This window comes from Crocuta crocuta, unplaced genomic scaffold (assembly GCF_008692635.1).
Source record: "Crocuta crocuta isolate KB4526 unplaced genomic scaffold, BGI_CrCroc_1.0 scaffold59-1, whole genome shotgun sequence".
Lineage (NCBI taxonomy): Eukaryota > Metazoa > Chordata > Mammalia > Carnivora > Hyaenidae > Crocuta > Crocuta crocuta.
In genome coordinates this window covers 1,397,656-1,541,834 of record NW_027551579.1, presented here as the reverse complement: position 1 = coordinate 1,541,834, position 144,179 = coordinate 1,397,656, and the positions used below count along the sequence as shown (strand labels likewise).

Genomic DNA, 144,179 nt, shown 5'->3' with positions numbered 1-144,179 from the left:
TGAGCTGAAGTCAGGCGCTTAACCGACTGAGCCACACAGGCGCCCCCCCAACACGGGTCTTGAACTTGCAAGCCATGAGATCATGATCTGAGCCAAAGTTAGACACTTAACTGACTAAGTGACCCAGGTGTCTCCTTGTACATTTTAATAGTACACTGAAAGGGTATCTCCATATAATTGCATTTTTACTAATTCCATGATATCCAAAAGCTATCATTAATTTTATACATGTAATTATATATGTGATAAGTAAATATTTTCTAATTAAACATAGATACCAAATCATCTAGTAAATTACATTTCTAATTACACACTGATCGAGAGTATGTATTTATAGCACATTACCATATTTACTAATTATGTTAAACATAGAATTTTACCACACATGAGATATGTCATTTCCACTGCTTTTGTTGCTTTTTCTTACCTTTTTATTCTCCTTCCTGCTCTTACTCTACACCTCCCTCTCCTCCCCATCCTTTCCCTCCTCCTTCCTCTTCATTACTTTCTTTAACCACAATAAAAGACGTATTCAAGTTCTGAGACTCTCTTCTTTATAATAATCTTTATAGGTAAAAGAAGATTCCCTTAGGTTTGGGAATTAGCTTTTAGCCTGTGTCTCTTGTCAACCTAGAAGAAACCCCTTAATCTCCTTTCTCTGTCCAGTGACTTGTTTTTCTTTCTGTGCTATTTCCTTTTTCCAATACCAAATTACATGTAAAAGACAATCCTAACTTGTGTCAAGATAAATCTCAGGTATGAATTGGGAAGGCCTTGAAGGGCACTGAAAGCTAGCAGCCAAGTGCTGTAAACTCTGTAGATGCTTGCTACCCCTCTCTCCCCACTATTTTCTTTGCGTGGTTGGACCATGGGGAGGAAACGAGGCCAGCCTCCTAGGTTAGATGCCCAAGTAAAGCGGTCAGATTCATTAACTNTCCGGGCGGGGGGGTAGGGGAGGGGGGGAGGAGGAAGGGAAGCGAGAGAGAACAATGAACGGATCAGCCACCAGGGTGAAGGGAGGGGAAAAGCCCCAAGGGGAGGCTCTCTTCCCTCAGATGTCTCCCCGGAATTGGCAAAGAGTGTCTGCATAGACAGGCTATGCTTACCCTTCTGCTCCTCCTTGGGTGTGCTCATGCAATGCACAAGAGTTCACCCTTCCTGAAAACCCATGAGAGAGAGAGAGAGAGAGAGCACTTAATAATGGGGTGTCCACAGTCTCCTTGTCCAAACACCCCTTCGTCTGGGAAGGGCATCTCGGGCATGGGGCTGTGGCTGTCCCGGCTGCTCAACAAACACACAGGTATGTCTGGGCGTAAAAGCCAGAGCCTAAGTTTTTCAGAAAACAAACGGAACACAGTGAGTTCTTATTATACAAGTTGTATCTGAAAGAAAGTGCGGGGTAATTAGAAATTGTTCGAGGGGCACCTCGTGGCTCAGTCGGTTAAGTGTCTGACTTCGGCACAGGTCACCATCTCATGGTTCATTGAGTTCAAGCCCCAAGTTGAGCTCGTTGCTCTCAGTGCAGAGCCCAATTCCATCCTCTGTCTCCCTCTCTCTGCCCCTCCCCTGCTCACCTTCTCTCTCTCTCTGAAAAATAAATAAAATGTTAAAAAAGAAAAGAAAAGAAAGAACCTGAAAGAGGACACAAAGAGGTTGGGTGTGATTCAGGAAGGTCCCCCTACATTCTGTCACACGAGAAGGAAATGCTTCCCGTCTTCTATGTCCTCATCGCCCTCTATGCAGTATGTCAGCCCTTGGCCCCAAAGTTGGTCTCCGACAGGTAGGAGAATCTCCATACTTCAGGAATGGGGTCTGGCAAAAAGTCATCGCATACATCGCATCTCCCTCCCACCCCATACACATTCCTGCCCTCTCCTCATACCCACATGCACGCACGTATCTTATACCAGTAGAACAGCGAAAAGCAGGGGCGCCTGGGTGGCTCAGTCGATTAAGGATCAGACTCTTGATTTCAGCTCAGATCATGATCTCACAGTTTGTGGGATCGAGCCCCTTGTTGGGCTCCGTGCTGACAGTGTGGAGCCTGCTTGGGATTCTCTCTCTCTCCCTCTCTCTCAGCCCCTCTCCTGCTCCCTCTCTCTCAAAATAAATAAATAAACATTAAAAAAAAAACCAAAAAGCAAATTGAGGCCATTTTAAGGAAAAATAAGGCACAAAAGAAGTGTGCAGCCTGAGGACAGTGAGTGGGACATGAAAGACGACGAGGCTGGCTGGCTTCTCAGCCTCGGGTTCGAAGCGAAGGCACTGACTGAAGATTAGAACTGGGATAATAGTAATCATAGCTGATGATCGGGTGCCTCTGTTTACGGACATTATGTTCACACACATGGTTCCCTCAGCATGATGGTTAAAGTTCACTGGAAGTGGCCGTTTTCCCCACTCCTCCCTTTGCAGGGGGCTGGAGCTGGCCTGGCCAGACAACCCCCGAGGAGATCCTGTGGGAGTTGTAAGGTTCCCGGGGGGCCAGGACCAAGAACTAGAGGTTTGCGTCTCAACTGATGGGAGACATGGTGGCCAGAGGGCCAAGGTAGAAGGAACCTGAATTCCACACACTGACATGAGTTGAGAACTGAGGTGGGCGCCAAGGTAGAGAAGCCAAAATTAGGATAAGGAAAGATCGCATAAAATAGGCAGAGAAGGACAGATTAGGACCCAAGGTCCCTGGGTGAGGAAACAGAAACACGTTGTTTGGAACGATGCTGGGAGCATCTGAACACAGCAAACCCCTCGGGCATAAGGTCCCTCTGAAGGATGTAACAGACACCACCCAGTCCCTCTCTGGTTCCCCTCAGGAATTTGACAATCAAGATACCTAACTAAAAACATAAACCATGGGGGTGCCTGGATGGCTCAGTTGGTTAAGCCTCCGACTTAGCTCTGGTCATGATCACACAGTTTGCGGGTTTGAGCCCTGCATCGGGTTCTGGGCTGACCACTCAGAACCTGGAGCCTGCTTCAGATTCTGTGTCTCCTCTCTCTCTGCCCCTCCCCCACTCGTGCTCTGTCACTCTCTGTCTCAAAAATAAATTTAAAAAAAACCCCAAAAATATTTAAAAAATAATAAAAATAAAATAAAAACGTAAACCATGAAACATGTTATACATGGGACAGTATGAGCAGTCTGACTTCTCACACAGTGAAGTCGAGCCAATCAGGAAAGGACAACCCAGCACCCAGAGTTTTCCAGGCAGTAAGGGTAGAGCCTGAGAAGGAACGAGGGGGAAGGGGGCGCTGACCAGGACCTTAGAAAACAAGGACTCTTACCTATAGTCACAGGCATTCACTTTCGAATGTCCCCTCTCTGAAAAGAGAGCTCTTCCTTTCTGATCTTATCCCCTCATGAACTTCTGTGTGCTGCTCACTTGCGTTCACCTCTTCATTCTTCGAAGGGGCGAGTCTTCGAAGGGGCGAGACAACGAATCCTGTGTATTGAGGTAAAAAATCGTGCAGCAGAATCAGACACCAACCAGAGTCACGTGTCCCAGCAAAAGCAGCTGAGGGTCAGACGAAGAGAGGCTGACATGAGGGACTGCCTTGAGCTTCTGGTCCCAGAAGTTTTGTTCTATGCGTCGTGTTGTGTGGGAAGATCACCATTCCCAGGGGCCTGGGCTGGGGCTGGGGCGTGAGGAAGAGGAGACTGGCCCCCGAGCCCTTTCCTTTGCTCTGCCCTACAGCCTGTCTCCCCACCAAACGGGCTGCTCTTGCCACAGGGTGGGGCCCAGCTCCCCCAACTTCTGCCCACCAGCTGGCCTGTCAGCAGCTCTCAAACAAAACACGCACACGTCCTTCCACAGTCATAGTTGCTTCTCGTGTGTTGTGGGTTTTGTCGCCGCTGTTGTTCTCAGGCACACATAGCTCTGAGACTATGTAAAGAAAAAAGTGAATAAAACATTTTTCTCAAGCAACCAAAATCTGCAGCACTAAACTTCACCTGCAACGTACAGGACTTTTTCGGCTTCTAGGGTAACCGTATCCATTAGGAATGCTTTCCGGACGCTAAGAACAGAGAGTCGTGCCACCAGGAGCTTAAACGGATAGCATCTATTTTCTTAATGTGACAAAAATAATAGGGAGGCTGCACAATGATGCCCACTTCCCCATCTGAAAGGGCCACGTGCTTGGCCTCTCACTGGCGCAGTATGGCTGCCTCAGCTCCAGGCATTCGAGGCCAGAGGGGGAGGACGGGCTGACACCAGCGTAGGCTTCTCTCCCACCTATACCTTTTGTCAGGAAGCAAAAACTTTCTCAGCAGTAACTCCCACCCACTTCCTTTTATGTCTCATTAGGGAGAACTAAGACACATAAGCACTTCTGGTTACAAAGTAGGCCAGGAAAGCAAACATCTGCTTGTTTGTGTGTTTGCTTGTTTCCCCCAGTTTCCATAGTGGGAAACGGAGAAGGGGACGGGGTTTGGGAACAGCTCTATTGGGTCCCAGGGCTACCCTACAGGGGGCCAAGGCACAAGTTACTGTGCAGAAATAGTGACCCATATGGGCAGCTGGACGGAGCCTCAGGCTGGTGGTTTCTGACCTCAAGCCCGACCTCGCTCCCCTCCATGGGCTCACACGCACGGGGCAGCAGAGATTGTCACGCACTCTGGTCTCAAGACCACCTCCTTGTGTTCTCTTAAAAATTGAGGAATCTCAGAGAATTTTTCCTTACCTGGCTCATATCTATTAATATTTGCCATATTAGATACTGAAACTGAGAAATTATAAGAGCATTTCTTACTTCATTTTAAAGTCACAATAATAAACCCCTTACACGTGAATACTGGTAAAACACAAAGAACATATTTTTATGAGGCATAACTCTATTTCCAAAGAAGTTAGTGGGTACAGGGTCGCCTGGGTGGCTCAGTCAGTTAAGGCTCTGATTTCAGTTCAGGTCACGATCTCACAGTTCGTGGGTTCCAACCCCGCGTCAGGATCTATGCTGACAGCTTGGAGCCCGGAGCCTGCTTTGGATTCTGTGTCTCCCTTTCTCTCTCCTTCTCCCTCACTCATGCTCCCTCTCTCTCTCTCTCTGTCTCTCAAAAATAAAGAAACATTTAAAAAAAGTTTAAGAAATTAGTGGGCACAGTGGCATTGTTTGCATTTTTGTACATCTCTTTGTTGTGTATCTTAATGGAAGACAACTAGAATCTTCTATCTGGTCCTGCGATCTGTTTCATTTTCTCACACCATATAGCTTCCAGAAAACTTGAACGTAGACCTGCAGAGAAGAGTGTGCCAAAGGCAAATACTGCTCAATATTATTATAAAACTACTTTTGACCTCACAGACCTCTGAAAGGATCACTTTGAGAACCAGTGCAGCGCAGACCTGCTCATTCATTGAGAAGGACCGAGTTAGCCAACAGAGAGTATCTGTCACAGTCCCCATTTCCAATTTTGAGCTTCGCCTTTTATTTGTAGAACTAAATGGCCAATTCAGGTGTTAGTCTCAGNGCCTACTGTTTGGGTCAGACAGGGCGTGCGACCTAGGACTTCTCAGGACCGAAACGGGCAGCCGGGGCCTATTTTTGATGAGCCAGAGGATTATTAAGAGAGGAAATTCCACAGAGTCCATGTACTGCTTGAAAAATATTTTGTTCCACTGCTTTCTTTCTTTGTCCCTCCGATTCTATTTCTGTGTTCCCCTCTTTTTCGTTGACGGGTCTGGAACTGAAGGGCAATAACGTGAAAGTGATTGTCCTCAAGAGATGTTCCTGGGTGGAAAATTGGATCACTGACAAGCCCTGCCGCCGCTGATGAGAAGGCAATCTGGGAGACGCTGCAGGAAGATTCGCAGGATAATTGGAGCTCTTGCTATTCGGAGCGGGGATTTTTATTCTATTGCCTCTCATACCGGAGAAAATGGGATGTGGGTTATAGCTGCATGGGCACCAGGGCTGAATTTTGCTGCCAAATGCTGAGAAGCCACCTTGCTGACCCCTTCTTTTTGAAACATTTGCTGCAGGCAAAGCCCTGTGGGTAGACCCTCTTCTAAATCACACACACACACACACACACACACACACACACAGTACGTGACACTTGATAATGGAGGGATATTGGAGTGGAGAGGAGGAACAAAACAGTCATGGTATCTAGAGTGACACAGACATGCCATGTGATCTCCGCATCTAAAATGAGCCTCTAGAAGCTGGATGGAATGGAAAGTGATGACGTGGGCACCTGGGTGATAGGGTAACCTCAGTGATGTTCATAGCCAGTACTACACAAGCTGAACAGACTGGGGTCAGGTGCTCATGACGGCATCCCCGACAGACAACGTTATGAAGTCGCATGTTATTCCCAGCTTAAAATGCCCAGTCTAACGAGCCTACTTGTTACAGAGGAAATAAAATACAGTTTGCAAACGTCATCAGTATTTGGTGTTGGAAATATGCCCTGAAAGAGAAAAGAGTTTATGAGTTTCAAAGGGTGAGTATGTGAGGCACCTGGATGGCTCAGTAGGTTGAGCGTCTGACTCTTGGTTTCAGCTCAGGTCATGATCTCAGAGTCAAGGGGTCGAAGCTTCAGTTGGTCTCCATGCTGAGCATGAAACCGTCTTGGGATTCTTTCTCTCTCTCTCTCTGCCCCTCTCCCCTGCTCACTCTCTCTCTTTCTCTCACTCTAAAAACTTTTTTTTTAATTTAAAAAATAAATAAAGAGTATGTCTTAGCAAAATGTGTCCAAACCCATCTCTTTTGTGATTGTCTTCAACACGTTTGTTCAACAGACCATATACCAGTCAACAAATACCTGTGTAGTCTTTACTACAGTCAAGGCAGTGTGCTAAAGTCAGACAAATATACAAAGATAAAACTAACATGAAACCTGACCTAAAGAGGATTGCAAGCAAGCAGCAGAGGAAATATACATAAAGAGTTATTCTGCATGTCCCTATTTAAAATATAGGTTTCTACTGGGGCACCTGACTTCAGCTCAGGTCATGATCTCACAGTTCATGAGTTTGAGCCCTGCATCAGGCTCTGTTAGAACCTGGAGCCTGCTTCCGATTCTGTGTCTCCTTCTCTCTCTGCCCCTCCTCTCTCTGCCCCTCCTCTACTCACACTCTGTCTCTCTCTCTCAAAAATAAATAAAAATTAAAAATAAATAAATATNTTGGTCTCCATGCTGAGCATGAAACCGTCTTGGGATTCTTTCTCTCTCTCTCTCTGCCCCTCTCCCCTGCTCACTCTCTCTCTTTCTCTCACTCTAAAAACTTTTTTTTTAATTTAAAAAATAAATAAAGAGTATGTCTTAGCAAAATGTGTCCAAACCCATCTCTTTTGTGATTGTCTTCAACACGTTTGTTCAACAGACCATATACCAGTCAACAAATACCTGTAGTCTTTACTACGGTCAAGGCAGTGTGCTAAAGTCAGACAAATATACAAAGATAAAACTAACATGAAACCTGACCTAAAGAGGATTGCAAGCAAGCAGCAGAGGAAATATACATAAAGAGTTATTCTGCATGTCCCTATTTAAAATATAGGTTTCTACTGGGGCACCTGACTTCAGCTCAGGTCATGATCTCACAGTTCATGAGTTTGAGCCCTGCATCAGGCTCTGTCAGAACCTGGAGCCTGCTTCCGATTCTGTGTCTCCTTCTCTCTCTGCCCCTCCTCTCTCTGCCCCTCCTCTACTCACACTCTGTCTCTCTCTCTCTCAAAAATAAATAAAAATTAAAAATAAATATAGATTTCTACAACTGAATGTCTCACAATAGCAGCCACAGTACCTTGTGTTCAGTAAGTTAGGTATAAATGAATAAATCATATATATGAGTAGGGTGATTTTTTAAAACTTTGTAAGTTCCAGTTGGTTAACATACAGTGTAATATTAGTTTCAGGTGTACAATACAGAGATCCAACACTTCCATACACCACCTGGTGCTCATCTCAAGTGCCCTCCTTAATCCCCATCCCCTATTTTACCCATCCCCCCACCGACCTCCCCTCTGGTACCATCAGTTTGTTCTCTGTAGTTAAAAGTCTGTTTCTTGGTTTGTCTTTCTCTTTTTTTTCCCCTTTGCTTCTTTGTTTTGTTTCTTAAATTCCACATGTTTATGAAATCATATGGTATTTGTCTTTCTCTGACTGACTTATTTTGCTTAGCATAATACACTCTAGCTTCATCCTCGTCATTGCAAATGGTAAGATTTTGTTCTTTTTTATGACTGAGTAATAGTCCATTATCCATATAATATATTTCATTATCCATGGAATATGCCCATCTTTATCAGTTGATGAATGCTTGGACTCTTTCCATAATTCAGCTATTGTAGATAATGCTGCTATAGAATAGGGTGATTTTTATGGAGGATGCATAGAAAATTCCAGCCCCTACCCCCAGAATTCCAGAAGCCAGGGAAAGAGTCTAGAACCTTCTTTTTAATAGATATCAGTTGCTGCAATACCAAAATAGTGCAGTTGTAATGATCAAAAAAATTAGCAGAGCCTATTTATAAGCTTATTTACAGCTCCTTATATAGTTGAATGAATGACGTCTTAATGGATGATTCTGTAAAGTACAGAATCTCCTGTCATTCTGCAGCACATTCTACAGAGATGGCCAAACAGAGGAAGCTGTAGCTGAGTTTTCCCATTCATGGTTCTCTTTAGCTAAATGGTTAGTTCCCTACACCACTCCCTGCAACCCATCCTGGGTCTGAGAAGAGTGGATATGCAAATATGGAAAATTCATGGAGTCAGGAATATATGGAGGGATTTTCTTGGCTGTTGATTCTGTCAAGAAAGTGAGAACATGATATGCAAATTTTACTGTGAACACGGTCAAGTATAAGTTTTCTCCAAGGCAGTAAGTACTTCACTGTTACACTTCTATGAAAAAATACTGGTGGTACATAACCAAATCATTTTCATATTTTAAACCTCTTAAAATAGCGGCAAGTGTTATTTCTTTTATGTCTATTTATTTTTTGAGAGAGAGAAAGACAGAGCAAGAGCAGGGGAAGGGGCAGAGAGAGAGAGACACAGAATCTGAGGCAGGATCCAAGCTCTAAGCTGTCAGCACAGAGCCTCACATGGGACTCGAACTCACAAACTTCAAGATCATGACCTGAGCTGAAGTCAGAACTTAACTGACTGAGCCACCCAGGAGCCCCCTTACAAGTGTTATTTTTACATAATGCTATTCATTTATAAGCTTTGAATAATTAAACTGGCTCCATTAAAAACTGAATTCCAACAGTTACTTCTTTTTTGAATGTTTATTTTGAGAGAGAGGGAATGCACACATGCGTGTGCATGTGTGAATGCGGGAGGGGCAGAGAGAGAGGGAGAGAGAGAATCCCAAGTAGTATCCACCCTGTCAGCTCGGACCTAGACGCAGGGCTTCATTCCAAACCGTAAGATCATGACCTGAGCTGAAATCAAGAGCCAAATGCTTGACCGAATGAGGAGTTACTTCTAATAATAACAAAATGAAGTTGTGGTGGAGACGGGGAGTGTGTAATCCAAAACCTTCATTGTGCTGTTTTGGGAAAACAACGTACAGAAACAGAATTTTTCTAGAGCTTTGGCGAGAAGGCTTGAAAGCAAATTTGAAATATGTCCTCTAAACTTCTTAGCACTTAAAAAAAAAATGACTAGCAAACTTTTGGCCACCCTCTGGGTCATACCCTGTGGGAGCCATTCTTCCCACTTAAAGACCAATGACCCTCCTGTGGGAGCCCGTCAGTGCTTGGCTCTGCACCTCAGAAGTCACTGTGACAGAACCACAACTCCTGTCCTCTGCCATCCTGTCTGCCAGGAGGCTCCCGTCATGCCCTGCCCGGCCCTGCCTGCAGCACATCGACCCCTGCTGGTCATCTGCGCCTGCCCCTCCTAACTGGGGGATTCCAGAGATTCCCTTTCCCTCGCTCCATAACGCTGGAGGTGTACACCTACTCACATGCTGAAAACTATTCTTGACACCAGAGCTGCAGCCATCAAATTAACAGGTGAGGTTCCCTCAGTCATGGACATCACACGGTGGGAGATGGGTAAATGAACAAGTACAGAGATAAATAAATATAAGCATTTCAGAGAGTCTTCAGTTCTGGGAATGAAACACTAAAGAGTGATGAGAGAGAATAGCCAGGTGGCATACTTTACACTGAGTGGTCAGGAAAGGCCATTCTGAAGAAATATCAGTAACTTTTGCTCTAAGACCGAATGGTAGGAAGACGATGGTGAACATCTGGGAACATTCCAGGCAGAGAACATTCCAGACGAGGAACAGCAATTACACAGCCCAAGGTAAGAATGAGCATATCATGTTCAAGAAACTGAAAAGTTAATGTCACTGGAGAAAAGTAAGAGAGGGAGTGCCATTGACTGAATTATGTGTCCCCAAAATTTATACGTGGAGACCCTAACTCTCCATGTGATGGTATTTAGGGATGAGGCCTTTGGGCAATAATTAGGTTTACATGAAGTCGTGAAAGAGAGACCTTCAAGATGGAATCAGTGTCCTTATAAGAAAAGAAATGCTAGAGCTTGTGTGTTTAATCTCTCTGCCATGTGAGGACACAGTGAGCAGGTGGCCATCTGCAAACCAGGAAGAGAGTCCTCACCAGAAACTGAACCAAGCTGGAACCTTGATCTTGGACCTCCAGCCTCTAATTTCGTGGTAAAGTACATATCTGTTGTTCAAGCCACCCAGCCTCTGCTACTTGGTTATGGCAGCCTGAGTAATTACAGGAGTAATATCAGAAGAAGTAAGAAGAGGGGCGCCNCTCAGAGCCTGGAGCCTATTTCAGAGCCTGTATATCCCTCTCTCTCTGACCCTCCCCTGCTCATGCTGTCTCTCTCTCTTTCTCTCCCCTAGAAATAAATTAATTAATTAATTAATTAATAAAAAAGAAGAAGTAAGAAGAACAGTCAGAGAAACAGATCCTTCAGGACTTCGGGCATTGGGGTAAGGAATAGGAAAACATCATATCGTTGCCTTCTGTGTGCTGGTTAGTGTCAGCATTTCAGTTGTCTCTTGCTGCATAAAGACCATCCAAAAACTTAGTGTCTTGCAACCCCTCCACCATTTATTTGCTTATGATTTTGCAATTGGGCAGGGCTTGGTGGGAACAACTGGACCCTGCCCTATGAGATCTTGGCCAAGGTCACACGGGCAGCTGCGCTCAGCTGGGGTCTTACCTGGGGCTACAACAACAAAGATGTCTTCCCTAATGTACGTTAGGTGACCATACACCTCAGCCATGGCAGCTGGGATGGCTGGGGACTGGCTGGGCCTTTCACTCTCCATGTGGTTTCTCATGATTCAGTTGTCTATCCTGATTTCCTTTTTAGCAATTTGATCCCAAGAGGGTGAGAGCAGAAGCTACAATACTTCATCATAAATCTTATGACTGGAAGTCCTTGAATGTCTCTTCTGCATCTGCATCTGCGTATATTAAAAGGAAGGCAATTAGATTCTACTTCTTGCTGGGAGGAGTGGCATACAACGTTGGGAGAAATTGTTGGCACAAATCTTCAGGACTCATCTGTCACAGTCCTCCTTCTGGCTACATCTATTCATTTCCCCCCGATACTCTTCAAAGTCTCATCCAATTATGGTACAAGGTTTGAAGTCCACTGTCTTGTGGTTTACTTCAGATCTGGATGTAAAAGAAGCTCTTCAGGTATGATACCTCTTTCTCTAGATACCTATGAATTATACATTACCTACCAGTCACTTGGGTGGCTCAGTCAGTTGAGTATCTGACTCTTGATTTCAGCTCAGGTCACTATCTCACAGTTCATGGGATCAAGCCCTGTGTCGGACTCTGTGCTAACAGTGCGGAGCCTGCTTGGGATTCTCTCTCTCCCTCCCTCTCTGCCCCTCCCCCCTCACTCTTTCTCTCCCTCAAAAATAAGTAAATAAACCTATATAAGTTATCTACCTCCCAGACATCTAATATCGAATAACGAGACAGAGTTAGTTGCTATCTCTGGTACACAGCAGTCCCTGGTCCATAGCAATTATGAAATCCAGGCAAGCACATATCATGAGCTCCTTTGACTCCAGTGCAGGACTGAATGGGCACAGGAACGTCTTCATTTAAGGCCTCTTTCTGCAGTCTGGAATTGACTACCTGATCCAGTATTTTCCATTGCTCTTAGCTGCACCCTCTGAGCTCTTGACTCCGTCCTCTGAGTCATCTTCCCTTTTCCATGGTAATGGAGCATGCTCACGCTGGTTCGGCTGTCAGCCCTTTCCCATCCAAAGAAAGCGGCACTGCAGAGTCTCTTTCCGTCCTGAACTGTTTCTGTCACCTTCAGTTTAAAGTGGTATGACTTTTAAACTTTTTGTGGGCTTTCATTTATCAAATTTCAATCCACTTCATTAAACAAAAACCACATTTACAATTCTTCTCAAGACAATCGCCTCTCCATTTGGGGCTACAAGTCAGGGTGCTGTGGAGTGATGTTCTTAAGGTTCTCAGAAGCCTCAGAGAAAGGATCTAGGAGGGCACCACCTTATCGTTTTATGAGACCTTAACAAAGGGTCTTACAGAGACTCTTGTCTTTATCTTTTTTTTTAATGTTTATTTATTTATTTTTGAGAGAGAGAGAAGGTCAGAGAGAGAGGGACACAGAATCTGAAGCAGGCTCCAAGCTCTGAGCTGTCAGTGCAGAGCCTGACTCAGGACCCAAACCCATAAACTGTGAGATCATGGCCTGACCCAAAGTTGGACACTTAACCAACTGACCCACTCAGACACCCATGTCTTTATCTTGATCCTAAGGCCATGTGTAGCTAGAAGTACCCTGGATTTTATCTTTGTCCTAAGACTATGTTTCCTTTAAGAATCTTTTGCTTATCTAGAATTGCTGAAAATAAGAAATAGTTTTCATTTCCTAACTCATCAATTCCTGGATCAGAAATATATCTCCTAACTTTCACTTGAGACCAAACCAGTCCTTCTGTAGCTCATCTCTCTCTTCCCTTTCTTTATCACAGTTAAAATAAGTCAATAGGCACTTTCCACATTCAGCTGGAAAATCTCTTTGGCAACCTTGACAAATACATTATTAGGTGCGTGTTTTAGCTGAGTACATTCTGCTGCTCTGTAGCACACATTGTCCTTTCTCCAGCTTCCAGGGTAGTTACTTTATTGCTCTTCCAGCCTCCACCACAGTCTCCTCATCACCCCTGTGGTCTCCATCTGCCTGACCCCACGGCCAACAGCACACATGTTAGGTTTTTTTTGTTACAGTAGCATCCCAATTTCAGGTACCCATTTCTGTATCCATTACCTGTCAATAAATAACAAACTGGCCCCAAACCTAATGATTTAAAACAATTAGTTATTATTTCTCACAAGTCTGTGGTTTGACTGAGCAATTCTTCTGCTCTGCAAGTTGTTGGCCAAATCTCATTCCTGTGTCTGCATGCAGCTGGTGGCCTCGCTTTCCTGAAGAGGAGACTTCTTTCATATGTCTGGGGCTTTGCTTTCCTGAAGAGGAGACTTCTTTCATATGTCTGGGGCCTTGGGCTGGCCATGAGTGGAGGCACCTTGGTTCACCTCCACCTGGCCTCTCTCTCCAAGTGGCATTTCATCTCCCTGGGCGGCACCATGTGGCTTCCCTTTCCAGAAGAAGAGCCTAGACTGCCTTGAGTATGGCCGCTGGGTTCCAAGAAAGCCAAGTGCAAACTAACAGGCACAACATCACTGCTTTTTGACTCTACTGGTCAAAGCAAGTTCCAGAACCAACACTAATCCAATGAGAAGAAAAGCAGATGGGAGGAGCACGTACAGATGGAAGAAATTCTTAGTAGTCATGTTTATAGGAAAAACTCCCCCATCAATTTCAACCTACCCTCTGTATCCCTCCTATTCCCTCCCCTGAGGCCTTGCAGAATTCTGAGCATCTCTGGTCAGGACTCAGGAATTCACCTGAGTCCCTTTAGATGCATGTTCAGTTCTGACTTTGACCCCTGGTTTGCATTCATGGCTTTCTACCTTGTTCCTAATACCCAAAGCTTGAACTCTGTCACAGGTATGGTAGCGAAATCTCTCTTGCTCCTATTGAAGACAAAATGAATTTTATTGTTAATAGCTAATATGTACTCAACTGTTCTTGGTACCAAGCAAACCTTGAGAGCTTTGCATCATTTCTGATTTGCAAAGGAGAAAACAGATCCAGAGCATTAGCTCAGGAGCCCAAAGTGGTAAATGGCAGAGCAAGAAATCGAGCCCAGGTTGTTTGGGTTAAAAGCCGTCTGCATAACTCCAAAGCTCTACTCCCCTCTTCCTGGGCTGTGGCACTACGTAATTCTGTCAATTCCCCCTACCTGAATTAGATTCTAATTCCTCAACCTCTGCCCAGAGTTGGGGCCCTGCTATGTGCCCATATCTTTCCTAATGTAGGCCCCAAGCCTTCCCCCTTAAAAAATTAAATACAGGGATGCCTAAGTGGCTCAGTCAGTTAAGCATCCAACTTTAGCTCAAGTCATGATCTCATAGTTTGTGAGTTCAAGCCCCATATCAGGCTCTCTGTTGTCAGCTCAGAGCCTGGAGCCTGTTTCAGCTTCTATGTCCTCCTCTCTCTCTACCCCTCCCCACTTATTCTCTCTCTCTCAAAATAAATAAATAAACTTAAAATAAATTTAAATCTGTATTCTAGTGAACCATATCATACATATAGAAAAGTATAATGTATAGCTTGATGACTTTTTTCTTTACAAGATGTACTTACTATGCAAATCAAGAAGTAGAGCATTACCATTACTCCAGAAACCCCCACATTGTACCCACCTGCCAGTTACTATTTATGCTCTACAAAGATAACTATCACTGTTATTCTTTTATTACAGGTTAATTTTGACTCTTTTTGAACTTTACGTAGCTAAAATTACATATATTCTTTTTATCTGGCTTCTTACTGCTTGACCTTATGCATGAGAGAATCAATTCTATAAATGTATAACGATGGTTTATTTTCGTTTCTTAACGGTGTTCCGTTGTATCACTATTCCACAATGTATGTGTCCCTTCATCTGTTGTTAAACATCTGGATTGCTTCTAGATTAAGCTACTACAAATAATGCTGCTATGAACATTCTTGGACAAGCCTTTGGGGCTTACATATCTGTTGAGTTTATACCTGAGAGGTCTGCAGTTATGAAACAATGAATTTATAAAGCATCTATACCAACGTTCACGTCAGCCGGCAGTGTAAGAGAATTTCCACATCATTGTTCCACATCATTACCAACACCTGGTGCTGCTGGTCTTTTTAGTATTAGCCCTTCTGGTGGTGCATAGTACAATCTCACTGTGGCCTTAATTTGACTGCTTGTAATTAAGGCTGAGAATATATTCATATGTTTATTAAACATTCAGATGTTGTATTTTTTGAAGTGATTATTAGTCTTCTGCCCATCTTTCTATTAGGTTGTCGTTCTTTTGCATTTGAAGCAGTTCTTTAAACGTTCAGTTTTTAAAGAATTAAGCACTAATCAGATATACACAATTTCTCTATTCTTTCTGTCGCTTTTGTGCTGTCTTAATTGTGTTTCTCAATAAAGTTGTTTCTTAAGTATCACTCCTCATAGATGACCGGTTGCTAAACTCTGCTTCCCAGTGGGTCCCACAGCTTCCTCTGGGCGCCCCCTCTAATGCTACCTGCTGCCTGTGCCCTCGTCTTCAGGACAGTGTCTCCTCTTGGCTGCACTGAACACTCTCAGAGTTCAGGGCACCTGTGCCTGTCCATCCAGGGCTTGTCCCATCCCAGAGGACAGATCTGGTGTCCAAGTTCTGGCACTTTCCAGTCTTCTCTGGCTCCCTGAAGTCAACTANAAAGGTCAGGATGTCCACACAGTTGGCTTATAAATGAACCTTAGAACCCATGATGCCGTGCATTGGGGGAGTCCTAGATATTCTATCTCCTTCTGTCTTAGTCACTGAGGACCAAGTACCTCTTCCAGCCACAGGGAACGAAAACATTAGTTTTAAGCCATGCTTTGAGGTCACCCAAGATACCTCCGCAATTTAGTGCCAGGCCACTAATCCGTGAGAGAAATTATACTATGAGAAAATGAAACTCTTAAGCCAAACTGAGAAATTGAATAAATACTCTTGAGTGACTGATAGGTCAAACAGTCAATCACTGTTCCAAACACTACAGAAACAACCAATGAGAAAAAAAAAAAAAAGATGCCCATCCATGTATATGTGGATTATGTTTTAGGTGGAGAAACAGAGAGCAAACAAGCTAAGTAAGACATCTAGCAGGTTAGATAATAAATACTAAGGAAAGGGAGGTGGGAGTATCATGACGTGGTCAGTGGGTGGATAGTTTTAGACAGGATTTCTAGGTAGAGACTCAACAAAAAGATGACATCTGAGCAAACACTGGAAAGAGAAAGAAAGCCATGGTGATACCTGGGGGGATGAATATTTATGACAAAGGAAATAGCAAGTACAAATCCCCTGAGTTGGAAGCGTGTCTTTTGTGTTGGAAAAACAACGAGTAGCAAAGAGGCAAGAATGGCTGGAGAAGAGAAAGAAATAGAAGAGGTCAAATAGGTATAAGGGGGTAGGCTTTGTCGGTCATTGACCTACAATATGACACAGAGCGATACTAATTTGGGATAGTAAAGCTTAGATGCCAAGTTCACTGTGTGTTTAGATAATGAAGATGGTTGTAACTTGAGAGTTGTTAAGAACAGCATACTGCAGCCCAGAGGAAAGAGGAAAGAAGAGCAGTGGGAAGGGAAGGGCTAGGGGCTGCACCACAGGACCCGGGGTTTTCCTGGTTGGGGGTGGGGAGCCCTGAGATCCTGAGTCTATAGAGACAAGATTCAGGGAAAGGCCAGGACATGGAAAGGAATTAACAAATCTAAGACACAGAGGTTCAGCCTCGCCTCACTGGCCTCTAGCAGGGAATTAATTAATGAGAAAAAAGGCTGAGATGGCACTGAGAGATCTTACCTGTACAGAGCTCCTTAGTCAAGAGTTAAACTGGGGCGCCTGGGTGGCTCAGTCGGTTAAGTGTCCGACTGCAGCTTAGGTCATGATCTCACAGTTCGTGGGTTCGAGCCCCGCGTTGGGGTCTGTGCTGACAGCTCAGAGCCTGGAGTTTGTCTTCGGATTCTGTGTCTCCCTCTCTCTCTGACCCTCCCCTGCTCGTTCACTCTCTCTCTCTCTCTCTCTCTCTCTCAGAAATAAACAAAACATTAAAAAAAAAAGTTAAACTTCTCTCTAGTGTCTGCCTGCTTTGGGATCATTCTCTAGTACTTGAAGTGATTGTTTTTTACATTTTGTGAAGGGTTTATCATTTTAATCTATAAGAAAACTTGTCCATTGTAGCTACTAAGTACTAGAAGTGAGACTTCTTTTATTACTATTTCTTAAATTCATGATGTTGTCTGTCATTCTTCAGCAACTCCATCTCGCTAGATATGTTTTGTCGGTTCTGACTTATATTCCTCCTTTTGGCTAGTCGTTCTTCTTAAATAAGATGCATTTTTCTGTGTTGGCACATTGGAACTCTGATTTGATGTTGAATTGCCCAAGTTGGGAGCAACCCTCCTTGGAATGAGAGCTGAGCAGTCTTAAGGGCTGTAGAATGTAGAAGCGGGCAGGCGAAGCATTGGTGTTTCTATTCTGTTTCTTCTTAGTTTCCTAGGCTCAGGATCAGGGAAGACTCGGGGCATCACTGAGCTTTGTATTAGTAACCATTGCTATGTACCAATATTACTGCAAACTTAGCAGTTCAAAACAACACACATTTATCATCTCATACTTTCTGTGGGTCGGGAGTCTAGGCACAGCTAGCCTGCATCATCTGCTTCAGCATCTTATAAACCTGAAATTAAGGTTCAGCTGAGGGCTGGGTGGATATTCATCTAAGGCTCAGCAGGGGAAGGATCCACACCCAAGTTCTTGGAATTGATGGCAACACTCAGTTCTTTGTGGGCTGTTGGACTGAGTGCCTTGGTCTCTATCTGGCTGTCGACTGGAGGTTGCCCTCAGTTCCTTGCCATCTGGGTCTTCCCAAAAGTCACTTGCATCCTCAAAGCCAGCAAGAAAGAGAGCCTTCTGTCAGGACCGTAATTGTATGTGATGCGATCACACACAGTTTTTCACCTTTGCCAGGTTCCATTGGTTAGAAGCAAGTCTCAGACTTTACCCACACTCAAAAGGAGGGGATTTGGATAAGGGCATGAACACTGCTACAGGGGCTGTGGGGTCACTTTCGGGTCCATCTGTCATAAGTTTCTTCATGACATTTTGGGGCCTGGAGGACTAAACACACTCGTGTATTCAAAGCCAATCTGTCATGGGAGGGTGATAGATTTTGTCAGTACCTATTCTACCTATGAGCCTCTCTTTCAAGGCCTTCACACGTGAGTTTCCTGATGTTATTAGCCTCCACGCTCTTCCCCGGCACCCAACAACAGCTAAACATCACACAGAGCAAAGGCTTTACTTCTCCCTGTTACTGCAACTGTCTGGTCCAAGCAAGGCATAGATAGGAAAGATACAAATGAGCCTCCCACTTAGGTGGCACTAGCCCAGAATCCCTTCCTGTATTTGTTTTTTACAACATGGAACATCTCCCACACCTTAAACAGATTTGTTTTAAATGTTTTATTTATTTTTGAGAGAGAGAGAGAGAGAGAGAGAGCGAGCATGTATGTGTGTGTGAGCAGGGGAGGGTCAGAGAGAGAGGGAGACACAGAATCTGAAACAGGCTCCAGGCTCTGAGCTGGCTGTTCGAGCGGGGCTCGAACCCACGAGCTGTGAGGTCATGACCTGAGCCAAAGTCGGACGCTTAACTGACTAAGCCACCCAGGTGCCCCATCATCTCCCACACCTTAAGTGTCTGGAAAGTACTTAAATACATTATGATACCCTTAAATTATAGTACCTCCAATGGTAGCTATTAACAGAGATTTTAGCACTGAAAAATGCTCTGGAGGGGGAACTCCTTAAAAAAACAGAAGATACTTCAAAAATAANTTCACGCTGTCTCTCTCTCTCTCTCTCTCTCTCTCTCCTAGAAATAAAAAAAAAATTTTAAAAATTTAATAAAAAAAATAATTCCTTTTATTTTTTATTTTGTTTGCTCGTTTATTTATTTATTTTTAGAGAGACAGAGATATCACAAATGGGGAAGGAGCAGATAGAGAGTGAGAAAGAATCCCAACCAGGGATTCGCCCTGGTAGCACAGAGACTGATGTAGGGCTCAAATCCATGAAGCTGTGAGATCATGACTTGAGCCAAAACCAAGAGTCACATGCTTAACTAACTGAGCCCCCCAAGACACCCTGATTCCTTTTAAATATATGAATGTATGTGTGTATAAATGTTAAAAATGATTATCTCTAGGTGGTAGGGATAATGGCGATTTCATATGTCTTCAACTTAGCCATATAAAAGAATATAATGAAATGTATCACTTTTGAAATAAAGGGCCAAACTTTAGAAGTTTTCTGATTTTTGAGCATCTTGAGTATAATCTGTCTGAGATAAAGATCTTCATCTTTGTATTTCTAGCCCCTAGCAAAACTCCCTTGGACATATTAGGCTCTTAATGTTTTTAAACAAATATATGGATTTCAGAAGATTTAAAACTAATGTCAAGGTACTCTATGGGAATATGCAAACAATACTAATTAGTAAGCATTGTTACAAACAAAACAAAAACAAAATCTCCCAAACTTTTGCTCTAGTTCTTTTCTTAAGTTTATTTATTTATTTTGAGAGAGAGAACATGCACACAAGAGGGATAGAGAGAGAGGAGGTGAGAGAGAGAATCCCAAGCAGGTGCAGAGCCCAATGCAGGGCTCAAACTCACAAACTGTGAGATCATGACCGGAGTCGAAACCAAGAGTCAGACGTTTAACCGACTGAGCCACCCAGACTCCCCTTGCTCTCTTTCTTGTAAGGAACCAACTCCATTCTGCCTTCCCCAATGCAGTTGACTATTTTAGGAGGTAAGGATGGCAGGTGACATGGTTATTGGTAAAAGATGGTTTAGACAAGTGATGGCATGGTTATTGGTAAAATTCTCAGATAATAAAGTATTTCTTGTTTCATTCTATAGTTTGAACTGTCTTCCCCGAAACAATTTAGGAAAGAGTTCTAATAAGTAGAAAAATTGATGGAGTTGCTCTTATACCTCCTGCCACTATCGGAGTTGGCAATGAACAATCAACTGATTTTGAACTTCAGGATGGGGGAGGAGGAAAAATAATGGACCAAACACATAACACATGAGATAGTAAGAATTTACTGTAACTAAGCCCTTGTTATTTTTTAACTTCACCCAAAATAAACTATTGATGATTAGGAGTGAATAGGTAAGAGATTTTTTTCCCTAAGAATACTACATGATAACATATCACAATACATTCATAAATTTTTGTTTCAGTATTGCCCTTTAATGCTTACATTATGAAGCATTAAAGCATATTGAAGGCTAATGAGGAAAATATAATCTGAATCCTATTTTACAGAAGAGAATATTAGAGCGATGAAGGCATCTAAAGAAATTATGCAAGATGATTGAGAAAGTCAGTGGCCCATCAAATAAGAGAAATTAATGTTTTGATCAACCTGTCCGTGTAAGTGTGGCTGAGCTATTTTTACCTCCTCTTCACCAGTTTCCTGATCCCTAAAAAAAAAGTGAAACAACAAATAAGTAGGTAGTTAGGTCTTTTTATTTTCCTTCTATAGTTCCAATATTTTATGATGGTTAGCTCAGTTTCCCCTTTTTAGCCTACTCTTTGCCCAGGATGCATTCAGGTACACTCAGCTGGGCAACAAAGCCACCCAGCAATGTCAGGATGCAAGCAAGAGTTTGCTGGTGTAGTTCCTCTTATTGGGTTTTCCTTCATAGCTTCAGCCTCAGCACTGGGTAGGTTCAGACAGCTGCTGCATTTTCTTCCATGTGTCATTCTAACAAAAACAAAAACAAAAAACCCAAAATACTAGAGAGCCTGCTGTGTGCTGGACACGGTGCTGGATCCTCGTTGAAGGATGGTGTGACAGAAGGAAAAGTAAGCAGACATCCCAGCCTCCACGGCTGCTTTCCTCTTCTGGGATGAGTGTTTTCAGTTCTGTCTCATTCTGCAGCGTACTTTCCTTCTCTACCTTCTCCCATCAAGTCCCTGCTTGGAAGTTCCCTGGCTCAGTACCTTCTCTATCCAAAGTCTGTGATCTACCCAAGCAAATCAACGCCAGCCTATTTCCCTCCTTTCTCTCTTTTCTTGCTCGTTGGTCTCCTTTCTCTCCTCATTGACGTTCATTCTTTCTTCAAAAAGGTCATACTTCGATTTAGCTTCTCCACCAGTAAGTGTACTCACAAATTAATCTGAGGTTATGTTGTCCTCTTTGAGGAGTGCCTAAAACTGACTGTTATTCCCAGGAAAAGACATTTTGTTAGTATTGTGTCAGGTTATAGTGGCTTCCAGATCTTCTTAAAAAATGTTTTGTTTTGGGGCGCCTGGGTGGCTTAGTCGGTTAAGCGTCCGACTTTCGCTTAGGTCATGATCTCACGGTTCGTGGGTTCGAGCCCCACGTCGGGCTCTGTGCTGACTGCCAGCCGAGAGCCTGCAGCCTGTTTCAGAGTCTGTGACTCCCTCTCTCTCTGACCCTCCCTGCTCACGCTGTCTCTCTCTCTCCTAGAAATAAATAAAAACATTTAAAAAAAATTTTTTTTTTTTAATGTTTTGTTTTGTTTTCGTTTTTCTGGGACACCTGAGTGGCTCAGTTGGTTAAGACTCCTATTCTTGATTTTGGCTCAGGTCATGATCTCAAGGTGGTGAGATCGAGTCCCACGTCAGGCTCCATGCTGAGTAGAACGTGCTTGGAATTATCTCCCTCACTCTCTCTCTCTCTCTCTCCCCCTCCCCTGTTTGCAGTCTTTCTCTCTCTCTCTCAAAATAAATAAATACATATTTAAAAAATTTCTGTTGTCAAAAGTAAAGATTCTTTAGACAAAATGAGAAAACACAAGGAGGAATAGAGAAGAAAACGGAAATCAGAGGCTCATCATCCAGAGCTAATGTTAATATTTACATACATTTTTTCCAAGATCTTATTCTATGCATATGTGATTGCATAGCAAATATATATGCTTACTGAATAGGAATGATTTGAGAATATACATTTGTTTTACTTTTTATTTAGCAAAGTCACATTTTTGACATAATTATTCTTTTTTGATTTTTTAAAATTTTAATTACTATTATTATAGTGTTTATTCATTTTTGAGAGACAGAGAGAGACAGAGCATGAGTGGGGGAGAGGCGCACACACACACACACACACACACACACACACACACACACACACAGAATGTGAAGCAGACAGACTCCAGGCTCTGAGCTGGCAGCACAGGGCCTGACGCGGGGCTTTAACTCACAGACTGTGAGATCATGACCTGAGCCAAAGTGGCATACTCAACAGACTGAGCCACCCAGGCACCCATCTTTTTTATTTTTTTAAAGAGAGAGAGAGAGAGAGGACAGGGGAGAGGGGAAGAGGGAAACAGAGAGAATCCCAAGCAGGCTCCACACTCAGCATGGAACCTGGCTTGGGGCTGGATCCCAAGACTCTGGAATCATGACCTGAGCCAAAATCAAGAGTCAGTTGCTCAACCAACTGACCCAGTTGCTCCAGTTAGATATTATTTAGCAGTCTGAATTGCTTTCTGTTGTTTCCTTCATTTATTAATCGGGAGAAAGATCAACCCAATAATTATGGGCATTCCTGAAGTTTGGGAATAGTTTAGAAAGCTATCCTAAAGAAAGCTAACACAGATACGTGGGGATATATGTACCAATGTGCTTGTTGCAAGATTTTTAGATGGTTAAAAACTGGGGTCAGTCTAATTATCCATCATGATGGGAATTGTTAACTAAATTAGGATATCTCTGTATTATGAAATAGAAGGTGAGAGTTGGAAAGAATGTCCATGATACACTGTTTAGTGGAAAAGGCAAGTTATAGGACAATCTATAGAGTTGATCCCATTTTTATTTAAATATATATATTTATTTAAATGCTTATAGAGAAGTGTGATATTCACATATATTTTAAATTTTTTGAATTTAAAAAAGTGATATACACCACATATATTTTAAATTTTTTGAATCTCTAAAATTAAGTTTTTGGGAAAAGTTAATGTTGCTGTCGATTTAAACTAAACAAAAATGTCATATATTTTATTTAATGGAACGGAGAGCAGAGGTGCTATGCATCATGAATACCAAATGCAGCTAAAAATAACAACTATAGTTGAGTAAAACTGCAGACGATATTCTAAGAACAGATGAGGAAACATGATAGCAAATTCCTCTGTACTTTGCAAAGAGACCTGTGTGCTCTGTTGGAAAGTCTGGGTCTTCTGTTCAACCGCGGAATAAAATCCAAATAAGTTTCAATCCTCTTTTAGCGGGTTAGTGGTTAGGGAAGTAGTCAGAATTGGTCACATGAATAAAGCATAGTAACTATAAATGAATATTTCTATGATGATTACAATAGTACATGTAGAAAAAAAATCTTGAGAAGGATGTATTGTTGATTAAGAGCCTCAGAAACTTATTTTCCTGATAGAAGCAGGAAATCATGTTTTATTTACTTCCCTAAGAAATAAGAGATCGGACTAGATCTGTAAGAAGCCAGAGACCCTGGTAACAGTGTGTCTAGGGCTTCTTTAGTAGAAAAAGCACCCGACCAGGATTAGAAATCCCTGGATTCTGGTCCTATCTTTTTTACTAGCCATTTGAGTGACTTCAGAAAAGTTACTTCACTTCTCTGAGGCTCAGATTTTCTTCCTCTACTAAAAATAAATAAATAAAAAAGAAAAATAATGTATAGTATAAAATATTTAAGCAATATTTAAGTATATAAAGTAAAAATGTACTTTGTCTCACTTTTCAAGTGTACTCCATGGTGTAACCACTGTTAAAATTTGGTGTATATCATTACACAATTATCTGTAACACTAATATTATATATAATATGTATTATAGTACCTATATGTTTTTTTATAAAAATGGGATCTAACTCTATATATTGTCCTTTAACTTGTCTTTTCTACTAAAGAGTATAATGGACACTCTTTCCAACTGTAGCATTATATTTCATGGTACAGAGATATCCTAATTTATTTAACAATTCCCATTATGATGGACATTTAGACTGACCCCAATTTTTAACCATCTAAAAATCCTGCATGAAGCACGTTAGTGCATATTCCCCATGTATCTGTGACGAAGGAAACAAAGGCAAGAGAAATGTAGCTTACATGAAATTTTCTTACAGCTTGCAGATGGCTGATAGACACTTGAAACGTGTAGAGTGTGACCTTCCTCAAGCAACTCATGGCTGCCTTACTTCCTTAATGTTTTTGTTTCATTAAAGACCAAAAGTAATCTTATCTTAACAGCAGCTAGCCCTTCAAGGTACTGAAAGCCTTGCTTCCAAATTCCTTAGGGACTTAACGCTATCCCTAACCCCCACTAATTTAGAAGTATGTAATCAGTTACTCCTCACGAGCCCAGTGCAGCTCTTTCTGCCCATGAGTCCTGTCTGTGTGCTTTAGTAAAATCACCTTTTTGCACCAAAGATGATTCAAGAATTCTTTCTTCCCTGTTTGCTCAAGAACCCCATCGTATGTATTGGGTTTCTTTAGGATAGCTTTCTAAAAATGGAATTACTGAGGTGTATATATTTCAGATGTGTGTAGGTAGTACCAAACTGCTCTCCAAAAGCACATCCCTTGCTGTTTCCCCCAATAGACTGTAAGAAGGCTCTGCCTGCACACCTTTATCAACACTGACAGTCATAATCTTTTTATATTCTGCCAGTCTGATCAGTGACGCAATTTTATTGAAACTTTCTTAATCTACAACATAAAGAGTTGGAATTCATGATCTCTAAGGATAGTTAGGTTATAAAATGCTACATGTAGAACTAGATGAAAAACATAATTGCTTTGCCTAAAGACATACATGTGAGGCATCATAATGGATTCTTTTGGGCCCTTCCAGACTCATCTGCAAAACTATAATACACAACCTTGAGAGTTTCTGCTGAGAATTCCAGAGGGAGTGAGTGGGACACCCAATTAGAGTTAGCGGACACATCATCAGTTTCACCCGAAGGGAAGGAAGACCAATGTTGATAAACTAAAACTAAACTGAAAGGAAAAAACCATAGTAAAATGTGTGTGCTTACACACACACATACACACACACACACACACGCACACAAACAGAACAAAGGCTAAAATTATATAAACCTTCCTTTAGCATTGCCTGTAACAAAGGTAGGATGAAAAGTTCCGTATTTAAAATGTAGCATTTGGCAGGGACTCCGTAGCTATCCATAACAACTGTACTGATGAAATGATCTTGGTTAATTTCTTCGTTCTGACTAAATCTATCTAAATATGTAGACACTATGCTAATTCTAACACAACTTTCAGTTAGCCCTAGGGGGAAAGATTATGACAGAGCAGTGGGAAATCTACCAGGGGAAGGTTAGTTTGATTGACGTGGCCTTCTGGCTTTAGCAATCCAGTTGTTTCATTAAGAGTTACAGGGTCTTGGGGAGCCTGGGCGGCTTAGTCGGTTAAGCGTCCGACTTTCGCTTAGGTCATGATCTCGCGGTTCGTGGGTTCGTGCCCCGCGTCGGGCTCTGTGCTGACTGCCAGCTCAGAGCCTGGAGCCTGTTTCAGAGTCTGTGACTCCCTCTCTCTCTGACCCTCCCCTGCTCACACTGTCTCTCTCTCTCTCTCCTAGGAATAAATAAAACATTAAAAAAAATTAAAAAAAAAAAAAAGAGTTACAGGGTCTTTTCTGTAGCAATTTGGAAACCATCTCTTAGATTTAAGGCCCTAGTGAGTTGCCCCCAAGCTCCAAATGTAGGGAAAAGGTAATGTCTTATTTACCATTAGTTTTTTGTTTGCTGATTTCCTTTGTGGTAGCTCTTTTTATTTCATAAAATCCTTGTACAGTTTGAAATCTTTCAGCTTTTAAAATTCCAATCAATTATACTCCAAGAACAGAAGAAATACTTTCTGAATGGTATCTGTAGGGACATTTATTAAAATGTTAACATAACCCAGGACTGAACTATTGCTGTCACCTCCTGCTGGGCTCTGTAGCCAGCCTTCACCTCTGTGACCTGACCTCCACTGGAGGCCAGAATCCCCACCTACAACTTCCCTCCCTTACAGGAGATTTGGCTTAGAACATCTTCCATATCTGACCTTAATCTCTGGATCCCACCTCCTTTCTTGCCTTTTCCTTCTAGCACGCCCCACATTTCACTTAGATTGACAGTCCCCCAAACACCCTGCCTCATATCTGCGCTTTTTCATGGGCGGCCCCACTGCCCGGAATGACCTGTCCCCCAGCATGTCATCCCCTTGTTTGTTTCTATTCAACCTTTCAAGCCACAGCTCAATTGTCACCTTCTCTGAGAAAAGGAACGCTCCAGGGAAAGCTGACCCCTTGTGCCCTCAGTCTCTGGTATCGTGCCTGTTAAACGGAATGGCACAGGTTATTTTAAAAGGCTGCCTTCTGTACTAGACTCTGCTAATGCTTCCTTCTGGCTAAATACAGGCCCTGTGGATTGCTCACCTCTCCAGCACTTATCAAAGTAGGGGACATACTGTAGAGATGTACTGATGTTAATTGAATTGACTTGACTTGAATGACATAGTGGGGAATCAAACCTTACTTGGAAACTCATTTTATTGGTGATCTTGGCATAAGTTCCAACAAAGCATTGTCAAATAAGCTACACTCGCAAATGAAGCAAACTACTAATGATTCACATTTCTGGCACAATGATCCCAAGGTCTTTATTATTGGAAGGAGGTATGAGAAAGATTTCATTCTGTTATTTTCACAGTCTTCTTTGTACTTCCTGTACAATAGCATGGCTCCCTAAAGATTCTGAGATCTTCTGAAATGTTTGAAAGCACATTCAGTGAAAAACAAGACTAACAACATGTGTGAAGTACAATAGAACTCACTTTGCTAGAGTTCATTCAATTAATCTTTTCAAAGTATACCATCATCTTTCTGACCTTCAAAATGTTCAAATAATTTTGACCGACCAATTTTGGAGCTTTTCATGGAATACATTTGCCCTTTCCCTTTCTGACAATCCAAAATAATAACTGCCTTACATATAAATATATCACCCTTTAATCTAAGACCTTAAAATTCTTTAATGTCTACAGTCACACTAGGAGATTAAAGTTGTTATAATTACATTAACTTTTACAGAAAGGTCCTCTGAGACGCATTCTGAAAAATTCCCCAATTTCTTTATAAGTATATTAAACGAGTGAGTTCATTTCATTACTCCTTCTGTTATAGAAACCTGACTCTTCAAATGGAATGCCTTCTTCAAAGTATGTTCTTTGTTCTCAGGCTAAAGAAAAGCCTTACATAATCCCAAATGTGCATTGGTGTCTAAATAGTTATTAATATATTGTCCCTAATAAGCTATACAGAGTTATTCATGGAGAAAAACGGTGACTATATTTGTTAAGGGTAAAGATTAGAAGCTAATTTAAAATGGAAAATATCATGTAAAACTGATTGGTATGCATAGATAAATTAGAAAAGGATCTTTGATTATTTTTGTTTAAAACTATCAAAGTATAATTTTTAAAAGTTTATATTTAAAAATATATATTTGTATTCCCTGAATTTATATTTAATTATATATAACTGTACTTTCAAAAATCCACCATCCCACACAATAAAGTGATAACAGTCTGTTTATGGCTGTGGAATGTTGGATTGTTAACAGGCATCAGAATGGAATTAGTAAATTAATGGGTATGAACATATTTTGAGTTCCTGAGACATATTTCTTATTACTTCTAAAAGGGTGACACCTCTTTATGGTATCATTGGTAATGCATGAAAATATGAATTAAAATCTGCTTTTTCCAGGATAAACAGTTACTTTTTAAAAATTTTGCTAATTTAGTAGGTATGAGGTGCATTATTCTAATCTACATTTTTTTGCTTTCTAACAAAGTTGAATATTTTCCCATAAGTTTAATAGTTGGATATTATGTGTGTAAATCACTTGGTTATGTTTTTTGGCTGTTTATCTATTAAAACCTTAGTGTTTTATTCATTATTAAGAGATATGTGTTATATACCTATATAATATTATCCTTTTATCTTCTATATTTGTTATTTTTTACTCTGTTGCTTGTCTTTTAAGTTTGTTTATGCATTATTTAAAAAATATCTGGAACACCTGGGTGGCTAAGTTGGTTATGTGCCTGACTCTTGATTTCAATTCAGGTCATGATTTCACGGTTCATGAGACAGTGTTAGCGGTGGGGGGGGGGTTAGAGAGAGAAGGAGACACAGAATCTGCAACAGGCTCCAGGTTCTGAGCTAGCTGTCAGCACAGAGCCTGACGCAGGGCTCGAACCCACGAACCGGGAGATCATGACCTGAGCCGAAGTCAGTCGCTTTTAACTGACTGAGCCACCCAGGCACCCCTGTTTTGTTCGTTTCAAAAAAAGAATTCTCTTCCCTGTGGGTGTTTCATTTTAGGTGATTTCTATTGCTACGCTTTCAAGTTCACTAATCTTTTCTTCTGTGACATCTACTTTACCATTACTCGCAAGCAGTGTATTTTTTATCTTACACATCACAGTTTTCTTCTCTAGAAGCTCAGTGTGGGTCTTTTTTAAAACATTCTATGTCTCTATTAGCTTTTTGAACATATGGAATATAGTTACAATAATGTTTATTGTCTTTGCCTGCTAATTCTAAAGTCTGTGTTAGTTCTGGGTCTGTTTCAATAGACATTTCTTCATTATGTTTTGTAGTTTCTTCTTTTTTGCATGGGCCTCATGAGTTTTTATTGAATATGAGATATTGCGAAATTTACCTTGGTGGGTGCTGGATAGTTTTGTATTCCTTTAGATGTTCTTGAGTTTTGCTCTGGAATATAGCTTGATCACTTGATAGATCACAGTTCTATCTTCCATGACTTGATGCTGAGATGTGTTAGGTGACAGTGGAGCAGTGCTTATGTATAGTCTATTGCTTCAATTACTCCACTTCTAGGACCCGACCCAGTCATGAGGCTTTCATCTCACTGGTAGGGCTCTATTCCTGGCGCTATGTGAACGTGGGCACTGTTCACTCTAATCCCTTCAAATGGTTCTTTCCTCAGTTTTAGCAAGCCCTGACCAGTGCTCCAGGGGGACCCTCGCAGATCTCCAGAGCCCACTGTCTTCAAGGGTTTCTCTTCTTCAGTATTCTGTCTTACAAACTTTAGCTACCTTGTTCTCTCTGGACTCTTACCTCCATGTCTTCAGCTCAGAGAATCCACTCTGCTCTGCCTGGGTTTCCAGAAGGCTCTCCCAAGGCAACCATGGGGCTCCCCTCTTTTATTTCATGTCTCTCTGGGATCACTGAAAACTTAGTTATCAGATGGACAGGGTCTTACAAACTGTTACGTCATATATTTTGTCCATATTTTGGTTGTTTCCAGTGAGAGTGTTAATATGGTCCCAGATTATTGCATTCTATTCAGAACTATGATGTCTTTAGGTAGTTCAGAATCTATTCTTGTGTATGGATTGAGAGGAATTTCTATTTCAATTTTTTTTCTCCACCCAGATTACTTACCCCAATATCAGTTAGTGGATATTTTCTTCCCTGATTGTTTTTTTATTTTAAATAATCTTGACACCCAACATGGGGCTCAAACCCATGCCTAAGTTCAAGAGTCGCATGCTCTACTGACTAAGCCAGCCAGTCTCCTAATTCCTTGATTGTTTTTGAAATTTACCTTGTACTATATTAAATACTCACATATATTTCCGGTCTATTTCCGGATTAGCTCTTTGGCTTTGAGGATCCATCAGTCTATCTTTGCCCCAAAGCTATACTCTTTTACCTGTAGTTGCTTTCTGATGTATTTTTATTTCGTTTATTTTTTAAAATTTCTTTTAGTTTATTTATTTATTTTGAGAAAGAGAGTGAGCATGAGTGGGGAAGGGGCAAAGAACAAGAGAGAGAATTCCAAGCAGGCTCCACACTGTCAGCACAGAGCCCAACGTGGGCTCACAGTTTGTGAGATCATGACCTCAGCCAAAATCGAGAGTTGAGTTGCTTAACCGATTGAGCCACCCAGGTGCCCCAATTCTCATATATTTTTAATACCTAATAATGCTAATCTACCCTATTATAATTTTCCATGAAATTTCCCTCTGAGAATTATTTAAATAATTCTGTTATTCTGTTACACTTGTCCTTTTCTATCCATTTAGGAAACATTTTGTCAAATTTTAAAAACCATTCTGGGATTTTTCTCAAGACTAAACTAAGTATGTAAGTTAACGTGGAGATGATATATAGACATTTTATATAATATTTGTCTTCCTATCCAGGAGTATAATATAGCTGTCAATCTTCTACACTCATTCAAATCTTTTGTTTTAACTTTCCGTAAAGTTTTATTGTATCTTCACAAAGCTCTTATGTATTTTTCTCTCAACCACTGTGTGTGTGTTTTGCTTTTGGAAATTGGTCCTTATTTTGTAGGGTTGGCTTCTTATAATTACAGATAAAATGCTCCAGACATCAGATGTGTGTGTGTGCCTCTGTGTGTCTATGCTTGCACCAATGCAGTTTCTTATATTCCATACAATATCCAGCTGTTTCTAGAACTAAATCCTTGACTTGTCTAGGTATGTATATAATCACGTTACTGGGAAATGATGGCATTTTCATCTCGTTGTTTGCAATACTTAAATAACCCACATTAAACTAAACTGGTTTACTGGGTCTTGAAACTAGTTACAGCATGGAGTTATCCTACTAAAAATATTAGTCTGACTCCTAGATAGAACTAAAAATAAACCAAAATCTTCAGAGAAGTCTTTTTTAAGATTACCAAAGGGAGGCTTTCTGCTCCTCCCACATAGACAGACAGCCATGTCTTCTGATGCACTGCCAGCCACATCCCCAAGACACGATGGGGAAGCTGGGAGTAAATGGACTTGGCCATATTGGGCACCTGGTCATCAGGGCTGCTTTTAACTCTGGCAATGTGAATATTGTTGCCATCAATGACCCCTTCTGTGACCTCAACTACATGGTCTGCACGTTCCAGTACTATTCCACAATGCAAATTCAATGGCACAGTCAAGGCTGAAAACAAAAAACTGGTCATCCATGGAAAGCCCAACTTCACCTTCCAGGAGCAAGATCCTGCCAACATCAAATGGGGTAATGCTAGTGCTGAGTATGTTGTCAAGTCCACTGGGGTCTTCACCATCATGTAGGAGGCTGGGGCTCACTTGAAGGTGGCGGTAAGAAGGTTATCATCTCTGCTCCTTCTCCAGATGCCTCCCATGTTTGTGAGGGGCATGAGCCATGAGAAGTATGGCAACTCCCTCAAGACTGTCAGCCATGTCTCCTGCCCCAGGAACTGCTTGGCTCCTCTGACCAAGGTCATCCATGGAGGAACTCATGGCCACAGTCGAGGCCATCACTACCACCCAGAAGACTATGGGTGACCATTCTGGGGAAGGCGTAGCATAATGGCTGAGGTGTTGCCCAGAACATCATCCCTTTGTCTACTGGCTTTAGGCAAGGTCATCCCTGAGCTGAATAGGAAGTTCACTGGCATGGCCTTCTGTGTCCCCACCCCTCTGACGTGTCAGTGGTGGATCTGACCTGCCGCCTGGAAAAAGCTGACATATATGATGATATCAAGAAGGTGGTGAAGAGGGCATCAGAAGGCTCCGTCAAGGGCATCCGGAGCTACACAAGGACCAGGTTGCCTCCTGCAACCTCAACAATGACACTCACCTTCCACCTTTGACACTGGGGCTGGCATTAATCTCAATGACAACTTTGTGAAGCTCATTTCCTGGTATGACAATGAATTTGGTTATAGCAACCGTGTGGTGGACCGTGTGGTCCACATGGCTTCCAGCGAGTAAGACCCCCTGGACCACAGGCACCAGTGAGAGCAAGAGGAAGAGAGAAGCCTTCAGCTGCTGGAGATTCCTTGCCCCAACTCATTCCCCAACACACTGAGAATCTCCTGGCCTCTACCCAGTTTCCATCCCAGACTCTCTGAAGAAAGAGAGGGCCTCGGGGAGCCCCACCTTCTCAAGTATCATCAATAAAGTGTACCATACCAAGCCCACCGCTCCAAAAGGAGAATACCAAAGAGAGAATACAAACATAGCAATGATAAAACCTAAAAATTGTTTTTCTTTGTTTACTTCCTATCTAATATCATCTTAGACAGAGAGCTGCTCTTTTCAATTTATCTCCCAAACTCCTCTCTCTACCCTAAGTTCTTCAAATTAAGCCCACAGAGAGCTGAATCCTTCGCTTCCTCACCAACCACCTAAACTTTCCTGGGTGCTCTGATAACTCTTGTCATTATGTTTCTATTAATTTCCCCTTGCTGGCTTTCCCAGTTGTCAACCTCACCATGATCCTACTCAACACAAAAATCTCCCCAGCAGCAAATATGCAATGGAAATGAACTTAGAATGAGGTGGGGGTGGGGAGAAAGGGATTCAGGACATCCGCACCTACAATTCAGTGTATTTACTGAACAGATGACTGAATAATGCTTATTAGCTAAGAAAATCTAAGTGACTTTCTAAGAAAGTCCTGTGGCTTTCTAAGTGTTTAAAAACATTATTTTATTGCATTTAATATGTGGAAAATTCTATGAACCAATTTTTGTATAATTGTACACAATTTTTAAACTTAAAAAGTTTGAAAGCTGCTGTTTCACGTGTTCCTTGGGGATACTGATGAATGCTCTCCGGGAATCAGGAAAATGCTTTGGTGCCATCTGCTGGCTGCTGGAGATACACCAGGGACTTTCTGCAATTGATGTATTTATTTTTGATATATATATTATTGATATATATATTTTTTCCCCCAACTCCTAGCTCCCTACCACTGCATTTCAAAATAACCAGAAAAATAATTGTAATTTCTGGGGGATGGGACCACAAGTGCTCAAGTTCATAATAATGTAAATGACTTTGACTGGGACATAATAGGAAGAACCAATATTTAACGTCTCAGTTCATTTACCAAGTCACGTGTTTGTTGCCTGAAGTGTAGATTTCACATGCTGAATTTACACTGCTCATAAGATACATCTTGATTCATCTCTCATTAATAGATATATTTTCAAGTATCCCACCAATTGTGATATATGATGCAAATAATGTGCAAAATTTTTTTTGGAGTTCCTGAATAGTTTTCTTTTATTATAGTTAGAATATTTCTCAGTCATTCCAGTAACTATATTACTTTCATTCACTTATATTCTGCTATACATTTCTTGAATAAGAAAGAGATACAGACAGAAACAGCTTATACACATTTATGCTCATTCACTCATTTGTTCTGCCGAGAAATATTTACTGTCAACCACACCCCAGGCACGTTACATCCCAGCTCGGATCCAGTAGTAAGCACGAGAAACCCCCGTCTTCAATACTACCCTTGGACCAGGGTAAGGCCTGAATTCACATCGTGCATGAGTACATTTAAAAATTTGTTTAGAAAGGTGGGAGCCTGTTTCTCAAAGTCTGCCTTTTAGCTCCGCTGTTGCATAACCTGCACATCCAGTCTCTGGTTTTGTGTTTGAGGATCAAGGAAACAGGTCTCTTGTCCCATGCTTTCAAGTGAAAGCAAACCCTGTTTGAATGCTCCAGAGGCTTATGAGTTGTACTGCCCCTGGACACTGTGTCAGAGCACCAGCAAGATTTGTATGTGAAAGGGCTTTAGGTAAGAGAAAAGACAAATTGGTTAACTTGTCATGTTCTTCTTTTCAGATGGCATGAACATAAGAGATTTCTGCATGATGAAGTGTTCTTCCTAAGTAGTTCTAAACATGTACTTTCTTGTTTCCTTTTGTTTTCCAATTTATGGGCCTAGATGTACTCAGGAATTAGTGAAGGATTCTCAATAATTGGATAGAGTAGCTGAAAATTGTTTACAATATTAAGCAATTCATGTGACTTTTAATTTCAAAATAGGTAGATGTAGATGTAACATGAACGAAAGGTGTTACTGATTCTTTACACTGGCAACTAGATGGACATTGGATGACAAACTTGTGACTAATTTATTTTTTGTGAAAATATTTAATAGGGTAATAATATTTACCAAAAAAGAAAAAACTTCTGCTTTATTTTATTTGAAATTTTGTCATTAATTATAATCTGCTTTGCCTTCCTAAAAGAAAGACAACTGTTGAAAACCAGTGAAAAATAAAACGTATGGACTTTTGAATTTCCATTTTTATGAAAATATATTCAACTTTTGTGTACTTTGAATATAATTAAATTTTATTTTTTAATCTTTTTGATCATTTTTGTCAATAAAGCGCCACTGATGAAAATTTGGGTTAAACAACATAATTGGTAATTTTGCTGAAATGAAAGCAAAATTTTATGGGATAAATATATAGGAAACATATTAGCTTTATCTGTCTTTATTACTCATCCAGAATTATCAGCCAATCAACGTTATACCCATACAGGTGCAATAATTAAATACTGTCATCTTTTATATTTTACTGTCTTTCATTCATATAAAAATGTTTTTATTTTATCATTATAAATGTTTACTTGTCAAAGTTGGCAACATAATGGCAGAGAAAGAGGAGCAAAAGTGTCTTAGGTTGACTTATAACTTTTAATTATTTAGGCTGACAGTAGACGAGTCTATTCGTACACTCACCCAGCCTCCACGATTTTAGGGGTGGTCTTCATGTTAGCCTATGTGACGACAGTATTCAAGTGAGAAGACGCAAGAAATAAGTAAGTGAACAAACGAGATAGATCCAGGTAATTATAAGTGCTGTGAAGACAATAGAAGCTTGGTGTATTCGAAGGACAGAAAGAAGCTCTTTCTGTGACTGGAATGGAGTCAATGTCAAGATCAGTCCTGTCTGGGATGACCTCCATATTGTCAAGAATTTTCAATCAGGTCTCTGCTTAAATGTTCCCTCCTCAGAAGTTCTTCGCCAACCATTCACACTGCCTTTTCTCTGTCGCCCCCTTCATGTGGCTTTTCAGTGGGGTCATTAGAGTCCTTCTCACATTCCTTGAAGCTTTTCTGATTTATCTATTTGCTTACTGATTGTCTGTGTCTTCCTGGTGGTATGCGGGTTCCATAAGCTGTCTTGTTCACTACTATATGCCTGGCTTGGCATAAGGGACACACAGAATGAATCAAAGTATCGGTACTATGCATTAAAAGGGGCGGGGTGAAGGAGGGAGAATACCCTTTAAAAAAATCAACTCATGGGGCATTTAATCCGATTAAGCACTGAAATCTCCCCTGATAGTTCAGTTTATAATGGCCAAAGGCCCTAGGTGGCTTGGTCAGGTAAGTGTCTGACTTTTGCTCAGGTCATGATCTCATGGTTTGTGGATTCAAGCCCCAAGTCAGACTCCATACTAACAGCTCAGAGCCTGGATCCTGCTTCAGATTCTGCATCTTCCTCTCCCTCTCTGCCCTTCCCCTGCTCACACTCTGTCTCTCTCTCTCTCTCTCTCAAAAATAAATAAACATTAAAAATTTTTACTTAAAAAAAAAACCTCACTCGTTCAGATCACTCTTGGAAATTGTGGGGTGGAGGGAGAGTCCTTGCCCTGAATAGTGATCGAAATGAGGAACAGAATTCATCACTCTGTCACAATGGCATCCCTCATCAGATGAAAGAACATATGGTTAAAATATCATCTCTGAAAACCATGTTTATCCTTGCATCAAGAAATATGTATCACTTACAGCTGAAATTATGGAGTTAATGGATTTAAAATAGCAAAAGCCATGAAAAGAATATATAGGGAGAAGCAGTGAAGAGCCACACATGCCGTACAAATGATATTTTAAATTCAAATAACAACTGAGAAAGTAAGTTTGCTCTGCTCCTCAACTGAATAATCAAACTGGGAGATGGGCATAGAATCGCAAAATCCAAGGAAGAGATCATCAGAAAACAATCGGGAATATATCCAAAGAATTCTTCTAAAATGGAGAAAAATATATAATTCAAAATCACGGTATATTTTAAAGTAAATGCTCTTTTACAAATATATTTTTTAATGAAACTTTGACTTGTTTTCTTACTTTCCTAGTTTACTTCCAAAGTAAAATTCAACATGGCACTGTATATCATTGGAATTGACATAGAAAGGTATAAAAGATTTCAGCATGGAGCAAACGAACCTAGCTAAGCCTAGCCTTTTTAGGTAGGGTAGAGAGGCCATAAAGGAGGAAGACTTTATGAATGTCCTCATTGGAGGAACCTTTTTGCCAGCTGCAAGCCCTCAGCCTGGACTTAACTCCCTCATCACCATGACACCTGAATCTTTCAAACTGAGGAGGCAATCTGATTTGACCAGTTTCTTTTTTTTTTTATTTTTTTTATTTCTAGGAGAGAGAGAGAGAGACAGCGTGAACAGGGGAGGGTCAGAGAGAGAGGGAGTCACAGACTGAAACAGGCTCCAGGCTCTGAGCTGGCAGTCAGCACAGAGGCCGACGCGGGGCTCGAACCCATGAACCGCGAGATCATGACCTAAGCGAAAGTCGGACGCTTAACCGACTAAGCCACCCAGGCGCCCCTGATTTGACCAGTTTCAATCCTTCATTTATCTATTAATCCAACGAAACCCAGTTAACTTACTTCTAATTCCTATTTTGCACGGAAGACCTAAATGAGAACTGTACTCATGACCTTTCACCTTTACATCCTCTGCCCCCTTTGTCTTCCTCAGAGCGCAATTCAAGTTTCTATTTGACTCTCTCCCCCAAATTGCAATTCTCATTGCCCAAATAAATGCCTGTTTGCTTAAATTCTCAGTGAATTCTTTCTTGGTAGACAAAGAGTTGGACCAAATACCTGTAGCACTTTTCCTTTTTAAAATTTTCATTTTGATAATACTTTTAAAAATATACTCAGAATTTTTTTTTTTCATGTGAAAAAGCAAATATGCTTTGTGGATAAATTGGTACTGGTTTTCATTTCTTACTACTTTAACTTCTCCCTAAGTTGATTGTTCTTGTCAAGGCAAAATTCCCTTTACACATTAGAACGAAAAAATTCCTTTGAGAGGTCTGCTTGGGTGGAAATAGATCCAGAACTTATTCTCCTGAGGCAATTAACACCACATAGTGATTATCGTAAAAGATTATTAACTATCTGTAGATGGGGGAGGGGGGGGGAGTTGTTCTGAATGCTGCTAAAGCAAAACAACAAAAGTCTGTGCTAATGGGGCACCTCCGTGCCTCAGCTGGTCAAGGGTCTGACTTTGGCTCCAATCACGATCCAGAAAAGGTATAGGATATCCAATCATCCCCACCGCCTGGGTAGCTTCTTGGACCACTTCACTCCGTTTTGTGGCACCCACCACCTGCTTTGGAAACAGATGGTCGTATATCCATATTCAGCAACTTTAACCTATAATGATGGCAAGACCAGTGGTTGCCAGCGGCAGGGAGTAGGAGTGGGCATCACAGCAGAGAGGTTTTTTTTCAAATGGGGAGAGAGTTACATCTTCATTTGTTACAACTCACAGAACTGTTGAACTGAGTTGGGTAATTTGGTTTGTATAGTGTATCTCAATAAGGTTAACTTTAAAATAAAAATTAAAAAAGTATGGATTTTCCAGGAATGCAAAGTGGTCGGTGACACGATGGTCCCCAAGATCCAAGGTTGTGGCAACCACCATTTATAGACCGGCTCGCGTCATTCGATCAGCAGCTCACCGCGTGAAATTCTCAGCCTTTCCCCACATTATAGAGAAGGTAACAAACTTATGAAATAATTCGGCGGAGCTCTGGGGCGCTGGCACCGGGATTTGAGCCCACTCAACGTGACTTCATAGCTCACATTTTTAACCGCCGGCTAATCTATCTGCTGGTACATAGTGAAAGCTGGGTAAGTGGAATGAATGGTTCCAGCTACTGATCCTTAACGCTCACAAAAGGCTAAGCTCTAGACTGAAACCTTCAGGCACAAAGCAGGGCGCGGACGGGCAGCTCCAGCAAAGGAGCCGGACCGAAACCAGGGCCAGAGCCTGAAATCTGGCACGGCGAAGGGGCGGGGCTTCGACACAGGGAGGCGGAGTCATCATATCGCATTTCTGACAAGCTTGTACCTCTTCTCTTGCCGTAGTGCCTGAAACAGGAAGTTCCCCTGAAGCATGCTTTGAATTTCCGGGCAAGAGCTGGCAGTTTAGGTAGCATGCGGGAACTGCTGTGAAGACTGGTCGCTCTGGACTTGCGTCCCGAATTCGAAATCTCGGTGAGCAGGAGCTGTAGGAGTGTAGACGGTATGGCAAGGGAGGGTGAGGTGTCCGCAGGTTTTCGAGTCTCGCGGAGTCGGGGCAGAAGCCACGGTGTGGCCCCGGGAACTTGAGTTAACGCTGTTGCTATGGCGTGTGTACCTTGGGGTGCGTGAGTCCCGGAGCAGCCGGCTGTGTATCTTCACGGTTCTGAGTGCGAGGAAAGTTACTTGTATGCGAGGCATTAGAGGCTCGTGGTTCATCCACCTGTAGTTTTCTGGAGACTCCTCACAGTGTTTTTGTTCTTTAGCCTGTGTTTTTAGAAATCCGCCTGCGTGGAAGATGACGTCCTTAGCCCAGCAGCTCCAGCGCGTCGCGCTCCCTCAAAGTGACCGCAGCCTGTTATCGAGAGATGAAGTTGCTTCTTTGTTATTTGACCCCAAGGAAGCGGCCTCCATCGACAGGGACACCGCTTTTGCCATTGGTGAGCTACCCGTTAATTCAGAAAAGCTCTTTGATGCACCTGTTTTGAGGATGTTGCTGTATTGTTTTCTCTTCTGACTCTGTCGTCTTTAACAGTTTCTAGTTTGTGGATTTGCGTAATTCAGAGAAAGAGGATAACAAATAACTGTGTTCTTGATGCTTGAAACGTGGCAGCATCTGAATTTCACAGATGAAACAAGATTGGGGAGGTTAACTAATGTGTGGTGTGAAAGAACAGTCAAAAAAAAAAAAAAAAGGGGCCGGAGGCTTGGCTGGGGTAGAGGAGGAGTCTTCCCCATTCCTGTGGGGACTGGCCTGGTTATTTAAGGATTTTTTTTTCTTTCTTTTAAGAATGGCACCTGCCAGGCAGAACTTTCTGTTCTAGCTGGGGAGATAAGATTTATTTTTTATGTTGAAAACTAAAAATCTGTGTTTGGAACTATTACAGATTATGTGACATTTTTGGGGGTAAGTTAAAACTGTAAAAGAGGAGTGAGATGAGTTTGCTTGCAAAGAACTGTTAAACTGTCCACGGGGCACCTGAGTGGCTCAGTCCGTTAAGCTTCTGACTTCAGCTCAGGTCATGATTTCGTGGTTCGTGGGTTCGAGCCCCGCTTTGGGCTCTGTGCTGACAGCCAGCTCAGAGCCTGGAGCCTGCTTCAGATTCTGTGTTTCTCTCTCTGCACTGCCCCCTCTCATGCTCTGTCTCTCAAAAATAAACATAAAATAAATGACAAATAAATGAAAATAATCTGTCCTTTTCCTAGGATGCACTGGCCTGGAAGAGCTGCTTGGGATTGATCCTTCCTTTGAGCAGTTTGAAGCACCGTTGTTCAGCCAGCTAGCAAAAACACTGGAGCGCAGCGTTCAGACCAAAGCAGTGAACAAAGAGCTAGATGAAAACATTTCGTTATTCCTTATTCACTTGTCCCCTTACTTCCTGCTTAAGCCAGCACAGAAGTGTCTGGAGTGGTTGATTCACAGGTAGGAAATGAAATCACAGAAAGAACTATGGGCTAACAGCTTGGATCTTTTTAAAAACTTAAGTAATGAGAACACTTAAGCCAATTTAAAGCTAAGAAGTTAGCTCTTTGAAGAGATTAACATGATGTCTGTTAGGAGAGATAAGCATGCCATTCTGTTAAACTCTTTTTTGTTGATAGAAGTACAGCTGCTGGAGATCTTGAGTTAATAGACCAACTTAGTTCCAAGGAGCTCACATCACTTTGCCATTACAAATCATTACTGCCGGGGTGCCTGGGTGGCTTAGTCGGTTAAGTGTCCGACTTTCGCTTAGGTCATGATCTCACGGTTCGTGGGTTCGAGCCCCGCGTCGGGCTCTGTGCTGACTGCCGGCTCAGAGCCTGGAGCCTGTTTCAGTCTGTGACTCCCTCTCTCTCTGACCCTCCCCTGCTCGCGCTGTCTCTCTCTCTCTCTCCTAGAAATAAATAAAAAAAAAAAAGTTTAAAAAAAAAAAAACAACAAATCATTACTGCCTATTGGGGCCAAAGGGTATTATTAAACTTTCTTGCCAAAATAGCAAATCCAGTGCTTTGGGAAGAAGCAAATAGTATTCTCCAAAATGTCATCACTTAAGAAAAACAATAACAGCTCATGTATATTGAGCACTTATGTACCTGGTTCTGTGGTAAGCACTTGGCGTACGCTGTCTCTGTGTTCACAGCATTCCTATAGAAAGATCTGTGTGATTTCCCCATCGTACAGTTTACAGGATCGAGGCATAGAGGGGTTAACTTACCTGAGTAGTTAACACCTACACAGCTAGTAATCTGAGATACAAGACTGTTTCCAAGGTTTGACCTTCCAAACCTTTTCCAAGGTTTGACTCTTTGGACATTGTCTCATAAGAATACTCAGCTTATTTCCTTACTCATTTGGCATCATATCACAGCTTACACAGTTTTGTTTATTTTGCCGTGTATTATATGTTTTAAAAGTAGAACGAGCTTTGTCTCCTTAATTGGAGACATGGGGCTAAAGTGACTTCCCTTCTGGAAGCATGTGAGTCATTGAGAAAACAGAAGCTTAACCTGGGGCTTCTGATAATCAGAAAATTAGAGTCATCAGACAAAGTCTGTAATGTTTCCCTTTTTCTTCTAGCATTTAATTCCTTCCCCTGGACCTCATAGATGATTAGCATAAGGAGTACTTTTTAAAAATTATTCATGTAATTTGTTAAGTAAACATTAGAGTCAATACAAGGTTAAGTAGGCTGCCCTTGGTTATTGTTTTGAAATAATGGTGTATGCAAAGTTTGAGGCTGCTGTGCTGCCTGAAGTAGTTGAGGAAAGCTTGGTGAAGAAAGCATGTTGGCGAGTAAGTTTGGCGTGTAAATAGACATAAGAGGAATCAGTTCGCTGGAGGATTAGGAAAAGCATCCTGAATGCAGACGCATTTGAGCTAGGTCTTCAAGGCTGGAAAGGATTTAGTGTATCTGGTGTGATTAATGTGCCTGTCCTTACTACAGTAGAGGGGCCCATACAAAGTTGTGTGAAGTTTAGGGACGAATTATAAAAAGTTGTAATCTGACTTTTTCTAATTCAGAGAAAGTAATGTGATTTTAGTCTTCTGGTTTTAGAGTTCTGATAAGCTGAGGAAGCTGAACTTTAGAGCATGGAGAGGAGCCAAGCGTTGCTGCCTAGTTGACCAGTTGGTTTTCGGTTGGTTTGACCACAGTGGTCCCACAATTATGTTAATTTAATAATAGGGGTTTTTTTTCTTTTTTAAGTTGAGAGAAAGTGAATGGGATATAGATTTTGATATTGAATATTAAATACTGCGTAAGAGTTGACAGAACTCTGCCGAGGAGTACATTAATGCAAAATAGAGGTTTATCATTTAGTGTTCTTTGTCTTATAGTTATGTACTTGTTTTTGTTGATATTTATTCTGAGCAGTTCTAGCCCATTGATAGAGAATCCGGACCTGGAAGGAAATAAATGCTTGGGGGTTTAGTATCATTTTGAATTGTTTGCTTTTCTCCCCACAGGTTCCATATCCATCTTTATAATCAAGATAGCCTCATTGCTTGTGTTCTACCATACCACGAGACCAGAATATTTGTGCGAGTTATACAGCTTCTGAAAATTAATAATCCAAAGCACAAATGGTTTTGGTTGTCACCAGTTAAGGTATGATTATTGAATGACCTGTATCTATAATCATTACAGATCTTGATTAAGGGATACAATTTAGAAAAAATATTAAGCCCTCACTGCTGCTAAAGGTAGTCCAGTATTACCTCCATCACTTTTATTTCCTAATTTCTAGTTGAAATTGGCATTTATTTAGCAGCTGACATTAGGCTAGGCAGTTGACCTTCTATTAACTAGTTTTACAGATGAGCACAGGCTAAGAGAATTACTTGCCCAAGTTCAAATAAATATAAAGTGGCAGTTAGGGTTTGAATTTAGGTCTGATTTTAAAATGTATTATCTTTCCACTACACTGCTGACATTTTAGATCTTGGAACTGTATTGCTTTAAAAAAAATTGGAGGTCAAGAAAAGCAGATAAGTACTTTAAAAAATTAAAAGGATAGGGATGACATGAAGGACTTAAGGAAATTATTGAAGTTTAAAAAAAAAAAAAAAGGATACTGGGATTTAATCTGTAGATGAATGAGAGGGTGATAGTTGACTTCCAGAAAGAGTTTGGTAAGGATCAGTTAGCGTGGTTTTGTAATAAAACAATTGACTTGCCGTTTTCACTTTGTTTGCAACATGTAGTAGAAGAAAGTACATTTATGTTAACAGGAATTTTACTGATTATTGAGTATGGCAATTCAGGCTAGGAGGAGGACAGACGAGGCAAAAGTAGACTGAGACTGAGACCTTGAAAAGAGGTAATTTGATGTGTGAGGATAGTGGGATCCGTGATCAGAAGTAGTAAAAAGAAAGGAATGGGCATTTTTAATTGGAAATACGGCCCAAGAGTCTGGATGGAAAGCACTTGAACTGGTAAGTATTCCAGATGAGAAAGACAACCTATAATAAAGCTTACCAAACTACTCTCTCTGCTAATATAACATCTAGGTCATTTTTTCCCCTACTCTGCACACAGACGCCAGTGCTCTCTAGGCACATTTGTTTCAGGTATGCAACTCCACTCACCTATTAACATTCACTTAAGATTCTCCTGTCTTTTATTCAGTGTTTATTGAGCACCCAGTACATGCCATGCATGATGCTAAGTGGTGGAAATAGCAGTATAAGTTTTCTGGGTTCCTACTCTGTTTCTATTAGTAGTGTTATTGTAAAGCAAAGACAACCATAACACGTTGGCTCAAAAACCCAATCTAACTAGTAGAGTTCCTAAGAATCTAGAGAATCCACATTTAGACAAATAGATATATGAAAATGCAACACATAATAAGTAGGCAATATTCACTGAGTACTTCTACCCCCATTGCTGACCTCTTTTGGATTTCTAGAGTTTGCACAATTTTATATGTTAATTTCCTATCTACCACCAGCTATATGGAGAGGCTGTATTTTGTATTTATGAACTGCATCAGTACAAAGTTGTTACTGTGGTAGGTACTTCAAAAAAATGGTCAGTTGATCAATATCTTTAAAAAGTCTTGGTTCTTTCTATAACAGCAACATGGAGTGCCCTTAGCTAGGGGAACGTTGATTACCCACTGCTACAAAGATCTTGGATTCATGGATTTCATTTGTAGTCTGGTGACAAAATCTGTGAAGGTGAGTGGTATCTGGTTTCCTGACTCTGATTGCATTAAGATGACTTGTTTTGAATGAAGAAAACCTGTCTGATAACTGTGTGCTTTGAAGAAGTTCCTTTTGTTAAGTGGCCTCCTCTTCTGGAGCATGAGCAGTTTGAATCAGTCTTTGATCACAAAGGTGTTTTCCTACAAAAATATATTGTTCTTTTTCTTGTCAAATCCTATTTACAGTGACTGTTTCTAATTTTTTTAAAAAAAATGTTTTATTTATGTCTGAGAGAGAGCAAGCGTGAGCAGGGGAGGGTCAGAGAGAGGGAGACACAGAATCGGAAGCAGGCTCCAGGCTCCGAGCCAGCTGCCAGCACAGAGCCTGACATGGGGCTGGAACCCATGGGCCATGAGATCATAACCTGAGCCGAAGTCGGACCTCCAACCGACTGAGTCACCCAGGCGCCTCTTACAGTGACTGTTTAAACTGAGAAATGATCAGAAGTGAGGAGGATTGTTCATCCTTGTCATATTTAATTGAACGATTGCATTCGTCTATTTAATGTTGCATATGGTAAAAATAAAAAGGTCAGTCTGAAGTAGTTGAGGGGAGCTATAAATATTTTTGTGCGTTTATCTAACTGGCCTTCCATTTTCACCTTGCTTTGTATTTTTTGTTCTAGGTTTTTGCTGAGTATCCTGGAAGTTCAGCTCAGTTGAGAGTGCTCTTAACTTTTTATGCTTCTACCATCGTGTCTGCTCTAGTGACTGCCGAGGGGGTATTGGATAATATAGTTGCCAAGCTATTTCCATATATCCAAAAGGTTGGTCCTGCTCATGTGTAAAATAGATTAACTTGTACTTGAAGGAATTTCCTGGCTTTATAAAAATTTCACTTAGACATAAATATTTTTAAGTTGACAACTTAAATGGTTGGCAAGATTTAATTTTTAGGTTAAAAGTATGACTTTTTTGTCTTAAAAACTTGCAAAGAGTAGGATCTTATTTAGGGCTCCTTAAGAATAAATTGTGGGCTGTTTGGCCCTGCCACTACCTTTCAAATTTGTTTTCTTAACAGTCATGTGACTCACTGGAAGCAGAGTGGATTAGAAAATCTCATCAAGGCACATGCTCTCATCATTCTTTTCTTTTTTTAAAATTTTTTAACTTTTTTTTTCCTTTCAATCTTGAGAGACAAAGCATGGGCATGGGAGGGGCAGAGCAAGGGGGAGACATAGAATCTGAAGGAGGCTCCAGACTGAGCTGTTGGCACAGAGCCCATCGTGGGGCTCAAACTCATAAACTGCGAGATCATGCCCTGAGCTGAAGTCGAGGCTTAACCAGCTGAGCCACCCAGGCGCCCCTCTTATCATTCTTTTTACAGCGACTTCCACTTCTCAGTGTTTCTTCTTCCCGAGTGCCTTGTTGCAACCACCCTCCCAGATTCCCCATGGAAGTACTGCTTTCACTTCCTGCTGGTATCCCAGAATTGTCTTTTTATCAGACACTGTCTTGTATCTGAAGCCTCATTTCCACTGGTGGGTGTTTGCCTAGAAAAGAAGAGCCTTTTGGCTCCTGTTAGCATATGTAGTGAATGTTTGATTTAGATCTCAGATCCCTCCTCTCATCCAAGAGACATAACCTCATCTCTGCTCAGGAAAAGAGGCGAACTTCCAGGGAGTGGTTGACTTTTCAGTATGTTAGGTAGTATTGATCTCCAGTTGATGGCATTTTTAATTTGTCAAGGTAAAGTAGCATTTTAAGTAGAATTAAATGATAGAGTTTATTGTTTTTCCTTGTATCTTAAAAAATATTTAGGGGTTGAAATCGTCTTTACCAGATTACAGAGCTGCAACATACATGATAATCTGTCAGATTTCTGTGAAAGTGACCATGGAAGACACCTTCGTTAATTCGTTGGCTTCACAGATCATCAAAACATTGACCAAAATTCCTTCTTTGATCAAGGATGGATTAGGTTGCTTGATAGTGCTCATGCAGAGACAGAAGCCAGAGAGCCTTGGGAAAAAGTATGTATGACTAAATTGGGGAATAATAGTAATTAGAGGAGAATAAAAGTATTTTGAATAATTCTTTTAAAAGATAAATTTTTAAAGAAATTTTTTCTTTTCAGAGATAAATTTTATACTTTTTTTAATTGCCGTATATTAGCTGACTTTTGAAGTTAACATTTTATGTATTTCTTCGAAGGCCATTTCCTCATTTGTGTAACGTTCCTGATCTTATTACAATACTTCATGGGATTTCTGAAATCTATGACATCAGTCCTCTTCTGCGTTACATGCTTCCCCATCTGGTTGTCTCCATCGTTAATCATGTTACAGGTTTGTGGTTTTATATTTTGTGTCCAGAAACTTCGTGTCTAAGATTGAATTCTCTCAAAATAGAACCACACTCCTGTTAATATCTTAAAGGTATTTCAAGTTTCTGCTATCTAATTGTTTTGTGTAGGGTTTTTTTTTTTTCAATGTGAAAAACATTTGAGGTGGGGAGTAGGTTGGTTGAAGGAGATACTTGTTATTGGATATGCTCAGAATTGTGATGTGTCTTCTTAATGTGTGTTCTTTTTTAATGTTTATTTATTTTGAGCCCAAGAGTGTGTCTACAAGTAGGGGGTCAGACCGAGGGAGAGAGAGAATCCCAAGCAGGCTCCATACTGTCAGCGCAGAGCCTGACACAGAGCTCAGTCCCATAAACCATGAGATTGTGATGTGAGCTGATACCAAGAGTCAGATGCTTAACGGACTTAGCCACCCAGGCACCTCTAAAGTGTGTCCTTAAACAGTCTCTACATGAAAAAGACTATGGAATTAGTTTAAAGTGATTAACATATATTACCAAGTAAAACTTTTCCCTTTTCTCATTTAAATATTTAATGAACTTCAGTGACTCATGTACAACAGATACTCGCCAAAAAAAGTTTTTCTCCTTTGAGTCACTGAACATAAAAAGACGGAGAAAATCTCATACATAAAAACCCAAAAATTTAAAAAGCCATAAAGTAATTAAAAATGATTACTTCCATTATATGCTTCTTATCTTTCAATAAATACAGAAAGACAAGAAGAAACGTTTGGTTCTAATTACCACTTAGACTAAGAAAAACATACTAAGGAAGATCTCTCTAAAGTATGTCAGTTTATTGGAAAGTAAGGTTTGCCTTGCTGGATGTTGATTTAAATATGTGTTTCAGAAATATGACTAGCATGAATACTAGTATATTTTTCCTGTTCTGGTGACGATGTGGTCCCAATCTTTGAAGGCAGGACTGCCATGCGATTGGTAAGATATGTGCAGTAAGTGTGGAATAGAAGATGAGGACTCAGGGCAGCAAGGCACATCAACATACAGGTTGACAGCCTGCTTTCAGAGCTAGTTTATTGAGCTCTAGGCTTGGGTCACAGCTTCAACCACTTTTAATATGACCTGGAACGACTATTTTTTGGACCTCTGTTTTGTTAATAAGATAAGCATGAAAAACTTGTTTTTAAAAATGTAGAGAATTTCAGGTAAAGTAGAAGTGAAGGTAATATATACAAAAATGTAAAAAGTATAAATGGCTGAATAGGTGAACTACACTTTTATAAACAGGTAAAAAGCTGGATACCAGTATATATGGTTTAAAGTTATTCCTATAGAAAAGTTTTCTGCTATAAATAAATTTAATAACTTAAGTACAAAAAAAATTGTCCCCATCAATTTTAATGTATGTTCTATACTAAGGAGAAGAAACTGAAGGGATGGATGGGCAAATCTACAGGAGACAGTTAGAAGCTATACTTACAAATATATCACTGAAGAACAACTTAGACCATTTGCTGGCTAGGTAAGCTGTTATTTCTGACGTGCTTTTGATTTGTATTTTTGTAGCTTAGTATACTTCTTAGAATTGACTAGCAGTTTTCTAGTATCTTTTTATGATGCACTCCTATTTTTGTCCTTGTCATTTCATTAATTATAAGTACTTAGTGCAATAATTATGGCAATAGAAGGAAAAAGTAATTTGTCTTTAGTGCTTAAATGTGATCACAGAAAGTTAATAGTTAAGCTGTGTTTGGGTTATAGCTAAATGGAGCTAGTGGTTGTTTCGAGTTCCCTGTTAATAAGTGCATCAAAATGCCTGAAACAGTGCATCACATTTGGCATTTAGTAAGTATCAAGTAGAAACTTAATATTGAGGGTTGATGTGAAGTGAAAATTCTTTTCTGTAAAGGTAGTCTGTGTCCCATTTTCTTCTTTGACTTAAAGGGCAACTCGATACAGTGAAAAGAATGTAGGCATTGCAGTCAGACACGGGCTTGAATCCTTCCTCTCATTGCCAGCAAAGTAGAGTAGTAAGTTCTGAAGGTCAGACTGCCTGCATCTGGTTCTGCTGTTGTGTAACATTGGCCTGGCTGCTGCTGTGTCGTTCGCGCCCCTCGCTCACAGAATTGGCTTGTGGATTAAATGAGAGTAGACGTGGGAAGTGCTGTTGAGAGTGCGGGCCCCCGGAGTCCATCTGGCTTCAGAACCTGTTCTGTTGATGGCGCAGGAGGGCTCGCTCAGCGTTGGCTGCAGTGGCTCTCCTCCCATGATCGCAGGCAGATGAGAGTTCTCAGCCCTAGCTTATGTGTATGTAAAGTAAGAATGACTGGTACCTCATGGAAGCATGGCAAGGTATTTCTGAAGCATCTAGAACATAATGGGTGCTCAGTAAACAGCAGCACTCATGTCTGCTGATACTTGTTTTGTTTTGCAGCCTTCTTTTTGAAGAATATATTTCATATAGCTCACGAGAAGAAATCGATCCTGATAAAGTATCTCTGCTTAATGAACAGTTTCTTCCACTTGTCAGACTTTTAGAAAGCAAGTAAGTTGTGTGCTTGTGCCCTTCTTTAATGTGTGCATGTTGTTTTATAAAAGAAGATTCACAGGTTCATATTGTAACATAGGGAATGATTTATAAAGAGGCTCTTCTTTTTTTTCCCCCTTTAGGAAGACCCATATGGGATTTAAGTGTATTTGACCTGTCTATATAGGAAATAGGGGCCATTTGGGGACTGTAGAGAGTATAATTTTTATATACAGAGACGTTACTTTTGGAATACTCTTAGGGTTTTATTTATATTTTTTTATGCACGTATGGTGCGTGTGGTCAGTAACTTCATTAAGAATAACTCTTTAATTTCTTCCCAGATATCCCAAAACATTAGATGTTGTATTAGAGGAACGCCTAAAAGAAATTACCGATCTAAAAAAACAAGAGCTTTTTCATCAATTTATCTCTCTCTCTACAAGTGGAGGAAAGTACCAGGTAAGTTTTTCTTCAGAGGAATTACTACAATTATGGGTATATTTGTGTGGTTATTTTAGGAGCTCTGGAGATAAATTGACTAGTTCACTCCTTTCTTTGCAAAGTTTGAGGGACAGGTGAGATTTAGTAGTTTCCCTAGTTCCCTGGAGGGAGGCTGTGAGGCCTCAATTCAGTTATGCATTGAATTATTGGAGAAAGGTGTGACAGCTTAAATAACTAAATGTGATGCTTATTTCAGGAAAAGTGTTGTTTGGAAGTATTACTAGCAATCACCAAAAGGGGGCTCTACTTAAGTTTCTAGCGTGTCCTTATTTTTCTCCTATATGTGCACTTTGCAGTGCAGTACCCACTAGCCACGTGAGGCTATTTAAGACACTGGTGAGAAAAAGGGAGGTGGATTTTAATTTCATGATCATATTAGAACTTCATAAATTTCCTTTTAATTCACCCTAGATCTTTCTACTCGAAGTTAGACATTTAAGCAGTTTTTATAATTAGCCTTGAAAATAAATGTTGTGAGGAGAAATGTGATTGTTTTGGTTTCTCTTTCATAATTAGACCTTCATCTTTAATATTTCATTTCCAAATATGAGGGTGATAGATTTCCTTCTTTTTAAAAAAAAATTTTTTTTTTTTTAACATTTATTCATTTTTGAGAGAGACAGCGTGAGCAGGGGAGGGGCAGAGAGAGAGGGAGACACAGAATCAGAAGCAGGCTCCAGGCTCTGAGCTGTGAGCACAGAGCCCAGTGCAGGGCTTGAACCCTCTGATCATGACCTGAGCTGAAATTGGATGCCCAACCATGCCCAACTGACTGTGCCACCCAGGCGTCCTCTTTTTTTTTTTTTTTTTTAATCGATTTCCTTCTTAGTCTGATTACATAAGTGAAGTAAGTTGTCATTAATTTGGTAGTTGATAGTCCTTGTTTTATCATTTAGATGAATTGCTTTCTGTGTTCAGTGACCAACTTTTTATTTCATATTTTCATTTAGGTGCTAATGTACTGATGTATTTCAGGTGCTTCTCAGTTTGAAGTCAGATCCATATAATGAATACAAAGTTACTTTATAGAATTGCTTCGCTAAATAAACCTACACATAGACACAAGTGTGCTCAAAATCACAACATTTAGGATGCATATGTTTTTCATCTGTTGTACCCCGTACTACATTCTAGAGACAAAGACTTTAATTCTTGGGTTCTGGAATTAGATGGTTGTTATCAAATATGTTGGACATTTTGGGACAGTTTTCTCTGGTTTTTATGCTTGATCAGATGCTTAGATTTAATGGTGAAATCATTTGGTGATTGTGATGAATTCTGTAGTTTTTAGCAGATTCTGATACGTCCTTGATGCTCAGTCTGAATCATCCACTTGCTCCTGTGAGACTTCTGGCCATTAATCATCTGAAAAATATCATGAAGACATCAGAGGTTTGTGTCAGATAGCTTCATTTCTGGTATTTCTATCCTGAAGATGAGCAGTTTAATTCTAGAATAAGAAATTGAAGTTACCAAATACAATTGATACTGTGTAATTACAGACGTAAGGTGAATAATGCAGAGAGTGCATTGGACCATACGTGCCAGTAGCCACCATTTACTAGAGCCACCATGCTTTATTAACCGCTATATTCATATTTCCATGTTGCAGATTACTACTTAGTTCAGTGTTTTTCAAACTACAATTTCTAGATAATTTGTGAACCTCTGTAAATGATCTAAGAATGTTGTAGTTTTGAAATTTGACTTTGGTATTCTTAAGTGCAACATGAGCATATTTGGGGACGTCAGAATGACATCTTTTGGTACACTGTTCTGTGATTTCAGTACCTGAAGTTATATTTGTGTTTTCACATTTTGGTGGTTGTGAATAGTAAGTATGAAGGCTAACTTAATTTGTAAATAATGTCTTTATACCAAAATGGTATTTTACCAAGACTTTGCAGTAATTCAAGTGGAGTGGTATTTTCTGAACTTCAGCCATTTAAACAATACTGTCATAGTGTTTGCTGTATGAGCTTATCACTAATACTGTGTTCTTCAAATTTTTCTCTGGCTTTCAAATGAACTTATTTTTTTTTTTTTTACATAGTCATCAAATCATGGGTTCGAAGAGTTAACTGGTATAGACCTTTAGTGTAGTTACTATAATTAAAATGAGAGTGTTCACCTGTGTGATAATCTACAGTATTCTCTTGTATTTACTACTATTGCATATTTGGAACATTTCTGGAAGAGAAGTGGTCCTAGAGTAAAGCGTCCTCGTGGCACACAGTAGTATAAACGTGCTGAACTTGAACTTGTGTCATGGTAGCTAGAGCCAGATTCATAGCACAGATAGAATTTAATTTCAGAATGTAATCATAATTACCATAGTAAATTCATTCCAATATGAGTTATTGTGGTTTTGCAGGGTTTTGTAATATTGGACTTAAAAATTTGGTTTGTATTTATAATATTTTTGGCTTTATATTTTTGAGTTACTTCATTTTAAAACGATATATGAATAATAATAGCAACATTAGGATCTAGGAGAATTTTTTTTTTTAATTTTTGAGAGGGGTGGGGGAGGGGCAGAGAGAGGGAGACACAGAATCTGAAGTAGGCTCCAGGCTATCAGCCCAGAGCCCAATGTGGGGCTCAGACTCCTAAACTGTGAGATCATGATCTGAGCCGAAGTTGGACGCTTTAACTGACCAAGCCACATAGGCACCCCAAGAATGTTTCTTTAAAAGTGGTTGATGTAATACTCAAATTTGTAATCTGTAGCTTTGATTCATTTCTGATCTGGCATAAGTTGTGTTTCACAAGCTATAGGTTTGTGTTACTGATTTGCTGGATAATTAAGCCATAGAATACTGGTCTTTGTTGTGATAGGAAGATCCCAGTGTCTAGAAGGAAAAAAGGATTCCTGGAAGCTCCTGTTATATCTGAGGGTGTTCTCATCCTCCTTTTACTCCCTTCCTTCTTGGTCCCCTTCTGGATTTGGTTAGTGTTTAAGTAAAGGGCACTGGATGCATTCACCCTTTAGATTTATGTATTGTTACTGTCTTCAGATGGGGATATTTCACTACTTGTTAGCTCTTTAGAAAATTCTGGTGACATTTACTATGTGAAAGTTGGACTTCAGTTTGTATTTTAGTTTTATCTCCCAACAGAGCGCCTTAATTGTTTTTTGTAGCGTTATTTAGTTATATTTTTTCACCACCCACGGGTAAGAATATATTTAGGTTGATTTGTAGTCTTGTCTTTCTGTTACTTTGATTATGTGCTTTATTTTCTTTTGTTATGTAAAAAAAAAAAGAATCTCGTTTTGGCAGACTGGCTTTTCAGTGCATGTTCTTATCCTTGTAAAAATCTTGATAATAATAACTAACTTTTAACAGTGTTTACTACTTGAAAGTCCTTGTTCTAAGCACTGATGTGTATTTAATCTTGTAGCAGTCCTCTGGGGTTGATACTATTACTAGCTCTGTTCTGTGGGTGAGAGTAGTGAGACCTGGAAAGGTTAAAGCACCCACACAGGGTCACATAGCGGGTAGGTGGGTAGTGCCAGGACTTAAACCTAGGTGTTCTGGTTCTGTGGTCTTTGCGCTCCCAATATCCAGGCTCTTATTTACAAGATGAACTTCTTAATGCAGAAGTTAAATTTGGATTATACATATTCTATCATATATTCTAGGAACTGGAAAAAAGTTTGTACCAAGTGATTACTCCTCTAAAAAGGCCCTTTATGCTTGTTGGGATGAGCAATGGGTGTTGTATGTAAGCCATTTTGACAATAAATTATATTTAAAAAAAAAATAAAAAGACCCTTTAGAGATTATCTAGCTCAGTGCAGGTATGTTTAGTGTTTGAATTTGCGTGTAGATCAGAGCCTGCATTTCTTACTGCTAATCTGGAATGCTTTTCACAAAACCAAGCTTCCTCTCTAGGGTAAAATCTTAGGTTTGAGCAGCAACTAAATTTTTCTTTTCTTGTTTAGGAGAGTGTCGACAAGTCTTTCATAAAAGAAGCTGTTTTAACCCGATTAGGTGATGATAGTATAGATGTTGTTTTATCGGCTATCAATGCTTTTGAGGTGAGTGAGTTTGTTGAAATACACAATTTGTTAATATTTTCCTCTCGTGAATCTCTTCTCTAGGCTGGAATATATTTGGAAATTATTCCTTCATTGGAAATATGTTCTCTTGAGAGCACAGACTTAAGCCTGGTTAAGGAGCACTTATGGGGTAACTCAGACTGCACAACTTTGTGTTATAGGGAAGTTCTTCAAAAGGGAAAAGTGCTTTTGTGAATTGTTATCAATAGTAAATACCTTGGGATCGTGGAAAATTGGCTCATGAATGCCACTTTTGAGAAATAGCTCTCATAAAGCCTTGAAATTGTGCAAGGACTATTGGGAGATACATTCTTTACAATTACTATTTTTTTTTTAAGTTTATTTAACAAGTACCGTATGTATTTGAAGCAAGTGAAAATTTACTTACAGCCATTTTTTTCCCCCGTTAGATTTTTAAACAACACTTTACTTCAGAAGTGACTGTTTCAAATCTTCTGAATCTCTTTCGAAGAGCAGAACTTTCAAAAAATAGGGGATGGTATGTATTCATTTCTCTTCATACTGTTTTGAATTGACACAATTCTTACACCTGTTTGATTTTTTTTTTTTTCCTTTACGTTTTTGCATTTTCTAATTTAGTTATATGACCCTTTGGTCATGGTAGTAGAATGAATCGTAATTCTTGCATTATAAAAAGAATTAAGATTTGTGTGGGTTTAATATACTGTTCTCTTTGAAATTTTTTCTTCATAAACTGGAGAAAGTCTATAATGTGTGACATAATACTGCAATCTAGGAAGTAGGGTAGGAGGGAGTTGAAGTTTTTATTTAAAAAATTTTTTTTTAATATTTATTTTTGAGAGAGTGTGAGCGAGGGAAGGGTAGAGATAGAGCGAGACACAGAATCTGAAGCAGGCTCCAGGCTCTGAGCGGTCAGCACAGAGCCCTATGCAGGGCTTGAACTCAAGAACCACAAGATCATGACCTGAGCTGAAATGGATGCTTAACTGACTGAGCCACCCAAGTGCTCAGTTGTAGTGTTCTACTTTATATAATTCTATTTGACTATTTTTTCCGAAGATAGGATATTACTTTATAATGAAACGTGAATATGAAAATAAGCTCAGAGGCACATGGTTACCTTCTGTACTATTTGAGCTCTAGTTGTTTCATTTTTGGCATCTAAGCTTTGGGCATGGAAACATGACTAAGTTCCTTCGAGGAAGAGAACATGTCTTGCAGGTTTTTGTTTTGTATCCATCATAATTTAGTTCTTTAGCACATAGTGTGTGTTCAGATTTTTAACTTCGGAGCCTGATTTTTAACGGAGTTGAGGTATATAGTGTGACATGTGTTTTATGTTACAGTTACCCTAATGGTTTCTCAAAAAAAAAAGATTTGACAGAGTTAGCAGTTCAAAATTGCTCTCCCAGATAACTCACTTATTGGCATGGATTTTAAGTGATTGTGTTGGTGTGTCTGAATAATGTGTTTGTTGAGACCAGGATAATGTCAGTTGAGCAGGGACAATGTAATGATTTGGGACTGAATTTAAGTCTCTAGTGGGTTTCTTAGCCAAATCTGTTTGTGTCTTAGGTACAAAGTACTTGAGGTTGCAGCAGACATACTAATTAAGGAAGAGATACTCGGTGAAAATAATCACTTGTCAAATCAGGTGGTGGTACATCTGCTGCCATTCATGATTATCATCAATGATGATATGGAATCTGCAGAGATGAAAATCGCTATATATTTATCAAAATCAGGGATTTGCTCCCTGCACCCTATATTAAGAGGCTGGAAGGAAGGTAAGAAATTCAGTTGCCTTTTAGAAAAAGCACTTTAAATACTTAAAAAAAAAAACACAAAAAAACACAACTAAATGTTGGCTGTAACTGTTATTTGAAATCATGTTTGCTGTGTTCTGTGTCAGCTAGATTTTTTTAAGATCAAAAACCTACAATCCTTGAGCAACATAGGTTTGAACTACACAGATTCACTTAAATGTGGGTATTTTCCAGTACAGTACTCTGCATTTTCTCTTCCCTGGAATTACTTAAATAGTACTTTTTTCTCTCTAGCTTTAGAGAGACTTTGTAAGACTACAGTATGGAATACTTATACAAAATCTGTGTTAATCAACTGCTTGTTATTAGTAAGACTTCGGGTTAACTTTGGGCTATTAATAATTAGGTTTTTGAGGAATCAAAACTTAAATGCAGATTTTCAGCAGCGTTGGGAAGGGACGTTGGTGCCCCTTTCCAGGTACAGTGTATTTCCACGTACAGTGGTCAGCTGGACGATGGAGAGGAAGCTGACCCACACATAGGTTCAGAATTGGACAAAAGGAAAAATACAGAGGAAACCTTCATAGGAAAATTATAAAACTTCTGCCTAAATTTCCTACTCTGTAGAATTCCTTAGGTGATGTTGGTGATATAAAGGCCCTCTGTGTTCATTTTTTTTTTTTTTTAACAGCTCTTGAAAATGTGATTAAAAGCACAGAGTCAGGACAACTAATTGGTGTAGCAAATCAGAAGATGATTGCATTATTGGCTGACAATATACGTTCAGGGGATCCTCCTTCAATGTTAAAGATGGTAGGTTTGCTGTCGAAGAACACCCCCTGGATTTCTCAATGTTTGCTTCACTAGATTTTTTTAAATAACCATGTTCATTTTTGACAGCTTTGTTTCACTCTACACATGTGAGGTGTTGTTTAGTATATTCTGCAGATTGAAATCTTTTACATTTTACATAGATTATTGTGGTTTTACATTGAACTAATAAGAATAATGTGTACCTTTTTGCCTTCCTGTTTCCTTTTATTTAAAATACAAAGTCATGTTTTTTGTTAAAATAGCAAAGTATCTAAAAGGATAGATACTTCTTTTTTTTTTTTCTCTAGTAAATAAAGCTTTGTCAGGGTATTAGGTGTATAATTTTAAAGCATTTATCTAGTTGCCAGGTACAATTATTTATGTTCATAATTCTGAAATTTTTCATTTTATAAATTATGTAGAAGTCAGTGCTTACTACTTTTCAAAGGCTTTGTATTTGTCATCTCACCTTAAATATAATCCCCAGATAGGTCCGAGGTAGAGAAAATTGTTTTATGCAAACTAAGAGCTACCAGTAATGGAGAGTGTTTATTTTTCTAGGTAGAGGATTTAATAAGCATCGGGGAGAAGGAGTCCTTCAGCTTGAAGCAGAAAGTGACTTCTCATGTGGTCACAGCTGTGCTTGTTTCTTGCTGTTCATCTTTAAAAGAAACTCACTTTCCATTTGCAATAAGAGTCTTCAGTTTGTTGCAGAAAAAAATAAAAAAGCTTGAAGGTGTCATTACTGCAGTGGTAAGTAGTGCAAAGTCTCTGGAAAATTGAGTAAAGTGGCATTCTGGCTTTTCAGCAAAACTGGAAATTGGGGGGTTGAGATGCTCAATCTTTGGGATACTCGGGGTGAAGTGTGAAGCGGCCTTGGGTAGCAGTTGATAGTGAATTAGAAAAGTTAATTATATAATTTCAGGGTCCTGATGTGCTGTACCTAATGGTTGACTCTCCCCTTTATTATCTTTATTTGGTAGTTATCTGAGTTACACTTAACTACCCTTCATGATGAAGAATTCACTAGATATGTTAGTGATTGAACAAAATACAACTTCGTTCTTTTGTTTCCTAAGAATTGATCTTTCGTATTTTAATAATACATGAGATTTGGATCTCACCAGCTTATTCTTTGATGGTATCAGCTAAGAAACATGTTTCAAGTGTTTATATTTTTACCTAGTACCATATCTTGAGGTCATAAGATTATTTCTTTTAATACATGCCCCTTTAGTAGTATTTAGTTTTTATTTGTCCTCCATCATTCAGAGGGCTCTTCATTTTAGGATTTGCTGAATGAGTCAGCATCTGTTTTACATTTACATATGCCCTCAGGATTTTGTGAGTTCTGGTCATGGTCATTGTTAACCTAAAATCGTGTAAATTTGAAAAGAGCAAATCTTGATATTTTAAAAAAGTAGCCCAGATAAGCCCTTCTTGATTTCTCTCTTTGTTGTCTTTCATGGAATGTGGTAACCTGAACGGTGTTTGCCCTTGGTGTTAAAAGTGTGAACAGTTTGAGTGTTGTCTATACACACACGCATGCAGATAAGATGTTTTATATTTACTACCCTTTCTGGGACTCATGAGCCTCTTTCCAGCTGTAGCCGTGTATTGAGCCAGTGAAACCCCGCCAGAGAGACCTTTTCATGTCAGTCTGGCTCTTTCCTTCCAGGTTATGCTGTGTGCTTTCCTGTACAGAGTCTCGTCATTTTCCTTCATTTTTTTCTCCTGCTGCTTTTAGTATCTGCAGTGTCATTTCTAAATACCCTCACATTTCACTGCTTCTTTAGAATTATCTGCAAATTTGGAGGTTGTACTGCGCACCTTCTTCAGAATAGCTATAAAAGTGGGACATGAGTAAGGTCCCGTTAAGGGTCTCTTGGAAATCCAGCTCCTTTCTGTGTGGAAAGGTGTCACTTGGTAAACACATTGATATGAATAACGTTTGTTTTTACATTTGTGTGTTGAGGAAATACAGATGACCCGAANATAAGTTTTTTTTTTTTTTTTTTTTTTTTTTTTTGGTAAATAGTGATGGTTGAACAACTCTACAAATTTGATTAAAGCTTTTAATTCTCTCATGTAAATGCAGAGAGAGAAAACTGTGCATATTACCCAGTCCTACACATCCATTGCAGTTCTCCTGTGTATAATCCATGTTCAGAACCCCTTATTTGTGTTGTCTTTGTTTCCTTTACCATTTCAGGAAATCCCCTCAGAATGGCATTTTGAGCTGATGACGGACAGAGTGATACCCGTGCAGCTGTGGGCACATTACATAGAGCAGCTCCGCACCGCCCAGAATATTGCTGTGGAGGATTCGGTTTTACTCACATTTTCACTGAAAAATTTTGTTCATGCACTAAAGGCCCCTAAATCTTTTCCCAAAGGTACAACAGAGTATGACTTTTGAATGTGATACTCTAGAAACAGAACTGTTGTCTTGAGTGAAAAGTTCCCACCAATGTGTCCACGAAGTTTCTGTACCATCTCTTTTTCTCTCCATGTCTATGTAGACGATGTGTGGTGGGATCCTGAACAGCTGCAGGAAGACAGCAGAGCCTATCTGCGCTTGCTCATTGGACTCTTTGAGATGATTCTCGCTGGTGCTGATGCCACTCATTTTAGGGTCCTGATGAAACTTTTCATAAAGGTACGAAGCTCGTCCTTTTCAGGCATACTCTTCCCTCTAAGAAGATATTGCAGGGTATTTTAGTTATGACTGTTTTAATGAAAATGAAAATAATGTGTGCTAATTACAGTGAAGAGCATGTGCTAATAAACACAGACCCCCTGAAGTAGTGCAGTCATCCTGACACCCATCAGTAAGTTAGACAGGGACTGACTTTGCTGCAGGCCTGTTAGTGTGTGAGGCCTGTTAGTGTATTTCCTAATCACAACAGCCCAGTCTGGTTGGTTGGTTAGTGCCATTACCAGGGAGAAAGTGGTTGTTCAGAGGGGTGATTTAGCATATGCTACCCAGCTTAAAAATGTCAGTGACCTCCAGTGGCCAAGGTCTTTGTTCTTGTCCTCCTCGTCCCTCTGTAGCATTTGACACAGTTGGTGATGCTGACTCCATCTTGAAGTACTTTCTTAATGAGGCTTTGCCAGCATCACTCAGCTTGGTTTTCTGCTTAGCTTTCTCTCATTTTGTTGTTGTTGAGTGTGTTCAAATGTAGAGTTATAGTGAGTCCTTTGAATTCATTTGCATCCTTCTCATTGGTTAAGTATGGAAAATTTTAAGTCCTGAGACAAAGCAGCAGAACACTGCAACGAAGTGTTTGTTTTCTGTAATTACACACTAGTGAAAAGAGGATTGGGAACCAGCCTAATATGAGTAAAAAGTAAACCCTCCCTGTCGTTGATTTGTTCAATTTAGGTGCATCTAGAAGATGTTCTTCAGTTCTTCAAGTTCTTTTCTGTCTTATGGACGTATGGGTCTAGCCTTTCAAATCCACTTAACTGCAGTGTGAAAACAGTGCTGCAGACCCAGGCTCTTTATATCGGGTATGCGATGCTCTCTTCTCAGAAGGCACAGAATAAACATCAGCTGGCATCTGTCTCTTCTCCAGGTATCGTGAGTAGCCTGTTATGTTCTGTCAGGACCAGCTTTAATGCTTTCTCTCTCTGTGGTTTGTGTAGGTTGTAGTTTGGAGAATTTCTTTTTAATTTGTTTGTAAATATAGTACTCAGGGGCACCTGGGTGGCTCTGTCAGTTGAGCATCCGACCTCAGCGAGGTCATGATCTCGTCTGTGAGTTCGAGCCCTGCCTGCATTGGGCTCTGGGCTAACAGTTCAGAGCCTGGAGCCTGCTTCAGGTCTGTCCTCTCTGTCTGCCCCTCTCCCGCTCATGCTCTGTCTTCCAAAAACTAAAAAGAAAAAGAAAAAAGTGCTCACTCACATGTGCATGCACTCTCACTCTCATGTTCTCCACATGTATGTGTAATTTATGTAGATGTGTATAAACTATTATATATAAACTATATAATTTGCGTATGCATATGTGAACTATATATGTGTATGTACTACTTTTAATCACCAAAACAAACAATAAAAATGGCAGATGATTAGTCATAGGTTGTTAATATCCCACTGTTCATCTTCTGAGTTTCAGCAGTTAACAGCATTATCTGGGGAAATCAGACCATTTAAAACACTTTGATTATTCAACTACTTATAAAAGGGTCTCCACTCTGACAACCTTGGATTTGTCTCTTCTATCAGGTATAAGACATTTTCAGGTTGGGGACTCACTAATAAAACACTTACATTAAAGTTATATTTTTTGATTAAGAGAAATTTGCAAATTTTGCAAAAGATGCAGAATATCCTGAAGTTGATGAAAAACCGGTATTTACAAGCTATTGACAGATGAAAGAATCTGACAGGATTAGACTTTGTAGCGATTAAAGATGAGAGAATTGATGAGGAGGATGGATACGATTGATTCCAAACCAGAAGGATTTTAATGTCCAAGGAACAAGAGTAACTCTTGGGAAATTTGAGGATGTTCTTGATTTTTTTTTTTATTCTAAAATCACTCTTTGTAAATGTTCTGTGAAAGCAAAATGAATGATTATATGCTTTTCCCAGAACAGCTTCTCAGCGTTTCTCTTTCGTTAGCTTTGTGAAAGAGCACATAATTAATAATTGTAATCAAGATTTCATTAAATACAAGGTAAAATGTGTACTTAAATTTCAAGTTTACTTCTACAATAAAATCCCATGAATTATTTTATTACTACTTACTGTAACATTGCAGTCCCTGATTTTAGGTGAATTAATTTAAGAAGGCTTTTTCAGGTTTGTTTTTTTCCTTTGGATGAAAAAGACTCACTGTACATTTTTTAAAACTTTAATCCTTTAATATTTTCAAAGTATTGTTCTGTATTAATACTTAGTAAACACAGAAATTTATTTATTTACAAATGTCTGCAGACTATTCCATTGCATGGACATAGCCTGATTTATTTAAATGGTTATTTTCTGTTAAAGGTATGTATATTTTGTTTAGAGGTCATAACTACTTTGATTTTCTAATTAAGTATGAAATGTCTATTATCCTTTGGTATCAAAGGCAGCGTCCTGAGGGATAGATGTCTCTTTGTCTATAAATAGCAGGACCAAAAGACTTCACTTTTCCCCAGGATCACTGTAGAATAGGCTGCCTGCCTGCCCCTCTGCATTGTCCTGTCCGCTCCCTTCTTCCTGAAGAACTTTTGAACTTATGCTGCTTAGAAATGTCACAGGAGTTCACAGAAAACAGGACAGATGCACCATATTCCCCTGGGAAGCTCCAGGCCTGCACAATGGAGTCCTGGAGGGCCAGCGTGGAAGGTCACTTAGTGCCCTGGCCTCCAGGCCCCCACTTCCAGGGCACAGGGAGCTTCTGTCCACACTGGTCTGTGAGGACTCTGGGAAGTGTTGGCTGGTATTTGTTTTAATCTGTTTAGTAAAAATGTGACACTATTCAAAAGGAAAAGATACTGCAATATTAAAATAGTACAGTATTTTTGAATTTTTGTTAGTGGCTTAGGAAGCTAACCACCGTTTATTACTTTGTGGAGATCTGTGTTCCAGCTCCGTTTTGAATATAGCAAGTTTTACTAAATGAATAGACATTTAACATCATTTGTAAGATGTCGACTGCCTTTGGTTTTTTAATACCTGATCAGTATAGTAAATGTATTCATAAGTTTAAAACATGAGCTCAGTGTTTCTTTTAATCTTTGTGTAAAATATCCTATTTTAAATCTAAATAAAATGGGAAAATGAAGTCACGTAGATTTTTAAATGGAAGAACATTCCTAAAAGCTAATAGTTTAAAAAGGTAGCTTTTGCTTACCATGAGTTCTAGTACTTAATTTGAAGGTGGTAACTATAGTACTTAGTACTTTGATTTGTTTTTGCATTTGGATATTTCTGGAAGCTCTATACAGGGAATTTTAGCAAATAGTAACTTAGCCTGAAGATGCCCTTTGTGGGAATTGAAATTTCCAGCGGTTCGTTGCTGGCTTTATTTTATAAATCAGCCTTATAGAGACTAGGAAAGATTGCCAGCCTTTTTATGATCTTCTCAGGAAAGTTGGAAAGCTTGTTGAGCTCTTTCTTAGCCTTCCAGAAGTGGAATATATGGAATGGATCATTAGTAGCAAAATAAAAGTCGTCACAGTTTGCCCCAGTAGATAGCATGGAATAAGGCTTAAATAACAATTACTGTGGGAGGAATTTAGGAGAAATAGCTTCAAAAAACTTCACTCCAGTTTATGTTACAGATGCATTCTACCAGGTCTTTGAAGCAGGTTTTTCAGTGCTGTTGGACTGAGCAGGGCGTAGAACGAAGGAGAGCTGCCAGATTCTTTGTCTAAAATGAATATAACACTTACAGAAACAAGACAACAGGCCAAGTTGCTTTGAATCATGCAAAATGCATTATTTTTAAATAAAATATTTGCAAACGGAGTCCAGAACATTTCTAAAACAGCATTTACCCAAGTAAAGTTCATTCCACTAATATAAAATTGGTTCAAAATAAAGAACTCTTAATTGGCCATATCAGTGTTAACAGATTATCGTTTTCCAAAGAATTTAAAAGGCATTCAGTAAAAATCAGTAATTCTAATTTTGTGGCAGCAAAATAGAAGTAATGAGAAAAATACTCCAAACAAAAGCTAGCATCTTCACTGCAGACTTGGGAAAACCAAAGCATTCCTGTTGAATCCATCACTATTACTGGACACGGCGCTACAAGTAGTTGTTGGCAGAAGGAGCTGTTTGAGACACCAGTGGAATGTAGGAGTGATGAAGCTGTGGGATTCTTAGGTGCGTTAGTAAGTAGGGCATCTGGGGCTAGTTGTTTGAAGACATGTAAAAAGTTTGACTCTATCCTTATTTCCTTAGACAAAAATTTCACATGAGCTAAAGGTTTCACATTAAAAAAGAACAACATAGCTCTAGTGTTAGGAAAAAAACACGGAATACATGTGGTCTCTCTAAATATCTAAAGTATAGATTCAGACACTTGAACAACTCAGAGCAGGGAGGGCCTCTCTGAGCATCATACAAAATTAGAAGAAAAATGGGGCTGAAACTTATACATTATAAAAAATTACAGGGACGCCTGGGTGGCTCAGATGATCAGGTGTCTGTCTCTTGATTTTGGCTCAGGTCATGATCTCATGGTTTGTGGGATCAAGTCCCATGTCAGGCTCTCCAGTGCTTGGAATTTTCTGTCTCCCTCTCCCTCTGCTCCCCCCATTTGCATATGTGTTCTCTCCCCCCGTCTCAAAAGAAGTAAACTTAAAAAAAATTATACAATTAAGGACAAAGCATTTGCAAAGCTTGGTGCACAGTAAGTTTCCTCTGCATACTTAGCAGGATGTACGTACAGAGATGCTTGTTGTAGCAGATTCAGTGCTGAAAAGCTAGAAGCGCGTGGGCGCGCGCACGCACACATGTGGAAAACCCTTCCAAATAAACTTGAGATGTGATTGTTCTTGAACAGTGTGTACATGTACACCCTGTGCTCTGCTCTCGTGTGTGTTTTCAAAAGGGTAAGCTAGCATGTACCTAACAGTTTCTAGAATGGTAAACATAATGAAACAGTTAATGGTCTTGAGAGAGAATTTCAGGAAGACTTCAACACATACCCTTTGGTACTATTTCAATTTTGTACTGTTTCAGTGTTTTAAATTGCTACTGAAATGTTTTTCCCTTTGGTTTTAGTGGTGACATCGCTCCTCATTAACCTGGGCAGCCCCATAAAGGAAGTACGGAGGGCCTCCATTCTTTGTCTCCAGGCCCTCAGTGGAGTGGTGTCTCACTTCCATCTGGTAATAGATCATTTGGTTCCTAAAACAGAAGAGATCACCTCAGATGGCACCTATGTTGCTCAGGTAAACTCCTCCGCACAGAAGGTTGAACATGTGCACACCTGTGTGGGCGTACGGACAGTTTCCTCTTGCCTTGACATTTCCTTTTATAGGGTTTTTGATCGACTTAAGTCACTGAATTTAGAAACTGATGGTGACATCTGCAGATCTTTCTCCTCCCGTTTTTTAGAAGCTAGGAGTACAGTGTCATTCATTTCTGCCCTTTCTTTGGCTAAAAAGACCAGTGTTTGGCTTTTTATCGTAAGCTGAGAGGTATTGGTACCCTTTCCAGGGGAAATGAAAAATGATAAGCAGTATCACATCATTTGGGAAAGAATCTACCATAATTAATACATTTAGCTTTTGTAGTTCCTTAACTTTTTTTCATCCCAGTTTTCTTTCTGGTGCCCTAGGATTTGGCTACTTTATTTGAAGAATTGCAGAGAGAAAAGAAACTGAAATCTCATCAGAAGTTATCGGAAACTTTGAAAAACCTACTTATTTGTGTATATAATTCCCCATCTTATATTGCAAAGGATTTGATGAAAGTACTTCAGGAAGTCAGCAGTGAGGTATGTGCAACTCAGGCGTCTTGTGGTTCCATGTGATGTTACAGAGCACTATTGTAGCTTCTCATCGTGTCTGAGGAAAACGTGTCCATGAGTTCACTGGATGCACTCAGAAGTGAAAATTCTCCTAATGCGGGAGGGGAAAGTATTGTAAGTGTAGAAAAAGATACAGAATGCTAAAAAAGCAAATATTGGTGTTTCTTTTCCTTTTTAAAATTGTGTGCTATCCCTACCTAATCGTTTACTTGCTTCTAAGTGAATTTAAAAAAAACACATGGGGGGAAACACTGGAGAGGCACTGCTGAAAAAATTGTTGGTTCGTGTCTTTTCTTCAGGTGAAAATCTTCCCCAAGGCAATAGTTTTGGACATAAGTCTGTGAAAGTTCCAAAATCATTTGTTCAGTTTTGAAATATAGGTGGCTGAGCATTTTTCTCGGGGGGAAGGTCCATAGCTTTCATGATGTTAAGGAAGCGTGTGATCTAGAGAAGAGGTTGTGAAGCTCCTGTCCCTGTGATGGCCGTGCTGGCCAGCACCGGAGAGGCTCTTCTTCCTAGGCTTCCAAAAGCGCCTACGTGCGTCGCCAGTCTGGGACTGACTACAGCTTGGAGAACTGAAACGGGATAAAGCGGTATGAAAACCACAGGATCAGATTTTCGTGGTGGGAGCAAACAGATGGCATTTATCGGCTCTGTGTTGTCCTGGTGTAGTTTAAACTAGGAATTGGTGGTGTGCCTGGCTTCTGATTTCAGCCCAGGTCATGATCTCATCAGTTCGTGAGTTTAACCCCCGCATCAAACTCTGCCCTGAATCACCTGCTTGCTTGTGAGTCTCTGTCTCTTCCTCTCTGCCCTTCCTCTGCTCGCCCGCTGGGAGTCTCTTTCAAAATAAACATTAAAAAAATATTAAGTAAGTTAGGAATTGACAATTTTGTTCTGCAGAAGAGCACATAGTAACTATTTTAGGTACTATAGGCTACATGGTCTTTCTTGCAGGTACTTACTAGCTTGGCCATTGTATTGTGAAACCCATGGCCACTTACATAAACAAATGAGCATGGCTGTGTTTCAGTAAATAAAAGTTACAAAAACATGGTCCTCTGGATTTGGCCCACAGGCCATAATTTGCTGGCATTTTGGTTTAGTTATTAAAGACTTCACATATATAATATGAATTAATACCAACTTGGAAGCTCTGTTGGGGAAAATATGCAGTGTTTTAAAGAAAGCTAAAATTTCTTCTTGTGGCCCAAAACTTTAGTTTGTATTTCCTGTTTTCAGAAAATCCTGGGACACTAATGAATTACTCACCTCTGAAGGGTTTAGGGCTTTTTTTTTTTTTTTGTAATGTTTATTATTTATTTAAATTTATTTTGAGAGAGACCATGTGAGCATGGTAGGGTCAGAGAGAAAAGGGAAGAGTGGATCCAAAGCAGCTTCATTGCTGACCGCACAGAGCCCGACATGTGACCCGAACCCACAAACCTGTGAGATCATGACCTGAGCTGAAGTCAGATGCTTAACAACTGAGCCACCCAGGTACCCCTATATATTTTTGTGAGAGAGACAGAGCATGAGTAGGGCAGGGGCAGAGAAAGAGATACAGAATCCGAAGCAGGTTCCAGACTCCAAACTATCAGCCCAGAGCCCAATGCGGGCTCGAACTCATGAACTATGAGATCATGGCCTGAGCTGAAGCCAGACACTTAACTGAGTATCTAGGGGCGCCACCCAGGCGCCCCTAGAGCTTTTGGCCATTGCAGACTGAACGGTCAGAGGAGACTTCAGTGATTGATTGGATTAAATGCCGTTTGTCATGTCTAAGAGATCATCTTTCTTGGGGCTTTTTGCTCCATGCTGAGCTCCCAGTCTTGGAACATCATATCTTTGGATGTCTTTGTAAAGCAAGGAAAACTATACATCACTATAGATAACTGTTAACTTTTGAATTGCCCGAACTTTAGATGGTGCTTTCTCAGCTGTTGCCTCTGGCTGAACAACTGTTAGAAAAGATCCAGAAGGAGCCGACAGCTGTCCTGAAAGATGAGGCCATTATTTTGCAACTCCTTCTGGGAAAATATAATGAATATTCAGCATCCCTTTTACATAAGGACCCGAAGAGTCTAGATATATTTATAAAAGCCGTGCATACAACAAGGGAACTTAGCATAGGAATGCCAACCATTCAGATTACAGCCCTTGAAAAGGTCAGTGACTTTTTTCAGAAACTAAAATATGTTCAAGCTTTTAAATTTTGTAATGTTTTACTTGGAGAAGCTAAAGTGGACATGTTTTAAAAGGAATATGATATACTTGACCTGTTTTTGCAAAATTGAGTGATGTACACACGTGTCAAAAAAAACCTGCATTTTAGCTGATGGGAAACGATTTTATCTTGTAAGAGAATGGCTTAAAGGTCATTTTTGGAATTCATGTTTGTTCATGGAGCTCACTTGCCTTTTTTCTATTCCCTCTAGATTACAAAGCCATTTTTTGCAGCTATAGCAGATGAAAAAGTTCAGCAGAAGCTTTTGCATATGTTGTTTGATTTATTGGTAAACTGTAAAAATTCACATTGTGCTCAGACCATTAACAGTGTTTTTAAAGGGGTAAGTTGCAAACTTCCTATAACTTGTTCATTAATGTTTGTGCTCTCCAAGGGACACCATGTTTAACCGTTTTCTGATTTGCAGTGCATTTAGGAAATCTGATATTAGCATCAACAAGAGTCCTGGACAAGTAGCTCATAGAAAAGTGCAAATTCATCATGATTTTTATTGTGTGAAATATTTATAGTGTTAAGCAGGTAGAGTATGTTAGGTTGGATATTACTCGTATTAAATGGGATCTACCTGTTTGATGCAAGGATGTTCAGCTGGGTATAGGTTATACTGGTTATACTTAAAATAGTTTAATGACGTATATATGAGATTGAGAATCTACTCATTGGTTTATGTGTACTATCAAAACATAGCCGTACATTAGAATAACCGCCTGGTTATTCTGTGTTTTGTTGTTAAAAAACACTCAGAAAACAAGTTTACAAAAATAGGTAATAATATGGGGAAGTCCTACTATCCAGATTTAGCAGTTCTCAGAATTTTGACATATTTTCTTAGATTTCTAAGATGCATTAAAGGAAATGAGGTGCAGAGCAGTCCTGTGTGTGTGTGTGTGTGTGTGTGTGTTTTAATCTTTATACAGGTGTTGGTATATGGAAAAGAATACATAAACTGTCACTGGTTGCCTTTGGGGATTGATTGGAGCTCTAGAGTCATATGAAATGTAAAAGGGGACATGGATATTTTCACTGTGTCTTTTCTGTTTATTTTGAGAGAAAGAGTGTGAGTGGGGGAGGGGTAGAGAGAGGGAGGGAGAGAATCCAAAGCTGGCTCTGTATTGCCCAACGCGGGGCGCAGTCTCATGAACCGTGAGACCATGACCTGAGCTGAAATCCAGAGTAAATCTACATTTATTTCTCTGATTTTATCCCGTGCAATTTTATCATCAACCATTCTTCCTTCATATTTCAGATTTCTGTTAATGCTGAACAAGTCAGAATAGAACTGGAGCCACCAGATAAGACGAAGTCCTTGGGCACAGTTCAGCAAACTAGAAGGCAAAAAATGCAGCAGAAGTAAGAGCTATGAGTGCAGTGAGGAAGTGCCCTTTGTTCCCCAGCCCTTGAATGTTTGAAACCATTTTGAGTTTTTTGATACCCATCAGTCTGGCATACGTGGATGAGTATGATAGTTTCTATTTAGTATTCATAGTGTTTGCTTTTCCATTGTTTTCTTCTCTGTTTCCCAGAAAATCACAAGATCTAGAATCTGTGCAGGAAGTTGGAGGTTCTTACTGGCAAAGAGTAACTCTCATCCTTGAGTTACTGCAGCACAAAAAGAAACTCAAAAGCCCTCAGATACTGATACCAACTCTTTTTAACCTGCTGTCAAGGTAATGACACTTGCCTTTGCCTTTGATCTATGTAAGATTCTAATTCCTGCACGTCTTCTCTAACAGTCTCCTTGCAACAGTCTTTTCTTATTTAACTAGTCTGTAAAATAAATCACATACTGTAGCTGAAAGATGAAAAGAAAGGTTTTAGGTACTCTTAGCCAGTGCCCCAAACTGATCTTCCTCCCGACTTGTGTAGTAAGTGACCACTCCCCATATAGCCTACTTCTTACCTTTCAACATCGTGTCCGTTGGGCCTCATTATTTGTATTTAAAGATCAGGTGTGAAACTTGCTATGTTTTTAGGTGTAAATTATGAGATTGATAGCTGTGGTGAATGCCATTTTAGTGTGGATATTTACTTTCACTGCCTGAAAAGCAAAGCAATTCTCTAAGGTTTCAAATAAGTTGATGGAAAGTACAACAGAGAGGCAGTTTGGCATTAAGCACCTACCTGCGTAAGAAAAAAGTTAGCATTAGAATCTCAACATCTTGTTTATAGTCTTATGTTTAATATTAATATTTTAGTTATTCCTAGTGAAGTGTGTGTTGTGGATAGTGGTCATTAATGTATCACTGAAATTGTGTAACTCTTTGATTTCCCATTGTTTTTTCTGGGGGGTCCTGAAGGAGTTTAGAACCTTTGCCACTGGAGCAGGGTAATATGGAATACACCAAACAATTAATACTTAGTTGTTTGCTCAACATCTGCCAGAAGCTCTCTCCAGAAGGAGGCAAAATACCAAAGGGTATGTACTTTGCTGGAAGGAAAGGGTGGGAGAACTCCCTGCTGTGCGTGTGATTGTACCTACCACTTAGAGAGGTTTTTTTTTTTTTCATAACTATAGATGTTCTAGATGAGGAGAAGTTCAATGTGGAATTGATCGTCCAGTGCATCCGTGTTTCAGAGATGCCTCAGACCCATCACCATGCCCTTTTACTTTTGGGTACTGTTGCTGGAATATTTCCTGTAAGTATTAAGGATTTGAGGCTTCAGGTAGTTATTTTCTTTCTTCTGTGGAAATACGTTAAGTGCTCACTGGTTTGAATTCCAGGAACTTTGGGTCTCACTGGTGGGACCATCACCCCTGTCTCTCTCTATCTCTCTCTTTTTTTTAAATGTATTAAAAAAAATTTTTTTTAAATGTTTTATTTATTTCTGAAAGAGAGAGAGGCAGCATGAGCAGGGGAGGGTCAGAGAGAGAGGGAGATAACAGAATCTGAAGCAGGCTCCAGGCTCGGAGCTAGCTGTCAGCACAGAGCCCAACACGGGGCTTGAACCCACAAACCAAGAGATCATGACCTGAGCCGAAGTCTGACACTCAACCAACTGAGCCACCCAGATGCCCCAGCCCTGTCTCTTAATAGCTGAGGCAGCGTGAGCTGCTTGATTGTGCTAAGCTTTGGATTCTCTTTTTGTAAAGTCACAATAATAGTAACCTTCTTTGTAGGATTATTGTGAGGACATGGCTGAGTAGTTTATGATTCACACAGAGCCCAGCACCATGTAACCTTATTAGTGTTATTTGAAAAAAATTACCATCCTGTTCTCCTCAGACAGCTTTCAGCCAGTGACTTGAGGAAAGTAATTGGATTATGAATTGCCTCAGTTAGAGAAATCATGTCCCTTATAGAAATACATCTTCTGAAGAGATTGAAGTTTTTCCTATTGGGGATTTAGGTCACAGGTTCCTAACCGGGGTTCTCCATGAACTTCGGCGGTCTTTCTGTACTAACATCACGTGCTAGATTTTTGAGTCTAGGGTTTGTTTTCTTAGAAGAGAGTCAGTAGCCCTCAGAGGAATTGATAATCCAGAAACAATTAAGAATCATTGATATTTTTTCTTTGTTTTTATTGAAATACAGTTCATACACCATAAAATTCAACCATTTAAATAGGTGTACTGTTCACTGGTTTCATTATGTTCACGAAGTTGTATGCCTGTCTCCATTATCTCCTACCAGAAGATTTTCATCACCCCAGAAAGAAACCCCATGCTCATTAACTGTCACTTCTCATTCTGTCACTACAGTTCTTCCCCAGCAACCGTTAATCTACTTTCTCTCTGTAGGTTTGCCTATTTGGGACATTTCCTATAAAAAGAATCCTGGATTATGTGTGCCCTTTTTAATGTCTGAAACATGAAAGTGAAAACCTTATGCATCATGTTTTCAAGGTTCACCCATGTTGAAGCTTGAATCTATATTCCTTTTAATGGCCAAGTAATACTCCATTATATGTAGATACCATGCTTTGCTTATTCATCAGTTGATGGATACTTAAGTTGTTTCCTTTCTGGTGTATACCTAGTAGTGGAGTTGCTAGGTCATAAGTTAACTTTAATATTCTAAGAAACTGCCAGCCTGTTTTCCAAAGGATCTATAATACCATTTTATACCCACCAGCCGCATAAGAGAATTCTAATTTCTCCGTATCTTCAGTGCTAGTTGATACTGTCTTTTTAAGTTTATTTTAGAGAGGGTGCAAGCAGGGGAGGGGCTGAGAGAGAGCGAGACTCAGAATCGGAAGCAGGCTCCCGGCTCTGAGCTGTCAGCACAGAGTCCAACACAGAAGTTGAATCCATGAACCGCGAGATCATGACCTTAACTGAAGTCGGATGCTCAACCAACTAAGCCACCCAGGCACCCCTTACTGTTTTGTTATTTAATAGTCATCTTCGTCTGTGTGAAGTATCTTATTTGGATTTTGCATCTCCCTAAATGACTAATAATGTTGAGCATCTTTTCATGTGCTCAGTGACCATTTGTTTGTCTTTGGAGAAATGTCTTTGGAAATCCTTTGCCAGTTTTTCAATAGGGTTGTTTCCTCTTTTATTGCTAAGTTATAATGAATCATTGATATTTGACGTGCTTAAAATAGAAAATGCTGAAAGGTTTGTTTTATTTCAGGATAAAGTTCTACACAACATCATGTCTATTTTCACTTTTATGGGAGCCAGTGTCATGCGTCTGGATGATACTTACAGTTTTCAAGTTATTAACAAGACAGTGAAGATGGTTATCCCAGCACTTATTCAGGTAAGCTGTTTTATACCATCGTTGGTCTTTCTTTTAATTTTATAATTGTATATAGTATGAGACTAAAATGACATTATAGGCCTTTCTGAAATGGTCACGTGTTTGTGCCTCTGAAATTTTAGAATGGTGGAGCTAAGAATGAGTCTTAGTAATAACGTCCTTTCCAAAAACGTGAACGTGCATAGCTAGTTCTGCGTTGCCGAGAGGGCATAACTGCACACGCGTCTTAGTGCTACTCTGACCGTGGATTTGCATTTGCTGTATATTTCAGGACATTGCAGTTGGATAATATCTGTGACAGGTCAGTGAAGATAGGACATTGTAGAGCTAAAGTGGCAAGTTTGTTAATACGCAATTTCAGCAAACATTTTCTAAACGTTCAGTAAGAGCCAGGTACTCAAGAAGGTGATTGAGTGTCTGCCAATAAGGGTGAACAGTTTGAAAAGCAGCCTTGAAGATGAATGAGCTTGGTCATCTGCTGGAGTTTTCTGTTTACTCCCACTTGTTGTTAATGCCTTTCTCACATTATTGACCATTCCAGGGATGACCATGTTCAGCACCGCCTCCTTTTAATCTTGGCATTAGGTTGGTATTGTCCATGTCCAACAGGTCCCAACAAACAGAGGACTGATCGAAAAAGAAAAGTAGCTGTATGCGCAGTAGCATGTGTGCCGGTAGAATGAGGAGTGGTGAAGGGTTCAGAATAGAGGAGGGCGCATGTCAGCCCTGAAGACCACAGAGTTTCAGAAGAAAGAGAATTTGAAGTGGCATAAACGAAGGACAGGATTTGCTCAGTGAAAAGGCCAGATCTGGGAGCGTGCACGGTGTGTGTGAAGAAGGTAACGTCAATCAGTTTGTGGAGTGCAGTGTTGAGACAGGGAGAAACGGAGGGCATTGGTTCATTCATTCGTGCAAGTAGGTATTCATTTTTTGACTCAACAGCCGTATTTGGAGGATCAATAACAGAGTTAAATGATTTGAATAAAGTTCAAAAAAAAAAAAGCAGCAGGGAGTTGTTGGCCTTTCTGTACACGGCGATTATACCCATTCTTTTCGGAGCAGGGCCCAGGTCCTGCTTGACTTGTGTAGCCTCCTGGTCGGCCTGAGAACAGACCTGTTCTAAGTGCCCCATACTTGGCATCTGCCATTCAGTGCCCCCTACTGTTCTTTCCATGTGTGAGTCTTGTTTCGTCCAGATGATAAATCTTCGGGGACGGGCTCACCAGCAGTGCCTGGTCCACCACCTGTACTCTTTGGATATTTATTGATAGTTCTTTGGTTATTCAGATTCTTTCCGCACTTTTTTTTTTTTGGCACATCTGAAAGCCTTTCTGAGTCCACTTAAAAGTTTCATTTGTGGAGGGTTGTTTGCTCCTACTGACTGTCCCTGCTCGCTGTTCTGCAGTCTGATGGCGGAGACTCAGCTGAAGTCACAAGAAATGTGGAAGAGGTCGTGGTGAAAATCGTGAATGTATTTGTGGACGCACTCCCACACGTCCCGGAGCACAGGCGCCTGCCTATCCTCGTTCAGCTTGTTGACACGCTGGGCGCAGAAAGATTCCTCTGGGTTCTCCTCGTCCTGCTTTTTGAACAGTATGTCACAAAAACCGTGCTGCTGGCTGCCTATGGAGAAAAGGTCAGAGTATAGAGTGGGGTGATCAGAAGGAGAACGTTTGTGTTCATGAAGTGTGGGACTGCCGGTGCTCACATGGATGATGTGACAGTCCTCACTCGCAGCCGTGTTTAAGAGCCTTTGATCTTTGCAGTTGCTCTCCGAGCCTGTGGCACTCCTGAGTGTCCTCAGCAGCAGCTGATCATTTGCTGTGGGTGATTTAACCTTTCTAAGAGCTGGTCTAGTCTGATGGTGGGTGGTTCTGTTTTCAGCTTAACAGCGCAGCTGTAAAGTAATTAAACTGTGCCTCTTGAAAGTGGTTTTTAAGGCATTTCCTGGGGCAAAGGGAGGAGCGTCCGTGTCGTCAAAAACGGTTACAACATGGTGGTCGTTTTGAAGAGCCCTGTTTGGATAGATGAGGGCAGAATTTACAGGTCAAGGACTGCTTTTAAATGACTTTTTAGACATAAGGTCTGGGAATAGAGGTAGACCTATTCTGAGTAAAAGTGTATTTAGTTCTAAAAATCATAATGCAGATTTTCCTGGAATTATGCCAACATACGTCTCATAAATTGGTATTTTTAGGTAAGAAGCTCAGTAATTCATTCATCTGGTGATACATAGGACTGTAAGGACCAGTATGTAATGCCTTTGCATGCTAAGAAATATTTTTCAAACATTGTCCTTATTTGTGCTTGTTACATAAATTCGATAGATACAGTTTTATTGCCTGTTTCATTTCTCTATACAGGATGCTATTTTAGAGGCAGACACTGAATTTTGGATTTCAGTCTGTTGTGAATTTAGTGTCCAACATCAGATACAAAGCTTGATGAATCTTCTTCAGTACTTAATGAAGCTGCCAGAGGAAAAAGAAGGTCAGTCATAACCAGGTTTCATTGTTGTTGAATCGATGCAGAAGACCGTGCAGGTCATCCTCAGAGCACACGGTAAATCTTAGAGGGTTTCTTATAAGTAACTTAATAATTTTTTATGTGATTGTGTGCCTTCTCAAATCCTTACAGAAAATGGTAAGTCGGATTTCTCCTTGCCTCTCCTCACACATTGGCTTTTTTGTTTATTTAAATTCAAGTTAATTAGCATACAGTGTACTATTGGTTTCAGGAGTAGAATCCAGTGATTCATCACATATCTAATACCCAGTGATCATCCCATCTAGTGGCCTCCTTAGTGCCCATCACTGACTTAACCCAACCTTCAAACCCCCTCCCACAGCAAGCCTCCATTTGTTCTCTGTATTTTAGAGTCTGTTATGTTTAGTCCCCCCCTCTGTTTTTATCTTATTTTTCCTTCCCATCCTTTTTGTTCATCTGTTTTGTTTCTTAAATTCCACATAGAGGTGAAATCATATGATCCTTCTCTTTATCTGACTTCTTTCGCTTAGCATAACACACTTCGGTTCCATCCATGTTGTTGCAGATGACAAGGCTTCATTTTTTTTTTGATTACTGAGTAGCATTCCATTGAGTATATATATGCATCTTTCTTATCCATTTGTCAGTTGGACATTTGGGCTCTTTCCATACTTTGCTGTTGATAGTACTGCTGTAAATACTGGAGTACACGTCCCCCTTCGAATCAGCACATTGGCTTTTATACTTATGTGCTTTTGTGTGGGTATGTTGGCTGTGGAGTAGTACAGGTATATCCAGCATGAGTTACAGATAAAGTGACAGCTAGTTAGCGGCGTATTAGCTGTGTCTTCTCATTAGAATATTTGTGAAGATGTTTACAAGAAAAAAATAGGTGCCACAACTTTGGTAACTAAATACTAAGTTTTTACCATATATGCGAGTCTTGAAAAAAATTCTAATTGCAGCACCAGGTAGACTGGTTTAAGAAAGGATTTAGTATGTTTTTAGTTCTCTGCCCTTTGAAACAGAACAGCAAGGAGCACTGGAAAGAAGACACTAAGGGCCCCATCCATGGAGACTGTTTTCTGTATGGCCAGCTGTTTGGCCAGGTGGTGGCTTGTCTGATCCCACAGTCGGCTTAGGTTTGGCAGAGACAGACCAGGAGCCTGGAGAGCCATGTGTGGTGACTGCTTATGGGAAATGTCTTCAATTTGAGTTGCTCTCTAGGACAGCGAGCGGTCTTTAAGTGGCCCACCGTGGACCCTCCAGTCACTGTACCCTCAAAGCCTTTTAAGATTAGATAAATTTGGATACAGGATTCTACAAAGTTTTAGGACACACATCTTCAAAATTTTAGAATTAAATGTTGAAGGCTAGAGATGACCCTCCTTCAGACTCTTGTGAGCCACTGTGTAAATACTTCTAAGGCTTCAGAATTGGGAATGGAGGCAACCTTTAAAGGTTCCTTTTTAAATGCCTTTGTCTTTCATTTGCTTGTCTCAGTTGTCCTGTTTGTGTGTGTGTTTGTCTTACGTGCATTCTTCTCTGGGCTCTTAGATGCTTTGTTGGTAAATACACATCTTTCACTAATTCAGGAGAGGAAAAGCGGGGTGTGACAGATTCAGAAATTCCTCTCAGAAAATTGTACCCCTTTGACCATGCTCATTACGTCTGCCTTTGTGAAGACCCCACGTGAAGATGAGTGACGTCACCTGTCCTGTTGCTCTTTTTCAGAAGCTGTTTCCAAAGCAGCATCCGCTAAAAGTGAAACACAAGAAAAGGTGCTACAGATTTTTAATATAGACACGCACACGAGCAAGCAGCTGCGGCATTTTAAGTTTTTGTCCGTGTCCTTCATGTCGCAGCTCCTGGCTTCCAGTAATTTTATCAGAAAGGTGATGTGTTCTTTTAAATGTGTTTATGACAGAATGATTTTGCTTTTTTTAAAGGAACTATCTTTTAAGCTAGTGAAAATAGATTGGCAAGTATAAAAACATGAGGCCTGCCTTTAAAGACAACAGAAAAAAACAGGGGCGCCTGGGTGGCTTAGTTGGTTAAACGTCCAACTTCCACTCAGTCATGATCTCAACAGTTCGTGGTTCAAGACCCGTGTCAGGCTCTGTGCTGACAGCACAGCTAGAGACTGGAGCCTGCTTCAGATTCTGTGTCCCCTCCCTCTCTGCCCCTTCCCCACTCATGCTCTGTTTCTCTCTGTCTCAATAATAAGTAAAACATTAAAAAATTAAATAAAAAATAAAAGCTCTTAATAGGAAGTGGTGAGGCTGTGGGGACACGGTTTTTTATGTACCCACGGTGGGTACTGTTTCCGGACAGCCGTTTCAGGAAGCAGTCCACACTCTCCAGTCACATTGGAGATGCACATACTTCCCCAGGCGGATGAGCAAATATGCTGTGATGTGTACTGTGATGCGAGGACTGTTAAATGAACACTAGGACAACATAAGTCTCGGTAGACAGATCTCAGAACTCTGATGCCCCCAGAAAAGCATGTTGCTGACTGTGGCATACTCTCTGACAACATTTAACGGCAGGTTCAAGTCTGTGGGGCTGGAGGCACTTTCCAAGGGAAGGGATGAGAGAGGTAGGGATTATGCTAGTAACTGTAATGTTTATAATGTCATCCAGTTAGCTAGGAGCCAGTGGAAACATTTCATAAAATTAGTGGGTAAATGAGTGTAGATGGCTGTATTTCTGAATCTTTCTAATACATACAGGTATCATCAGTATCTATAGAGTATAATCACTGAATAGAATAATTAAAGGGAATAGAGTTACTACAATTTGGGGAAGATCTGACCTTATTAAATTGTAACGTCAGAAAATGGTCCTTGGGAGGTTTGAATTGAATAGTCTTATAGATGATTTTCGTTGCACCTACTTCAGATGATTTTTTTTTTTTATTACTAGTTTGCATACTGCTCTAATGAGGTTTTCTTTAAAAATTAGGTGGTTGAAAGTGGTGGCGCTCAGGTTTTAAAGGGCCTTGAACAGAGGTATGTTACTTTAAAATAATTTTTTTTAATTTTTATTTGGAAATAATTTCCAGCTTTTACCAAAAAGCTGAAAGAATAGTAGACAGAACTCTCATATGAGCCTCCTTTGTTTTAGGTTGCTAGAAACAGTTCTTGGCTATATTAATGCTGTAGCACAGTCCATGGAGAGAAATGCAGACAAGCTAACTGTGAAGTTTTGGCGGGCACTGCTTAGCAAAGCTTACGACATGTTAGATAAGGTAGGCTTCCATTTCTCCCCATCCACTGAGTTTTGTTGCTGTTTTTATGTCCATGTGAAACTATTTGATAGAAAGTTTTACTTTAGGAATAAACTTATCAATAGTTTTTCTTACCATAATGGAGCTCACATTTTTCCTGGAAAAATATCTTTTGATGGCTAGAGATAAATTCATCTGAAAATGCTTATTTACCTACAAATTATGAGAGCATGTTTCTCACTAAAAATGATACTTTAAGATTCAGTCATCTAATACTGTATAATGTTCTACTTTAGGCAAGCAGAATAGAAGAAAAATACCTTTTTCGGTAGAGTATATGGGTCGTTAGAAATATCACTGGCCTTGACATTAGGATCACTGTTCAAAATCTAGCTACAAGACTTTGAGCAGTTCACTTAGTCTTAACATCAGCATTTGGTTGTTTATTTGTTTGTTTTCTTTTTTCAATGTGGTTAGTAATGCCTACCTGGAAGGTTAGTGTAAGAACTAAACAGGGTATGCAGCGAACAGGAATCAGTCTTAATCTGAATGACTCATCCCTTGTTTAAAATTATTTTAAAACTACTGTCTAGGTCAATGCCTTGCTGCCCACAGAAACCTTCATAGCTGTGATCAGAGGGCTGCTGGATAACCCGCTGCCATCTGTCCGCCGGAAAGCCCTCGATCTTTTGAACAACAAGCTACAGCAGCGTACGTCCTGGAAAAAGACCATTGTGAGTGAGGACTGTCCACGATACCCAGTCACCACTCTTTGCTTTATCGAAGAGCTGCATTTTAATTCCCTTGAGTTTGTCACTTCCCTGAGTACTACAACTTAAATAAGTATATTAATATCTGAATATAATGACAGTAGGTGTGTTCCTAAAACGTGATGTTAATTCTAATAGGAATTGGGATAAGAGTTCTTAGAATGGAATCTAAGCCTAACGGAGTTGTTGCTAATGTGGACCCTATGCTGTCTTAGCTTTAGCGTGATCTAATCCTCATTTACTTCAGACCGGTGTGTGTGTTAATGTAAATACGTCCAAACTTGGTCAAAAGCACATACTCTGGCTCAGTGGTAAATAAAGCAGATAAGAAAACATTTGCTTGTGTCTAACTGTGCGGCATGGGGCCTCTTGGTCTCATTTCCAGTTAGGTGTCTCCAGCAGTAAAAAAAGGGAAAAGACGGACTAGTATTATTTTTCTGTAGTTCTAATTTAAAAATTTTGGCTTATCTCTTCAGGTGTATCGTTTCCTAAAACTGGTTCCAGTCCTTTTGGCCATTGTGCAGCATAAAAAAAAGACAGAAGAACAAGCAATAAACAGACAGACCGCTTTATATACTCTCAAGCTTTTGTGTAAGAATTTTGGTGCAGAAAATCCAGAGCCTTTTGTCCCCGTGCTGGACACTGCAGTGAAACTGATTGCACCAGAAGCAAAAGAAGAGAAGAATGTGTTGGGAAGTGCCCTGCTGTGCGTGGCAGAGGCGACCTCCACCCTGGAAGCGCTCGCCATCCCTCAGCTTCCCAGGTACACTTGGGGCCTGGGACAGAAGCCCTCGCGTGGGGTTTTGGGTACAAATGAAAAATACCTTAGCGATTTTTTTTTTTTTTGGCCTCTCAGTAGAGGTTACATAACATTAGGTTTAAGATTTGATCTTCAGACTAAAAACCACAACATTTTAATTTCCCTTTATGATGTCTGTTGCCTCCCACTTTTCACTCCCCCTTGGGCCAGCTGTAACGAGGAAACAGGGGTGAAGCCCTGCGAGGGGGGTTCCATCCATTCAGGCAAAAGCTGCCTCGTGCAGCCCATGTTCAGAGTTGAATGCTCCTGACTTTGCCCTTGGACTTTGGTATTTTCTAGCTGTGCAGCCCTGGGTAGGTTACTTAGTCTGTTAGAGCTCTGCCATCTCTAAAACCCAGACCGTACCTACCTCATGGGATTCTGGTGCGGGGACGCACGTAAGGCTTTTTGCACAGTGCCTGATGCAGAGCAAGTATTAAATTGAAAGGCCTTGTTATTTTTTAAAATGAGTAACTATTGGTACTGGGAGGTTTCTTGCTGTGAGTCCCATAAAATGTGTAGACAACGTTTTGTAGGCTGTGACATAGCATGATGTAATGGGCACAATTGTTTGCATTTTTGCGTCATGACTTCCTCCATTCTCTGTTCTTAGAGTTACTCTAAAGCTCTTGTTTTTTATGTCTAGCCTGATGCCGTCACTGCTGACAACAGTGAAGAACAGCAGTGAGCTGGTCCCCGGTGAGGTCCATCTGCTCAGCGCCCTGGCGGCTCTGCAGAAGGTTGTGGAGACCCTCCCACACTTCATCAGCCCGCACCTAGAAGGCGTCCTGGCCCAGGTGAGCCACGTGGTTGCCTGGTCCACCAGGGGCAGCATCAGGGCTTCTGCTGTCTGTTTACTGATAAAATGCTGAGTATCAAACAGGAAGATTTTACATAAACAGTTCAAAGTAAACTGTAATAGCAAGTAGCACTTCTCACAGTCATTGTCAGAGTCAAAAAAAAAAAAAATGCTTCATATGTAGATAGGGGAGGGTAAAAGTGAAAAAAAAATTGATTTTCACAATTTAACCTCAAAGTTTAAATTCAAATCACTATTAACACTACGATCAGAAGAATAGTTCTAAAACCTCAACATGCCATGCCCTTTTCCTCTCCCATCATCCCTCCTGCTTGATCATGATGTCGAAATGGTCATTGCTTTCTTACAAGGCTCCTCTCTATTTTGATTTTGCAGAATGTGTTTTTGTTGTTGTTGTTTTTTTTTTTAATGTTTTTTAATTTCTGAGAGAGAGAGAGACAGTGTGAGCAGTGGAGGGTCAGAGAGAGGGAGACACAGAATCTGAAACAGGCTCCAGGCTCTGAGCTGTCAGCACAGGGCCCCACACGGGGCTCAAACCCACAGACCGTGAGATCATGACCTGAGCCAAAGTCGGACACTTAACCGACTGAGCCACCCAGACGCCCCTTACAGAATGTGTTTTATCGCCTTTCTTTTCCCTCCGTGAGATCCTTGGTGGTGGGCTGGTAGAGCTGCCTTTTATTACTTGTTGTAGAATCTTGTGTGCCCTCTTTGTTTCTAATGTGAAAGATTTTTTAATCCTAAGGTGTCTTTCAAAACCAGAATCCCTCTGTTGCTGTTCAGTGGTTACTTGGCACATGGGTAGTGGGCAAAGGGCACTTCTAACTGAAAATGCCCCAGAACAGTCTTCACTCTATTGTGTTGTATTGGTCATTTGCCATTTATGAGGTTAGGAGCCTCAGCTGCTATGATGAAAATTATTTAGCTGATTCACACACTGGATAGCCAGGGCTTGAAAGTAGACTTTTTTTTTTTTTTTTGAATGTTTTTTATTCCTGAGAGAGAGAAAGCGTGAGCAGGGGAGGGTCAGAGAGAGAGGGAGATACAGAATCTGAAGGAGGCTCCAAGCTCTGAGCTAACAGCACAGAGCCTAACGTGGGGCTTGAACCCACGAACCGTGTGATCATGACCTGAGCCGAAGTTGGACGCTTAACCAACTGAGGCATCTAAAAAGTAGACTTTTTATAGAAAGGGACCCCTACATCTGAGGAGCTTTCTAGATTATTTAGCAAGAACAAACTTGACTCTTCTCATGGTCTCTGGATTCCTGTCCTCTAAAAACTCCCATCAGTCTGAGTGCTCTGTGTCCTTCTGCCTTCCGCCATTTACATACATCCCTGACTCCACTTGGGAAAGAGGCATCTGTTCAGTTGTACCTACAGGTGTCTAAGGCTGGCTTTGAAAGGAATTCTGTGAAGCTATAGTGCACCAAGCTTTCCCCAGCCACTAGCCTCTGGATTGACTTCTGTAAGTGTGCAGACATTGTCAGTGAGTTTCCATACTGGCTTTGATCATGGTTTTTATATTCCTGTAGGTGGTTCATTTGGAGAAAATCACAAGTGAAATGGGTTCTGCCTCACAAGCTAATCTCCGTGTCACATCCCTTAAAAAGACATTGGCTACCACGCTTTCACCCCGAGTCTTATTGCCAGCGATCAACAGAACTTACAAGCAAATTGAGAAGAACTGGAAGGTTAGATTACACTGGGTATTAGACTTTGGAGAAGGGAGATATGGTACTGAAATTTGTTTTCACTTAGAAGAGGATGGTTGTTTTTTAAGTTTTTTTATTTTTAACATTCATTTTTGAGAGACACCGTGGGCAGGGACGGGGGAGGGGGGGGCCGGTGAGGGACACAATTTCAGGCAGGCTCCAGGTTCTGAGCTGCCAGCACAGAGCCTGACATGGGGCTCGAACTCACGGATCGTGAGATCATGACCTGAGCTGAAATTATATGCTGTTTAACCTAATCAACTGAGCCACCCAGGCACCCTGACAAGGATGGTTATTTAATTGATAAATGCATTAATGAACTCTGAGAATATTTAACGTCGGCATATCTCTTTATTGTGTTACTGGTAGAAGCACATGCGCCCGTTTATGAGCATCTTGCAAGAGCACATTGGGGTCATGAAGAAGGAAGAGCTCACATCCCACCAGGCTCAGCTAACAACATTCTTCTTAGAAGCCCTGGACTTCAGAGCACAGCATTCTGAAGTAAGCTCATTTCCGTTTCCCCATATCCTAAAGTTATATTAGGATATAACTTGTGCTTGTTTAAGAGCCAAAGAAAAATCTAGCTGTGTAATCTGTTTTACTTGTCAAAGTTATTTAGATCCACATGTGAGTAATCTGGCTAATAAATCTGCTTTCAGGATGATCTGGAGGAAATTGGAAAAACAGAGAATTATATCATTGACTGTCTAGTAGCCATGGTGGTAAAACTTTCTGAAGTCACATTCAGGCCCCTGTTCTTCAAGGTAAGCTTTCTTCTTCCACGTCTCCTTTGTGCCCATCCATAAGTGTTATAAGACACATAGAATAAACTAATACCACCTTATCTTTTTAGCTGTTTGACTGGGCTAAAACAGAGGATGCCCCAAAGGACCGACTTTTGACATTTTACAACTTAGCAGATAGCATCGCTGAGAAACTGAAAGGGCTTTTTACTCTGTTTGCTGGCCACTTGGTGAAGCCTTTTGCTGACACCTTGAACCAGGTGAACATCTCCAAAACAGGTGGGTAGCTGAGTCCCGTGGACACCTTTGCCCTGTGCACCTTACACAGGTACAGGAGGTGTAATGAATACGAGGGTGAAGGTTTTACTTCGCAGTCAACAGGCATTGAAGTGTTTGCTTCAGCAGAATGAAAACATGTTAGTAACCAGTCGACTCACTTAGAAAAAAGAATACGGTAAATGGGTACGTGCTACTGTAGGTTACTGAAAATAACTTTAAAATGTAAAGATGGAAGATTGGTGTTTTCTTTACTGCTAATAAGTATCCCACTTGATAAGTGGTAGTTGAACTTGCCAAACTAAGGGATCTGAACTGAGAACTTGTCTCCTACAGAAGGAGCCACTTCCCTGAGAGCCACCTGTTTTTTGTCATGCCTTCATCCAGATTTCTGTATCATTTTAGAAATATTCTTCTGATTGTAGTGTTGATAGTGATTTGAATTTAAACTTTGAGGTTAAATTGTGAAAATCAATTGTTTTTTCACTTTTACTCTCCCCTATCTACAGATGAAGCATTTTTTGACTCTGACGATGACCCTGAAAAGTGCTGCTTGCTATTACAGTTTATTTTGAACTGTTTATATAAAATCTTCCTGTTTGATACTCAGCATTTTATCAGTAAAGAGAGAGCAGAAGCCTTGATGATGCCCCTGGTGGACCAGGTAACCACGTGGAACCATCTTTTTGACACAGGATAAGAAAATTATCACTGTTAAATTTTTTTCTTAATTATATTTAAATCCAAGTTACTTAACATGTAGTGTAATAATGGTATCAGTAGAATGTAGATTCATCACTTTACAGAACAAAACCCAGTGCTCCTCCCAACAAGTGCCCTCTGTGTTGCCCATCCCCCATCCAGCCCATCCCCGACCCACCTTCCCTCCAGCAACCCTCCTTTGTTCTCTGTATTCAGGTGTGTCTTATGGTTTACCTCCCTCTCTGTTATCTTACTCTTCCTTCTTTCTCCTTTGTTCATCTGTTATGTTTCTTAAATTCCACATAGAGGTGAAATCATGATACTGTCTCTGACTTCTTTCGCTTAGCATACCTTCTATAGTTCCATCCACGTTACTGCGCAAGACAAGATTTCATTTTTTTTGATTCACTGTTAGATATTTACTAGATTTATATGTTCTAAAATTGCAGCTTGCTGGGCTTTCTTCAGGCTTTTTTAAATGAAATTTTTATTTCAAAATCGATTTTTCATTTTTAATGTACAGAACTTACCTTCATAATGGTGTGTACCAAGTTTTACTTTTGAATTTTTCAAATAGAAGGCAGATTATAAGGTCTCTTGGTTAGATTTTTAATTTTCTAAAGCTGGATTGACTCAGAATGTTTTAGGGCTTGGCTGCCGTCTGGAAGAACGCCTTTCAGCTGTTCTGTGCAGGGAGGGAGGGGTGATGCCAAGGGCCATGGCCATCCATCACGGCCCCAAACCATCGGTTTGCTCTAGAGAGCATTCAAATTGCACACCGGTCATCGAGCCTGCTGATATGAAAGAGTAGACAAGTGTATTTACACACCAGAGATTTCTCAAACAGGAGACTTGTTGCTCAGAGTCCCTGTCTCCCTCCTCGTAGCTAGAAAACAGGCTGGGAGGAGAAGAACGGTTCCAGGAGCGAGTGACGAAGCACCTGATCCCATGCATAGCGCAGTTCTCCGTGGCCATGGCAGACGACTCTCTATGGAAACCGCTGAACTACCAGATTCTACTAAAGACAAGAGACTCCTCACCCAAGGTGGGTGCTGTGGTCGACAGGCCCCGAAGCTGTGTGTGTTCCCCATTTAAACAGCCCTGAAGCGATAGTGACCATAGGCCCGTGGTCAACCAGCTCCTTGGCTTCTAGAACTAGAGGTTGCTCTGTTGGGCAGAAGTTTGAGGCTATTTATGTGTAATAGAAGTCCTCCCTCACCCCCACGGTGTGTTAGATGCAAGTAGTGACATATTTAAATGTCCTCATGCGCCCAGAGATTATCTTTCAGTCTGTACACAGAACATTCCTTTGAGTTAGAGCAATGGATTCTCTCCGTCGTGTGTATCAGGCTTAGGATTTTGTGAAATAACGGAAGGTAAGTAGTGGTGGACCGACATACACATGGGCGAGGATGAATGGGAGTTACAGCCCCGTGCAATCTAATCATCATACGAGTACCTCAGTGAACAAAGAGTGAAGCAGAATTTTATCAAAAGATTTATTACTTGAAATTCATAACATTAGGAGAGAGAACAATGAGGCTATTTTCACAAACCCCCAGATTTTAAATTACAGGGTCTTACAAGCTTACAGCATTTAATTTACCTTAATATTTTATTTTGAATGTACAATATCAAAAAAAGTCAGGTAGTCACATAGGCTTTTTAAAGAAGTCATTTTGCTGTATCCAGATATTTTGTTGTCATTATCCAAAACCAGAAAGGGGATTAGTACAGCTTTTGTTTCGAAGTGAATTACTAACAGAGCCAGACAATTGTTTGCATTCCTTGTCATAGACCAGAAATATGAAATTGAGAATAGAAAACATATGAATTAGGAATATGAAATAGGAATAGAGAAACACCCAGACTTAATTTTAAGTTCCCAGATCGGGACATCACGATAGTCATTGTTTTTTAATTCTGTGCTGAGCGGCCGGCCCCTCCCACCACTGTAGTGGGGACCCAGTCAGGCTTCTGAGGGAAGGGTCCTGCCTGAGGGGCCAGGCTGGCCTCCTTGCCCCCAGCCAGGTGAGCCTGTGAGCTTCAGTGCACGTAAACTAGATGATATACTTGAGTTTGTGTGTGGCTTTTTATTTGATTGTTGTTTTTAAAGGAAAATGTTAGAAAAAGGTATTCGCATTAAGCCCTGCAGTATTGGAAGACACTGTAAAAACCACTGGTATAAGGTTGTCCATATCATAAACAGATCCTAAGTTGCCATATAAATGGGTTTTCTGAGATGAAAGTGGAGTGGACAGAAGAACCAATTCATGTGAAATAACGTTTAGTTTAAAAAGGCAGACCTGGGGGCACCTGGGTGGCTCAGTCAGTTGAGCATCCGACTTTGGCTCAGATCATGATCTCGCAGTTCGTGGGTTTGAGCCCCGCGTCGGGCTCTGTGCTGACAGCTAGCTCAGAGCCTGGAGCCTGTTTCAGATTCTGTGTCTCTCTCTCTGACCCTCCCCTGCTCACGCTGTCTCTCTCTCTCTCAGAAATAAATTTTTAAAAATTTTAAAAAGGCAGACCTGTCTCAAGTTAGACAGTTGTAAGATATAAATATAGGACTGCTAATCTTGGAGGGTTTTTAAAATCCTTCTTTACCTTTTTATTCCTTTCAGGTTCGATTTGCTGCTCTGATTATGGTGTTAGCACTGGCTGAAAAACTAAAGGAGAATTATCTTGTCTTGCTACCAGAGTCCATCCCTTTCTTAGCTGAATTGATGGAAGGTAATTCCTAACCTACTAAGACATAATGACAAAAAGTCTGTGAAGGTATGCCCGGTGATCGTGGACATTTGGACAGAAACCCCACCCTCCGCCCGCCCCACATGACAGTGCACACAGGGCAGACTTCCTGTGTTGAGTAGGGTGGGGGAGCGTGCTAGGTGACCACCCTGCGAACATTGGAAACTTGTTTACAGGGGAATCTCATCTCCTTTACTTCTGTGTTTATGGTGGTAAAAACTGACTACAGTACTGTTTCTCATTAGCCTCGCACATTGATAGGATTGAGTATCTCGGTCCGCAGACATGAGGGCCTATCAGAAGGTCTGGTGCCAACGACTGCAGTAGGTTAGCTGCCTGTTAGCACCAGCCAACATTTCCTCCGTGCCCTACCTGGAGGGTCTCTTGCAGTCCTCACATGTGGGTGCCTTTCTCCCTGTTTCATAAAGGAGGAAACTGGAGGCTTTGAAAGGAGCATAGCAGGTAGAACTGGGGTTCAGGCCAGGTTTACACAGCTCTGGGTGCGGCGAACGCCCTGCCGCCCGAGAGAGCGGTGCATCCCAGTCAGCAGGGGTGAGGCGGCGAGTAGCCCAGTGCTGGTCTCACAGTCCGTGCTCCCGTGTCGCTCACGTCCTGGAGTGGGGCGGCACTAGGAATTCGGGAGGTCCGCTGTGTCGCTCTTTCGGGGGGCCTCCCTCACCTTCAAGTCAGACCAGGAAGCGGGCTGGGAGGAGGGCACCATGCTTTCTGCTTCATGGACAGGTTTCATTTTCCCTCTTGGGACTGAAAAATGGCCAGATGATGCAAGGTGTGAAGAACTGGACAACCAACAGCTGAGGCAGGTTTCTTTCTGCATTTAGATGAATGTGAAGAAGTGGAGCGGCAGTGCCAGAGGACCGTCCAGCAGCTGGAGGCAGTCCTGGGGGAGCCGCTGCAGAGCTACTTCTAACCCTCCGCGCTTCGGGACTGTCTTGCTCCGTTCAGAGGTCGGGTTTATTCTTCTTCTTTGTATTTGTGGGCGTTTGGTACCATATTATTTTTGGTGCCCTCACACCCGCGCGGACTTCTGTGCGAACCCCAGCCACGTGCGCTGCTCTCCCGCCCCTTGTACAGAACCGCAGGAAGAGTAAACGATGCCTATTTTTATACAGACTGCTGTTTGTCTACGCATTTGTCATCGTCTTTTCTGATTGATGCTATTGATATCAGACCTGTTTAATTTCAGCACTCAAAGACAGAGGTACCTCTCTTTAAGACAGTTAAAGCCTTTACTTTTCCCATAAAGGGATGTCTTATGTGGTATCCGTGTTGGATTTCCCTCCTGGCAGGAAAGGGACAGCTACTCGGCACTCAGCAACAGTGCTTTTGACTGTAAAGGTATTTGTGGAATACTTTTCATTTTGGGTAGGTGATACTTTAGCCATAATTTCTGTGCGTGGCCTCAGAAGGAATTAGTCCTGGAGGACATTTTCCACTTAGGACTATGATTGTCTTGTGTAACCTCCTGTCTTTGGTGGGGCCAGAGGCAACAGGCTGTTTATGGCAGATTCCACAGCTAGGAAAGGCCTAGAAACGCTAGGGGGCATGGCTTCTCCAGAGTTAGAAATGATCACATATCCCCTGGTGGTAATTCAAGAATTACTTGTATGAGAAAGTATCAGATTTTTTTCAAGCTTTGAAGTTATTTTTTAATGTTTATTTTTGAGAGAGAGAGAGCGTGCAAATGGCGGATGGTCAGAGAGAGAGGAAGACACAGAAGCTGAAGCAGGCTCTAGGCTCTGAGCTGTTAGCACAGCTAACAAACTCAAAAATAGTGAGATCGTGACCTGAGCCAAAGTCAGACACTACCCGACTGAGCCACCCAGGTTCCCTGGAACTTTCAAGTTTTCTAATCCCTGATGTCATGGTGAAAGTGAAGGCTCAAATAAAATAAAAATAAAATGCCTTCAATAACGGCAGATTTAATTTATGCCTTAAAAAAATCCAAAGCATCTAAGAACTGTCCCGTAGACCGTTTAGAAATGTCTGAAAGCCTTTGTTCTAATTTAGTGCAGAAATCTCATGCAGAATCCTGACAAAGAAGCAAAAGGCTGGATTGCAGCTGTAGAGCTATAGCTTGCTAGCAATGTGTACTCCCCTTTAAGAAATGTCTTGATAAGATTTCATTGGTGAATGCTAATAGCTTTTCAAAACGTTATCTTAATATTTTGTATTTTCTGTCAAAGAATCGGTCTTATGTCTTAGTAATAACTCCATGTACAAAACAAGTGAAAATCAAGTATGTTTAAGAATTAGAGGAAACGACGACATATGTGGGCTTTTTTCCTGAGTGGACTGTAGTCTCCGTCTCAGTTATACCCTCTGGTCTTTATGAAGGAAAAGAAAACACAAACCCTGGGAGATTCCTTATTGGGACCCATCCTCCCCACCATGAGCTTGGCAGGATGTAGCATGATACGTTAACATGAAGCGAAAAGAACTATGTGCCAGAATCTTCTACGTGGAGTACATTTAAAAAATCAGATTGGTAGTAGTATTGTTTTCAGTATATGGGTACAAATAAAATCTAACCAAAATATGTAATGAAAATATTCCTAAATCCTGGTAGCATATTCAGCACAGCAATTTTCATGATAATATGATCAAACTGATTGAGCTTTTTTACCTCCCCCATCCCAAGCCTTTGAAATTTCCCGTGACAAGATCTGACCTGTAAGAATTCTACAAAGAACTTCTGCCAACTCGCTTCAAAGAATAATAAAAAATTTACAGAAATGCAACAATTTAACTTGCTGATACAGGTTTGATTTTAATCACTTAAAGTATAACAATGTTTTGATCTCGCTCCTTAATGACGAGGGACTAATCTTTAGAAGAGCAGAGAGGTGAAGTCTGTTGGCATGCAGACAGGCAACAGTTTTATACCACCACTCTCTACTTCATTGGTCTTGGTGTATTTTATTTTCTGATGGTGCCTCTTTTATGAACAGTCATTAAATCTAATCTTGACAGTTGCATTGTTACACCCATAAACGTTTTACAAATTGCAATCATCTACCTTAAACTTTCTACTGCAGTGTGTGTAGACCTCTGACTCACCCTAATGCAAGTACTGTAAGCGTTTACTGGTACAGACATGAGTGGCCTTGAGATGGACATCAAGTTAATTTTCATGCCATTTGTTTTTGTTTCACTGTTTTTTGACTTAATCTTTGTGCTGTGATTTCATAGTGTTAATTATTCGGCAGTGCTTAGAGCTAGTAGAGCTAGATATTTATCAATCATGTTAAAGGAAATTGCCAGATGTAAGGGCAACATCAATTCTTTCAGTTACGGGATAGGATCGAACTCTGGTTAGGAAAGCAGTCTCCGGAGTAGGAACAGTGTCTTGGGAATTAACGTCTAGGTGACTCAATAGCTGAGTAACTCTTTTCAGTCTCTGGTTACTTCACACAGTTAACGCCTATAGAACAATCGGTGGCACAGTGGCAGAGCACAGAAGATTCTGAGCTCAAGAGAACAGGGGCCAAAGCAGTATTATGTTCCACTGTATACATATATCCCCAGCCTCTGGTACAGTGCTGGCAGAAAAGAAGTACTCGATGTGTGTTAGCTACTGTATTACTAGATACTTGTTGAAGCTGAATCGCGTTTAAAAAGGAGGCCAGGGTGGGGGAGAGAGCAGAAAGGCCTGAATAATGGCTGGAAGTTGCTCTTGCTTGAATTTCCTTACGCTGTGGCTACACAGAGCCACACTGCATGGCAAGACTGAACACCTAGGAGGACTTTGTTATGCAAGCTCATTTAAACAATATATATAAACAATATAATAACAGATGCACTTTTTAACGAGGCCAGTGTTACATAAGCCATTTTGTATTTCAGTTTTTGTAGCAAGCATGTCAGCTACCAACTTCTGACTTCCAGTAAGTGAATATCTCCATCGATTTCCAGCGTGTCGATATTGCTAAGCTCTTTAAATCTGTGCTTGTACTCCAGGCTGTGCACACCATTTATGGCAACCTTGAATTCTCTAACATCACAGTAAATTATCATCTGGAAGGAAAGTACACACAAAATTAGTGGCTCCCTGGGTTTAGAAAGTTCCCCCAGCCTGCTGCTAACTTCCCTTCTTATCAAGATTCTAACTACAGTGTATCCGGTAGTGGCACCTTCTGCCTTGTCCCACTTGGGGAAGGGACTGAGCATGCTTGCAGCCCAAGGCCTGCCTGCCTGCCTTCTGCTGCACCCTCTCCGGCCCCTGCTCCCAGCGAAGTGGGAAGCTGTCCCCTGACCCCCATGTCCGGGAACTGTAATGATGAGGAACACTGCTGCCATCTTGACCCTCAAAGGGGAGCTGACTGCAATTAAGGGGCTAGAAACCAAGGGACCTGGATCATGACTTTTCAGCCTTAAACCCTAAGGTCTTAGGCAAATCCCACAACTGAGAATTTCCGAAGTTCTGGGCTCTCACTGGGACTGCACAGCTGCGTGGCCACCAACCTCCACCCCAGCCCAGCGTGGTCTCCCATGTGTCTCTGTGCTCAGGACCCTGTGGATCTATGGAGCAACTGGCATTCTGGCAGAGTGACTTCACTTCCATGGCTGGTGTCCGCCTTCTGTGTGAGCCTTTCAGAGCTGTCTCTGCCTAGCACTCAAAGCTGTGAAAACCAAAAGAAACTACAATCCTTTTAAATCGCTTTTACACGTCAGCCTCATATTGTGATCCTACCGCCAGTCTGGCCAGCCCGCTACCTTGCGTTCTCCAGCCACCCTAAGGAGACCAGTCTGGTGAGCCTGCACCTGACGCTTGGAGGGGCAGGGGCAGCAGCTCAGCCTTGGCCCCGCCCCCAGGGCCCACCCTGAGGCAGAGAAACGGTTATTTGTTCTGCTTTGACTGGTGATAAATGGCTGCTGGGGACAAGTCCTTGGATAAAAGAGCTAAGGGTCAGAAACAGACTCTAGGTCTATGTAGAGAATTGAAAATATCGTTAACTTGGAATTATGTTATCCTCACAACGGTGGAAATCCCAGTTTCAACCAGGCAGAAGGGACCTTTGCTAAGGTACATTTAACAAAAAATCTCAGGAGAACACAAAATACAGCCTCACGCACACCCAGAAGGGAAAACAAGCTGGCATGAGAGGGGTATAGTGGGAAGATCCGTCAGTCCCCTGCATTGTATGACAGCAGGTGCAACACCCCTGTATTGCCAACAGAAAGGAAAGGCATGTGGCCCGGAGAACGCACTGCCGCAGAACAGGCACCATACACCGTGTTCAAGAGATGGAGCCGCAAAGTCCTCACGGCTATCTGATGTTACGGAACAGCTCAGAAGAACATGATGTGATTTAAAAAAAAACTCACAGATGAAATCACAAGACAATGAGATTTTTTAAAAGACTACTAGCTGGAACTGATGAATTTGAAACAACAGGGAACAGAAGATAACTGGTTAAAAGCAAAGTAGTGGCATAATGGCAACAACCAAGGATCTCAATAAAAACATACTAAAAAGGCAAGAGTTTGAAGCAGAGATGAAAAATAATCCAGCATGAGGGCATGGCTATTCCTGAGGTAGAAAACTAACCTAGAGAAAAAGATTTTAAAGAAATTAGTGTCCTTTTTCATTTTAATCCAGTAGCAAACATGGGGCCCAGATCAAAAAGCAAGTTAGTCACTGGTTTCCTGTCACCAACCACAAGGATCCACTTCCTTCTGGGGCAGTCACTTCTGTCTCCCTCCAGTGGGCCCCAGGTCCTCTCTTCTACCCGGACTCTTGCCAAGCCAACAAACCTACCCCCAGTGACTTGTTCAAATCATCTCCTCAATCTGCAAAGCCCACCTTTAACCTTACCCTACTGCATGCCTCTGACCTCCAAACCCGTATCCACAACTTCCAGGGAACCTCCTAGGACCAGCTCCCATCTGTAAACTCCACACACAGGAACTCAGGAAACACATTCATGTCTAGTTGCTGCCTTCTATGCAGCCTTCATGTTCCTGCTTGTAACAGCTGGTTTTGATGAGTGCTCAAGAACTCAACCTAATGGTCCAGAGCACGTGACCGTTTTAAAATGTAGAAGTGGGACCCTAAATGACCACGGGAGGTAGTGCATCACCTCAACCAGTGAGTGAACCTAGCCAACCACCCAGCATCCACGTCAAGGAAACTACTGTCTGCTCAGCATCCAGAAACACCTTCGTAAAGTGTTTCTTTACGAAGAAGAAAATCTTCACACGTTTGGGGGATTCGTGACCGTATGTCTTGAAGTCACATGACATGAGGGGCCCTAAGAAAGTTACATGCCCTTCAAGTTCCAAAGTCTAAACATCTCTTTCCTCGAACACACACAAACAGGACAAATTCCATGGAAAAGCACTGCCACCTAAAGCTATCTGTAACCGAGATGACAGGTGGAGGAGAGCTCAGGCCGGTTTCTGGTTCCTGTGTGCTCATGTTCACGGGGGATTATCCTAACCGTGTTTGCCCGGTCCTGCGGCAAGGCGCCTGCTAAAATTCCTGTGAATAGGAGGCCACACAATAAAACTTCCAGTGCAAATAATGTGGTATTCTACTGGCTGGGCCATTCAGACTGGCTGTAATTTGAATGCCCCTTTATAATGCAGACAGTCTCGAAATCAACAAACACCACATACTATGTCCACGTATTAAGCTAGGACTTGACATAAGCCGACCACTTCTCCCACCTCTCCTCCCAGGATTCTTTTTCCCCGTCCCAGAACGTTATCTTACCTCAAAGTACATCCCAGGACTAAATGGGAAACAGGTAATATTTCTCTCTTCTTCTCCCCAGGACTCCTGAAGAAAAGAATTTCTTACAAATGCTTTAATATTCAGGCGTGGGTTCAAGTGGAGAGCAATATCCTTGGATTTTCCTGATATTAGGTCAACATTAAAGCTTTTGAGAGAATAGAAAAAAAATGATTAACCAAGTAGAAGTGCCGTTTCTGCCATTTTAAGAATCAGAATTGAACTCTGATCAGTTACACAAAGCACACGCACAGGGACACAGGAATGCAGATGAAGGTAAAATTTTAAATTCAGTTAGCACTCCACTGATGTAAATACATTCTTCGCAAGATAAAACTATAAAAACTCTGATAGTTTTCTAGCCTCAGTGTTGAGGCCACAGATCTGGCTGGGAAGCAGCCGAAGTAAACCACATGCCTGTTACTTCAGGCTGCGGGGGGAGGGGACAGTCGCAAGTGTTCTGTTCCTGCAAATGTACTACTTTCTAGGAAGTCACTCATTTCCAACTTTCAGAAGTCTGAACATCTCTAGGAAAGGTGGTTAAGTCACATGACGTGAGGGGCCCTAACCAAAGTTGCCTGACCTCGCAGCTGCCCTGGAGTTCTACAGGGTGGGGTGGTGCCTCGTGGGCAAAAATGCCACCCTCTCGTCTGGCCACAAAAAGCCTAGGTCAGAGCACCGGTTCTGTCCCAACCAGCCACAGGCACTCTGGTTAGCAGTGTGACTTCAAAGCTCTTGCTCTGATGGTCTCCCCTTTCAGGTGAGGACTGGGACACGCACGGCTCCTCCCTCCTCTGTCTCACAAGACTGTTCAGGGTCTAAGGCAACGAGAGACACACACGCAACGTATTCGCGCTATTACTGCCAACAACGGTACTGACCCTTTGGCATTTGTATTCACTTCTCCTTTAATGACGACAGTTCGTCCAGGGCCCATTGAGGAGTTCAGCCTCGCAACGAATGGCAGAGTCTGTAAAGAAACCACGGTCAGCACCAGGAAGCTGCAGAAAGGGGTCTTGTGGGACAACTCTCCAAAGACACTTTTTATGTTTAAAGACCATGACCTTGTAAAGCCCCAGTGGCCGGCACTGCCTGGCTCACAGCAGGGCCTCACTAAGAACAGTTCACACGATGAAGTGACTAAATGGAACGTGGGACCTGCCTGCGCTGGGGTCTGAAGCAGGGCCGCACGTCCTGCCTGGGGGGAGGTGGCCGAGACGGGAGGCACTAAGGAAACACCCTAATGGCTCGAAGACTCTGCCTGGCCAACTTTTCTCTGTCCAGGATCAGCACAGAAATGCAGACTGGCTCTTGTGGGCTTCTACTGAGGGTGGAGGTTACATACACCAGCTAATTAAAACTTATTTTGTTATACAGAATAAAATTTTTGGCTCTTCAAACCTTTGACAAACAGGTGGCGCAAGTCAAACTGTGATTGGCAGTCGAACCTTTGCTCTTGGTGTAGACAGTTCTGGGTTCGATTTTAGAAATGTCTCCTTCTCTATTACTAGGCTGTTGGGGGAAATAGTTCTGCAGTAAGGTATGGAAAAAATGAAGCTGGCTTCCAAGATTTAAACTATTCATTTCCTGGGCGATTTTATAAAACATCCCATGTTATAAACTAGACAAAAATACTTACGAACTGTGATGTGCCAGACTTCTGTACCTATTGGAAGAGAAAGTCAAAATGGAGACATTTGAAAGGGAAAACTTTTATTTTATAACAAGAGCAGTCAGATCTTACTGGCTGAAATGGCCAGAGCCCAGGGTGGTGGCGCCCGCTCAGCCCTGGAAGTGACTCCCAGTGGCCTACGCTTTCTGATGGGTATGTACCGGTCATGAAGGGCGCTCAGGCTGGGAGCACGGTCTGATAGTCCTGTAGTCCTAGGACCGCACGTGAATTTCACACACATGTTACTTGTTCTTTCCAAGGGGCTCCAAAAATGCTATTATATTCTGTGAGGTCACATGCTCTGATATCATTAAGATGTAACTTTTTCCATTAATAACAAAGACTGTACAGTGTAGACTGTACTTACTCCTACAAAGAAGATGCACGTGGAAGTTCATTTCCCAGTGCAGTGACTGTTCAATATTTATAAATACTGCGTGACAGTTTACTCAACAGTGAGTGAGGTTTTTTTTACGTAAGAACGGTGGGGACAGTGGCCACAAACCCTGATAGCCCAAGCCTCTGCAAAACTTCCACTCCCTGGTCCCACAGAAGTTGATGCCCTAGTTTTCAAATGATTACTTCCACCCCCTCTGGATATTAAAAACAATTTTTCACATTAAAAACATAACTTAAAAATTCAGGCTGCTTGCTGCCCGATTTACTTGGCAACTCAAAGAACATTTTTAAACTGGTGGTTATTTAAAAGATTGAATATTTACATTTTCTTTACTTATCTCTGTCAGTTCCAAAGTTGACGGCTGGGTACTTCTTAAATCCTGAAGATAAGATTAATTTTTAATATCCATCAGAATTTTAAATATAGCCTCCCTGACATCTCAAAGAGAATTACAGATAGTGTTAAACGTAAACATATGCTTGAAAATCGTGATCCAAAAACACACTTTACATTAGGGTCCTCTCCCCCCGTATCAGATGGGCAGACATCAAAGAGACCAAAAACAAGTGTCAGGAAGAATGTGACACATGGGTGCACTGCACACTGCTCGACTCCTGAAGGGCAAGCTCGTGCTATCGGTCATGACTCAAAATGCAAGTACTCTCTCAAAACATTCCACTTCTAGGAAGCGATCTCAGGAGGAATCCTCCACTGTACTCCTGTGTCGGGCGATGAGCCCCTGTTCCAAAGGGTTTTGTTCTGTTAATTACTGTTGGGGTTTTTTTGTGTGTGGTTGTTAGAACCATACTAGATTTAAGATCCTACAGAGTGCTAGCCAACAAATGGCCCGCTACTAGTCCGTAAGAGTTATTTCCAAGAAATTAATATACTGATGACAGAGACATTTATAGTATTTTTACCTTCATGGAAGATTTAATTAAAGATATTTCCTACCATTTCATCAGAAAACATCATCAAAGAAGACTCCAAGCTGTGGAAAAGTACTCACCGAGCTGAAGCTAAAACCAACCGAATGGATATTCACTTTGCCATAAATGCCCAGAGTGTCTATCTTCCCTGGGCTAATCCTGTGGGCGTAGAGCAGGATATGTTTCCCATTTACAGCCACCTAAAGGGACACAGAACAGCCCACCACCCCCAGAAAAAAAAAGTTAATATATTAATGTATCCAAACTTAAATACTGTTTCCTTGGGTTTCATTTTATACCTTTGCCCACAGGTCTACATATTAGGCGTCTGATCAAACTGTGACTGAAAGCATCCATAACACTAGTTAAGTGGTTCTTAACTTCCTTTGGGGTCTGATCTGATTAGTCACCATGGACCCTCTCCCGCCACACAAATCAGGCATGAATATGTCACATGTGCGTGTGTACCTATGCATGTACACGAACATCGGGATTCAGAGGGCCCCAGATGCGCTAGGCCTATGAAGGCAGCACAGCAGTCTGCCTGGCAGCTGCCCACGTGCGGTCCTTGAGGACCGCAGTCTAAGGAAGATGACCCTCTACGTGGCAGACGTTCAGTAAGTATTTGTTGAATCCTGAATGAAGGGACACGGGCAAGCTACTCACAGTATCTGCGATCCTGCTTACAGCAGGCCAAAGCTCACTCTGAACAAAGGGGTGCTGTTGTGAGGAGACCACACAGTCGCTCGCTCCCGTGAGTGTCTGCAGCACAGTGCCTGACAGCAGGGACCCACTCCCTGTCCCTCCCTCCCCAATAGGGAAAGTTGGGAAAACACAAGCAGGATACAAAACGGTCTCAGACCTCAAGGAGCTTACCACCCCCCTGGCACATAAATAAGCCCAGGAAAACGCACAACAGCACAGGAACGAGTTTGAGAGAAGGAATACAGATACAAGTGCCCAGGACGCCGGGGAGGGAGGGACGAGTAGAGTCCACGCCCGAGACGGGAGATCTTCACACTAAGCTGTGCNTCTCCTTCTCTATTACTAGGCTGTTGGGGGAAATAGTTCTGCAGTAAGGTATGGAAAAAATGAAGCTGGCTTCCAAGATTTAAACTATTCATTTCCTGGGCGATTTTATAAAACATCCCATGTTATAAACTAGACAAAAATACTTACGAACTGTGATGTGCCAGACTTCTGTACCTATTGGAAGAGAAAGTCAAAATAGAGACATTTGAAAGGGAAAACTTTTATTTTATAACAAGAGCAGTCAGATCTTACTGGCTGAAATGGCCAGAGCCCAGGGTGGTGGCGCCCGCTCAGCCCTGGAAGTGACTCCCAGTGGCCTACGCTTTCTGATGGGTATGTACCGGTCATGAAGGGCGCTCAGGCTGGGAGCACGGTCTGATAGTCCTGTAGTCCTAGGACCGCACGTGAATTTCACACACATGTTACTTGTTCTTTCCAAGGGGCTCCAAAAATGCTATTATATTCTGTGAGGTCACATGCTCTGATATCATTAAGATGTAACTTTTTCCATTAATAACAAAGACTGTACAGTGTAGACTGTACTTACTCCTACAAAGAAGATGCACGTGGAAGTTCATTTCCCAGTGCAGTGACTGTTCAATATTTATAAATACTGCGTGACAGTTTACTCAACAGTGAGTGAGGTTTTTTTTACGTAAGAACGGTGGGGACAGTGGCCACAAACCCTGATAGCCCAAGCCTCTGCAAAACTTCCACTCCCTGGTCCCACAGAAGTTGATGCCCTAGTTTTCAAATGATTACTTCCACCCCCTCTGGATATTAAAAACAATTTTTCACATTAAAAACATAACTTAAAAATTCAGGCTGCTTGCTGCCCGATTTACTTGGCAACTCAAAGAACATTTTTAAACTGGTGGTTATTTAAAAGATTGAATATTTACATTTTCTTTACTTATCTCTGTCAGTTCCAAAGTTGACGGCTGGGTACTTCTTAAATCCTGAAGATAAGATTAATTTTTAATATCCATCAGAATTTTAAATATAGCCTCCCTGACATCTCAAAGAGAATTACAGATAGTGTTAAACGTAAACATATGCTTGAAAATCGTGATCCAAAAACACACTTTACATTAGGGTCCTCTCCCCCCGTATCAGATGGGCAGACATCAAAGAGACCAAAAACAAGTGTCAGGAAGAATGTGACACATGGGTGCACTGCACACTGCTCGACTCCTGAAGGGCAAGCTCGTGCTATCGGTCATGACTCAAAATGCAAGTACTCTCTCAAAACATTCCACTTCTAGGAAGCGATCTCAGGAGGAATCCTCCACTGTACTCCTGTGTCGGGCGATGAGCCCCTGTTCCAAAGGGTTTTGTTCTGTTAATTACTGTTGGGGTTTTTTTGTGTGTGGTTGTTAGAACCATACTAGATTTAAGATCCTACAGAGTGCTAGCCAACAAATGGCCCGCTACTAGTCCGTAAGAGTTATTTCCAAGAAATTAATATACTGATGACAGAGACATTTATAGTATTTTTACCTTCATGGAAGATTTAATTAAAGATATTTCCTACCATTTCATCAGAAAACATCATCAAAGAAGACTCCAAGCTGTGGAAAAGTACTCACCGAGCTGAAGCTAAAACCAACCGAATGGATATTCACTTTGCCATAAATGCCCAGAGTGTCTATCTTCCCTGGGCTAATCCTGTGGGCGTAGAGCAGGATATGTTTCCCATTTACAGCCACCTAAAGGGACACAGAACAGCCCACCACCCCCAGAAAAAAAAAAGTTAATATAGAAAAGTANGAAAAAAAAAGTTAATATATTAATGTATCCAAACTTAAATACTGTTTCCTTGGGTTTCATTTTATACCTTTGCCCACAGGTCTACATATTAGGCGTCTGATCAAACTGTGACTGAAAGCATCCATAACACTAGTTAAGTGGTTCTTAACTTCCTTTGGGGTCTGATCTGATTAGTCACCATGGACCCTCTCCCGCCACACAAATCAGGCATGAATATGTCACATGTGCGTGTGTACCTATGCATGTACACGAACATCGGGATTCAGAGGGCCCCAGATGCGCTAGGCCTATGAAGGCAGCACAGCAGTCTGCCTGGCAGCTGCCCACGTGCGGTCCTTGAGGACCGCAGTCTAAGGAAGATGACCCTCTACGTGGCAGACGTTCAGTAAGTATTTGTTGAATCCTGAATGAAGGGACACGGGCAAGCTACTCACAGTATCTGCGATCCTGCTTACAGCAGGCCAAAGCTCACTCTGAACAAAGGGGTGCTGTTGTGAGGAGACCACACAGTCGCTCGCTCCCGTGAGTGTCTGCAGCACAGTGCCTGACAGCAGGGACCCACTCCCTGTCCCTCCCTCCCCAATAGGGAAAGTTGGGAAAACACAAGCAGGATACAAAACGGTCTCAGACCTCAAGGAGCTTACCACCCCCCTGGCACATAAATAAGCCCAGGAAAACGCACAACAGCACAGGAACGAGTTTGAGAGAAGGAATACAGATACAAGTGCCCAGGACGCCGGGGAGGGAGGGACGAGTAGAGTCCACGCCCGAGACGGGAGATCTTCACACTAAGCTGTGCGAATTCGCGGGCGGGTGCATCCCAAGCTCCAGGGCCTCCCTGTACGTCACACACAGGCACTATACGCTCTAGGTCTAGACTGCTCACTGAAGCCAGTGGTAGGATTTCTAAGAACTCTGGACCTACAACCTCATAATCCTAAAGAACTTGTGGCAGGATTCCCCATCCGTTAGTTTCAGATTCCCACCACCACCACCCCCGCCCCGCCCCCAAGCCCAGGTGACTGTGACCACAGTTGACTATCACAATTTATACAGCTCTGTGCCAATTCAGAAGCAAGCTCGGCTGTGCAGCCGAAATGCCATACACAAAACGGTCTGGAGGCCCTGGTCCCCCAATTCCGGATGCCACACGAGGGGCAGACGGAAGCTGCACCCACCTCACATTTAAGTACCCACCTGGCCCCTACTTTAGGGTGAGACGATGAGGCCACTCTCTGGACTTAAATAATGTGAGGATGGACTCGCCAACATGCAAAGCTGCCCTGGGTGCTGCTTCTCACCCATGAGGATGCCACCTTCATTCTCCCAAACCCACCTGGAATTTGTCTTTCAACACCATAATCACAATTTCGAAAGACTTTTCTTTTTTGAAAGGCATGTCGTAGGTGATCTCTTCCCATCCCCACTTTTCATTTTTCAGAGTATTGCAGACAATGCAGTCGGACCACTTGAAGCGTGGATTGAAATGAAAGGCCACGTCGGCGCGGGGCTTCACGCTGCTGCCGCACTGCAGGTCCACTTGGAATCTGCAGGAGTTGAGGAGGGAGGGTCGCGGACACCCAGGGGCGGGGCCAGGCTGCAGGCAGAGGCCTGGCGAGCCCAGTGACCTGAGACTGACCCCCGTGCACCCACCCAGCTACCCAAAACGTGGAAGTGAGGGCTGGGTTTCTAGCTGCCGCAAGCCAGGAGAAACAGGACCTCGCCTTGAGGACGGCAGAACAGTGATCCCGAAGCCTGCTTCTCTAGCCTATGGAGTTGCCTAGAAATGTCTGGGCTTTTCTCCTTCAGACTGCACTTTCATTTATTTAAACCACTGTCATCCGGGCATCAGCCACAGAGAGCTGGCCCAGCCATGGCACCGCCTAGTCCACAATGTGTACCCAAAGCAAGCATCACACAAAGCTCCCCGAAATCGATCTTCAGAGATGCTGCTGGGGGTGTTAGACTGTAACCAGACCTCGTCACTGGCCTCCGACCACAATTCCTGTCATATCTAATCATATTCCAATCAGACTTTGAACAATAAAATAACCAAACTTTTTTGCTTTCAGTCATTCTTTCCAGTCTCCTCAGCACCTTGGCCAGGGCTGCTGACGGAAGCAAAACCAAGCCTCAGAGGGTCAAAACGGTCTCCCCCGCATCAGCTTCTGCGGTTGTTCCAGTCACAAAGACAGTTTAGTCACCTTTTCCTATCTAACATATGATTACCTGTCCGAATCACAAGGGACATGCCCCCGGATCACAATCAGGGTTCCATGCTCCAGCTGCTCGGGAATCGTCCCGACATAGGGGATGACCTAGGAAAAAGGATTTTAACAAATGTATGTTTACGTAAGCAAAACAGAAACACTACGTTTTGAAAGGATGCATGGTAATCTGCTCAGAATCCAGCATTTTCCAAATCACTGTTCAAACAGCTGAGAGAGTGACAGCATCTGTACACCTGAGTTCTTTGGAAAAAGACACAGCTAAAAATTCACAGAACGTTTTATTTGGCTGGGGGGAGGGGGGCTGTGAAATAAAACACTTAATAGGAAAATTATGATCATGGAAACAACAGCTTGCTGGAAGTCACATCCCCCTCCCCCTCCCTTTTCCCTAACATCCCACGGCTGATCTGCAGCAGGACCGAGCCCACGCCAGGCCCCAGGCCCACACTGATGGAGGCCATGGCACTCGCTGGCCGCTGGAAGAGAGGCACCAGATAAACCCCTCCCCTGTGCCCAGGACAGGCATGTCTAGTCCCTGCCAGGCTTCTAGACGGCAGCTCACCGGTGCTACTGGGCACCTGCGCTCTCTCCAGACGCAGCGCCCCCCAGCCTGGCCTGGTCCCAGCCACAGGCTTGGGCTCCAACACAGTATCCGGGTCTCCTCTTGCCCCCTCATCACCCTGACCCTGCCCTTTTAGTCTGGGACCCAACACACTATCAGGTCTTGTCAGTCCCCTTCCCCAGGGGTGACTCCACTGTGCTCCCCATCCACTGGCTGCGCCGGCTGCATCACAACCCCACCCTCTTCTGCCAGGGAGCACCTGAGCAGAGCAGGCCAGACCCCATCATGCCCCTCGCTCAGCTCACCCGAGCTGTGACACAGATGCTAAAACCTCTCCAAGGTAGCTGGCTGCCAAGACCTAAGACCTAAAACACGAGAGGGCATAACCAAGCGGTTGTGGATTGGTCGCTCCGAGGCTGAAAATCTTGCCTCAAGCGCAGCCTTTTCCAGACTCCGTGGGCCATCTGACATAGCCCCTCTCTGAGGGTCCCTCGTGCACTTTATACTCCAACCAGACTGTGTGCTGCACGGGGTGGGCCTGGGTCAGGACCGGTCAGATGATCGGTGCTGATCCGGGGAGGACCGCGCTCCCAGCAGCCCAGTGCCGGGGTTCTGGCACCCTCACGTGCAGAGCCAGCAACGCGGGTCGTGGCCTTAACCGCCAAGAGATCATTGAAAACCAGGAGTCACCGAGGGCGGCGAGCATCTGGCGTTGCGGCAGATGTGGGGAGCCAGGTGGGGGAGACGCGCAGGGCCCATCACACCAGAGAACATGCCACAGAAGTGCAGAGCGTGGCTGCAGCCGCACATCAAGTCATCGGATTTTTGTGTAGAGACTATGGAGAAGGAATTCCACACTGATCTTCAGCCACTGCGATTCCTAGAGCAGCAGGAGGCATCTTCCACAGCGAAGTCTCCTCATAAACTGAGAACCGTTTTGAATCCATATTCAAATTCTACTCATGCAGAATATTCAATAATGCAAAAATGGCAGGGATAGTATTCGTGAGAAAAGAGCCTACAAAACTATACACAGTTGGATCCCAACTAGGTTAATAATAAACATTAAAAAAAGAAATAAGCCAAAATGTTAACCATCGTTTTCTTCAGGGACGGGATTTTATTTTTCGTCATGTATTTTTGTATTTTGTATTTTCCAGATTGCTGTAATAACCGTTTATAGTTTTATGACCACAAGTTTTTATTGTATGGTTAATTTTAGGGTTGGAAAGAGCTTTCTGAGACCAATACTCTATTCCCATCACTGCTAAGAAGTTCTTTGCAACCCTTACTAAGTTGTTCCAGTCTGAGCAACAAGAGCCCTGAGCAGCTGAGTCATCTGCTGTTTTCAGCATCTGGATGAACGCTTTCTGCTTGGGGGAGCACCCCAAGTCAAGTAACTCTCAAGGGACTTGGCCCACGTGACCCCAGTGCCCTGCAGCCCACGCACTGAACACAAAACTGCTCCTGTGAAAAGCCAGAAGAGCATTATTTTGTAGGCAGTGTCAAGCTCTGATGCTTCGCCAAAAATTTATGTAAAAAAAATTAAAATACAGCTATGGTCACACTGGACACAATACCATCAGCTGAAACCCCACTGATCAGGTTTAGTGTTTTCTCCCAAAACATCCTAGTTGACTCACACCACTTTGCCCTTTTTAGGATTACTTATTCAGTGTGTGCTCCACACAAGGTCTCTCTTATGTGGCTCCGGCTAGAAAGCAGCATGATGGCTCCGTCCATGAGGAGCTCCTAGGCCAGCTGGGAAGACGTCAGATGCCCGTAGAAGAAGTGGAGCAGAAACGGGACACTGTGGCTGTTCAGAATCAGTCTCCTTCCACGTCTGGAAAATCCTCTCCACCTGGTGAACAATCGACGTCATCTAGACTGCAGTGAGCAACAAGGGTGTATGACGAACCTCTGTCACTCAGTAGCCCCAGCTCAGACTCGGAGCCGGTGCCAAGAAGCCAGAATCAGGCAGTTTTCGCTCTGCCCACCACGGGCGGCGCTGCCAGTACCATCTGTGTCCAGTGGCGGCGCCAGAGGTCTCAGCGGGACCGGTCATGGCAGGGCTTCGGACGGTGTCTATGACAAGGACTTGCCGAGTCTCGTTCTTCAAACCTGCTAGAGATTCGGAGGACTACGCAGTATCATTTAATAAATCTTAATTTAACAGTTAATAAATTAACAATCTCTGCCTAGAGACTGGCTTTTATGCTCGCAACTACAACCTGCGACTAATTCAACAGCTTAAAACATGGGGCAGTAAGTTGCTGCCAAATCAGTGCTTCAGAAAAATGTATCAAGAATTCCGAGCTGCCCAGAGAACTTTATGGCAGAGATGTGATTTTTAATGTTTTATTTATTTTTGAGAAAGAGATAGAGACAGCATGAGCAGGGGAGGGTCAGAGAGAGAGGGAGAGTCACAGAATGCGAAGACAGGCTCCAGGCTCTGAACTAGCTGTCAGCACAGAGCCCAATGTGGGGCTCGAACCCACGAACTGTGAGATCATGACCTGAGCCGAAGTCGGACGCTCAACCGACTGAGTCACTCAGGCACCCGCGCAGAGATGTGATTTGAGCTGGGAGCTTAGAGAGGAGGAGAAAGTCAGTTCAGGTAGAAACGTCCATTTACAAAAGCAGAGAGGCAGGAAAAGATAAAGCATGTCTGGTAGAGAGTAAGCAGTAAGGGAGCAGTGCCAGACAGGGTCAGATTTTAGAGTGATACAATGAGGGGCACCTGCGTCGCTCAGCCAGTTAAGCGTGGCCACCTTGAAAGGTGGCCTCTTTACGAGACTGGCCCTTGGCTGGTGTCTAGGAACTTGGATTTGGGACAGTCCCACCACCCACACAGAAAAGGGAAGTCTCCTGTATGCAAATTTTGTGCAAACAATACGGTTTATGCTAAAAACCAGCTCTCCTCCAGGAGTCTGGAATTTTGGCACGTGCCAGGCAGAAGCAGTCTGCGAGACTGGCCCCAGATACAATCTCCTGGCAGTGAGTCTCTGATGAGCTTCCCTGTAGGCAACGTTTCACATGCACTGTGACAGCTGTTTGCTGGGGATTTAAGTACACCTTGGGTGACTCCACTGAGGACCCGTGGAACCTTGCGCCTGGTCCCCCTTGGACTTCGCCCAAGGTGCCTTTCCTTTTGTGATTCTGCTATCACTTCACTGTAATAAATCACAGCCTTGAGTATGACCGTGCTGTTGAATCATCACAATTGGGTGTGTGTCAGAGACCTTGATGCAGATGATGAGAAGAGAAAGGAGAGAATGATCAGTCAGGGCTGGACAGTCATATCAAGGAAGTCATTTCAATATGGGAAGACTGTCAATATCTTTAACATAGAAAAATAAGAAAGATTTTAAAAAGATAATGAAATGGATATCATACCCTTTGGCCCAGTGATTCCACTTTTATAGATTTATCCTATAAAATACCGGCACGCATGCTTAAAGATGCATATGGCTATGTACATCATAGCACTGGATACAATCACAAAAGGAACTTTTGGTTTTAATGGAAACTGGCTAAAGAAGTTACAGTATATCCATACTGATGGACCAATTTATGTGGCCATAAAGATAGGCAAGGAAGCTGTAAGTGTGCTGGTATCTCCAAAATGTATCAAATGGAAAAAAGCTGCATATACAACAGTTTATATACAGGCATACCTTGGAGATACTGGATGTTCAGTTTCTAGGCTGCTTCAATAAAGTGAACACTGCAATAAAGCTATTCAGATAAATTTTGTGGTTTCCCAGTGCATAAAAGAGTTGTTTGGGGGTGTCTAGGTGGCTCAGTCAGTGAAGCATCTGACTCTTTATTTTGGCTCAGGTCATGATCTTCCAGTTCATGGTTTCAAGCCCCACGTCGGGCTCTGAGCTGACCGCATGGAGCCTGCTTGGGATTCTCTCTCTCATCACCCTGCCCCTCCCCTGTTTGTGTGTGCTCTCTAAGTAAATAAACTTAAAAAAAAAAAGTTATGGTTACATTATACTGCAGTCTATTAAGTGTATGATAGCACTGTTATCTTCAAAAAAGTACATTCCTTAATTTAAAAATATTGCTTAAAAAAAAGCAAGCCATCACCTGAGCTTTCAGCAAGTTGTAATCACTGATCACCATAATAAATATAACAATGAAAAAATTTGAAATACTGCCAGAATTTCCAAACTGTGACACAAGACATGAGGAGAGCAAAAGAGAGCAAATGCTGTTGGAAAAGCAGGGCTGCCATGAGCCCTTGCTCTGGGAGAAGCATTCGGTAAAACGAGGGATCCTGTTGTACGACACGTGTAAAGAAACAGGATCTACGAAGTGAAAACACACAACACGCACACTCGGACATTCACGTGTGTTCTCAGGAAGGATCTACAAAACCTGGTGAATATGACTGCCTTTGGGGTCTTTGGGGGACTGAGCACAGGGCAGAGGGCAATTTTATGTGTTAGTGAAACCCTCAAATACTGTATGAATTTTTACAAATGATTTATACAAACTCTCTTCAGATTTAAAAAACAATGATAATAAAGGAAAACCCACTGAGGTTTGACTCAAATGAAATGAAATTCTGAATGTAGATTCTCTTCAAACTATGCGGGGCTTGGCAGCACAGAACAGCAGAAGTTAAACTGCAGGAAGACATGGACAGAAATGGAAACCCACGAGAGGGGCGCTGATTTGGGGAGGAAGACATGACTTTGGCTTTGAACTCCTGAGTCTGAGAGCGGGAGACTCAGGTAAAAGGCTGGAAAGGTTTATATACCATGTACACACTCAAAAGGTCTGACACCGATCAGGAAAGACACCAAGAGAAAGTGAGAGACACGACTAGTGAAGACACGAAAGAAATTAAGAAAGAGTTAAAAAAAAAAAATCAGAGGGCAGATGGGGACATCAAGTCAGCAGAAACAGACACTGACGCTCTCGGGACTGGGACCAGCAAGGGAAGAACAAGAGAACAAAAGCTGGGAGGGACCTCGGAGGTTAAAACAGATTTTATTTTTTTGTTTTTTAAGACTAAATGGTAAGGAACAAAGGAGAAGAAAATATGGAAGCGAGCTTCCTAAGCAGAATGGAACGGTGAGCATTTCAGCACCAGGAAGAACGGATGGTTAAAAATGGCTTATTAACTCACAACAGCCAATCTGACCGTTGCTAAAGTAACTTCGAGGTTAAGGCAATCAACTGGGACTAAGTCTACAAGCTAGACTTAGAAAACACTACTGTCTTGCGTTATGGTTGTTTTGTTAGTGATCAGTCTAAACACCGAAGAGTTGGAGCCTAGTGTGCGTGCTCAGCGCTGGAAGTATTTAATAAGTGAAATTTAAAGACAGAGCACGATGTCATTCTTGCTATTAAGTTCCATCTTTCTACCTCCATCCTTTTCTACCTGTGAAAACAGATTATAAAACAAAAAAAGCTATTTGCCAGAATTATTTGCTTTGGAGCACTCTGTCACCATGAACTATGCTCAGAACAGCAGCAAGGCCTTCTGGGAGCCTGGGCTGCATTTCCTGCCAAGCGGCAGCACCACTCCCCCAGGCCCTTCCTCAGGAAATGAATGTCAGCCTGATTTTGTTTCAGTCCTAGAGAGGAGTGTGCTACACCCAGAAATTCAGGAGTTGTCAGTGTGCGCGCAATCAAGATGTGTAGGAATTTTAACCTACAAAACTGCTTTCTGAGTAACATTCAAACAAGGCCTCCTTGCCTGAAGGGCAGAGCTGAAGAGTGTAACCTCCTCCTGAAGCCAACACTGTGTTTCAGGCACCTTTACAGGCAGGCTTTTTTTTTTTTTTTTTTTTAAATCTTGCAGAAAGTCAGTCTACAACCTTGAGATGTTTTTAACTCTGAGATACAGAAAAGCATTTTAAACGTCTCACTGACTTCAAATTCAGTAAGTCTTCCTTTTTAAACCAGTACCTACTGAAGGCTATTTCTTCTAAAACTGAGTTTTGCTTGATGTGGTGATTGTACCTCATTCTGCGCAATGACATCAAAGCTTAGGTTTAAAAAAAGAGTCACGCCTACAAAGTAACTAACAAGAAAATGAGCCTGGCTCGGGGCTATGCTTCAAGGGCCCTCCGCAAGCCTTCCAGAGAAGGCTATAGAGAAAAGGCAGCAAGTCTGTCTTAGACCTGAATTCAGCCTTGTGTACGTGCAAACCAGACATTTTTCAAGATTCTTAATCAGCACATAAAACTAAAACCAGTTCTTCACTTCCCAGGACGTGCAATGAAAGATCCAGCACCTGCAGTCACTGGGGACCTTGAACCACCACGGGACCCTTAATTCTTCTCTTTCTCAATCTCGTCACTAGCTTTTGACCTTTTCCCAGCTCAAGTACGAAGCAGTATTTGAAAGGCAAGGGAAAAGCGGAGACATTCACTTCTCATAAACAGGGTCTAATTAAGAAAGAAAATTAAAACTTTGAGAGCAACGAATCCATTTTCCTTTGAAAAGTTGTGTCTTGTGATGATCTTCCCAGGACCAAAGTCGGCTTCCCTCCACCGTACCCCATGGTCTCCACTCAGAACACGTTCTCACCACCCTGTACGGTCTCCGTGATTTCGTCCTCCACTAGACCGAGCTCCGAGGGCGGCACCTGTTTTTTGGTCAGCGACCAGCACGGTCCCTATCACATAGTGGCTACTTCCCATACGTTTGCTGAATCTGATGGTCTCCCCTCCCCGGCAGTGGATAATTACTATCCGACTGGGTCTGCTCTACATCCTGCCACAGATAAAAAGTGATTTCAGAGGACTCAGTTACCGGGTTATAGATGACATTCTGCAGGTTGTTTAAGGACAACATCATTCTTTTCCACCTTATTGTTGATTGAGGTCTCTAGTCTACGTATGATCTAAGGTTTTAAAGCAAGTTTCATTTAAAGACTTCCCAGATTGAAACGGAGGAACTTGCCCTGTGTAAAATCAAAACAGAAGGAAAGAAATATTAGCATGCATCATTTTTCTTCATATCATAACTATCTCTAAGTTTAAGTTATAAATAAGTTTACTGATATTTACTAAATAACAGGTTGCTATTATAATCAAAGATCTGATCCCAATTCTTCCCTCATGTACTTACACACCAAGTAATTTGGGATTATCAGCACAGGAAATGGTATAAAATATACAGTAGTAGAGGGGAGGGTTAAAAATAGTCATATGGCATGATACTCTACATAGAAAACCCAACAGACTCCACCAGAAGCCTACTAGAACTGATCCAAGAATTCAGCCAAGTTGCAGGGTACAAAATCAACGTACAGAAATCGGTTGCATTTTTATACACCAACAATGAAGCAACAGAAAGAGAAATCAAGANTGCTGACAAAAACTGAGGACTGATGGATGTGGGGGGGAGGAGGGATGGGCATGGAGGAGGGCACTTGTGAGGATGAGCACTGAGTGTTATGTGGAAACTAATTTGACAATAAACTATTTGTAAAAAATTAAAAAAAAATTAAATTAAAAAAATACTCTATCAAATTGCATTCAGCAATATACAAAAAAGATAATAAAATTCACTCAATAAAACAATCAATCAATAAATAAATAAATAAATAAATAAAAATGGTCATATGGGAAGATCCTAAGCTCATCCCCTCCCATGGACATGGCGACTCTACAATTACACATGGACTACCTTCCTCTTGAAGGGAACCTGGGAACTGGATGAACAGAGCCTCCGCAAGAGGAGACAGAGATACAGCCTCACTAATGGAAAAACCACACCCCAGGCAATGGTATTCCACAGTCCAGACAGATCTCAAAGGTATGGAAATTTTCCCAGAGAAGTGAGAGATTCAAGCTTACATCAGGCACCCCAACCTTTGTGTCCTGCACTGATGACCGGACCCCCAAAACAGTTGGCTTTCAGAACCAAAAGGGAATCACCCATAAAAACTAGAAGGGAAGGAAAACCCATTCTTGAAGGGCCTGTGTGAAGACTCACTTGGTCAGGAAACCAGTACAAAAAAAAAAAACAACAAAAACAAACCAAAAACCAAAAAACCCAGCACACAGACCAGAGATGAAGGAGACCCACGTATTAACTGTGGAGCATCTGCTAGAGAGACTGGGACCGTTGGGCCTCTCCCTGGGGACTGACTCATTTTTGCTATCTCATTCTGCCAGGCTGATCCTGCTGCTGGTGGACACCATTTTGGAATCCGCTCTCTAGACTGCTAATGTCAGGGGATGCACACTGCCAAGAGCCCCACACAAGCCTGTGCCTCGGCATGGCCTTGCAGCCAACTGGACAATGACCCTGCCCACCAGAGCAACCTGAAGCAGGTCAGCCAGGCCAACAGTCAGCGGGGCTGGAAGCCAGCCCTTCCCACCAGAGCACCTACAGTCATAGCTCTGCCACAGGGGACAGCCCTGGAGTAACTGGCTCCGGTGGCCAAGATGGAGCATGTGTCTATACCCCACAGGCTGTCCACATAAAGCCATTCCTTCAAGACCAAGAAGACCAGGAGACAGAGCTGAACCACCTAAGACCTAGAATCACAGAGGAAGGCAAAATGAACCAGAAAACTATGTTTCAAACAGAAGAACAAGACAAAACTTCAGAAAAAGGACTAAACAAAACAGAGATAAGCAATCTACCCAATAAAGAGTTCAAAGTAATGGTCAAATAGACACTTACCAAACTAGGGAGAAGACTGAATGAACACAGTGAGAATACCAACAAAGAGAAAATATAAGAAATTTCCAAAAAAGAGAAAGGAATCTAAACATAACATGAGAAAAGGTCATTAAATCACAGCAGAAAAGAACAGGAGAAGAGAACTACAAAATCAACCAGAAAACCACTAATAAAATGGCAATAAATACATACCTGTCAATAATTACTTTAAAAGCAAATTGACTAAGTGCTCCTCAAAAGACTTAGGACAGCTGAATGGATTTCAACACACACACACACACACACACACACACACACACACACACACACGGTAGAGGATTGTGGGAAGATGGTGGAAGTAGGTGGACCCTAACTTCACCGTGTGTTCCTAGATAACATTCGTATCAGCATAAAACAGAAAATGGCCCAAAGACAGAACAAACTCCAGAACTAAATGAAGAAATGAGCACACAGAAGAGGGCAGGCAGGGTGGAGATACAGTGGGAAGCTAAAGGACTGTCCATGGGAGGGAGGAACCCATAGGTGCAGAGACAGGAAAGAGACCATCACACCAAGACCACACAGGGAAGACAAATCCCCATAACGTTTGGCTTTGAAAACCAGACGGGATGAATTTTGTGAGTTCATACAACCAGTGGGATTTAAGCCTGGAATTTTAATAATCAGTGGTCTCAGGTATGGGAGAGCAAGGAAGGTAAGAAGCTGAGTCCTTGACCTTAAAGAGATGACTCAACAAACAGCCCAGGGAGACACTGCCTAGAAGCAGCCATTTGAAAAATGCCTGAGGCACCTGGGAGATTTATTTACTAATCTCAGAGCTTGTCCAGCAGGAGCAGGGGTCACTAGGGTATTCTTCCAGGAGCAAAGACCCTGGCAAGCACTATTTCCCTCTCCCCACCCCGCATAAACACACAGTCGCCTGTGGGAGCCAAAGCTGTGCTGGCATTCACCACCTAACTTGCTTCCACTGCTTCAGGAATCTGCGCATTGTAGCCAGGCCTGCCTCAGTTCCCCTGTAAGAAACCCAGCAGCAGGCAAACCTTGCTGACCCCACTGCCCCACGGCACCCCCCTAGCTCCCGTGTTGTGGGTCCACCCCCTCCAATACGCTCTTGGCTGGATCCCACTCACACCAGGGCCACAAGCCTGGCCGTGTGCAAGCAGCCCTGATGGGGGCCAGCACCACTCCAAAGTGACTCCTGCCCTGGGGAGAGGGGACGATAACCATACAGCCAGACTGACTGTGGACCCAGCAGTGGGCTGGGGGCAGACATCTGCTCTGACTGCAGACCCCACCCATCAACTAAAGCTTCTCAGGGAACAACACGGACAGGAAACAACACGGACAGAGCACCCTGAAGTTCGGAGCTACTACATCTCTGGCAAATGCCTGCTCTGACTCAACTCAAGCCCGAGGCAGCCCAAGACTGGTCCACTAACACTGCAGGGACCAAATGCCGTCCACGACAGGAAAAGGCAGCCACTAGATGAATGGACTGAAGTCAAACGTGGCTCAGCCACAACAGCAGGGTGCATGCAATACACACAGGCTACACCTCCGCGACAGGAGACACTCACTGCAGGGCACTACAGAACGCCTTTTCAAAAAGCCAGGATTTTCAAGAGCTAGAGATGTAGGTGACTTTCCTAAAACAAAGAAACAGACACAGAGAGTATACAGAGAATTAGACAAAATGAGGAGACAGATGAATATGTTCCAAACAGAAAGAATAGGACAAAACCACAGCAAGAGACCTAAGCAAAAGGAAGATAACTAATATGCCAGATACAGAATGCAAAGTAATGGTCATAAAGTACATGCTGGACTTGAGAAAAAAAGTGGAGGAGTGAGACACTGAACAGAGATTTAAAAAAAAAAACAATCAAGGATGAGGAACACAAAAGATAAAATTAAAATACACTAATGAAATAAATAGCAGAGTACCATAGCAGAAGAATGAATCAATGACCTAGGGGAGAGAGTAATGGAAAGTAATCAAACTGAGGAGTTGAGAGAAAAAAATTATACAAAATGAGAACAGGGAATTCTGTGATTCCATCAAGCTCAACATTCACATTACGGATCTTAGAAGGAGAAGAGAGAAAATAGGGGACAGAAATGTTATTTGAAGAAATAACAGCTGCAATCTTCACAAATCTAGGGAAGGAAACAGACATCCAGATCCAGGAGACAGAGAGAACCCCCAACAAAATCAATCCAAAGTGGTCCATACCAAGACACATAGTAATAAAATGGCACAAAAGGAGTGAAACAGGAGAATTTTAAAAGCAGCAAGAGAAAAGAAAACAGTTACATACAAGGGGAATGCCATGATGCCATCAGCTGATTCTTCAGCTGAAACCATGCAGGCTGGAAGAAGTAGAATGATATATTCAAAGTACTGGGAGGAAAAAAAAAATCTGCAGCCAATAATAATTAAGCAAGGCTATCATTCGGAATAGGAGACACATGTAAGGTAAAAAGTAAAGGGATGGAGAAAAATCATGCAAACAGATGTCAAAAGAAAGCTGGAATAGCAATACTTATATTGGGCAAAATAGACTTCATAACAAAGACTACAACAAGAGGCAAAGACGAATACTATATAATTATAAAGGGGACAATCCAACAAGAAAATATAACAATTATAAATATTTATGCACTCAATATGAAAGCACTCAGACACATAAAACCATTAATAACAAACATAAAGGAACGAATCGACAGTAATATAATAATAGTAGGGGACCTTAACACCCTACTTATATTAATGGACAGATAATCCAAACAGAAAATCAACAAGGGAAGAGTGGCTTTGAATGACACACTGGACCAGATGGATTTAACAGATATCAGAGCATTCCATCCTAAAACAGCAGAATACACATTCTTTTCAAGTACACATGGAACATTCTCAACAATAGATCATATATTAGGTCACAAAACAAGCATCAATGAATTCAAAAAGATCAAAATCATACCAATCATCTTTTCTGACCACAACATTATTAAACTAGAAACTGACAAGAAAAAATGTGGAAAGGGCCAACCAAATACATGTAAGTTAAAGCATGCTACTAAATGATGGATGGATCAATCAAAAAATCAAAGAGGAAATTTAAAAATTATATGGACACAAATGAAAATGAAAACACAACACTCCAAAATCTTTAGGATGCAGCAAAAGCAATTATAAATGAAAGTTAAGAGCAATACAGGCCTACCTCAAGAAGAAAAATAAAAAATTAATCTAGGGGCTCTTGGGTGATTCAGTCAGTTAAGTGTCTGACTTTGGCTCGGGTTATGATCTCATGCTCTCTGAATTTGAGCCCTGAGTCGGGCTCCATGCTGACAACTCAGACCCTGGAGCCTGCTTTGGATTCTGTGTCTCCCTCTCTGCCTCTCTCCTGCTTGCGCGCTCTCTCTCTCAAAATAATAAATAAACATTAAAAACTTAAAATAACTAAGCAATCTAACCTTAAACCTCAAGTTACTATGAAGAAAAACCAAACAAAACAAAATCAACAGAAGGAAGGAAACAATAAAAATTAGAGCAGATATAAATGACATAGAAACTAGAAAAATACAAACAAACAGATGAGTGAAACCAGGAGCTGGTTCTTTGACAAGATCAATAAAATTGATAAACCTTTACCCAGACTCATTAAATACATACATACATACATAAAATTAAAAAATCATAAAGAGGAGAAAGAACCAACACCACAGAAATACAAAGTACTGTGAGAGAATATTATGAAAAACTAAATGCCAATGTATCAGACAACCTAGAAGAAATGGATAAATTTCTAGAAACATATAACCTACCAAAGTTGAAGCAGAAAGAAACAGAAATTTTGAATAGACTGATAATTAGCAATGAAACTGAATCTAAAAATTAAAAATGCCCAATAAACAGAAGTCCAGGACCAAATGGCTTCACAGGCAAATTCTAGCAAACATTTAAAGAAGAGTTACTACCTATTCTCAAACTATTCCAAAAAAGAGAAAAGGAAGAAAAACTTCCAAATTCAATCTATTAGGTCAGCATTATTCTGATACCAAAACCAGATAAAGATACCACAAGAGAACTTTAAGTCATTATCTCTGATGAACACAGATGCAAAAATCTTCAATAAAATATTAGCATATCAAATCCAACAATATACTGAAAAAAATCATTCACCCCGATCAAGTGGAACTTATTCTTGGATACAAGGGTGATTCAATATTCCCAAATTAAGAAACATGATACACCACATAAGGATTAAAACTATATGATAGTTTCATAGATGCAGAAAAAATATGTGACAAAGTACAATATCCATTCATAATAAAAAAAACTCAACAAAGTAGGTTTACTTTTTTTTAATTTTTTTTAATTTTTTTTTTATTTCTAGGAGAGAGAGAGAGACAGCGTGAGCAGGGGAGGGTCAGAGAGAGAGGGAGTGACAGACTCCGAAACAGGCTCCAGGCTCTGAGCTGGCAGCAGCACAGAGCTCGAAGCGGGGCTCGAACCCACGAACCGCAGGATCATGACCTAAGCGAAAGTCGGACGCTTAACTGACTAAGCCACCCAGGCGCCCTTCAACAAAGTAGGTTTAAAAGGAACATGTCTCAGTATAGTAAGAGCCATATATGAAAACCCACAGTTAATATCATCCTAAATCCCCAATGTCAGGAATAAGGCAAGAATGTTCACTCTCACCACTTTTATTCCTCATAGTACTAGAAGTACTAGCCAGCACAATCAGACAAGAAAAAAGAATAGCAGGAATCCAAATTAGTTAGGAAGAACTGTCACTATCTACAGATGACATAATACTATGTATAGAAAACCCTACAGACCACATCAAAAACCTACCAGAACTGTTGAAGCAATTCAGTAAGGTGACAGGATACCAAATCAATGTAGAAAAATCCATTGCAATTTTATACATTAATAATGAGGCAGTAGAAAGAGAAATTAAGAAAACTCCCATTTACAATTGCACCAAAAATAGTAAAATATCTAGGAATAAAGTTAACCAAGGAGGTGAAAGACCTGTACTCTGAAAACTACAAAACACTGATGAAAAAAACTAAAGATGGCAAAAACAAATAGAAAGACATTCCATGCTCATGGGTTGGAAGAACAAGTATTGTTAAAATGCTGATACTACCAAAAAAATGTTGATGCTACCCAGAGCAAGCCACATATTCAAAACAGCAATAGCATTTTTCACAGAACTATAATAAATAATCCTAAAATTTGTATGAAACCATAAAATAGTGTGAATAACTGAAGCAACCTTGAAAAGGAAAACAAAGCTGGAGATATCACAATTCCAGATTTCAAGTTAGATTACAAAACTGTAGTATTCAAAACAATATGGTACAAAATAGACACATAGATCAACAGGACAGACTAGAAAGCATAGAAATAAACCTGTGATGTTATGGTTAATTAATCTTCTGCAAATGAGAGAATATGCAATTAGGAAAAAAACACATGCAATAAGAAAAAAAACATTCTCTTCAATGAACGGTGTTTGGAAAACTGGACAGCTACGTGCAAAAGAATGAAACTGGACCACTTTCTGACACCATACACTCAAATAAACTCAAAATGGATTAAGAACCTAACTGTGAGACTTGAGACCATCAAAATCCTTGAAGAGGACAGACGCAGTAATTTCTCTAACAAAGGCCACAACAACATCTTTGTATAAATGTTTCCTGAGGCAAAGGAAACAAAAGCAAAAATAAAATATTGGGACTACATCAAAACAAAAAGGTACTGCACAGCAAAGAAAATAAGCAACATAACTAAAAGACAACCTATTGAATGGGAGAAGATATTTACAAATGGCATATCTGGTAAAGGGTTAGTATCCAAAAATATACAAAGAATTTACACAACTCAACACCAAAAACCAGCAGATAATCCAATTTAAAAATGGGCAGAAGATATGAACAGACCTTCCTCCAAATAGGACAACCAGATGGCCAACAGACACATGAACAGATACTCAACATCACTCATCATCAGGGAAATGCAAATCAAAACCACGAGATATCACCTCACACATGTCAAAATGGCCAAATCAAAAACACAAGAAACAACAAGTGTTGAAGAGGATGTGGGGAAAAAAGAACCTCATGAACTGTTGATGGGAATGCAGAGTGGTGCAGATACTGTGTAAGACAGTATGGATTTTTTTTCAAAAAATTAAAAATAGCTATGATCCAGTATTTGAACTATCATTTAACCCAGATAATGCAAAAACACTAATTTGAAAGGATGTATCCACCCGTATGTTTATTTAGCCAAATTATGGAAGCGGCCCAAGTGTCCACTGGTAGATGAATAAAGAAGATGTGGCATATATATACAATGGAATATTCAGCCATAAAAAAGAATGAAATCCTGCCATTTGCAACAGCATGGATGGCTCTAGAGAGTATAATGCTAAGTGAAATAAGTCAGCCAGAGAAAAACAAGTACTATATGATTTCAATCACATGTGGAATTTAAGAAACAAAACAAACAAATGAAAAATAAGAGGCAAACCAAAAAAAACAGATTCTTAACTATAGAGAGTAGATGGTTACTAGAGGAGAGGTGGGTAGGGTATGGGGGAAATGGGTGAAGAAGATTAAGAGTACAGTTATCTTGAAGAGTACGGTTATCTTGATGAGCACTGAGTAATATACAGAATTGCTGAAGCACTATACTGTGTACCTGAAATTAATATAACACTGTATGTTAACTACACTGGAATTAAAATAAAATTGTAAACTTAAACAAGACCCATCTATATGCTGCCTACAGGAGACTCACTTCAGATCTAAAGACACAGCAACTCAAAGTGAAAGGATGAAAAGATACATTCTACACAAGTAGGAAAGAAAAGAAAGCTGGTATAGTAATACTTGAATCAGACAAAATAGATATAAATTTTTTTAATGTTTTATTTATTTCTGAGAGAGAGAGACACACAACATGAACAGGGGAGGGTCAGAGAGAGAGGAAGATACAGAATCTGAAACAGGATCCAGGCTCTGACCTAGTTGTCAGCACAGAGCCTGACACAGGGCTCAAACTCACGAACCGTGAGATCATGAACTGAGCCGAAGTTGGACGCTTAACCGACTGAGCCACCCAGGAGCCCCTCAGACAAAATAGATTTTAAAACAAAGACTGAAACAGGAGACAAAGAAAAGCATTACATAATGATAAATAAAACCAACAATAAGATGTACCACTTATTTTATTCACCCAACACAGAAGCACTTAAACATATAAAGCAAATACTAACAAACACAAAAGGACAAATTAACAGCAATACAGTAATAGTAGGGAACTTTAACACCCCACTTACATCACTGGATAGATCATCCAGGCAGAAAATTAGTAAGTAAACACTGGCCTTAAAAGATACATTAGACCAGGTGGACAGAATAGATACACATAGAACACCTCATCCAAAACAGCAGATTACAAATTCTTCTCAAATACACAGGGAAATTCTCTAGGAAAGACCACATGTGAGGCCACAAAATAAGTCTCAATAAATTTAAGAAGACTGAAATCATATCAAGCAACTTTTCCAACCACAATGTAATTAGAAATCTAGAAATCAATTACAAGAAGAAAACAAAAAAAACCCCCACAAACGTGGGCACTAAAGAACATGCTACTAAATAACCAATGGGCCAATGAAAAAAAGTCAAAGGAGAAATTAAAAAATACCTTTAGACAAATGAACACAATATTCTAAAATCTATGGGATGCAGCAAAAGCAGTTCTAAGAGGGAAGCTCACAGCCTACCTCAAGAAAAAAGAAAAAAAAGAAAAAAAAAATCTAATCTTAAACCTCAAGGAAACAGGGAAAAAAAAGTACAAAGTACAAAATTAGTGAAAGGAAGGAAATTAAATAAAGATCTGAACAGAAATATATGAATAGAGACAAAAAATAGTAAAATGATAAACAATACTGATAAACCTTTAACTAGACTCATCAGGAAAAAGACAGGGGCATCTGGGTGGGTCAGTCAGTTGAGTGTCTGACTCTTGATTTAGGCTTGGATCATGATCCCAGGGTTGTGGGATTGAGCCCCACGTTGGGCTCCACACGGAGCATAGAGCCTGCTTGGGATTCATTCCCATTCTCACTCTCACATTCTCTCATTCTCTCTCTCTCTCTCTCTCTCTCTCTCTCTCTCCCCCCCCCTCTCTCTGCCCCTCTCCCCTGGTGGGATGGGGAGGGAAGGGGAGGGAAGGGAAGGAGGGAGAAAGTTAGAAGACAGGACCCCAAAAATAAAATGAGAAATGAAAGAGAAGTTATAACTGATATCACAGAAATACAACGGATCCTAAGAGGCTACTATGAATGATTATATGCCAAAAATTGGACAACCCAGAAGAAATGGATAAATTCTTAGAAACATACAATCTTTCAAGACTGAATCCAGAAGAAACTGAAAACCTGAAGGAACTAATTTCTAGTAATGAAATTGAATCAGTAACCAAAAAAATCCTAATAAACGAAGGACTAGAAAGCTTCACAGGCAAATTCTACCAAATATTTCAAGAATTGGGGGTATTTATCTTGAGAGAGAGAGAAAGAGCATGTGCAGGGAAGGGGCAGAGAGAGAAGAAGAGAGAGAATTCCAAGCAGGCTCTGTCAGCACAGAGCCTGACGCAAGGCTTGACCCTATGAACCAAGAGATCATAACCTGAGCTGAAATCAAGAGTCAGACACTTAACCGACTGAGCCACCCAGGCACCCCATTTCAAGAATTGTTAATACCTATTCTTATCAAACTCTTCCAGAAAACTGAAGAGGAAGGAACACTTCCAAACTTATTCCACAAAGCCAACATTACCCTGATACCAAAATCATAGGAAGACATTACAAAAGAAGATTATAGGCCAATATCCCTGATGAACACAGATACAGAAATCCTCAACAAAATATTAACAAATTGAATTCAGTAATACATTAAAAGGATCATACACATGATCAAGTGGAATTTATTTCAGGGATTCAAGGTTGTTTCAATATCCACAAATCAAAATCATACACCATTTTAATGAAAAGAAAAATGAAAATCATATGAACATCTCAATAGATACAGAAAAAGCATTTGCTTACATTCAATATCCACTTATGATAAAAACTCTCAATAAAGTGAGTATAGAGGCAACACACCTAAACATAATAGAGGCCATCTATGACAAGTGTGCAGCTAACTTCATACTTAACAGCGAAAAGCTCAAAGTTTTTCCTCTCATATCAGGAACAAGTCTGCCCACATATGCCACTTTTATTCATCACAGTTTTGGAAGCGCTAGTCACAGCAATTAGGCAAGAAAAAGAAATAAAAAGCATCCAGATTGGACAGGAAGAAGTAAAACCATCACTATTTCCAGATGACCTACTACATATAAAAAACCCTGAAGGCTCCACCAAACTATCAGAATAAATGAATTCAATAAAGTTGCAGGATAGAAAATCAATGTACAGAAATCTCCATTTCTATACACTAATAATGAACTCTCTGAAACAGAAATTAACAATCCAATCTACAATTGCATCAAGAGAATAAAGTACCGAGGAATAAGTTAATCACCGAGGTGAAAGACCCGTACTCTCAAAACTGTAAGACACTGACAAAACAAACTGAAGACAACACAAATAAATGAAAAGATATATCATGTTCACAGACTGGAAAAATTAATGTTGTTAAAATGCCCACACTACCTTACCCAAAACAATCTACAGATTCAATGCAATCCCTTTCAAAATACCAATGGCATTTTTCATGTAACTAGAACAAATAATCGTAAAATCTGTATGGAACCACAAGCAAAAACAAAAGCAAATAGCCAAAGCAATCTTGACTAAGAACAACAAAGCTGGAGGTATCATGCTCCCAGATTTCAAAGTGCACTACGAAGTACAGTAATCAAAAACAGAAACATAGAGGGTAAAAAAACAAAGAAACAAAACCAAAAAACAAATCAACAAACAAAAAACCAGACACAAAGCTCTAGAGAACAGAACAGAGAACCCAGAAATAAACCCACGCTTACAAGGTCAATTAATTTATGACAAAGGAGGCAAGAATGAGGAAAAGATGGTCTTTTCAATAAATGATATTGAGGAAACTGGACAGCTACACCCAAAAGAAGTTGGTACTTTCTTATGCCATACCCAAAAATAAACTTAAAACGGATTAAAAACTTAAATATAAGACTTGAAACCACAAAGCTCTTAAAAGAAAATATAGGTAGTATGTATGCTCTTTGACATCAGTCTTAGCAGTACTTTTTTTTGGATATGTCTCCTCAGGCAAGGACAACAAAAAAATTTTTTTGTTATTAACAAATGGGTCTACATCAAAATAAAAAGCTTTTGCATAGTGAAGGATCCATTAACAAAACAAAAAGGAAACTTATTGAATGGGAGAAGATATTTGCAAATAATACATCCCATAAAGGGTTACATCCAAAATACATTAAAAACTCCTACAACTCAGTATCAATCAGATTAAAAAATGAGCAGAACACCTGAACATTTTTCCAAAGAAGATTAACCTCATATAAATATTGAATCACTATGTTACACTTGAAATTAACACAATATTCTTTGTCAACCACTCTTCAATTAAAAAAAAGAGAAACAGGGGCGCCTGGGTGGCTTAGTCGGTTAAGCGTCCGACTTTCGCTTGGGTCATGATCTCGCGGTTCGTGGGTTCGAGCCCCGCGTCGGGCTCTGTGCTGACTGCCAGCTCAGAGCCTGAAGCCTGTTTCAGTCTGTGACTCCCTCTCTCTCTGACCCTCCCCTGCTCACGCTGTCTCTCTCTCTCCTAGAAATAAATAAAAATATTTAAAAAAAAAAAAAAGAAACAAGTTTATCAGATCGTAAAGACAAGGAAAGAAGAGGTTAATTGTGATAAGTAAAATCAGCACTAACTGTCCTTTATTTTTACCACCAAAATCCTGAAGTTGCTCAATCAGAAATAAAACCAAATAATAAACGTAAACCAATACATTCCTAGAATTTCTCTAACGTGGAATTTATTACTAAAAATAAAATAATTGCAAATCGTCCTGTACAACTACCAAAGACACATATTTGACTTTTCCCATTGGTAAAATGAGAATAATAGCATTCACCTGAGGTTTGTCCTGAGGGTTAAATGAATTAATGAATTAAATGAATTAATAAATTCATTGTTAAATGAATTAATAAAACAATGGACTAGTAAGTGCTTTATAAATTTTATATAATAGAAAGCATTCCTCTTCCTCCTACAAATTAAACAAGTCAAAAAGAAAAAAGTCCAATCCCTTGCCTAACAATGATACAGTTTTCCCTGTGGCTTAAAACTGTGCAACAGCCACAGCTTGAAGGATAAAAGCACCCCACTGCCAGAAGTACCCATTTAATAACTCCAGGAAAGACTTAAAGACTTCAAGCACAACTAAAAGAGAAACGAAACTAAAACTTGTCACACTTCACTTCCGCTAATTCTGTTATTACACCGAAGAACAATACGCAGTAACCACAACTATGAGTTTCTATTAAGAGAAATAAAACTGCATCCTTCTTTGGTTTGCCACCTAAATGACCCCAACCTGTCCTTAATTTTAAGACGTTAGTCAAAACCTCAAAACTTCCTTCGGCTCCGTAAAATTCAGGAAGCGAGAATACAAGCAGAGGAAAAGGATACAAAGATGCCATAGTCATATTCATAATTTACATCGCGACCAGAGAGTGACCCAATTCAAGTCACAGGCTTGCATGAAACCAGTCATTCCCGAAGGATCCACAGGGACGGACCCCTCAGTCTATTCGCTTCACGAAAAGCCATCATTATGTTTTACGGACAAAGCAATTCAAGTGACCTCCGTTTCCGAACTTTAACACTGCAATCAAATGACTCGGCATCTTGCACCAACGTGTTCAGAGTCCGGGAGAGCAAAGGAGGTCTGTCACTAAACGCACAGAACTTGTCCCTCAAAAGGGGCAGGAGAGCCCCGGGCAATCTGCATGGGGGCCAGCAGCTGCGAAGGCAGGGTCTGCGGCGGCGGGGCGGCAGGGAGGGCCGCCGCCCNCGCCCCCGGCCGGAGCCAGCAGCGCCCCCCCGACGGAGACCCGCCGCCATCCGACTCACCCCCGGACTGGCGTGGCCGGCGCTCCACGCACCCGGCTGTTTCTCCGTCGCGGCGCGTCCTCCGGGATCCCGGGATACGTGGGCGGCTACGGAAAGCGAGAGGAGTCAGTCCGCCTGCATTTCCCGGTTCGCGCGCCCCGGGGGCGTCGCCCTCGGCCCCGCCTCTGTGTGCAGGGCGTGCTCGGGGCTCTGCTGGCGTGTGGCCGGGCCGGCTGCTGGCCACCCCCAGTAGGACGTCCTGCACAGCCTCCGGGGATCGGAACGCGACCGGCTTGCTGCGGGACGAACGGCGGGGGGGGAGGGGAGGGCGGCAGAGTGTGTTTTACAAATTCTTGAGCGCACCCACCTGCCCCAGCCCGGTAGTCCGGGTGGGTGTGGACGGAAATGGGTTGGAAAGGTGAAAGCTGACGCTCTCTCGGCCCCGGGCTTTCTGCCCGCTCGGGTGCCCGGGCCTCTGCCGTGGGTCAGAGTCTAGATAGTGCTATGAAAGAAAACCCGACTTGGACTCGCCCCTTTTTGCCAGTGCACACCCTGGGGTGTGAGTGAAATGGTGGGGGGATGGGTCAGTAGGGCTGGACTGCGCCCAGCCCCGAGCGCCCCGTCTGGTTAGTCTAACGGACTCGCAGCCGCTGTGGATCACCCGCCACTTACTTTGTGTGTTGGTGTTTCCTAAATTACACACCTAGGGAAAAATGTCAGCAGTATGGGGCACAGTTACGAGCAGAGGAGATGTTCAGTAAAGGACCGATTTCTCACCCCAGGACCCACACTGATCGCTAGTTTGCTGTAAAAACAGAAATGCAAATGAAGTTATGTACCTTGAACAGCTGGCTGCTTTCAGTTCGTTTTCTGTTAGGGACTACAGAGTTCTCATGTTCCTACTTGTCTGCTGGATTTGTATCCACATTTGTTTTGAAAGACGTGTTTTGGTTCACAGCCCTGGGCTTTCTTCCTGGTGGCTTTGTTTTTTATTTGTTATTTTGTATTTAAATTGAGGAAATTTATTACAAGTCTCATACCTGTGAACTCACGTTCATATTTACTTAACTACTTTTTGCTCTTTCGCCTATTCATTTTCCCAGTTTGATTTAAATAGTTGCATTTAGCCCTTGATATACTCCACCTTGGAGTTGTACTTCTGCTTCTGCGGCTTGTGTTTTATCTATCCAAATGGATTTTAAATTGAAAAGAGAAACTTGTCCTAGAAGTTCCTCCAATGCTCAATGTAATGCTTTGCATGAAGTAGACACTAAATACTGAGTTGAAATAAGAGATGAGCAGTTAAATGTCTACACAATTTTGCTTGGGTTTAGTACCTCTCCTTTGTAAAATAAGTTGAAATAAATACACATCAGTGCTCTATTGCTTTGTCAAGCGCTAATGTGACTAAATAAAAGAGGCAGAAATCCAGTGTTGAAGTAATTCTGGATTCAAACGTCCACAAAACCAGAGAACCTATTCTTAGAAATAACCACTCATTAGTCCCTGCTTGGTTTAATGAGCTCAGTATGTTTTTACATCACTTAAAATCTTACAAATATATGCTGAGTGCCCACCATGACAAGGCACAGTGATAAGGGATACACATATACTAAAAGGTGTTTGTAGTGTTTGCCTCATGGGACACTTCTAGGTGCAAAGAAGAAACATAAATAAATGGAAGTCTCATATCTCTTCCTTGGATTATTGCAGAAGCCTCATGATTGGTCTCCCAGTTTTTGCTCTTGTTGCCCTGCAATCTCATGTCAACTCAGTGACCAGAGGGAGCATGACAAAACAGAATTCAAACAATGTGACTCCTCCGCTACAACTTTCCACTGGCTGTTGTTCCTTCTTTGAGTGGATATCCCCGTGGTTCCATGATCTGCCCACCGTCTCAAGCACTCTGGCCTTTTGGCATTTTTATGGTATGCTTGTTACCCCTCCCAAAACCTTTGCATCTGACATTTCCTTTTCCTCCCTAAAGTCTACTTAATATCAATTTTCAGCAAAGCCTCTCCTGACCACCGTATTTAAAATTGCAAACACCAACACACACACACAGTTCCTATCGCTTTTCTTTCCTTTATTTTTCTCTAGCACTTACCATATGCCAATGTGCTATATAATTTACCTCTTTATTTTATATGACTTCAGCCACCAAATGATCAGCTCCAGGAAGACAGAGGGTTTTCACTCACTATTCTTGTTTCAGTGGGGTTGACATTCCCATGGGGGACACAGTGATGATTTTCAGAGAAGACTTTAAAAGGATGATGTCATTGGGAGCACTTGGGTGGCTACTTCAGTTGGGTGCCAGGGAAAGCCTTTCTGAAGAGGTGATGTCTGAACTGCTGATGAGTGAAAAAGGAAGCCATAGAAGATCTTGGGGAAGAGCATTCTAGGCAGAGGGAACAGCTCACACAAGGTCCCTAAGGCTGAGAAATGCATTCAGTGTGTTCAGGAACAGAGAGGCCACAAGCATGGCAGACACATATCAAAGGAGACGATGATGTCATGGGATTTGATGAGGTCAACTAGGAGCATAGATAGAGGGAGAATTTGATCTAGGACTGAGCCCTGGGGAGATAAGAAAAGACAATGAAAGAGACTGAGAAGAAGCAGCCATGCAGCCTTGCTGGGAGTGGTGTTCTAGAAGCCAAAGAAGGGAAGTGTTTTAAGGAAGAACAGCCACTTGTGCCACATGCTGCCAAGAGGTCAAGGAACATAGAAATTTCCAGTGGATTTTGCAACATGAAGGTCATCAGTGACTGACTCTGAAGTAGGTTGAGAAATGTGAGGGGAAGAAGTAGCAGAAACCACGACTATCAATATTTTAAGTTTTGCTGTGAAGAACAGAGAAACCGTGATAGCTAAGGAAGAAGTGGGGTAAAAAGATTTTGATTTTGTTTTGTTTTTGTTTTTAAAAAGAGAAGATACTACAGTGATGTTTTGCAGACTTTGAACAAGCAAGCCACAAAAAGTACATTTCCATTGTGACCTGTTACATACATATTTAAAATTATGAAAACAAACTTTGCAAAACAATACCCTTGTTATGCAACACGTCCTAATTCTTCATTAAAAAGTGCTGCTTATTACCCACTAAAATGTTTGCAAGACTCACTAATGGATTGTTAGCTGAGGTTGAAGAACACTTTTGGGAGTATTGGAGCTGGCTCACACTGGCTTGCAAGAGGCAATTTTGCACGTCTCTTCCATGTGGGTACCTTGAAAACGGCCAGGAATGGAAGAACTTACTCCAGGGACATAGCCAACCACTACAAGTTAGGGCAGTCCCCCACTCCCCGCAGCCCAAAGCTGGGTGTTAAACATTTACCACCACACTACTGACTGTACTCATATGAATGATCCAGTAGAGCGAAAAACACTAATGATGTAGGAGAAAGGGATGGTCACCAGAGTGGTTCTGGAGATGATTTTACACAAAACGCACAGTCATAAAAATTCAGAATGTCGGTTCAGAACAACAACGTCGATATTACAAATTATTTGCAGACAATTGTCTTAGAGTTCCAAAGCTGGAGGGGTCATTTCTAGTGGGATCAATTTCATCTTTTTATTGTCCTCTCTCCTTACTCCAGAAGACACATTGATATAGTGCCATGTGGCTGCAAATTTAGAAATAGTATGGTATAAAAATATTGTCTTACAAGCAAAATGTGAAATAATCTATATTTAATGAGGTGCATCCCATTGTTCAAAGGTGAGAAGCACTTCTGGTGGTGATTTTGCTTATTATTGTGTTGCTGGGGTTATTATAAATGAAAAAAAAATTTTTTTTACCTCCAAGCATTGATTAAATGGTGGTTCCAGTGCTGGGGAAATATACCTCAAATTAATAATTGTGGAATACAGGGGCACCTAGGTGTGGCTCAGTTAGTTAAGCTTCGGACTCTAGATTTCAACTCAGCTCACGATCTCATTGTTGTGAGATTGGGCTCCCAGATGGGCATGAAGCCTGCTTAAGATTCTCTCTCTCTCCCTTTGCCCCACCCCTGTTCTCTCTCTCTCTCAAAATAATAATAATAATAATAATTTTGGAATACAAGTTAGATGTACTAAAACACTGCCAAAGCACTTTAAATAGCTGCTTCAATAGTTACTCATGCTGTGAATTTAGAAGTCAAACTCTAGAACTTTTAGCAAAGAATAATGATCTATAAAACATATTCAATACTTGCCATAATATTTATAGATTTATGAGCTCTGAGAACATACACCCTGCTTTCCATTTATTTCTATGAGAACATTTGTCTTGAATTATGCAGATTTTAAATTAATCAGTCTTTAGGACTGTGTTCTCTCTTTTTTTTAAAGTAATCTCTCCATCCAATGAGGGGCTGGAACTCTCCACCCCAAGATCAAGAGTTCCATGCTCTGTGGACTGAGCCAGCCAGGCACCCCAGAAGTATTGTACATTCTCTACAATACCACAGCACTTATAGTCCTTAAACCTATGTCTATTTCCCAGGGAAATTTCATGCTTGGTGTCATTGACCTCTTCTGATTATTCTCCCCCACTGTAAATGGACTCATTTCTTCTTTGAATCCTCTTGCTTTGAACTAATCTCTCTCACACCCCCATACTAACTACCACCACCCATGAGCACTCAGCCCTTTTTTCAACCTTCAGACTTCCTGTGTTTTGATCCTCCTGGCTTACCTTTTATGTTCTACACGATCATGTCCCTGATCCAGTCTTTTCAGGTGTGAGAAACAAGCTTCTAGAACTATGGTTTTGTCATAAAATAAAAGAATCTTGAAGATGTGGAAGATCTTCAGAGGAGTGTAAAGTAAATGAATTCATCCCAATGGCTCAAAGAATGAGATACTGTCCTAATTTTAAAATGCTTTTCTTGGGGCGCCTGGGTGGCTCAGTCAGTTAAGCGTCCAACTCTTGATTTCGGCTCAGGTCATGTTCCCAGGGTCATGGGATCGAGCCCTGAGTTGGGCTCCATGGTGGGCATGGAAACTTCTGCTTGGAATTCTCTCTCTCCCTCTGCCCCTCCTCTTTTCTCTCTCTCTCTGTATGTCTGTCTCTCTCTCTCAAAATAAATAAATGAATATTTAAAAAAATAAAATCAAAATAGTTTTCTTGAAAGCCTTGGCAGACTAAGGTGTGTTAACTAGAGAATAACGTATTGTTATTTTACATGAGAATATATCTGAAATAATGTAAATTTTAAAAGTGAAAACACAATAAAATACTTAAAGTCATATACATATTACACTAGGTAACATTTTAGGCACTAGAGAAACAATGGGTAAAATGTACCCCACTGGAGCTTACATCTAGTGAGAGTTAGATATTAAGTAATTACACATATGTATTTTAAAAGTCAAAAGGATGATGTCAGTAACTGTTAATGCTCATTGTGATCTTTGTTCCTGCAAAGTACCTGAGATTCTTAATACTATTAAAAGGCCTCCCTCAGCAATGCAATCTGAATATTTAACCAATCCTTCTTGTGTATAGCTAGTTGTCTTCTAGTTTGTATTTACACAGTTCATTAGAATTTCTGTGACAGGTTATTTCTTGCCAAACCTGGACTTAGCAATTTTTAAAGCAACTTTTCCAAGAAAACTTTTAGTGGGAATGATATATAGAGATCACAATTTTGACTAGGGACGCTTATGGCCACTGAGTTGGTTTCTAGACTTCCTTAGTAGTCAAAGCCAGGAAAAATGTTTGTTTAAAATATATATTTAAATATGTAAAATTCTTATATATATAGGAATTCCTATAACTCCACAACAAAAAACAAATAACCCAAATCAAAAATGTTCATATAATTTGAACAGACATTTCTCCGAAGAGGATACACAAATGACCAACAAGCTCAACATCACGAGTCATTAGAGAAATGCAAATCAAAACCACAATGAGGGGGCCCCTGGGTGGCTCATTTGGTTAAGCATCTGACTCTTGTTCTCAGCTCAGGTCTTCATCACAGGATGGTGAGTTCAAGCCCTGTGTGGGGCTGTGCACTGGCTGTGAAGCCTGCTTAAAAAAAAAAAGAAACCCACAAAACCACAATGAGACACCAGCACACACTCATTAAGATAGCTTTACTAAAGAAAGGTGGAGGGGAGAGGGAAAGAAAAAATTAACAAGTGTTGGCAAGGATGTGGAGAAATTAGGATCCTTATGCACTATTAATGCACCAAGGTGATGTAGCCACTATGGAAAATAGTATGGCAATTCCTTAAAAAATTAAACATAGTATTACAACATATCCAGCCATCCTGCTTCTGGCTATATATCTGGAAAAACTGAAAACATGATCTCAAAGAGATATTTGCACACCTCTCTTCACAGCAGCATTATTCACAATCCAAGAAATGGAAACAACTCAAATGTCCTTTGACCAATGAATGAATAAACAAAATATTATATACTGTACATATACAATATATACAGTGGAATATTATTCAGTCTTTAAATAGAAGGAAATCCTGTTGTGAGTGAAAACATGGATGAATCTGGAGCACGTTATGCTAAATGAAATAAACCAGTCACAAAAAGACAGTTACTTATGTGAGATATCTAATGAAGTCAAGCTCATAGAAACAGAAAGTATAATGGTATCTCCAGGCTCTGGAACAAGGACAGAATTGGGAGTTGTTTGATGGGCATAGGATTTCAGTTTTATAAGATGAAATAGTTCTGGGAATTTGTTGTACAACAATGGGAATATACTTAACACTACTGAACTGCGCACTTAAAATGGTTAAAATGGTAACTTCTCTGTTGTATTAACCACAGTTTAAAAGACAATAATAATTTGAAATAATTTATCTCTGTGTAAAGAAGCCACCAACTCAATATACCATCAGATTCATTGGTTTCATTTTGCTTTCAATTCTTGGGGCTTGCTTTTAGTTTATTCATTTTGTTTTAATTTTGGGTTACAATTTTATGAAATAGTTACATGGTCCCAATGCCAAATTTACAAACAAATTTACAAATAAGATGCAATTGAGGCACCTGGGTGGCTCAGTTGGCTGAGTGTCTGACTTTGGCTCAGATCATGATCTCACGATTCATGAGTTCAAGCCCCACCTCGGGCTCACTGCTGTCAGCCTGTCAGTGCGGAACCAGCTTTGGATCCTCTGGCTTCCTCTCTGCCCCTCCCCTGTTTGCGCTCTCCCAAAAATAAAAATAAATACTAAAAAAAAAAAAAAAAGCATAACAAAAGAACTAGAACACATTTGTGGAATCCTAGTTTCCATCCCTGTCATCTCCACCCTATTCCCTCCCTCTCTCTACACATAATATATGCAGATGGTTTTTATATTCACATTCCCACTGTAGAGAAAAGACAGCACACGATGCATAGTTTTGCACTTTGCTCTTTTTACTTCACGAATAGCCTGATGATCACTCCACAATAGTATACACAAATATTCTCCATTTCTTTTTCAGCTGCATATCATATTAGTGTATGGATGTAACCGTGATATTGTGATTTATAGTAAGAAATATACATTTGGTCTTTGTCCCTTTCTCTGACACAGAGCTTCTTGGAATTTCCGAAGCGATGAGAGCCAGAAAGGTGCCTTTTGTTATGTTAATGAGGAGACTTTTGGATCACACCTAAAGATGGAGGCTGGTTGCCAGTCAACGAAGTGATTAGAGAGTTGGAACATTCAGTCCCACCCCAACCTCCAGAGAGGGGAGAGGAGCTGGAGATTGAGTTCAATCACCAACGGTCCATGATTTAATCAACCATAAATATGTAATGAAGCCTCCATAAAAACCCTAAAGTATGGGGTTAGGGAGCTCCCAGGTTGCTGAACCCCCAGAGATTTAGGAGTGGCAGGCTCGGAGAAGACATGGAGACTCTGCACCCTTTCTCCATCCCTGCTCTGTGCATCCCTTCCATCTGCGGTTCCTGAGGTACACCTGTTCATAAGTAACTGCTAAGCTAGGGAGTAAAATGTTTCTCTCAGTTGTGAGTTGCTGTAGCAAACTGAAGCCAAGGAAATGTCCTAGAAACATTTGATCTACGGTGGGTCCTTCAGAAGTCTGAGTGTAACTGGCATCTGAAGTGGAAAGGCAGTTGTGTAGGTCTGAACCCATAAGGAATCTGATACTATCTCTGGGTAGATCTGTCAAAATTGAGTTGAATTGTAGGGGCCCTCAGCTGGTGTCAGAGAATTGCTTGTTGGTGTGGGGAAACACCCCACTCCCCCAACACATACACACACACACACTTTGGAATTGTGGACCATAGTACCGTAGTTTGTTCAACCTGCGGACATTTGGATTGTTTCTCATCTTTTGCTATCATAAATAATGCTTCAGTGTATAGGCTTGCACACATCTTTTTGTATATTTGCACACCGTCACTCTGGGATAAATCCCTAGAAGTGACATTTTTGCGTCAAAGTTAAGCACTACATAACTTTGCTAGATATGAGTTAAAGTACTTTTTGAGAATTCATTCAAATCCTTTGTTCCTACTCTACCTTAGGGGAAGGTCCAGGCTACTCTGATGGGAAAGGGGGGTTGGAGGTGAGGCTGAGCAGCTGTAGTGGAGAGCCAGTCACCCGAGATGACAGGGGAACAAAAACCAAAGGAGTGAGCAGGACCAGGAACCACAGGGAAGGCCAAAGTCAAGCAGCCAGGAAGGAAAGCTAGGAGACTTCAAATAGGGGCCAGGAGGAAATATGAAAGCTTCCATCTAGGAACAGAAGTGTAGGATTAATAAATGCAAATGGGCTTGGATTGGGAGAGGTCCAAGGTAATCAACCCAGAACAGCGCTACTCTCCTAACTTTCTTTTCTTGGCTGGCTCACAAGGAGTCATTGCATATGTTTATGCTCAACTAGCTGAGCTAAGACACGGTAGCTGAAATGGCAGTCTCTACTTGACATTCCAAACTATCATGATGCTGCATCTCCAGGAGGAAGGGATGAGGGTGGGGTGAGGACCATCTCTTTCTAATTTGCATAGAGGTGTCATATGGTCTAACCATACCTTGCTCAGGTTGGCTGGGTTTAAGGGCTATGCAGAATGGGCATCGATCACCCAAAACCTCCTTCCCCATTAGTGGTTATATTCACTTTTTTTCTCTATACTTCAGCTATATTTTTGGCTATAATATTGCACTCTAAAACTATCTCTCATAGGAAGGTGAGGCTAAATTTTATGGTCTTCTGCATTTAAGCCACAGTAAGGAGTTGCTTATTTTAATAAAATGGCTTATTTTCATAAAAGTGGCTTTTAGGTTAAACTGTGTCTGCCAACTGATAAACCCTTCATGTTGTGTGGGGTAAGGCATGTTGATACTTTTGTTAATTTAGAAATGGGAGAGTCAGGAAAGCAGTAAGTCACGCATTACCTGGAGATGACATGGAGCTTTATTTATGAGCTTTGAGCTTTGGAGTTGAGAAAGAAAGAGAATTCAGTGTTGGCTTGACATAGACTACTTTAGATGAGTGGTCTTTAAGCATCTCCGCTCACATAACCTGTAATAGAATTTGAAAAACTATGTAATCCTTTCCTCTAACATGGTACTAGAAGGCCTTGCTAATGCAATAAGGTAAGGCAAGAAAGAAAAGATGTACAGATGCGAAAGTAGAGGTAAAACTGCCTTTGTTTACAGATGACATGATCATCTATGTGGCAAATCTAAAAGAATTAACCAAAAAAACTTCTGGAACTAATGAGTGATTATTGCAAGGTTGCAGGATACAAGGTTAATGTACAAAATTCAACTGCTTTCTTTTATACCAACAATGAATAAATGGAATTTTAGATTAAAAACATAATATAATTTATATTAGCACCCCCAAAAATGAAATACTCAGGTATAAATCTAACAAAATATATATGAGATAAACTACAAAACTCTCATGAATGAAAGCAAAGAACTAAAGAAATGGAGAGATATTCAGTGTTCATGGATAAAAAGCCTCAATATTATCAAGATGTAGATTCAATGTATCCTTAATCAACATCCCAGCAAGCTATTATATGGATATTGACAAATTGATTCTAAAATTTATACTGAGAGAGAAAAGACCCAGAATAGCCAACATAATATTGAAGATGAACAAAGTTGGAGGGCTGACACTAACCAACTTCAAGACTTACTATAAAGCTGCAATAATCAAGTCAGTGTGGTAATTGGTGAAAGAACAGACAAATAGATCAAAGGAAAAGAATACAGAGCCCAGAAGTAGTCTCATATAAATATAGTCAACTAGTCTTTGACAAAGGAGCAGAGGCAATAAAATGAGGCAAATACAGTTTTTTCAACAAATGGTCTGGAATAACTGAACATTCATACACAAAAACAATCTGGACACAGACCTTACACCCTTCACAAAAATTTACTCAAAATGATCATAGATCTAAATGTAAAATGAAAAATTCTAAAACTCCTAGAAAATAGTAAAGGAGGGGTGCCTGGGTGGCTTAGTCAGTTAAATGTCCAACTTTGGCTCAGGTCATGATCTCGTGGTTCGAGAATTTGAGCCCTGTGTTGGGCTCTGTGCTGACAGCTCGGAGTCTGGAGCCTGCTTCGGATTCTATGTCTTCCTCTCTCTCTGCCCTTCCCCCACTCGTGCTCTGTCTCTCTCTCTCTTTTATTTAAACATAAATAAACATAAAAAAATTAAAAAAGACAAATATGCTCATTTAAAAAAGAAAGAAAATAACAAAGGAGAAAACCTAGATGACCTTGGTATGGTGATGCCTTTTTAGGTACAATACTGAAGACATGGCCCATGAGATAAATAATTGACAATCTGGACTTCATTAAAAGTAAAAAGCTCTGCCTGAAAGATAATTTCAAGAGAATGAGAGGACAAGATACAGACTGGGAGAAAATACTTGCAAGGACACCTCTGATAAATGACTGCCGTCCAGAACATACAAAGAACACTTAAAACAACAATAAAAACACAACCCAACTAAAAAATGGACCAAAGTCCTTAACAGACATCTCATTGAAGAATGTAAACTGATGGCAAATAAGCATATGAAAAGACGCTTCACATCACATGTCATTAGGGAAATGCAAATTAAAACTACAATGAAATAACATTACATACCTATTAGATTTGCCCAAATCCAGAATGCCAAAATGCTAACGAGGATGTGGATCAGTGGAAACTCTTCATACATTGCTGGTGGGAATGCAAATGGTATACCTTCTCTGGAAAACAGTTTGGGAGTTTCTTACCAAGCTAAACATACTCTAAACATATGATGTAGCAATCACATTCCTTGGCATTTACCCAAAGGAATTGAAAGCTTACGCCCACATAAAACCTGCATACAGATGTTTATAGCAGCTTTCTTCATGACTGCCCAAACTTGGAAGCCACCAAGATGTCCTTCAGTAGGTGAATGGATAAATAAACTGTGCTATATCCAGATAATCGGTGCTAAAAACAAATGAGCTATTAAATTATGAAAAGACATGGAGAAAGCTTAATAGCACATTTTTAAGTGAAAGAAGGCTGAGAAGTTAACTACTGTAGGATCCCAACTAAATGACATTCTGGAAAAGGTAATAAAACAAGAAGTGGTTGCCAGAGGTCAAGAATGGGTGGGGAGCAGGGGGTGGGGGACAGATGAACAGGGAGAACACAGAAGATGTTTGGAGCAGTGAAAATACTCTGTGTAACATTATAATGATAATGATGGACATATGTCATTACACATTTGTCCAAACCCATTATATGTACAAGACTAAGAATGAACCCTTAGGTAAACTATGGATTCTGGGTAATTATGACTGTGTCAATGTTCCTTAGCAAAAAATATACCGTTCTGGTGAGTGATGTTGGTAACGGGGAAGGCTGTGTGTGTGCCAGAGCAGGAGACATGAGAAAACTACATTTCTTCCAATTTTGTTGTAAACCTAAAACTGCTTTAAAAAAATAAGGTCTTTAAAAAAGAGTAAACTATGTAAGCTTTCACACTTTTTACATGGATATTGTGGCTTAATTTGTTGGAAAGAATGTAATTTCTAGCATATTGCAAATATTGACATTTTATTTATTTTTTAATTTTTTAAATGTTTATCTTTTATTAAAATTTTTTTTTAACATTTATTCATTTTTGAGAGACAGAGAGAGACAGAACACAAGCAGGAGAGGGACAGAGAGAGAGGGAAACACAGAATCCAAAACAGGCTCCAGGCTCTGAGCTGTCAGCACAGAGCCAGATGTGGGGCTCAAACTCACAAAACTGTAGATCATGACCTGAGCCAAAGTTGGTCACTTAACTGACTGAGCCACCCAGGCATCCCTAATGTTAACTTATTTTTGAGAGAGTGAGACAGGGCATGAGCAGGGGAGGAACAGAGAGAGAGGGAGACACAGAATCTGAAGCAGGCTCCAGGCTCTGAGCTGTCAGCACAGAGCCTGATGCAGGACTTGAACCCATGAACCAGGAGATCACGACCTAAGCCAAAGTTGGACACTTTAACCTGAGCCATCTAAGCGCCCCAACATTTTATTTTTAAATGTTTGTTTATTTTTGAGACAGAGAGAGAGAGAGAGTGAGAGAGAGCGCACACATACTCAAATGGAGGACAAACAGAGAGAAAGAAACAGAGGGGGACAGCGGCTCTGAAGTAGGTTCTTCTCTGACAGCAGAGAGCCCTATGTGGGGCTCGAACTCAGAAACTGTGAGATCACAACCTGAGCCAAAGTCTGTCGATTAGCTGACTGAGCCACCCAGGTGCCCCACAAATATTGACATTTTAAATAAAATTGTTTTATTGCTCTTTTAAATATATTAAGTAGGATAGAAATACCAAAGTGATTTGATATCCACCATCATCAAATTAAGAAATACGTGACCAAGCTTTTCTTCAACAGTTATTTTACAGTATTCTTTTCTCTCATGAAATCATACCCATTTTATTTCTCTCATAGAATTTCATCTGTGTAATACATCTTTAATGCTTACAGCCTTTCATTATCCATCATATGTCTCTGCAATAAAATATTAGTATAAATTGATATTTCTTCATAAAGCTATGACCATAAAGCTCTAAATATTACATTTTCTCCTACACTGAGTTTTTATAAGTCTTGTTATTGTTGCAATTTCCTGTGCATGAGTGATCAAATGGCATAAATAAATTTTATTACTTTGTGAATAAAAAGCATGAAGTTTTATTGAAGATGAGCGTTTTAATGAGCCAGATAGGGGTTTCAGAGTTTATGAAAGGAGGTTTGCAGGCATCAGTTTGAATTGTTTTTTCACTTCACAGGGCGGATTTTTAAAAATCTTTTTATTTTATAGAGAGAGAGCATGTGAGCAGGGAGAGGGGCAGAGGGAGAGAGAAAAAGAATCCTAAGCAGTTTCCCCACCCAGAACAGAGCCCAATGAGGGGCTTGATCCATGAGATCATGAGATTATGACCTGATCCCATTGAGAGTCGGATGCTCAACCAACTGAGCCACCCAGGCACCCCTGGATTTCCTTCTTATACTTCAGGGCAATGCCCCATATTAAAATATAGGAAGAGTGAAAAGTTTAGTAAAGTCGGAGAAGGGCAATCGTGAGGTGGGAAGTGTTTCCTATTTCCAGTTTGATGCCCCAGTGCAGGTACTTCCTCAGGTCAACGTTCTAGAAGGGTGCAACTGGAGGTGCAAAGTCCGGGAAGTTTGCATGTCCCAATTGGAAGATCGCTGGCCCATGTGAAATTAGGTGAGATTCTTCATCCATAAAATGGAGAGTAACAAAGCCTATCTGTGGAGGCGTGAGGATGAAACAGGGTAGCACATGTGAACCGCTCACACACATCATGCTAGGTGAGCGCACAGAAGCAGACATTGCCTTCCGAGTTGGCATTTATTCTTGTGCTACTGTTATTGGTGGTAAACTTATCACTGGTCATTAAAATAAGGGATAAAGGTACTTGTTGCAAGTATGCAACATACCGTTATCATTTCAGTTATACCACTGGGTTCTAATGACCTATTCTCTTATCTGTCTTCATTCCTGGGCTGGTTGGTCCCTGAGGTTGGGGGACTGTTGGTCGTCAGTTATATTCCCAGAGAGCAGAGGATCTGACCACAGTAAGTTATCAGGAAATGTTTGTTGGGGCACCTGGATGGCTCAGTCAGTTAAGCATCTGACTCTTGATCTTGCGGTTCATGAGATCGAGCCCCAAGGCAGTCTCTGCATTGACAGCGAGGAGCCTGCTTGGGATTCTCTCTCTCTCTCTCTCTCTCTCTCTCTCTCTCTCTCCCTCTCCCTCTCAAAAATAAATAAACTTAAAAAACTTTTAAATAAAAGGAAATGTTTGTTGAATGAATTAATGTGATTTCTCCTATTAGTATGTATTTAACATGAAAATTAGAAACAGAAATCATCTAAAAGAGGTGGAAGCAGTTAGTCCAAATCTCTCACTCCAGAAAAATAGCTCTTTCTTGATCTTGCTTGTTTCAGAGACAGACACTTGGAGGAAGAAGCAGTCCTTGCCACTTATTTCTTTTTGGCAAAGAAAAACAGGCTGAACAATTGTTTTTATTTGCAGTGTTGCCCACATGAGCCATCATAAAGCTCTGGTTGATTGTTTTCTTGGACCTGAGATGCACCATTTCCCGAAGGAGCTCCATGAAAACAAATTACTGTCTTGAGCAAGAGAAAGAAAAGCTTAGCAGGCAAAGGAAGACTTCCTCATAAAAAATGTCTGAGAGTTAATTTCCTTATGTTGAAGCAAGCGTATTTTATTGAACTGAATGCTATTACTGTTTCTACAGCCGTAAAATTGGTCTCCTGACAAATTCCAAAAACCCTCTTATTCTAAAATTATGTGTACGCTTAATTACATGCATACCCTATGCATACAATAGTGGTCACTTTTCAACAGACTACCACATTTCGAGCAGCTCCTTTTTATTCAAGCACTTTTTTCACGATGATGTAACTAATAAGTAATGCATCAAAAGCAGAGAAATATTTTCAATTGGTTGAAGTGCTTACTCATCACAAACTTGTTTCTCTTTGGCTCAGTCTAATTTCTTTTAGATCTTTTTTTCCTGGGTGTGTCTGATTTTTTCCCCCAGTTGTAAATACAAAATGTTCACAAGAAAATAAAGCTCTGATTCACCGGAGCTTTAACAAATTTGGTGAGTCATGCAGAATGCGCATGTGACAGTAAAAAGCCGCAGACATGGACGTCTATGCTGCGCAAGCGCTCCCCCGAGCAGACTTTGGACTTTTAAATCTGTGTAATTAGGCAAGAAATCATCTGGGTTTGTCAACCACAGACACTCAGGAGCCCTTTGCGCCTCATGTTATCTGCAGATCATCACCTTTCCCGTCTGTGGAACAAATTCATTGGAAAACTATTGGATTCTGACCTCGCTATTGGGAAAATTTGTGTGGGACCCTGATGGGTGGGGCTTTTAGGAGAAAGAGTCATGAAAATAATACCCAGGTAAGTTAGCACAGGAGCTGGAATTTGAGACCACCAGTTCACCTTATTCTTCCTTACCTCTCATTTAATAACCAACCAACATTATTTTTAATGTTTTTTTGTTTGTTTTCTGAGAGAGAGAGACAGCGTGAGCAGGGAAGGATCAGAGAGAGAGGGAGACACTGAATCTGAAACAGGCTCCAGGCTCTGAACTAGCTGTCAACACAGAGCCTGATGCGGGGCTCTAACCCACGAACAGTGAGATCATGACCTGAGCCGAAGTCGGACACTCAACCGACTGAGCCACCCAGGCACCCCCCCACAACTAACATTATTAACACACCCATTGTATAGGCACTGGGGACAGAGATCTATACTAAGAGCTATAGCCACTACTCAGAATCAGAGCCATTCAAAGTGTGAGTACTGTCAAAATCCAGTGTGCCATGGGGTTTGGTCCTGAGAGCTGCACCTCAAGGCACAGAGACCAGACCTAACATAGCACCTTCAAGGAGAAGAGGCCATAGGTGATCGAGAAGCTGGCCTGTTTCCAGGAACAGAGCCATCTGCTTGTATAGGATCTTGGGTCAAATTACAAGGACAATGTGACCTTTAGCACTTCAGGTGGTGAGTGTGTTTGTTAAACTGTAGCAGTTACTCTTAATGGTCAGATCATTCTAGAATATGTACATGAAAGAGCACCCCTTAAGAGAGCCAGCCCAATACCCTTGAGAGTTTTTCAAGAAAGAGCCATTAAGATTTGGGAAGCAGAACTGGACATGACCACTAGTTCAGGCCTTTAATGCTAGATTTATTTAGAAACTAATTATTTTGAAAGGGGTGAACAATCTAATTACAAATCTAATACAATCCCAAATGCTCAGACGCTTTCTTTCTATAAACTTTCCCCATCCCTTAGTGACAAGCTTTAGGAAGGAAGGAAAAAAGAGTGATTTTTATCACAAAAGTGATGGCGGGATGGACTGCTGGCCAGGATGGACTCCTGACAGCAGGAGGAAGGGGCACAGTGGAGTTAAGAGACTGACTGGCGCATTTAAAAAAATTTTTAAGTCTATTTATTTTGAGAGACAGAAAGAGCAGAGGAGGGGCAGAGAGAGAGAGTGAGAGTCCCAGGCAGTTTCCACACTGTCAACGTGGAACCCGATGCGGGACTCAAACTCATGAACTGTGAGGTCATGACCTGAGCCGAAACCAAGAGTCAGTTTTGGCTCAGGTGTTAACAGACTGAGCCACCCAGGTGCCCCCTGACTGGCACACTTAAAGAAAGCACTTAACCAGTTCTCAGTGCTTGGGATCAGGCAGCCCTGTCCTCTGTGTTGTTTTAGTGCACTGAGTGCTGGATTTAACGGTTTGGGAGTTTTCCTCTGTTAACTGCCTGTTGTGAGAAATGAGCCCATGGACCCAATTAAAGGAGGGACATGAAGACTCGGAGCACAGTGAAGCAAGCCTTTAATCAATGGTCTTGCAAGAGCGGGTGTCTGATGGACAGGCACACTGGGGCAGTGACAGCAGACAATTTATCTCCTAGCACACAAGCCCCTCCCCTTATTCCCCATTGGCTGAGCACTACAGATGTTACAGCCTTCCCCGGAAGTCGCCTATGTCCATATAAGGCAAAAAGTAGCCTGACTGGAAACACTGTACATTCCCTGAGGTGATGCAGAGACTTCAGTTCTTTGGTGCATGCTCATTGCAAAGCCTTGAAAATAAGCCCCCAAAATGGAAGTGGTGGTGGGGGGGGGAGGGTGGTTAGAAGAACCAGGAAGTGAAGTGTCCAAGGGTTTGGGACCCCATTGTGGGGGGAGAGGGTGTTCGTACATATTTCCAATAGATTGTAAACCTACTGTTAACTAGACAGCACAGCTTTTATTTGTTTTGGAAAATGAATCATCTCCCTTACTTCTCACACTATGCACCACAGAGATTAACAGAATCCCAACTTCCCAGCCGCCTCCCCAGGCTTCCTTCTAGAATGCCATTCTGCAGTGAAGTAGTGTGTTGCTTTAAGAGACAGAAGATTAAACCCAGCTGACACTTCAGATCAATGTGCCACCTCAACTTCCTCTGCGAATGTATGTCTTTAAAGTCAAGACATGTCTGTATGGGATCTTAGCTTTTTGGAAATCTTGGGTACGTTTCTTATTTGGAGACGATCAGGTGAAAATTGTAATTTTGGATTTTTTAGGATTCTTAATTGGCCATCTCTGCTCGAATTACAAAGGTGCACAGCTCAAAAAATTCATCAGGGAAGTCTTTCTCTGTAGGTAAACTAGTTTTTTCCCCCAAGATAATGCAGTAACTTATATCCACATACTTATCACTTCTTTTTTGTCTATCTAAACACACTGGCAAGATTACACAATGAATGTGTGTGCATAGGAAAATAATTATTTACCCAGTCCTAACATACAGGTTTATGGCAAGGAGGCCTTAATAACCAGGGAGGTGTTTATTTAATTCTCTATCACGGCAGACACAGTCACACTGATCTGGTAGGGGCATATCATGTCCAAATATTGAAGATAAATCCCGGCTGTTTGGTTTAGAAGTCTGGGCTTTGCCAGAGGAACACCCTGCCAAGAAATGCAGCAAGCCTAGCAAAACGGCCAGGTCCATCCTACACGCTAGCGCACGTGAGACTCCGTGGCATCTTCTCCTGCTTTCGTTCATGATCATGCCAACCTCAAAATGTAACATCGTAGTTCATCAAAGGAAAATTCAGGGCCTGACTGAGGATCTTGATTTTTCTTTTCTTTTTTTTTTTTTTAAGTATTTTTATTTATTCCTAGGAGAGAGAGAGAGAGCGTGAGCAGGGGAGGGTCAGAGAGAGAGGGAGTCACAGACTCTGAAACAGGCTCCAGGCTCTGAGCTGGCAGTCAGCACAGAGCCCGACGCGGGGCTCGAACCCACGAACCTCGAGATCATGACCTAAGCGAAAGTCGGACGCTTAACCGACTAAGCCACCCAGGCGCCCCTGATTTTTCACATCAATTTGTATCTTGAGTTTTGTGTGGCTCCTGCCTGCTCCCACCTTCCATTGAGCACAGTTAGCCTGAGGCCTCTCTGCTCCTGAAGGCACATCCTTCTTAGAGAATTTGGTCAGGGCCCACTGATGCAAAGACATTTAACCACAGTTGTATATTTAATTGGATGTACAGTTCCGGTTCTGCCCATGAGGCCTAATTGAGCCTTTAGACTTTTTAAAAAAATTATTTATTTATTTTTAAAAACCCTTATTTTGAGAGAGTGAGAGTGCGTGAGCAGGGGAGGGGCAGATAGAGAGGGAGAGGGAGAGAATCCCAAGTAGGCTTCAGGCTCAGTGCAGAGCCCGAGGCGGGGCTTGATCTTACAACCTGAGCTGAAATCGAGAGTCAGATGCTTAACCGACTGAGCCACCCAGGGGCTCCTAGACATTATTAATCTTGGGTAAGTTTCTTTTTTTTTTTAATTTTTTAATGTTTTATTTATTTCTAGGAGAGAGAGAGAGCGTGAGCAGGGGAGGGTCAGAGAGAGAGGGAGTCACAGACTCTGAAACAGGCTCCAGGCTCTGAGCTGGCAGTCAGCACAGAGCCCGACGCGGGGCTCGAACCCACAAACCGCGAGATCATGACCTAAGCGAAAGTCAGACGCTTAACCGACTAAGCCACCCAGGCGCCCCAATCTTGGGTAAGTTTCTTATTTCATTCAAGCAGAAAGTCCAAGGGGTATTTTCTCTTATAAGGAGGTTTTTGTAGTCATTTTTGTTTTCAATTAATGACCTTTACTGTGTATTTTTTAGCACTACAGACCTGTAGTCCCACGTACCCAGGGCAACTACAAAGAATGAACATCTTCATATGCCAACAAAGATGTTTTTTCTGCAATGTCATCTTTTACGTGTAAAACTCCACAAATTAATCCAGTTTACATAGTTGTGGGTTTTTTTTTTTAATTTGTTGTTTAAAATAATCTAGTTCATGGGGTGCCTGAGTGGCTCAGTCAGTTAAATGTCTGACTTCAGCTCAGGTCATGAACTCGCATTTCATTAGTTCAAGCCCCGCATTGGGCTCTGTGCTGACTGGAGCCTTCTTCAGATTCTATGTCTCCCTCTCTCTCTGTCTCCCTCTCTCTCTGTTTATCCACTGCTTGCACTCTGTCTCTCTCTCTCTCTCTCTCAAAAATAAAGATTAAAATTTTAAAAAATAATCAAGGTCTTGTAAATATTTAATCAAATTTTTCATCTCTGTAGGGTAGGACTAATGTGGTTTGAGAAAAATCAGGTTATCATGGAAGTACTTGAGGGTCCCTAAAAACAATTCTTGATGTCCTCCACAGAAGTCCTACACCCCTACTTACTAGAGGTGTGTGTGAAAAACAAGAGAAGTGAAATCATAGACATTCCAGGAATCTTACGACTTCCTGGTGGTGGTCATTTCTGAATGTGTGTTTCTTCACTTCCTCTCCTGAGGTTGTTCTGAAAGCATAGCCGACGGGTGCAGCGCAGAGCCTCTGGGACCAGACTCGTCCGTGGGAATCCGGATTCTACCACCTACTAGTACCATGACCTGAAGCAAGTGACTTAGCCATTCTGTGTCCCAGGCTTCTCATCCATAAAATAGAGATAAGATGAGCCCTTACATCCTAGGGCTGTGAGGACTGAATGAGTTAATATATGTAACATATGTGAGCAGGTGGTAAATGCCATGTGAGTACATTCGCTGTTTTTCCTTTGCAAAAACCTAGAAATCCCACATGTCTTTTGGTTAGGATATGACTTTTGTCATATTTAGGTACCACACATTTCTCTCATAGTAACAGAAAATCAGCATACGTTATACCTTTATTCAACATTTATCATATTTTAACTAGGTCTTTCCTTGCAAAGGAAGATAGTGTAAGAGAGCAACACTGATGGAGGAGGTAGGGAGTGGGAATGTTTTCTGATTTGAATCCTAAAACAGCAGCTGCTGTCCCCTCCAGGTCTGGGGATTTAGAAGGAGTGTCCAGATTCTCCAAAGTAAGGGAGGGTCTTAGACTCTATCAATACTCTTGGCATTTAACCTTTCTTGATGTTCTGCATAAGTATTTCTTCATCCTTGTGCTGGTCGTTCTGTTCTGTGATATGGAGAATGAAAGAAATACAACTTCAAATAAGTGGGTCTTAGAATTAGTTGATCATCGAACAATGTGATCAAGAATGTCCTCTCAAAAGCTTAACGAAAACACAGCGATGTCGAGCTGCCATTCGGGTTTCCTGACTTGGTCGGAGCTGAGAGTGTTTCCGCTTACATTCAAACCTCTAAAATCCTCCTTTTCCAACTAAAGTGTTTTTATTGTACCTAGTTGGAGGTGAAGCTTTTTTAAAACTAAGTAAATCAAGCTGTTGTAAACATGTATGTTCAGGCTTCTGTGTGGACAACTCTTTTGGGTAAGTACCAAGGAGTGTGATTGCTGGATCACATGGTAAAAGTATGTATGGTTTTGTAAAGAAGCTTCCTTACCATCTTCCAAAGTGTTTGAACGGGTTTGTATTCCCTCCCAGCAAGGAAGGAGAGTTCCTGCGGCTCCACACCCTCACCAGCATTTGATGTTGTCAGTGTTCTGGATTTCGGCCATTCTGACAGGTGTGTAGTGGTTTCTTGTTTTAATCTGCAATACCCTGATGACATATGATGGGGAGCATCTTTTTTTTTTTTTAAGTTTATTTATTGGTTTCTGAGAAAGTGTGAGTCGGGGAGGGGCAGTGAGAGTTGAAAGAGAATTTCATTGTCGGTGTGGAGCCTGGTGTGGGCTCGAACCCACCAACTATGAGATTATGACCTGAGCCGAAGTCGACACTTACCCAACTGGAGCCACCCAGGTGCCCCACGGAGCATCTTTTGATGTGGTTATTTGCTTCTTTTCTTTTTATTGAGGTATAATTGACATATAACATTATTTTTTTTTTATGTTTTTTATTTATTTCTAGGAGAGAGAGAGAGAGACAGCGTGAGCAGGGGAGGGTCAGAGAGAGAGGGAGTCACAGACTCTGAAACAGGCTCCAGGCTCTGGGCTGGCAGTCAGCACAGAGCCTGACGCGGGGCTCGAACCCACGAACCGCGAGATCATGACCTAAGCGAAAGTCGGACGCTTAACCGACTAAGCCGCCCAGGCGCCCCTGACATATAACATTATATCAGTTTCCAGCATACAACATAATGATTCAACGGGGTATATATTGTGAAATGATCACCACGGTAAGTCTGTTGGCATTCACCACCACACATGGATACAAAAATTTTGGGCGTGTGATGAGAACTTTTAAGATCACCTCTCTTAGCAACTTTCACATAAGCAGTATTGTTAGCGACAGTCACCGTTTTGTACATTATATCCCCGTGACTTTTGACCTCCTTCACCCATTTTCTTCCCTCCCCTACCTCCTGCCTCTGGCAACCACATACCTGTTTCTCCGTATCTATGAGCTTGTTTTATGTTTGTTTTGTTTTCAGACTCCGCACATAAGTGATATCATACGGTATTTATCTCACCCTGTCTGACTTATTTCACTTAGCACAGTGTCCTCAAGGCCCATCCATATAGATCTAGCTTTGATGATCTCCCAGGTGACTCTTTTCTTCCGAACCCTCAATCATTTTTTAAAAATGTATGAAAATAATTTCTAAACATTTATAGACACTTGATACTTCCTAAAAGTATTCCAGCTCCAGTCAAACATATTGACATGCTCTGATGGCTAATTTTTTTGTGTCAATTTGACTGGGCCCTGGGGTGCTCATTTGTCAGACACTATCTTAAGTGTGTCTGTAATTGTGTTGTTGGATGAGATTAACATTTGAATTGGTAAACTGAGCAAGCAAATTGCCCTCCCCAATGTGGGTGGGCCTCACCCAGTCAGTTGAAGGCCTGAAAAGGACAGAGTCTGAGCCCCTCCAGGGACTCCCAGTGACTGATGGCCTTGGACAGGGGCTCATCTTCCCCTGGATTTACATTTAAACTGAAACTCCACTCTTCTTGGGTCTTGAGCCCGCCAGCTCTCAGACTGGAACGTAAGATGATCAGCTTTCCGGGGTCTCTTGCTTGTCAGCTCACACCGTGGATCTTAGGGTGTGTCAGCCTCCAGCACCACATGAGCCAATTCCTTAGAATAAATCTTTTCATGGATGTATAGACACAGCCTATGGGGTCTGTTTTTCTTAAGATCCCTAATACACATGTGTTTTCAAAACTGCCTCTTTGTTAGCTATGATGGGGGAAAATCTGGCCAGGTGGTCCAGAAGCTGCTAGATCTAGCACTTGGTGGGGAGGGAGGGCCTGAGAGAGCAGCAATGCTGGGGTGGGCCGCCCTGTCCCTGGGCACGTGGTCAGAAGGGCAGGGCCATGTCTACCTG

At 41.3% G+C, this 144,179-nt stretch overlaps 2 protein-coding genes and 1 pseudogene across 4 annotated transcripts; 2 read left to right on the top strand and 1 right to left on the bottom strand.

Annotated features, from left to right (window-relative positions):
- The first annotated feature begins 31,015 nt into the window (after window positions 1–31,015).
- LOC144221269 (glyceraldehyde-3-phosphate dehydrogenase pseudogene) lies at window positions 31,016–31,988 on the top strand (annotated as a pseudogene).
- A 6,273-nt stretch (window positions 31,989–38,261) lies between these two features.
- On the top strand, window positions 38,262–86,339 carry HEATR1 (HEAT repeat containing 1). Its single transcript, XM_077751715.1, has 45 exons — window positions 38,262–38,344; window positions 38,635–38,808; window positions 39,575–39,791; window positions 41,817–41,958; window positions 43,428–43,529; window positions 44,182–44,322; window positions 45,317–45,528; window positions 45,710–45,843; window positions 47,243–47,345; window positions 48,258–48,368; window positions 48,695–48,812; window positions 50,139–50,246; window positions 52,801–52,896; window positions 53,328–53,416; window positions 54,475–54,686; window positions 55,357–55,482; window positions 56,044–56,231; window positions 57,691–57,874; window positions 58,001–58,137; window positions 58,864–59,056; window positions 63,210–63,379; window positions 63,769–63,927; window positions 65,886–66,128; window positions 66,399–66,530; window positions 67,455–67,558; window positions 67,732–67,875; window positions 68,506–68,624; window positions 68,724–68,845; window positions 70,786–70,914; window positions 72,320–72,550; window positions 73,278–73,404; window positions 75,136–75,296; window positions 76,369–76,415; window positions 76,531–76,654; window positions 77,227–77,367; window positions 77,880–78,166; window positions 78,849–78,999; window positions 80,557–80,715; window positions 81,106–81,240; window positions 81,399–81,503; window positions 81,593–81,761; window positions 82,268–82,422; window positions 83,347–83,505; window positions 85,082–85,190; window positions 86,048–86,339. Exons 2-45 carry the CDS (start codon window positions 38,667–38,669, stop codon window positions 86,134–86,136), a joined length of 6,426 nt encoding a protein of 2,141 aa, XP_077607841.1. The 5' UTR covers window positions 38,262–38,344; window positions 38,635–38,666; the 3' UTR covers window positions 86,137–86,339.
- Window positions 86,340–87,970: 1,631 nt separating this feature from the next.
- On the bottom strand, window positions 87,971–126,096 carry LGALS8 (galectin 8). Of its 3 annotated transcripts, XM_077751716.1 has the most exons (12): window positions 126,054–126,096; window positions 121,388–121,473; window positions 107,336–107,486; window positions 99,995–100,083; window positions 99,102–99,312; window positions 97,585–97,704; window positions 96,898–96,954; window positions 96,143–96,169; window positions 93,364–93,474; window positions 92,844–92,932; window positions 91,945–92,110; window positions 87,971–89,243 (listed from the first exon to the last, which is right to left on the bottom strand). In XM_077751716.1, exons 3-12 carry the CDS (start codon window positions 107,378–107,380, stop codon window positions 89,094–89,096), a joined length of 1,065 nt encoding a protein of 354 aa, XP_077607842.1. In that variant the 5' UTR covers window positions 107,381–107,486; window positions 121,388–121,473; window positions 126,054–126,096; the 3' UTR covers window positions 87,971–89,093. The 3 variants fall into 3 exon arrangements, with proteins under 3 accessions (XP_077607842.1, XP_077607843.1, XP_077607845.1); XM_077751717.1 differs by lacking the exon at window positions 121,388–121,473 and having other exon boundaries at window positions 126,054–126,088; XM_077751719.1 differs by lacking the exons at window positions 121,388–121,473; window positions 126,054–126,096 and adding an exon at window positions 121,119–121,137.
- Between the last annotated feature and the right edge of the window lie 18,083 nt (window positions 126,097–144,179).

Bases quoted from the DNA above. Each gene is read 5' to 3' on its own strand.
- HEATR1 (XM_077751715.1), top strand. From the start codon at position 38,667: ATGACGTCCTTAGCCCAGCAGCTCCAGCGCGTCGCGCTCCCTCAAAGT. The intron at 45,844-47,242 runs GTTTGTGGTTTT...TTCTATACTAAG, and splicing joins CATCGTTAATCATGTTACAG to GAGAAGAAACTGAAGGGATG. The intron at 56,232-57,690 runs GTAAGTAGTGCA...TTACCATTTCAG, and splicing joins AAGGTGTCATTACTGCAGTG to GAAATCCCCTCAGAATGGCA.
- LGALS8 (XM_077751716.1), bottom strand. From the start codon at position 107,380: ATGATGTTGTCCTTAAACAACCTGCAGAATGTCATCTATAACCCG. The intron at 97,705-99,101 runs GTGGGTTTGGGA...GTGTCCCTTTAG, and splicing joins TGTTGAAAGACAAATTCCAG to GTGGCTGTAAATGGGAAACA. The intron at 96,955-97,584 runs GTGAGTACTTTT...TCTTATCTTCAG, and splicing joins TTGGTTTTAGCTTCAGCTCG to GATTTAAGAAGTACCCAGCC.